This window comes from Sciurus vulgaris (genome assembly GCF_902686455.1).
Source record: "Sciurus vulgaris genome assembly, chromosome: 2".
NCBI classification, from domain to species: domain Eukaryota; kingdom Metazoa; phylum Chordata; class Mammalia; order Rodentia; family Sciuridae; genus Sciurus; species Sciurus vulgaris.
Genome location: NC_136462.1, coordinates 183,109,123 through 183,250,197, shown reverse-complemented (window position 1 = coordinate 183,250,197; position 141,075 = coordinate 183,109,123). Strand labels below are relative to the sequence as shown.

The 141,075-nt window shown below is 54.3% G+C and overlaps 2 protein-coding genes and 1 long non-coding RNA gene across 8 annotated transcripts; 1 reads left to right on the top strand and 2 right to left on the bottom strand.

The window, feature by feature from the left end:
* Nucleotides 1-21,924: 21,924 nt before the first annotated feature.
* Nucleotides 21,925-29,501, top strand: LOC306653027. The gene is made up of 4 exons (XR_013761617.1): nucleotides 21,925-22,046; nucleotides 25,587-25,655; nucleotides 26,626-26,705; nucleotides 29,331-29,501. It is a non-coding gene; the product is annotated as an uncharacterized lncRNA (long non-coding RNA).
* Nucleotides 29,502-44,896: 15,395 nt separating this feature from the next.
* On the bottom strand, nucleotides 44,897-91,623 carry SRC (SRC proto-oncogene, non-receptor tyrosine kinase). 4 transcript variants are annotated; one of them, XM_079128248.1, is made up of 15 exons: nucleotides 89,899-91,623; nucleotides 63,242-63,391; nucleotides 62,080-62,334; nucleotides 60,912-61,011; nucleotides 60,695-60,712; nucleotides 55,503-55,535; nucleotides 54,531-54,629; nucleotides 54,289-54,392; nucleotides 52,500-52,649; nucleotides 51,413-51,568; nucleotides 49,459-49,638; nucleotides 48,357-48,433; nucleotides 47,512-47,665; nucleotides 47,272-47,403; nucleotides 44,897-47,000 (listed from the first exon to the last, which is right to left on the bottom strand). In XM_079128248.1, the coding sequence occupies exons 3-15, from the start codon at nucleotides 62,324-62,326 to the stop codon at nucleotides 46,792-46,794; spliced, it is 1,659 nt and encodes a 552-aa protein (XP_078984374.1). In that variant the 5' UTR covers nucleotides 62,327-62,334; nucleotides 63,242-63,391; nucleotides 89,899-91,623; the 3' UTR covers nucleotides 44,897-46,791. The 4 variants fall into 4 exon arrangements, with proteins under 4 accessions (XP_078984374.1, XP_078984373.1, XP_078984375.1 ...); XM_079128247.1 differs by lacking the exon at nucleotides 89,899-91,623 and adding an exon at nucleotides 89,095-89,241; XM_079128249.1 differs by lacking the exons at nucleotides 55,503-55,535; nucleotides 89,899-91,623 and adding an exon at nucleotides 89,095-89,241.
* A 22,871-nt stretch (nucleotides 91,624-114,494) lies between these two features.
* MANBAL (mannosidase beta like) lies at nucleotides 114,495-140,679 on the bottom strand. Of its 3 annotated transcripts, none has more exons than XM_079128413.1 (3): nucleotides 140,603-140,679; nucleotides 129,250-129,455; nucleotides 114,495-115,297 (listed from the first exon to the last, which is right to left on the bottom strand). In XM_079128413.1, exons 2-3 carry the CDS (start codon nucleotides 129,397-129,399, stop codon nucleotides 115,190-115,192), a joined length of 258 nt encoding a protein of 85 aa, XP_078984539.1. In that variant the 5' UTR covers nucleotides 129,400-129,455; nucleotides 140,603-140,679; the 3' UTR covers nucleotides 114,495-115,189. The 3 variants fall into 3 exon arrangements, with proteins under 3 accessions (XP_078984539.1, XP_078984540.1, XP_078984541.1); XM_079128414.1 differs by lacking the exon at nucleotides 140,603-140,679 and adding an exon at nucleotides 140,396-140,535; XM_079128415.1 differs by lacking the exon at nucleotides 140,603-140,679 and adding an exon at nucleotides 129,879-129,899.
* Between the last annotated feature and the right edge of the window lie 396 nt (nucleotides 140,680-141,075).

Below are 141,075 nucleotides of genomic sequence, written 5' to 3'. Positions count from 1 at the left end.
CATTATAACATTAGAGGGACTCTTCTTGGAAATATCAGAAGTCCCACTAACTCACACATAAAAATAAAAGTGAAAAATAAAAAGAGTAAAACCTAAACCTATGAAACAGGAGGAACCCTTTAAGGCTATAAACAAAGAAGAACAGAAAAACATGATCCATAAAGGAGCAAATTAATAAATTAAATTTCACCAAAATTAAAACCTTGAACTCTTTGAAAGGTATTACTATGAGAATAATATTGAAAAAAAAAGAAAAAGCAACGATGGACTGGAAGAAAATATTTGCAAATCATGTATCTGATAAAGGGCTTATATCTGGAATATCTCAAAACTCAGTAATTTTTAAAAAGGAAACAACCCAATAATACATGAGCAAAAGCTTTGAACACACCCTTCACCAAAGACACAAGGAGGCCAACATCATTTTTTGCTAGGGAAAGGCAAATTCAAGCCACAAGGAAGCGCTACTACTTACCTGGTAGAAAATCTAAAATGGAAAATGCTGATCACATCAGATGTTGGTGAGGGTGTGGAGCAACCGGAACTCTCAGAGAGAGCGGGGACAGGGGATGCTTTGGGAAAACAGATTGACAACTTCTTCAAAAGCTCAGCTCACACCTATGGGGTGACACAACCCTTCCTCTCCTAGAAAGTTACCCAAGAGGCATGAGAGCACATGGCCATACAGAGACTGGCACCTGGGTTTTAGTTATAATAGTCAAAATCTGTAAACTAACCAAATATCCATCAGTGAGTGAATGGATAAGCAAACTGTGGTGCCCTCATTCCACGGAATGTCATCCACCCATCCTCCAAAAGGATCAGACTATTCCCACACACAGCAGCGTGGATGGGCCTCAAAAGAATTATAGTGAGTGAAAGAAACCAGAAAAGACAAAGATGTGTTCTGTATGGCTTCATTTTCATTGGATTCTAGAAGTTGCCAATGAAGACACAGTGGCAGAGAGCAGATCGGGGGTTGCCTAAGGGACGGAGGGAGAGAGGTAAGTATCAGGAAGCGTAGGAGGGAGCCCAAAAGGACACAAGAGACCTTTGGGGTAATGGGTATGTTCATTTTCTTGACTGGTGACAAGTCTCAAATTTCACCAAATTGTACACTTTAAATATATATCGTTTATCTGTATGTCAATCACACCTCGGTAAAGTTGTTACTCACACACCTACATATCGGCATGAGTGAGAATCCAGGACGTGCCCCATCTTTCATCTGTACATTGTTTCCCAGAAAATGGCATGAGCCCTGGCCCTCCCTGAGCCAATAAATTCTTTTGCCTAAAAGCGATTTCAAACTTGATTTTTGTTGCTTGCAACCAAAAATGTTCCAGCTTGCACTGAGTCGATGCCTAGAAAGCACAAGAAGTGGTGTGTCGCCTCATCCTGGGGACCCAGAAATGGCAGGGGGGGAATGTGTCAGGAGAAGATTTCTGGAGAAGGCGCTGCTTGAGTTGATTTCTCAGAAGCTGGACTGGGGTGGAGAGACTGCGAAGTCTCACAGGCAGAGGGAACAGCGTGAGCCAAGACATCGAGGGCAGGAATTGTGTGGCATGTGCCCACAGCCTGCCAGGCGTTCCTGGAGTTGGGGATGAGATGGGGCCACTGGGATGTGCCCCTGGAAAAACCAGCAGGGAGCAATCGTGCCATGTTAAGAAGCTTGTGCTTAATCATGTGGGTAATGGGGAGCCATGGAAGGCTTTAGAGCAAGCAGAGTCCAAGAACTGATTTTTTTTTTTTTTTAAAGGAGCTCTCACTGGGATTTGGAGAAGTAAGCAGACCAGCAAGGGTTCATGGCACAGCCCAGAGCTGATTTTAAGAGGCTGTCCACACCTGGGCCAGGTGACTGGTGGAAGGTCAGGTTTAGCAACTAGACTCTCAGGACCTCTCAACTGGAGACAGTGGATAGCGTACCACTCGCTGTGGCCCAGGGAGACGGAGAGGTAGCAAGAGCCCTACCAACTTCTCAGGACCCCCACCCCACCATTTGAGGGGATGGCAGAGCCGGGGACACTACAAAAGCAGCAGAAAGAAATGTCAGCATCACATGGCCACGAGAGCAGAGCAGGAGAGCAGGTTGTCATGGAAACTGAGCTAGTGAAGCATTTCCAGGAGAACAGGATCAGCGGGACCAAATGTAGCAGAAAATCCAAACCGATGAAGGCTGAAATTTTTCTTTTGATTTGGCAATTAGTAGAACATTGATGAGCTTAAAAGAGCACTTTCAGGGGACAGTGGGCCAGGGAGGGGTAGGGAGTGGGAGAGAGATTTAGGAGGTAAGAGGGATCAGAGCTGATGATGGGGTGCACCCTGGAGAAAGAGGAGGGGGTGGGATTCGGCCAAACCCCTGGGTTTCTGGCATTTAGAATGGACTGGATGGCAGGGGGGCCTGGGGCAGCAGGAGGGAGATGAAGGTTCCCTGGGACATGGCCATCTCACTACGAGCTGCCCTCTGCTCTAAGAGCTTCGCTGATATTAACTCATTGAAATTTACAGCTGCTTTGGAAGATGGGCCCTTCCTCATGGATGACCATTTACGTGTGAAGAACAAACACGGAAAGAGGTTGAGGAACTGGCCCGGCCAGGAGGTGGAGAGGACAGACTTGAAGCCAGGCGATCTGGGCACACTGGTGTGCAGTCCTGAGGTGGAGTATGTCACAGAGGCAGGTGGATCTGGGCTGGAGCTGCAAGAGTGGACCCCAAGAGGGATGGGTACACTGGAGGTCACTGGGTCCAGGAGAGAATGGACACTTCGGGATGGGTGACACTGCAGGGCAAGGTCCAGGTGGAGGCTGGGGGGACCATTGAAATGTGAGGCCAGAGGGCAGATGCAGGAAAGAGGGTCCTGGAGCCCAGGAAGGAGAGTTCCTGGATGGTCAAGTGGCCACCCATGGGCCATGTCCAGAGAGGTCAGGGAAGGTGACTTGGCCATCAGGAGGCTTTGGGGGATCTTTGCCAGAGCAGCCTCAGGAGAAATCCCCCAGAAGAGGTGGTCAGGGCTCTGGATGCGAAGGCAGGGTCAGGGGGAGTTAGGCAGGGGTGCCGAGTCCAGAAAGGCCATATTTGTAAATGGAAGCCTTAAGAATCATTTTTTAATGTTTTCTTAAACATGAAAATACACTCACATGGTTCCAAATTCAAAATGCACAGGATGCCCGTGAAAGCCCACCCCATCTGCCCGAGCCCCCAGTCTCCTTCCAGAGACCGAAGACAAAGCCCCAAGGCAGAGTTCTAGAATTTCAGATACTGACCCTCTTGGGGCAGGATGGCGTTGGATTGGCAGAGCCTGGACTGTGGGGCCGGGGAGGTGGGAGCTAAGCGTGGCGGTGGGAAATGAGTTTTGGACAAGAACATGTGTTTCATCGAATGGCACGAAATTGAATCATTTTCCTCCTGCCCAGTAACGTGAGCTCGGGGTCCTCCTGGGGCCTCTCGCCTGCCCCTGGGTCCTGGCGGCAGCTCGCATTCGAGGGGGTTTTGTGCTGCCCACCACTGGAACCACTGGCCCTGCCTTTGAATTCCCTTCAGCACCTGGCACCCCGCATGAATCCCGGGGGCCGCTGAATAAACATTTTCTGACATGAAATGAAATGTCTGAAATGCAGTTCAATCTTTTTTCCCTCTTTTTTAAATTACTGAAACCAATTGGAGTGTCAAGGGACGTAATGGGAACTGCAGAGCGGAGGGGAGGCGTGGGGGCGGGAGGCAGGGAAGAGAGGCTGCCGCTGGGGGGCAGGACACGCAGGCCCCTCTCGGGTAGCTGAGTGCCCCTCTGTCCTCAGCAGGACCCCTCTGCGGAGGAAGTTGCTGGACGGAGAGGATGCCCCAGGGGTCATGAGACGGGCCCAGGCCAGGGCAGCTCCATCCCCAGGGCCTTGGCCTGCTGGTTCTGTGACTCCAGCCAGGCAGCTGCTGAATCTGGGCCTTTCTCCGCTGCAGGAGTGGCAGGTGGGGACTCGGGGGGTGTTCAAACGGGGCACTCCTCTCCTTCAGCATTCCGAGCCCTGACCACAGTGGGTTCACAGGATCCGGGGCGACCCTGCCCCCCACTGTTGTACACACCGAAGTCATGGAATCAAAGCCGGGGACCTGTGGGGTCAGTGGGCACTCCTGAAGACAAGCTCCAAGAGGCTGGAGAGGTCCAAGGGGCCCAAGGGTCTGCTTGGGCCTTGAGCAGTGCATCTTGGGGATGTAAGCCTGGAAGGCCTCTCTGATGGCCAAGGAGAACAGGCCCGGGCTGGATCATAGAACTCTCCAGAACAAGCACATTGGGTGCAGTAAGAAAAGCCCACCAAGAAGGCTGGAGAAAGTTCAAAAGAGGGTCCAGGGAGCACAGGAGAGGACACACTGGGGAGGAGGACGTTTCCAGAGGTGGGAGTGGTCGATGTGGGCCTTCAGCGGCGAGGTGGGATGGTGGGGCCAGGGAGGAGGGCTGCTGCCCGTCTGTCCGGGCAGGCGGGGAAGCTCTGGGGCGCCTGCTGAGAGCTGCCTTTCAGGGGCAGGGCAGGCATACAGCAGGGTGGGAAATCGCTCAAAAAAGAGAAATGAAGGAAAGAGAGGGGAGGGGAGGCAGGGTCCAGGGGGAACTGGTTTTTATCAAACATGAGATGAAAGTGTGTTCAAGTTCATGAGCCAGGGACACGGAGCAATTAAGGATGTGACAGTCAGTGAGCAGATGGGACCGAGGGTATAGACACAGGGATTATCGTCAGACAATCACGTGCATTAGGTTGAGCCAGACTTAATTAAACCTTCTACCTTTCATGAGGAACCTGACCCTGGTGTCCTTCTAAGGACTTATGGTCCTCGCTCCATGGAAGACAGCGGCCCACGTAGGCACCTGCTTCAGCCTGCCTTATGGCTGGGATCATGTGTTCCTCTTCTCCTGTCACCTCTGGCCACTAACAATGGTCAGTAAAGCTGATGAGCGCCAAGCACGCAGTGTTTTATGCAAATCCGGAGGGCACACGCAGGACAGCACACAAAGCACACTTACGGCTCGGTGTCAAATGACGGAAAAACCCCTGTAAACAGCCACACAGAGGTGTCGGTGAGGACGGAGGGTTTTGTTTCTCGGGTGTAAGCGAGATTGCCATGTCAAATGGTAAAACGAACGTTTACAAAGGATTAAGTTCCGGTGCGCTCCAGCACAGTGGGTGACTACGGGTAACCGTCATTTATCATCTATTTCAGACTAGCTAGAAGAGAGGATTTTGAATGTTCCCAACATAAAGAAACGGTAAATGACTGAGATGATGGATATGCTAATTACCCTGATTTGATTATTGCACACTGAATACATATGTCAAAATATTACCCGAGGGCTGGAGGCAGCTCCGTGGTAGAGCGAGTGAGGCCCTGGGCTTCATCTTTGGCACCAAAACAGAAAAAGCAACCACAAACACACTCACTGTGCGCCCCAAATATGCACAATCACGTCAATCAAAAAATTCTGGAAATGTATAAAGAAATGTAACGGCATCTGTGAAGGTTCTCTAAAAATATAAAAAATAGATATTTTGCTTTGTAAGAAGCCGTTGTTGGAAAGGCTGTGTGGGAGAAGGAGGTGTCTGGGGTCTCTCGGACTTGCTCCGTTCCTGTCGCCGGGCTTGGGTTGTCCTCGTGTGTTTATTCTAACCTCATTCCGGGGAGTTTTCAGTGGATCCAGCCTTTGGCCTGGACTTTGTCGTGTCGACTGGGAGGGATCAGGAGGAGGGGTGGCATGGTGGCATGGCGTTTGGGGACGGCTGGAAGAGACCTTAAGCCAGAAGAGACAAGCCCGTGGATTCCTCTGGTGACAAGGCCCACCCCAGGGGGACAGCCCCAGGACGCCATGGGTGGGAGAATCTGAGCCATGAATCTTCGGCTGCTGTGTTCACAACTGACTTTGGTCAACAGGTTCCCAAAAGCAGAGCCTGGGACAAGAACTTAGGTGCAAGTGAATTATCCAAGAGGGGGTCACAGGACAAGCAGGTCAAGGAAGGGAGAAAGAGGCAGGAAGGGGCATGAGGTCTTGCCAAGTCCCTGGAGGCCAGCCTCAGCCTGACCCCAGGGGGAGCCCTGGAGAGTCAGCACCCCTCCCAGAAGCATAGAAGCCAGACGTTGGTGTTTCTGCACCGAGGAGGCCCTGGACACGGGATTGGGGGCATGGAGCCGCGAGGGAGATGTGAGTACCCGCGTTCTTCTGACTCCCAGGAAGAACTGGATGGATGACAATGAGTGACAGATCCCAGGAGATGGGCCAACCCAAGAGCTCGCACAGGAGGAAAGAGGAAGAGCTCGATTTGGGGCCTGGTAGTTTTGGGGGCGGGCATTGTGCAGTGGGCAGTTTTAATTGAGAGGCAGAGTTGGGCACAGGGAGGCCACAGGCATGGAGGGGGCCAAGCACTGTTGGGGGGCAGCAGGCCCAGGAGGAAGGAGGCAGGGCAGGAGGAGGAAGCCCACCATGAGCTCGAGGAGGCCGAGGGCGGGGCCTCACAGTGAGACCCAGGCAGGGGAAGGTTGAGCCAGAAACGACAGCTCAGGGTCAGCTGCGGTGCCGAGGTGAATTAATTAGGCCCTCGCGGGTAACTTTATCCCCGTGTCCTGGGTGAGCCTCACGGGGTCCCCAGCAGCTGTCCCACTGTGACTGACATCCAATCAAAGTCCCCAAGAGGGCGAGTGGGCAGGAGAGCCCCAGGACCAGGATGACAGCTCGGAAGACCTCCTCGGGGGCAGCGAAGACTGGGACAAGAGGGCAGGTGGACGAGGCTGTTGGAGAAACTTGCCAAGGAAGGCGGAGGCCATGGGGCAGCTGCTGAGGACGTTTATGGGTGAAGCGTCAGCAGAGTGAGAAAATCTGAGGAGAGGATGGGGGCAGGGGCCAGCGGAGACGGACACGGGACAGCTGGTCTTGGACCGAGGAAGGTGCAGACAGATGACCACAGAGGCGTGAGGAGGGGCAGCTCTGCCCCATGGAGGCCTCTGCTTTCTCCATCTTGGCAGGAGCTTGGGTCGTCTGCTGGCCGGGGACCAGGGGCAGGAGGCCTCCAGGGCTGCAGCTGCAGGGGGAGAGGGAGAACCCGGGACCAGGGGAGGGGTGGCCAGCCGCGCTGAGGCCCAGCTGAGGTGGGGAAATTAATCTGTGTTGGCGCCGATCAGCGTGGCGATGTGATTCGTGCCCGCCACCCTTGGCAGACCCCAGGTGGCGTGGAGAAAACAGTTTCAGAGCTGCGGCTCTCCCGACATCCTGCTTCATCTGCCCAGCGCTCCTGGCCACCTCTGACTCACAGATAAGGGAGCCGAGGCCCAAGAGCTGAGACCCCGCGCCTCAGCGAGGCAGTAAGGGAGGAGCGAGGCAGGACTCACCCAGCGACCAGCACGCCCTGCTGGGCAGCCCCTGCCCCTAAGGCTTTGCAAGCATGCACTGTGACGGGTATGTGGCAGCCCTGGCCCTGCCACAAGCCCAGACACATACCTGGAGCCCACTGCCTCTGTGATGGGCTCAGCCCAGCCTTGCCTGGTCACCGAATCCTGTCAGGGAGGCGCCAGGAAGAAGCTAACCTTCAGAGGTAGCATGCGACTGTTCCAGGTGAATCAGGACCAGACACCAGAGGGACTCAAATGCCAAAGGTGGTGTTTTAAAAATATGTCTACAAGCCTGGCATGGTGACACACACCTGTAATTCCAGAGACTCAGGAGGATGGCAGGATTAAGGCCAGCCTCTGAAACTTAGTGAGACCCTGTCTCAAAATTGAAAAAAATAAAAATGTCTGGGGATGTGGTAAAGTCTCCCTGGGTTATATCTATCGTACCAAAATAAAAAATAAATACTTCTACAAGATTTTTCACACTCCTCCTTTCAAGAGGCAGCACCTAAATCCCCTGCTCTGAGTGTGGACTGGATAAAGTAATGATGTAGGATTTGGGCGTCAAAAGGCACCGTAGCCTCTCTCTCACTTCCTCTCCTTCTCTCATCACTTCTGGGGAAGCCAGCTGCCAGGTCCGGTGGACCCTCAGGGAGCCCTGTAAAGAGAACCACGTGGAAAGGAACAGTTAGGTGAGGGAGACCTCTTGACCACAGGTCCGTCCAGTTCTGGTCCAGACCCGGTCAACAGCTTCACTGCAGTCACCCAAAAGACCCTGAGCCAAAACCACCCGGAGGCTGGCCCTCAGGCCTGTGGCAGGCAGCATCTACCCGTCGTTTCAAGGTGTTAGATTGAAGAGCGATTTGTTCCGCAGTAACGGATAACTAATACAGGTCTCGGCGTTTGGACGTGAAGCGCCAGCATAGTAAAAACCGAATCTCTGGGAGTGGGAGAAGCTGGACAGACTTTGACAAGAATACTAGCGAATGTCTGAAGAGCCTTCAACGGTGGAAGCATGGTGTCTGGTGAGGAGACCGGTCAGGACTTAAGAGAAAATCTCATGGAAACTGGAGGAGAAAGGATCCTTCAAACTGGCTGGCAGAAAGTTTTGTGACATCATTGATCACAGTAACGTGGAAAGTAGGAAATGTGCCTGATGAACTGGGTGATCCAGCTAAGGCAGTTTCTAAAGTGCTGAAGTTGGCATCTGGTTTATTTTTGGTGTCTGTAGTAAAATGGAAGGTGAAAGAGATAAACTAAATGAATAACTGTTAAGCACGAAGAAGCCAGGACCTGATGGCTTTGAAAACCCTTAGCCTCTGCAGATGAAAAGAATTACTAAAATAAAGAATTTTTTGGTGGGGGGATCAAAGACCAAATCCATAGTGTCTTAATCCATTTTGTGTTGCTATAAGAAAATACCTGAAGATGGGCACTTTATTTTTTTAAAGAAGTGTATGTAGCTCACAGTTCTGGGGGTCCAAGATCATGGACTGTGGCATTTTAATCTGAATAAGTTCTAGAACTCACAAAGAGGGAAATATTCTGTTCTCTTTTGGGGAGGTACCAGGAATTGCACCCAGAGTGGCTTAAACACTAAGCCACACTCCTAGCGCTTTTTGGTTTTTATTTTGAGACTGGGTCTCTCTAAGTTGCTTAGGGTCTTGCTAAGTTTCTGAGGCTGGCCTTGAACTTGCAATCCTCCCACCTCAGCCTCCAAGTTGCCAGGATTACAGGTGTGTACGGTGTGTACCATCATGCCTGGCTCATTCTGTTCTTGATTAGCCTTCACACAAGTCCTTGATCATCTAGGGCATTTAATCAGGCTTTGGTAGAAAGGTAAACTATCTTATGAATGAAGGCTACTGTGGACTTACCCTGAAACAACTTACAAATGAGCCTCAAAATGATCAAAGTAATTAGCAAGTGGCTTAACTGCATGCCAGTCTTTAACAGAAAACAACAAAAATCCAGACCGTCGACAATGTAGTGTTTACTATGTCCAGCATCCAATAAAAAATTCCTAGACAGGCCAAGAAACAGAAAAATGTGACCCATAACTCAGAGAAAAATCAGTAAATAGAAAGAAATCCAAAAATAACAGCGATGATGAAACGATTAAGCAAGAGTCTTAAAGCGCTTCTGTATTCATGTTTTTAAAAGAAAATGTCTTTTTTTGAAACAGGCAACCCCAGATCAGGGCTCAGGGCTTGGAAAACAGAACACAGGCTCCGTGGGCACAGGGTGCATCCTGGGCAACCAGGGGCGACAGCCCCGGCGTCTGTCTCCTCAAGGAACATCACAGAGGCCAGCGTGGCTGGAATGGCATGAAGGAGGGGGAGGGGCCACGGAGAGACCATGCGCGGCCTGGGGCTGAGGGAAGGGCATTAGCGGCACCCTGAGAGGTGTGCCAAGAGGACTCGTGACTCTTCCAGAGGTCAGTGCAGGATAAGAAGGGGCGCGAGGGCGTGCTGAGGACCCGGGAGGAGGCCTCTTCAGATGTCCAGACACAAGATGCCACCGTGCAGAGGCAGGGGTTGGCGTAGAGGTGTCTGGAAGTGGCCCTCTGCAGGGACACACGGCCTGTGGGTGGCAGGAGCAGGAGGAGTCAGAGATGCTACAGTTACCGGCAGATAGTGGCGCCCAGGTGACAGGAGGGGAAACACATCCAGGGTGTGACGATGACATGCATCTGAGGCACGTGCAAAGGATCCAGGGGCTTGAGACAACCCTGACAGGGCAGGGGAGGGACTCGGTCAGCCCAAGGGCAGGGTGGGTCACCAAGGAGCGTGAGGAGAAAAGCGAGAGGAAAGGAAGATAGGACAGACAGATCCTGCCCCGGAGCATGGATGGCTGCAGGGACCAGCTGACAGACGAAGAGTCCATGAGAGCGGCCGAGGGTGGGAGCTGACCCTGGCCACCCCGCAGAGGGACCGCGAGGAGCCTGCATGCACCCACACACACACCCACCCAGACGCGCAGCAGCAGGACCCACGGCAGGGCCAGCCCCACCCGCTCCCTGGAGAGCAGGAGGAAGGGCCGGAGGGACAGGCGCAGGGACGCTGCGGCAGGGGAGGGGCACGTGCAGACCCACACAAGGGGCAGCCCTGGCTCCAGCTCGTGAAAGACGCGGGGGTTTAAAGTCACTCCGCAAATGTGTGAGGAGGAACCCAGAGGTGGGACCCAGGGTGACACGGACATCATGATGCAAGGCGAGGACCAGATCCAAAGGGACCGTGGAACGGGGGGGGGGGGGGGGGGGGGGAGCGGGAAAGGAGCCCTGGGGGGCAGGCGTTCAGAAGCTGGTGTGAGCACATTCACAGACACACGGCACCCAAGACGAGAGCGGGACAGACGGACAGAGGGACAGACAGAAGCTGCCGCCACCTCGTCAAATGCTCCCTGGCAGGAGGAGGCAGCTCAGCCACGCCCACCTAATAAAAGACGATAAAAGAAGGAGATGTCTAAGGTCTGACCAGGAGGCCAGCGACACATTGCTGAAGGAAGTCCATCGCCACATCGTTCCCCAGGACAATAACGCTGATGTTTACTTTTTTATTTTGTTGTGGTTTTTGGTACCGGGGATTGGACCCAGGGCATCTAACCACTGAGCCACATCCCCAGCCCTTTTAATGTTTTTTTATTTAGAGACAGCATCTCGTTAAGTTGCTTAGGGCCTCCCTAAATTGCTGAGGCTGGCTTTGAACTCACAATCCTCCTGCCTCAGACTCCCTAGCTGCTGGGATTTCAGGCGTGTTCCACTGCACCCCGCTAACATTTATGTTTTTAAACCACAGCAACGGTGACCAAACCAGCTGGACCAGGGAGCTGTTTTCCTTCCCTCCCTCCCTCGCTCCCTCTCCATTCTTCGCTTCCTTTCTTCCTACTTCTCATCTAGCAATCATCTACCTGCCTATTTATCAGAATAACTTGCTGGTGTGATAACCGTGGATCACACGGGAAGATCAGTTACAGACGGGACTTGAGATGAGGTTTCAAAGCAGCCTTTAGTCTTCCTTATAACATTTTAATTTTTTTTTCAAGTTGAATGTGTGCACGCCATCACTTGAATAATTAAAAATCATTTTTTCAAAGGAAGCAGAAAGGGATAAGAGACAGACTTGGAGAGAGAGAAGAGGCCAGACAGACATCCTCGGTCCAGGCCCTCAACAGCGTTCCTCAGCCCCTCCTCTGCTGAGACCCAGAGGCAGCTCAGCGGCAGCCCCTGCCCTCAAGGTGCCCCGGGTCTGCTAGAAAAGAAAGATCCCCAAACACACGTCTGTGCTGACTGTCCCCCGGGTGTGCCCCTGTGGTGCCACAGGGCTCTCAGGGGACAGGCCCCAGCTTCACCAGGGGAGAATGGCCTGCGTCAAGAGCTTGGCTGTGGGCAGGCCGACCAAGGGCCAGCTTGGGCAAAGGCCAGGAGGTGGAGAGTGCCTGTGCTCCTTGCCACTGTCACCACACCAGGGACAGGGTAGAGGGAGCAGCGCCAAGCGTGCAAGAGCCCAGGCTGACCCCCAAAGCTTGAAGTGGGGCTAGTCCACCTGACCTTTCCCAGGAGCATGGCCGGCCACCAGGGCTAGGCCAGGCAGGTGAGCCGCCACCTAAGAGACGGGGACAGGCCGCGCGCGCCGGGGGTTTCGCCAAGCTCAGGTGCAGCGGGCAAGACTGCAGGCGGGAGGCCCAGGGTGACAGGGTGGTGGTCTACAGGAGGCAGAGCGGAGTCTACAGTGATGGGGGCCCTGCCAGCCTGGGTGGGACTGGGGAGACAAGGAGGTCCTCTGTCCGCTCACACCGGGGTGACCAGCTGGGCGTTTGGGGAAGTTGGAGGAGAGAAAACCAGTGTAGGGAGAGGAGGGAAGGACCCTCGGCCGTGTGCAGGGAGCCTGTAACTCCCAGTTCAGGAGACGGCTGCCCTTGGGAGCTGGCGGAGCAAGAAGAGGGGGACAAAGGCCCAAGGAGCAGCCGTGCCAAGGGGTGGATGGAGACAGAGGCTGCCGAGAGGGACATCCCGAGGGACTGGAGATAGGCCAAAGGCACCCAGTGTCCTGAGCGAGCAGTGGCCAGAAGCCTAGGTGGCACACACAGCAGGGCCTTGAGTGGTCCAGGGGAAAGAGGGGCCATGGGACTTGGCAAGCGGGAGGTCAATGGAGGCCAGCTCCAGGTGGCCACGTCAGCTGCCAAGGCCAGGGTGGCAGTGTCGGGGCAGCGACAGGAGCAATCAGGGCTGAGAGTTCCTCTTCCAGCTCTTCTGTGGACAAGAGAGAGGACTGGAGAAAGGAACGATGGATCATCGGGACGTCCCCTGCTGGAGGGAAGCAGACCCAGGAAGAAGGCAAAGGGAGGCTTGGCCAGGGGCCAGGGCAGACATGCTGGCCTTGGAACAGAGAGGGGCAGAGGGGAGGACAGACTTGGGGGAAGAGCCTGCAGAGATCTGAAGGAAGGAGGCGGCAAGGAGGGGCCTGGCTCTCTGTCCCTGGAGAGGGAGGGGCTGGGGCAGGGTGGCTGGGGGTGAGACCCCGCGTGGGGCCCGGGTGGGGCTGAGGAGGGGACAGCAGGGGCCTGAGCTGAAGGACCTGGGGCAGGTGTGAGCGTAGAAGCAAGGGGCACAAGGGGGGGTCTCTGAAGCTCTGGTGTGGGCAGCGTGCCCCAGAGACACCCAGAGGGACAGGAGTGGGGGACGAGGACAGCTCTGGGGAGCACTGAGGGGAGCGTGGAAGAGAGGAAGAGCCTGGGCAGGGCCGAGGCCGACCCCGCGCACGCAGGGCACACGTGAGGGCTCATGCTCAGGCATGCACGCGCACGGTGATGCTGTGCCTCCTCCCCACTGGCCACCCTGCCTTCTCGTGGTCATCCTCCTCCCCCTTGCTCCTCAGGTGCCGGCTGGATGGCCGAACAGATGGAGGACCGTGGTCTTCTCCCCCTGCCCGCGTGGTGCTACGGAGGGACAGGGGCCTGGGCTCTAGCAGCTGGCAGGGAGGGCACGGATGGGCCACAGGTGGCTAAACAGGAGCAACCAGAGGTGCGCGGGCTCCTGGCTGCAGTGCCACATCAAGAAGGCAGTGACAGTCTGCATTAATGAGAACAGGAAGGGGGTTGGTAGTGGGTGCCCAGTCACGAGGGGAATGCAGCACCCGGGAAAGGCCCGGCACCACCAGCTCCCACACTGTCCTGTGGGCCAGAGACAGGCAGGGCGGCTCTGGGGTGCAGGGGGAGATTGGAGGTGTCCTCAGAGAAGACAGAGGGGCCACAGCAGAGAGCGCAGTGCTCAGGAGGCGTGCCTCGGCAGGACCGGCCGCAGAGGGATGTGACGCACACACCCAAAGGGACACACAGAGAAAGAGCAAAACTCCAAAGCCGCAGAGAGAGAGAGGAGCAGCCGAAGGCGGACGTGGCAGACACAGCACACCCACCAACGCATGCAGGGCTGCAGGGCGGGAATGACGCAAAAACCCCGAGCAAAATTCAATAAGGCTCCTCTGGAGAGCAGGAGCGAGCGCGGCCAGCGGAAGGAGGGGGCACGTAGCAACAAAGTGAGGAGCAGGAGGGGGGCCCCAGGGGGCGAGGCAGGCACGAGACACGGCACACGGGCACGCACTCACACTCACACACACGCGGGGGTGCAGAGCCTGAGCACATGCACACACTCACACTCACACACACACACGGAGGGGGGGTGCAGAGCTTGAGCACGTGCACGCACTCACACACACATGCACACTCACACATACACGCACTCACACACACACAGAAGGGGTGTGCAGAGCCTGAGCACGTGCACGCACTCATACACACTCGCGCACACACACTCACACACACACGGGGGTGCAGAGCCTGAGCACATGCACACACTCACACAACACATGCACACACACACACACTCACACACACACACATGGTGGGGTGCAGAGCCTGAGCACATGCACACACACACACACATACACACACACACACACAGAAGGGGTGTGCAGAGCCTGAGCACGTGCACACACTCACACGCACACACACACACTCACACACATACAGTTCTGGTCTGAAACTGGCTCTGGGGTAGGTGTTTAAAACAGGGTGCATTGCCAGGTGTGGCAGCACACACCTGAAATCCCAGCAACTTGGGAGGCTGAGGCAGGAGGATTGCAAGTTTGAGGCCGGCCTCAGTGTCTTAGCAAGACTCTGGTTCAAAATTAATACAAAACAAAGGTGAGGTAGCTCAGTGGTAAAGCACCTGTAGATTCAAACCCCGGTACCCAAGACTAAAAGCAGGTGCACTGCATCCTGCGGCACTGGCTAACCAGCTCTGAGGGGACAGAGCTCCTGACTGTGACTCATTCCCGTATCTGTGCTGTAATGACTACTGCCATGGCCAATTCAAGCCAGCAAGGTGCTCTTGCTAAACAAAGATGGCAAGAGGTGCCCACACCAGCTCAGCACACCCAGAGCCACCTCTCTGTGTTCACACAAAGAACTCCAGGGGTATCACTGGACCAAACCCATTGGCAACACTGCACACAGTAAATAGCACTTAGATTTTAAAACAACCCCAAAGCAACTCCACGCCACCTGGAAAGGGGACAGCGTGGATGGGCTCCCACGGAGCAGGCCATCGGGCGTCCCTAGGGTGGCAGTGGCAGGCGGGGTAGGGAAGTAGAAGAAACTGCAGCCTCTCTGTAAGGAGGAGAATTCCTTCATGTTTCAGATGCAGAATCAGAACTAATTTTTTTAATCAGAAAGGGAGAACGCTGAGAGGAAGAGAGAATGAGGCTGAGGAAGAGGAGGGTGGGCTCTCCGATCCACCCGCCATCACCCACCCCTCCCAGCCTCAGACGGCCCTCCACCCCACTCCCTGCTGAGATGCAAAGAGCGATCCAGAGTCCAAGACTGGTCCTGCCCTCCAGGAACTCAGCCCGGAGGGCAGGAGAGGACGTCCACACACCCGGATGCCCAAGGCACGGGGCCACGGGGGTCCACCCAGCAGGACGAGGCCCAGGGACCGTGGCAGAGACTCCTTTGAGGAGGACGTGGGCATTCCCGGGTGAGGGACCCTGTGACCCTGCAGAAGAAGGGAAACAGCAGGGTCAGCATGAGGACGGTCAACCAGGCCCAGGAGGACAGTGTGGGTGGCAGACGGCTGGAAGGGAGGACAGGCCCTGGGAGCACAGACCCAGAGGGGCCACGAAAGCGTGGAGGTTGCCCAAGAGACGGCGTCAAGGAAACCAGAGTGGGGAGACCTCCAGCCACAGAGGTCCCCTGTGGAGGGAAAGTGACAGGATCGGGGTGCAGGTGGTCCTGCCTGGGCCCAACCTCCCTGGCGCACTGCAGTCCGGTACGGCAGGTTGGAGAGGGAGGGGTGGACTCGGCGAGAATGGAGAGTTTCCTGCCCAGCTGCTCCATGGTGGACAGGGAGAGGACCTGGACATGGTCAGGGGAAGTGACTCCTGGCGGGAGGGAAGGGAGTCCTCCCGCCCCCCGCCGGGAGGTCCTGGGGGAGGGAAGAGGACGGGTCAGCTGTTGCCAGGGCAACTGCACTGACAGGGACCCTGAGACGATCAAAGGGGAAGATGAGAGGCCCGGGAGGCAGAACCAGAGGTGGAGGCGGCCCTGAAGAAGTCATCTGGTTTCAGTCCTGAACCTGGGGAAATGGGAGAGACCGGCGCTCGCGGAGGACTTGGTGCCTCTGTGCTGCTGGTGGGGACCTTGGGGACTGTGAGGCTGGCTGGACACCAGCTGTTCAGCAGAGAGGGCTGGCGTGGACCCAGAGATGAGGGGTGTCCCCTGCTGTGAGCGCCTCACGCAGCCATGCTCTAAGTAACGTCAAAAACACAGGATGCGCTTACCGCCCGTATTCTCACCGCTTGCCCGGGGCCATCCTGATCCCCGGGCTCTGTGTCCTCATAGAACACCCAGTAGGTGTTCAGGATGCTGGAGAGATGGGTGGAGGAAGGAGGGAAGAACGGATGATGGCAGATGGGTGGGTTCCAGGGATAACCCGGAGGAAGGAAAAGAAAAGGTCAGAGATGACTTGGGGCTCCCGGGCGCTGAGCCCCAGGGGGCAGACACGCCCAGTGCTGATGGGAACAGAGACATGTCTGATGGGACAGCGGGAGGAGCTGGACGGGGCCTGAGACTTGAGGGAGAGGGCAGAGGGGTCCGGACTGCAGGAGGGACTGGGGGGGGGGCTGGTGTCCACACAGAGGACCCCGAATGGATCTGTCCAGCAACGTGTGGAGTGAGCAGAGACTCCAGTACAGGCCCTGAGGTGAGAGAAGAGAAGGAGGTGGAAAGAGGAGAGGCAGGACAGACAGCCGGGGCACTGAATCCTCAGGACAGACAGCCGGGGCACTGAATCCACAGGACGGCGTCTGGGCGTCCAGAGGAGTAGACAGATAAACAGGCAGGAGGGTGACAGAGAAGGTGGGGCAGCTTGCACCACGCCCCAGAGGAGAGAGGAGACCCACACACGTGTCCACACAGGGTGGGACAGCGACAGAGAAGACCAGGAGAGGACAGGGGTCCTGGCACCCGGAGGTGGAGGTCCGGAGGGAGGAAGAGCAGACCAGGGGTAAGAACAAAACTGGACTTAAAAAAAGACTCCTGGGTGACCACTTTGCAGGTCATCCTGGTGACAACAGATTCCTCTGGGGAGAGGGACTGGGACCTGGGATCAGAGAAATCAAAGAGAAATTCAGAGCTTTAGAGAAAAACTCCACAAGTTCCCAGAAAACGGCAATGCGGGGAAAGGCAGCCAGCGCCACACACGTGTACGCGCACAAACACACGCACACGCGCACACACACGGGCGCCAGGGTGACGCACAGCCTCAGAGCAAAATTCAATAATGCTCCTCTGGAGAAAGAAGGAGCCGAGATGAGCAAGACAAGGTCAGATACAGGAAGGGAGGGGCGGGTGACAGTGACACAGTAGTTGGAAAGAAGGGGACGCAGGGCATCAAGCAGAGACCTGGAGCAGGCTCAGGCGGGCCCCTCGCAGGTGGCCTGCCCTGCTCAGGGCACCCGGGACAGGCCCCATGCCCACTGGCTGGCTGGCGGGGGGTGTGGGTAGGAGTAGACGGAGGTAGGGAGAAACCCAGACACTGGACAAAAACCTGAGAAAGAACCCAGGCAAGAAAGTTCTAGATGCTTTCTGCGTGCTGCTCCAGTTCTGCTCTCCACCCTTCTCAAACTCTGCTCCAAGAAACTGACCACTACACTCATGACGTCAGGGACTCCCCTGCCTGCCGGCCCCGGCCTGGGCTCAGTGGGTGTGATGTCCTGGCAGGAGCCGGTGAGGCCGGAGAATGAGAGGATCCATTGCCCCTGTCTGTCAGCTGGGGGACCCTGGACGGGAGGACCCCTCCCGGTGTGGCCCGGGAAGTTTGTGGGCGGAGATAAGTGGGATGGGAGAACAGAGCCTGGGACATGTTGAGGCTGGAGGGACGCAGAGGGAGGTCTGGAGAGGTGAGTGACATAGGAGGACAGACAGACAGACACACACACACACACACACACACAAAGACTCCTGGTGAAACTAAAACATCATTTCCAAATAAAGAGGAAGAGCAGAGACCCACTGCTCCGGCCATCCGTTCTATGTCCAGCTCCCGCTCTGTGCTGAGGCCCTGAGAGAGGCCTAACAGGCCCGGGCAGCGCTGGCCTGGCTGGGAGAAAGGCTCCCACGTCTTTCATGCCCCGTGCTCCCAGGGGAGTGCTCACCGAGCATGCAGGGCCCCAGGAAGGGGCCAGAGGGAGGACACAGTCCAGGCTCCCTGTGCAGACACGGCGTGGGGCTTTGGGAGAAGTGAGAGGAGGGGAGGCCGTGGGGGTCACTCCAAAGTGAGCACCACTCACGCTGCTGCCCGTGGGCTCTGGGCTCGGCAGAGAGGCCGGAGCCAGGCCTGAGCCAAGCAGGGCCAGGTGAGCCTGGATAAGCCTCAGAAGGGGAGGAAAGTTCTGGGGAGCTGGCAGAGCGGGAAAGGCAGGAGCCAAGACAGGACCTGGAGGAAGAAGCCAGAAGCTGCCCCACCGCCCCTCTGGTGCCCAGGAGCTGAGGACGACCCAGAGCCCAGAAGCCAGCACTGGCCCCCAGCATGGCGAGTCCCATGGGAGACAGGAGTGAGGAGGCTGCGGCTTCATCAAAAGGCAGCCAGGGCAACCCCGGCGGAGCTTCCTGGGGCTCAGGGTCGGGGGGCTCAGGGGCAGGAGGGACAAGAAAGAAATGACCAGTGCCTGTCTCCCTCCCAGCTCATCTGTGGACAAAGGAAAGGGAGGACAGGACGGAGCTGAGCATGTCCACCTGCCAAGAGTACAGGGTGGCCAGAGGGGAGGGAGAAGACCAAGAGTGAGGTGGGAGAGCGACTGAGGAGGTGAGAGGCAGATGGCGCCTGGCTTGGTGATTTCGAGGGCCAAGGGCCGGAGGAAAAGCCCAGCGGAGCCAAGCCGGGCGATGGTGGAGGGATAGCTGCTGGAACTGGGAGGAGGGAGGAGGGCCTGAGGAGCGGCCAGGACAGAAGTGCCCCACGCATACACGTGCCCACGGCGCCCTGAGACACGCAACAACATGCAGTCCTAAGGCGCCCGGCGCCCGTCTCACAGCATGGCAGCAACTTCGGGCTTCCCCTGGGCTCGGAGCCCATGTCCTGGGCAGGGCCCAGAGGGTGGCCGGTGCAGGCTTGCCAGATGGGTGGAGGGTGACTCTGGACAGAGACTGGTCCGCCGTTGACCAGCTTGCAGCTGGGCTCTGGCGGGGCTGGAAGCATGGCGTGTGGAGGGCCTGCTGAGCAGCCCCTCAGAGAGACGACAGGAAGGGGGCACAGATGGGTGGTGGGCGGCAGGAGTGAGCGGAGTCAGAGATGACTCGGGCTCCCGCCTGTGGAGGCCCAGGTGGCGGTGACGCTAACGAGAACTGGGCGAGAAAAGCGATCGGGATGGGCGGGGATGTGCAGGGTGGAGGGCGGGCGCCCAGCCTGGGGAGCCAAGAGTTGGCAGCAGGGCTGGGGGGGGGTCTGTGCGGCAGGTGACACGGGAGCGTCTGTGCGGAGGAGGCATCTGCGGGCTCATCCAGGGAGAGAGCGGGAGGTAGGAGAGGGAGTCATCCAGGAGAGGCCCCGGCCCGTGCAGGCCCGTGAGGCAGGACTCAGGAGGACAGAGGAGGCCGGACACGGGAGCTGGCTCAGAGTGAGGTGCTCTAGAGGGACCACAGCCGGACGCTCGGAGCCACCGAGGGCAGAGAGGGTGGCCCAGCGGTGGCCAGAGTGTGCTCGTGTACACGTACACACAGAGTAAGGCCTGGAGAAAGCAGGAAACCTAACAGGCTTGAGAAACAGAGAAGGAGCTGAGGGGCAGCCGTGTGTGCCCAGGCGTGCACACGCGCACACCCTCGCACTCGCCCGCTCACCCAGCCGGAAGGACGCACAAACTCAGAAAGAAATCGAGTAACGCTCCTCAAGAGAGTGGGGAAGAGCAGGACTGAACAAGAGAGGTCAAGACAGAGCGGGAGGAGCACGATGCTGTGTGAATTGAAGTCAGAACGCTGAACGAGGGGGAGGAGGGTCCTTTGGGGGCCCAGCAGGCAGAGGTGGAGACACAGGCCAAGCCAAAGCCCCCATCCTGGAGTGGGTTCAGCGTCTTCCTGTGAGCAGGAGGGAGCATGGTGACAGGAGGACAGACGGACGGATGGCAAGAGCATGGGCCACCCCTGGGAGAACAAAACCTGAGACAAGCCCAGCGAGAAGCAGCCTTCCGGAAGGATCCTAATCTGGCTGTGATGTCAATTTCCTGATGGGGACCTCGTGGTGACACATAGGGAGTGGGGCACAGGTGGCACACACACGTACCACACACACACACACACGCATGCACACACATCAAGAGCTAGGGCCCAGTCCAAAGAGAACTGGGAAAGATGAGGGAGAAACAGAGAGGAAGAGGCAAGAAAGGAGAGAGACCAAGGCACAGAAGAGGGTTCTGACAAGGTGTGGGGTAGGCCTGCCAAACGGAGCCAGCAGAGGGCAGGCACGTGCTCAGCACAGCCTAGTCTGTGGTGGTAAAAAAAGCAGAAAGAGCCCAAATGTCCGTCCCAGGAGAGAGGGCTGAACCACCCCCATGTACCCTTCTCTGATCCTACGCAGCCCAGGAAATGGATTGAGTGCAACTCCTTGTTCTAGGCAGAGGGGCCCCGTGGGAACCAGGTGGGCAAAGTCCCACCAGGGGGGTCATTTATACAGCATGAGGCAATTTCTTTTAAAAAGACTCAAAAAAATCTGACAAGACTATCTAACCCTATTCTATGTTTTCTAGAGGAATATATATGCTTCTATTTCCAAATGTTCATTGGTTGTTTTCTATTAATCTTTTATCTTGTCACCTCACTAAACTCACTTACTGGTTCTAGGATCTTTTTTGTGGAATCTTTGAAAGTTTGTATGTAGACAATAATGTCACTTGCTAATAGAGTTTTATTTTTTCTTTTCCAGTCTTTTTGTTCTCTTAATTCTTTTTCTTGCCTTATTGCACTGGCTAGGACAGTCAATATGATATTGAGGAGGAATGGGAAAAGATGTCCTCACCTCATTTCCTAATCTTAGAAGGAAAGCAGTTTTTCATCACTAGGTGTGACTTTAAGCTGTTTTATAGGGATACGTGTGTGTTTGTGCGTGTTATGTATGATTTTTTTTTAATTTGGTGTACTGGGCTTCATGCATGCAGGCCACTGTGTATGGTTAACCACTTCCCCACCCCTGCCAATATAACAAATCTAGTTTTCTCTTGGGAAAGGAAGGATTGGGGACCAGGATTGGTGGAAGAGGCTTTAATCTCATGTTTACTATTTCAATTTTTTAAAGAGATGTTTGTATATCACTGGTGAGACTGAAATGTAATTAAAAAAAAAAAAAAAAGAAATCAGAAAAGGATGGCAGAAAAGAGAGAAAAGGACAGATAAAGAACAAGGAGGAAGAGGAAACTTCCAGACACACCTTCTATCTGTCTGTCTGTCCCACCCCAGTCACACACATTCCCTGGCCCCACACTGTACTGACATCCAGGGAAGACCCTGTCCTCAAGAGTTGGTAGCTTGGTGGGCAAGAAAGACACCAGAACCCAGATATGGCCATACCTGGAGGAGAGCTCCTGGGATAAGATGGGGATCTGTGGGGACAGGAGGAGCCAGCAGGGACTTTGTTGAAGAGGACACTCTCTTATTCTTGAAAGATGAGTTTGAGAGGGGGACAAAGAAGCCACCAGGGCCAGCAGTGAGCTCCTCATTGGCAGATGGATACACAATGGCAGAGAGACCACAGATCCAGCAAGCAGGGGTTGATGGAGGGCTCTGTTCGGACCGCGGAGGACGAGAGGCAGTCGGCACAGTGATGCCACAGCCCAGGCGCCTCCCCAGCTCCTCTGAGGGTGGAGGAGGGGACAGCAGGGAGATGGCCAATCTGAAGGGTTTCTGCACAGGGGAGAGAGAAGGGAGCACGTTCCCCAGCTGAGAGGAGCCAGAAGAGGAGGGGGAGCACGCCTCCGTCCAGGCAATGACAGTGGCCACGAGCACGGGAGGAGTGGCGGGAGGACTGAAGAAAGATGCTGGAGAGGGGCCAGCAAGAGGTCGAGGTTAAATGGAGGCAGAAGGCCCTGGGCTCGGAGGTGGGGGTAGGAACAGGCGAGGGGGGTGCCGAGGACCTCGATCCTGTCTTGGTGAGTCCATGATGCTGCTAGGCATCCAAGTGGGGCGGTAGAAAGTGTGGGGAGCACACGGGCTCGTCTGCCTGGAGAGAGGCCTCGGGAGCCCCAGGCATGAACAGCATGGTGTAGGAGAGGGCATGGAAGGAGGAGGCATGAAAAAGTGACCCCAGCAAATAAGACTGATGCCCCTCCCCAAACTCACACGTGTGACAGTTCATCTTGTGGTACAGTCTCAATGGGTCTATTTTCTCCTGGACTCTGAGCTCCTCAGGGACATGGCCTGGGACTTCGGAGCCTGTGTCCTCAGAAGAGACCCTGAGCAGTAGGTGCTCAGGGAAAATTGGTTGGGTAGGTGATGAATGGACAGATGGATGGATGGGTGGACAGGTGGATGCAGTGGTTCAGATTTCACTTGTCTAGGCTTGGGCAGAGTCGGGGGCCAAGAAGACGGTGGAGTCAGGGGGAGCGCCGAGCAGCTTTTGGAGGAAGATTCTACAGGAAGGAGAACAGATGGGCTGTGGGTGGCGGGAGAGTGAAGACTCAGAGATGACTCGGGGCTCCTGGCTGCGGACCCAGGCAGGCAATGACACTCAGCGCTAATGAGAACAAGGAGAGAAACACATTAGGGGTGCGGAACTGACGTGGTGAGTTTGTCATGTGCTGGGTTTGTGCTACCCAAGCCAGCTGGGGATTGGCTTTGAATCTCCAACTCGTGAGCAGAAGGCAGTCTGGGCTGCAGGGCTGTGGGCACGGAGGGCAGCGTGAACAGGTGCAGAGAAGGAGCAGAGGCCTGGGACATATAGCGGGTCCCAAGGTGTGAAGGCGGATGAAGGAAGAGGAGAAGACAAAGACAGGGTCCAGCAGACAGCACGTGCTCACCCCTGCTCACGGAAATGAGCTGGGCCAGCCCAGGTCCTGACAGGAAGCAGGTGTTCAATCAGCTTCGTGTCGATTCATCAACAAATAGATGGACAAAGTGTGAATGACGGTGACCTGGAGACTGGGAGCTGCCCCAGCCCCAGCCCCAGAGGGAAAATGTGAAAGAGTGACAGATGTACACACGTGCACACGCACACACACGACACAAGTGACTCGTGAACTCAGAGTGAAAAACAGAAAGGGGCCCCCTGAGGAAAGAAAGAAATTGTGAGATAAAAACACAGGCAGTGAGGGGAGGGAAATGGGACCCTCGGACAAACAGCAGGGACACGGACACAGAGAGATACATGGCACTCATACACTCACCTTCTCCCAGGCTGCAAAAAAAAACCAGGTGCTTGTGATGGATGGATGGACAGGTGGATGGATAGGTGAATAGACTGGAGGGCAGGTGGGTGGGTGGGTGAATGAATGGGTGGGTAGATGAATGGATGGGTGGATGGGTGGATGGATAAGTGAATAGATTGGTGGGTGGGTGGTGGATGGGTGTGTGGATGGATGGATAGATGGGTGGATGGATAGGTGAATAGATTGGTAGGTGGATGGATGGATTGGTGAGTGGCGGATGGATGGATGGATGGGTGGATTGATGGGTGGGTGGATGGATGGATGGATGGATGGATGGGTGGATGGATGGATGGATGGATGGATGGATAGTTGAATAGATTGGTGGGCGCATGGGTGGATGGGTGGGTGGATGAGTGGATGGATGGGTGGGTGGGTAGATAATGAATAGATTGGTGGGTGGATAGGTGGATGAGTGGATGGATGGGTGGGTGGGTAGATGAGTGAATAAATTGGTGGGTGCATGGGTGGATGAGTGGATAAACAAATGAATGGGTGGATGGATGGAGTAATTCAGAAGTGAGAACAAAATCTGATAAGACCTGCAAATACGAGAGATTCTGATGTAGCACATACACACATCACACCTCTACACTGTCTAGCATCTTCCCCAAGATATTTAAAGATGGAATAACTGGATAAAGTAACAAATTAACACATAAGTGAGTGAATGAGGCAAAACCTGAAGTTAGAGCAAAACCCAATGAGTGAGACAGAAACAGAAATATGACCTACAGTAAGACAGACAGACATGGACACGCATAGCCAGGCATGTGCGTGTGCTCACACAGGCATGCACAAATACAGGATGCCCCACTCAGCCTGGAGAGGGTCACACCTGTGAGGGCTCAGAGGAAGAACTCAGCTGGGAGATAATGAAGGCGCACCACAGGGCAAGGCAGGGAGGGAGGCAGAGAGAGCAAGCGAGTGCCTGGTCACCAATCAGATTCATGCATGTAATCTACAAGAAATTACTGAGCACCTACTGTGTGCCGGGCAGTGGCAAATGACCAAATGACAACCAAGAGCAGACGCAGTCAACCCTGCTCTCCTGGAACTGACCTCCCAGTGCAGAAGACAGAAAACAGGCCCCGCCAGCTAACGAGACCATTTCTGAGCTGGAGAAGACGTCAGGGATGGAGATCAGAGCCTGGAGAGGGGAAGGCCCACTTCAGAGGGGACGGCCAGCGTCTGAACGGAAGGACAGGAAGCAGGGGGAGCCCTGTGAGTCTGAGAGAAGAGTCTTCTGGTCTGAAGGAACTACAAGGGCCAAACCCCTGAGACAGGAATAAGTTTGGCAAGTCTGGGGACAGCATGCAGACCCTGGGGGCTGGACCCTGGTGAGGGGGAGGCAGAGATGGGATCGGAATAACTGGATAAAGTGACAAACTAACACAAAAGCGAGTGAATGAAGCAAAATGGAGATGGGATCGGGGTCAGATCATGCCAGATCATAGGGGATGGCACAGAATTGGGGTTTTATGATCGGGAGGTGGCACGATCTCATTTATTAGAGACTTCTGGTTCTAAATGGAGAATGGATTAGGAACAGGATTAGAAGCAGGGAGGCCAGGGAGGAGGCTGGGCTAGTCACAGAGAATTGATGGACACTCATTGAACTTCCAAAGCTCAGTGGAACATCCTAACGGGGCAGAGGCAGGGCACAGGGTGGACTCGCTCCCCAGCCCAAGGATCCTAGCCAGAGGAGCATGCGTAAGAAATGCAGGTGTGGCGGGTGCCTGAGGGACGTCCAGGTGGAAGCATTCCCTGAATCACATGGAGGCCCAGTGAGCAATGATTGACCTGTAGGCAGAGAGAGAGGGGCTGGAGGGAGACATGAGGAGGGCTGGACAGAGTCCTGGGCAGGAGGATGGGCCCTGCCTTCTGCTTGGGTGGCAGGTGTGCCAGTTACTACAGGGAGGGAAGCTGGGCCTGGGGGGGCGTGGTCAGGTTTGGAGGATGAAAGTCAAGGGCTCATCTGGAGCATGTTAAGTTTGAGTGGCCTGTTGTTACATCCTCCATACGCTCATTTATTAGAGAATGCAAGATTTTTCAGAAGTGAAATGACTGGGTTATGGAGTCTTAACCTAATGAATGAACGAATCCACTGATATGGATTAATTGGGCGGTAACTATGGGCAGGTAGGGTGTGGCTACAGGAAGGGGTCACGGGGGTCTGACTTTGGGGTTTATATTTTGTCCCTGATGAGCAGAACTCTCTTTCTGTTTCCTGATGGCCATATACTGAGCTGCTTCCCTCCACCACAGCCTTCCACCATGATGTCCTGTGCCCAGAGCTATGGAGTCAGCTATCCAGGGACTGAGACCTCTGAACCTGTGAGTCCTAAATAAAATCTTCCTCCTGTAAAACTGTTCTTGTCAGGTCTTTTGGTCACCAAGGTGAAAAGTTGACTAAAACACGCCTACACTGGTAAATGCAAAAGTCCACGGGGCAGGTGAACATAAAAGTCTGGGTTTGGGCCAAGCTGGACGCCATCAGTGCAAAACTTGCTGGGTTTCAAGTCATAGGACTGAGTCAATTGAGAGTCCCAAGAAAGGGAAGACAGAGATAACAGAAAGGATGGCCAGACTGAGCCCTGGACTCTCACATTCTAACAACACTTAGAAGAGATTCTTTAGTTTTCCTTCTCTGGTCATCATAGAAAGACCTGAGGAGAGACGAAGAGGGCTACCCCGGACACTGGGAACTCTGGAATGCTTCTGCATGTCCACATAAGATGAGGACCATGGAGTAAAGCTTCCATTAGCTGGGACGACGGCCCACGCCTCCCATTCAGGAGGTTGAGGCAGGAGGATCGCAAGTTCAAGGCCAGCCTAGGCAACTTAGTGAGACCCCCGTCTCAAAATAAAAAATAAAAGGACTGGGGATGTAGCTCAGAGGTAGAGCACCCCTGGGTTCAACCCCCAGCACTGGGGGGTAGTCCTTTAAGTGTGGTAACATGGAGGTCACCAATGGCCTTGACCAGTAGGGGGTCGTGGAGGAGGATGGAGCTGGAAGAGCAGGGGCGACTCTCTCCCAAAGCTTTTCTGCGTAGCTGGAAGAGAAACGGAGTCAGGAGGAATCTTCTTCCAAGATGGGAAAGATCTGCGTGCTCGTTGCAAAGATCTAAGACATTTTCAAAGCGTGACCATCGTTCAAAAATGTCTAAAAATGCTCACCCTGGAGCCAGGAGCGTGGTCAGGAGGGAACCAGAGAAGGGGGTGAGGAAGAGAGGCAACTCACCGGGTGGCCATTCATTCATTCAACAAGTCCTATTAACGCTTCCCCTTTAATCTCTGCTAACAGCCATGGCCCTGCCCTTGCTGCCAGAACAGCTTTTCAAGATTTGACTAATCCTTGAGACACCCCACAAGGAACATGTCAAGGTAACAGGTGTCCAGCAGACTGGAGGGGTGAGGTGGGGATGGGGCGGGGGTCCCAGCTTCAGGGGGGCCTGCCCAGCAGGAGAGTCCAGGGGAAGTGAAGACAGATGGGTGGGGAGCGGCAGGAGCCCGAGGAGATGACTCGAGGTTCTGGCTGTAGCCCCGTGGCGGTGACACCCAGAGCTAATGAGAACAGGAGAAGACCTTGTTCTGTGACCACAGGACAAGGGGCCGGGCTTGCGGCAACTAGAGAGGGGCCTGAGGTTCTCATCCTGTGGAGGAGGGGCTGGGGTGAGCACAGCACTGAGGGAGCAGCTGCCCAGGGAGGAGATGCAGAAAAGAAGTTGACTCCATGGCCCTTTACGCTGCCATAAAAAAATGCTGAACAACTTTCTGCTCTTTATCTTAAGTCCCACATTTTCTGCAGCCAGAGGGTCTGGGTTCAAATCCTATCTCCACTACTTGCTGTGTGACCTGAAACAAGTCATTTAACCTCTCTGAGCTGTGGTTTCCCTGCATGTAAGACAGAGACCATAATAGTATTTATAGTCTGGGGCTGGGGAGATAGCTCAGTTGGTAGAGTGCTTGCCTTGCGTGCACAAGGCCCTGAGTTCAATCCCCAGCACCACCAAAAAAAAAAAAATACGGTCATTGCAAACACATGTACGGCACCTAGGACGTTTCTGGCACATAGCACGCTCTGTGTAAGCATTAGTAAGCATTATTAGTAGTAGTAAGCATTATTCTCATGGCTGTGTTCTGTCTTACTCTTCCCTGAGCACACACTGCCTTTAGAGATTGGCTTTGATGGCCCTGCTTATGAAGGCCTGGAGAGGGCCACTTACTGATGGGTGATCAGGAGAGGCTGAAGCTAAGAGGGGCCATTTGAACAGGGCCTTGAAGGATGCCTAGGAGTTGTCCAGATGGAGAGGATGATTTATTTATCCTTTAAGTTGCTCTTCAGGGTCCCCGAATGCCTGCTTGTGCCCAGCCCTACTGGACAGTGAGGCCTAGTCTCCAGAAAGAACCTCACCCTGCCTATTTGGCCGGCCATGGGTTCTCCCTGGAGGCCGCATCTGGGTAAGCCAACCTCCTTCCTTCCTCCCCGCTGCACCCCAGCCCCTCTGTGCCACCCTCCTTCTCAGCTTGCTGCACACTCCTACCTGTGACAGGGTCACTCCCTGTTCCACAAACTTGGCCAGTTCCATGTCCGTGAGATCAAGTCCAGAATCCCTCCTGGCTGCTGAACCTTGCCCTAGGGAGGCGGGCACCAGCAGCTTCCCTGGCATTGGCCCAGGCTCCTCCCGAGACCAGCCTCCCCCCAGAACACAGGCACCCCCCTCTGCCCTCCCCCCCCCCCCACGTCACCTGCACGGCGCCCTGACTCTCCTTCTGTCCTGGTGCCTCTCTGAGCATCCTTCTGCCTTACCCATGTCTCTACCCCACCGCTCCTCTCTCCAGGACACCCTTACCCCTGGTTTCCTCCATCTCTTCCTCCACCTGTCTGTCTCCCTCTCTCCCTGCAGCTGGCCTGCTCCTCGGTGCAGACCCTCACAGACCCCTGTGAGCCCCGGTCTTTGTGTCGGGCCGGGTCTGCTGGCAAGGGTCTTTCCCTCCCCCGGTGAGACCTGTGGCTTCTCACTGCCAGTCTCTGGAGTTGGATTCTATTTCCCTCCACCCCTCGGTCAGTCCTGTTGCCCGTCTGGTGCGTCCACACAGCCTGCCCCGTCCATCCCTCAGCCTGCTGCCGCTGGGTCTGCTTGCAGCTGGCTTCAGGCTGCTCATTTGTGGGCCAGGGGAGGTGCAGGGCATGGTCACGGACCCTCAAGCCTCACCTGTCAGGCAAGAGTGAAAAGAGCGACCACGGGGCCAGAGCCACGTCCACATCCACAGCACACACCACGCCCAGCCCTTGTCTAAGTCCCGCGGGTCTCTTCTCCCATCTTGCCCCAGCCTGTGGAAGTGGCTCCATTCCAGACAGAAGGGAACTGGAGGCCGTGAGGCTGGGGCTCCGACCTGCTGTGCTCACGCACACCGCAAGCCCCACGGCAACACCCCACCCTGTGCCGCCACAGCCGGGCTGGTGGCCAAGAGGGGCCAGAGCCGGTTCTAGGTCAGCTTTAGGCTGAGGACGTCGGGACAACACAAGACCCTCACAGTCACCCCTTCCCTCTGCTCACTGTCCCTCCCACCACCACCCAGCACCCCGCAGCTCCCCTGAGGTCTGAAAACCTCCAAGACTATGGCAGGCTAGGGAGGGGCCCAGAGTCCAGGCCAGGACGAGGGGACAGGGAGAACCTGGACTTCAGGGAGGTGTTCTGAGGACAGAACTGGCAGGAAGCAGTACAGCTCACCCTTGGGTGGCAGAAGCCAGAGGTCAAGCAGGGGCCCCTCGGGTGCCTCGGCCCTGCAGGGGCCAAGGACAGGGGCCTGTGAGGGCGTGGACAGCCCCACAGGGGTTGGGGGGATGGACCTGGAACGAAGCCACTGAGATTCCGCCAGGGAGGAAAGAAGGCGCATGGCAGCCCGCGGCCAGCAGCATGGCCAGCCTCACGTGCCCGCGCGGGCAGGGCATTCTGCACGTGAGCCGTGGCATGTAGTCTCAAGGGCTTACTGTTCCCTTCGCAGGTGAAGACACAGGCTCCGGAGAACGTCACTTGCCTAAGAATTATAGCAAGATCCGAGCCAGGAGCTGGTCTACTGTGTCAGGATGAGAGGCAGCGGCCAGCAGGGATCAAACCCAGCTTTCCCAAGGGGCGGGCAGGGTCCAGACTGCCCCACTCCTGCACCCATGAGCCTTGAACCTGGCAAGGGTGAACCACTCCCACCCAGCAGCTCCCCAGCCCACAGGGAAGCACTGCCTCTCCCTGTCCTGCATGTCCGGGGAGGCTGTGTCCTCCACTCCAGCCCCAGCATCGTGTCCTCTTGTCTGTCCCTAAGAACTGAGAACAAAGGGCAGGCGGCGGGTGGGGGCCTTCTTCCTTCCAGCTATTTCTTTCTGCTCGGGTTCAGCCCACAAAACCTACACCCCAGAGGGGAGGGAGTGTCAGACGGACAGACCTTTCACACAAAGATCCTCAGACAGGCTGACGAGAGGCATGGCAGCTCAAGCAGGGGTCCCCAGATGCTGCCGAAGGAATGACTAAGCTAGAAGACAGCTAAAGGAACCCCCAAAGAAAGATGCCCGCGGAGAAAGAGGAGGTCAGCAGATACGAGGAGAGATGGTACCCGTCCCCAACACCCCCGTAACCAGCACCCCTTTTTCTCTGAGAACAGGGATTGCAGGGGATTTTTATTTCATATTCTTCTGCACATGCTTTTTGGCCTTTTCTGCCTGTTCTGCAGCAAACATGTATTCCATCTGAAAGCGAAGGAAAACAATAAATGTCATTTCCGAGAGAAAGAGACTGTCCAGTGGGGGAACAAAGCCCAGCGACGCTCAACACCATCACACACAGCTCCATTCTTGAGACTCACAGCATGAGTGGGGACGGGGAAATTCCAGAAATCTCCAAGGGAGAAAAAGGAGAGAGGAGAGGAGAGAGAGGGGAGAGGCGGCAGGGGAGGCTGGAGACCCACAGACAGGCTCCCGAGGCCCCCCGGGCTCAGCAAGGACGCAGCGGCGGGGGATGGAGTTTAATGGGTTTTTCTTATACAGAGGTAACAGAGCTGTCCGTGCTCACAGCCAACAGTTTAGGGGGAAATGATGCTCTGTTTTTTGAATGAGCAGAACTTATGAATGGGAGTGTCCCTTGGAGAGCAATGAGGTGACCCCAGGGAGGACAAGGGGGCAGAAAGCGTGTGGGGACAGGTGTGTGCACACAGTGAGGAAAAGGCAAGGAGACAATTCAGAAGCTGCAGGGAGGGAGGTGGAAGAGCAGGCAGACCGGCGGACAGCACGGAAAGCCAGGCACGACCGCGGCTCAGGGAGCGAGTGACCCGCGCAGGTGGGGCCGGGCCCTGGGTGAGAGCAGGCCCAAGAGCCCAGAGAGAGGGTGACAGGGGGGGGCAGGCCCACCTGCCGCCCCATAGGGGCCTCGGCCTGGGCGCCACTGAGGGTCCACCCAGCGCGCGCTCCCGGCCCCTCCTCTTGGGAAACGCGACTCTCAGGGCGCTTGTATTGCTTTCTCTGTGCTTCTCTGTATTTTCTAAGCGTTCCATCATGAAGATGGATGCGTTGCTTTTAGAATCAGGAAAACCCACGTGCCTAGAAAGGGAAAGGAAGAGAAAGAAAGAAAAAAGGTGCAGAGGGAATGGAGATGAGGCTACAGAAAACAGGCAAGGGGAGGCCATCAGACAGACAGACAGACACCACACTCAGTCGCAGGAGGCTTGCAAGGGACAGCAGCACCGAGAGTGGGAGGCGGGCTGACGGCACCAAAGCCCAGACCCCCAGATGCCCACATGCACTCAGGAGGGGTGCATTTATGGATCACCTGTTGTGTGCAGGTTTGGGGTTAGGTGAAGTCTCCAGCCTGCTCCCTTTGAGGCTTCCTCAATCTGGGGTGTCACATCAGTGCTGAACAAGAGGCCCAGGCAGGGGAGTTTCTCCCTGAGGGAAGTCCTGGAGCCCACGAGCACAAAGCCCAGTTCCAGGGGCCAGGCTGGGAGAAGGAGAGTAGAGAGGGAAGCTGGGGTGTGGGAAGGCAGAGGACGAAGCCTTGGAGGAGCAGAATGCACTTGTGAGAGGGAAGAGACAAGGAGAGAAACACAGAGATAAAAGGAGAGACCGAGAGACACGGCAGGCAGGGCTGAGCGGGAGGCCCGGTGCACCCAGGAAGGTGGCCCCTTCCTTGCACAGCAGGAAGCTGACGGATTAAGGCCTACAGATTCGGGGTGGGGTTGTTACTGAACCCCAACAGGAGCAGGGGTCGGGAGACAGGCTCCTTCCAGGGAGAGACAGGGCGACCTGTGCCAGAGGTGGCCCGGGGGAGGGACACTGTGGATGGAGAGGTGCTTACAGAGCAGTCCAAGCGCCTTCTTGAGAGGTGGGAGGAGGGAGCCGCAGGCCCTGGCACAGGTAACCAGGTGATGACAGCATCCCCAGCTCGGGAGCCTGGGAGACAGTGTCAGAAGAGGGTGAGTGCAGCTGTGCGTTGCAGGCTATGGGGCGATGTGAGGATCCCCAGCCTGGCACCCCAGAAGTGGGTGAGCCACAGCCTGGGAAGGCTACAGGCTGGAAGACGAGACCCCAGGACAGAGGCCCCCAGGGCCCCGCAGGCTAGGGGCAGTGAAATGAGGCCTCTGAGAGGCAGGACTCACCGGCACACATGGGCACGCACATGCACAAACACACGCGCGCACACGCACAGAGGCACACAGGCACACACACACACACACACACATAGGCACGCACACAGGCACATGGGAGGCCGGGAAGGGGTGAAGGCAAAGCCTGAGGTGGGGAGGGAGCAGCAAAGTATGTGGCATGAGACAGAGTCAGACATGGCACATCTGGAAAATGTGAGAAGGAAGGAGAGAGAGGCCAAGAGAAAGAAGGAAGAGTGCAGGGAGCAGAGAGAGAGAGCAAAAGGACAGAGGGAAAGCCAAAGGAAGGGAACGGAACGAAGGTCAGAGGCAGGAGAGATGCAGAGACAGCGCAGGGGTGATGGGTGGGGCTGGGAGGGGGCGTTAGGGACCCAGCGACCACGGGGAGGGGGCCAGGGAGGTGCACCCTGTGCCCCCACCTCCTCTCTCTCTGTGGATTTCCACACAGAGAGAATGGGCTAAGGGAGGGGAAGGGGTGTACAAGTGCTCACACTCACACATACACACACACACACACACACGAGACACTTGGGCAGAGGATGCTGAGGGATGAATGTCCCCCTCCCAAAATGAGCACAAAACAGAAGCCCTGCAGAGATGGGGGTGGGCAGCTCTCTCCCTCCCTCCCCCTCTGTGTGTGTGTGTCTCTCTCTCTCTCTCTCTCTCTCTCTCTCTCTCTCTCTCTCTCTCTCTCTCTCCCTCCCTCCCTCTGCCTCTTCCTCTCCCTCACCTCAAATAATGAGAATAACCCAGGGCTAGAGAAGAGAAAAGGCAAGGAGTACAACATGGCCAGCAGTCAAATGATGGACAGACAGCCCACTGGAGAGAAGGTGGTGCATGTGGCAGCTTCTCTCTCTCTCTCTCTCTCTCTCTCTCACACACACACACACACACACACACACACACACAGCAGCAGCAGCAGCAGCAGCAACACCATCTGATACTCAAAAAGAGCACAGTCACCTAACTAATGACCTTGGGAGGAAGGGGTGATGAACAGACTGACAGACAGACCCGCACCCAGGGAAGAGGAAGTGGGCAGGAGGAGGAGGAGACCAAGGGTGAGGAGGCAGCAGCCGCTGGGCCAGGCCCATGGCTCTCTCCACCCCTGCCCAGAGGGAGGCCCCCTCCAGGTGCAGGGGACCCCACATGAACAGCTCAGGCCTGGACGCACAGACACCTCTGGCTCACAGCGGGGCGGGAGCTCTTCCGGGAGCCCTTCCTTCAGGCAGCCCTGTGAGGAGGGGAAGACGCCAACTCTGCTTAGGGGTGAGCCTGTCGAGGGTGGTCAGGAACGGGCACAGCAGGCAGGAAAAGGTGCAGGTGCAAAGACCCCAAGGGGTGAGAATGGGGGTCCTGGGAAGGCAGGCCATCTGGGCACTGGTGGCTGGTATGGGGGTGACAGAGGAGGGATGGGGCTGGAGAGGCGAGGAGGGGTGCAGCATGCAAGGGGGACACTGGGACAGAGGCCAGGGCTGCACTCAGGCCTGAGGGGATGGAGGATGGAGGAGGGCCTGGAGCAGCCAAGGACAGATGGGGTCCACGTGTATCAGGGGCTGGTGTCCGGGGACAGTGGTGGGGAAGAGGGATAGGTGGACAGCCAGGGGCGACAGAAGGAGAGACTGGACAGCAGGGAACAGCAGGCTCTGCATGGCGCGGGCGTGAGGTGCAGCTTTGGGGCCAGCCCCAGAGGGCCAAGTTCACCTGGGGCCGTGTGGGCTGTGTGTGCTGTGGTATTGTTGGCTGACGTGTGTTGGCGGAGTCCTGACACACGTTCCAACATGCAGAACTTGGACAGCCCCACGCCATGCGAAGTATCCAAAACAGGTGGGTCCATGGAGACAGAACGCAGACCATAAAGTTCCAGGGACAGGAAGAGGGTTGGGGGACTGGGGAGTGACCTTTTATGGCTTAGAAGTGAGGTGTCCCCTGAAGCACATGTGTAAGATGACGCAAGGCAAGCTCAGAGGTGAACTGATTGGGTCACAAGAGCCTCAACTAATAAGCACATTAATCCACTTGAATGGATTAATTCAGTGGTGATTGCAGGCGGGTAGGGTGTGGCTGGAGGAGGTGGGTCACTGGGGGTGTGCCTTTGGGGCTCACACTTTGCCCCTGGACTGCAGTGTCTCTCCCTGCTTCCTGGTTGCCATGTCCTGAGCTGCTTTCCTCCTGCACATTGTTGCTCTATGATGTTCTGCCTCACCTCGGGCCCAGGGAAAGGGAGGCAGCCATCTATGAACTAGGACCTCTGAAACTGTGAGCACCAAACAAACTTTTCCGCCTCTGAAATTGTTCTCCTCAGGTCTTCTGGTCACAGCGTCAAAGAAGTTGACTAAAACAGACTGCTTCACGAGTATGGCATTTTCTTTTCGGGTGATGGAAATGTCTGGGAACTGGGTAGAGGCAGTGGTTGCACGGCACTGTGGACAGGCTAGATGCCACCGAGCTGGCACCTTAAGAGGCCAACTTGAGGGGCTGGAATGCAGCTCAGTGGCAGAGCACTCTCCTGGCATGTGAGGGCACCATCAGTCCCCAGCACTGCAAAGTTATATGGATTCCACTTCAATTTCAAAATTTTTTTTAATTTAAAATAAATAAAATGATAACAGAATTAAATAAACAGGCCCACAAGGAAGGGGCTTTGCAGGCCAAGGAGCAGCAGAGACCTGGGACTTGGAGGGGAGGGGATGGGGACACAGGGTTGTGCACTTCTTGGGGGTGGGAGCCCCCGGCACTGTGAGAGGGGTGGGGGTGTCACTGTATAAAGAAGGGATAGGAGCCCAGGGAGGAGCCGTCCAGGTGCAGGTGACTCAGCAAGGGTCACAGTGGGGCTGGGAGCCAGTGGGCAGGTGGTGGAGAGGGTGAAGCCCCCTGGTCCCCCTGGGAACTAGGTGAACAAAAAAGGAGGCATTTCTGCCACCTCCTGACCCTTCAGGGGGCAGAAGTGTCCCCTCAGTGAACAGACGCGACACCTTCTGTGGGCCAGGCACCATTCCAGGGACTGGAGACAGACACAGTCCTGCCCTTGTGCGCCTGACAGCACAGTGACGAAGAGACTAGAGTGACACACCAAAAATAAGCCCCAAATCAATATGTCCGTCGATGTTGGGGAGTGATAAGTGCGTGAAGACTGACAGAGTCAGGAGGCGTGGAGAGAACAACTCAGGGTGTTGTTCTAGACAAATGGCCCAGGAAAGGCCTCTCAGAAGAGGGGACGCTGGAGCAGGGGCCTAGCGGAAGTGAGCAAGCCCCTGCAGGACTCTGGGCAGAGTACAGGAACCCGCGTGTGCAAAACCCCAGGCGGGAGCCAAAGTTGCCCCGGGGGCTGGTGGCCAGCATGAGTGGCAGCAGGATGGAGTAAGATGGCCAGGGCTTGGGATTTGATTCTGTAACAGGCACCCCGTGACACCCTGGGAGAACATGGAACTTCAGGGAGGACAGCTGGTAGGGAAAAAGAGAAGAGCAGATCGGGGTCTCTGCCCAGCCCCGGCCCCTCGGGGTTTGTGGATGGACAGCTACAAGTGAACCTTGAAAGTTCCCCCAAGAAACCTGGTCAGCGGCAGAAAGTCAGCAGGAGGGGCGAAGTGAGGAGCTCCAAGATCGGAGCGCGTGCACACACACGCACGCAGGCCTGACGCAGAAAGAAAGCTGGAGAAGGGCTCAGAGCGAGGAAGGGAGGGGGCCAGGGAGAGCGGGAGCAGCGAGGCGAGACCCCCACACCACCCGGGGCTCCTGGATGACGCACACACTGCACGCCCACAGGCGCACGCACCCAGGCCGGACGCAGCCGGAGCTGGGGCCCGAGGCGTTACGCACACTGTCTGCGAAGCAGCCAGGCACAGACAGTGACGCGCAGACCCCGACAAAGCCCCCAGGAGCGGGATGCAGGGAAGGAGGGGGAGACAGATGTGAGTGGAGGCAGCAGTGACATGTAGCCCAAAAGACCAGGCTGGTGATGCTCCAGAGCCCCAGAGAGAGAACGAGTGTCGTGCAGACAGTCACCCAGACTGGCCCCTGCACTCAGGGAGACACAGCCTGAGATACGCTGCGAGACACACGCCCCAGCTCGGCACTGCCAACAGGCAGGACCCACCAGGAGACACAGAGGTGCAGAGACCCAGAAAGGTGCCAGCAGATCCCCCACCCCCCGGCAGAGACTGCCATCCAGAAACCCACGTCAGGACGCATGGACTGTCACACACACAGACTCAGAGAAACAGACACATGCAAACCAGACACTAGGATGCCTAAATGCATCCACACTCACACACACTCACACAGACAGGCACAAACCTGACAGAGAGACAGCGCTCCCTGTCCCTCACTCTGAGACAGACCAAACACCTGCTGATGTGGGAAGTCTGCAGGACCCCCCCAGGGGCGGGATAGGAGGAAACAGGTCAGTGAACATGGGACAAAGAAGACAGGGAAGAGTGTGTGAGCCGGAGCCCACAGCCTGGCATACAGGAGGTCTCCCCCAAGACCAGAGGCTAGAGCCTTGGACATGGCCCTGTGTCCCCAGGCCAGCTCAGTGGGGACGGGGAGGCAGTGAGTGATGACTGAAGGCTCAGTCTACTGGTGGAGGAGGACACTCTGTAAGCCCTGCCCGGGAGTGGAGGTGGGACCCACTTGGGGACCATGTGAACAGGACATGGGCAAGGAATGGAAGGGGATACAGGGAGCATCCTGGGGGTCTGAACGGGGAGCCAGGATGCCTAGGGGCTTTATGGAATGACAGGGCGGTAGGGGTGCAAGGGCATTCGGACCTCAGGCAGGGGCCAGTGTGTCCCTGCAGAGGGAAAGGTGAGGCCAGAGTCAGGGAGGGGGCAGGCACGGGGGTGCTAGAGCAGGAAGGAACAACAGCCTCGGGAAGTGCCAGGCAGAGAAGAGGCTGTCCAGGAGTGGGGGAGGCTTAGGGACGGTGTCCGCAGAGCTGGGCCCCCAGAAGTAGAGGACACCGAGAAGGCGGCCAGCAGGGTCTGTGCAGCCGGCAGGCAAGGTCACAAAGCACAGCAGACAGGGCGCTCAGAGGCGAGGTCAGCCTGGGAGGGAGAAGGGAGAAACAGGGTGGGGGCCTGCAGGATTTGGGGGTCCTCCTGCAGTAGGAGAGATGTATCACCTGGGGTGTATGAGTCTGCAGCTCAGCTTCAAGATCCTGGCTAGAAACCCTGCTGCGGAGCAAGGAGAATTGGCAGGAGGGGGTGGTGGGGCAGCAGGAAGAGGTGGCAGCTAGCATGGGGGCTGACCAGCCCTCACTCACCCCTCAGGGACAGCAAGGGGAGGGAGGAGAGAGAAACAGGTCCGGGTTCACCTGGAAACATCTAGATGCAACCCCCAGGAGTGGGAGAGAAAGAAAGGGAGGCAGCACAGGGAGAGGCAGAGAGCGAGCGGGAGGCGGTGGGCCAGCGGACACGCACTCTCTCCTGCAGTGACGCAGAGAAAGGAGCCAGAATTCAATAAGATTTGGAGAGGGAGCGGAGCAAGCAGGAGAGAGGGAGGAAGGGGCAGGACACACAGGGAGCTGTCCTAGGAGGTGTTCAATAATTGTTGATTGAATGAAGGAACAAAGCCGAGGACTCCCAGAAGAGAAGCAGCAGCTGAGAAAGTTCCAAGACAAATAGACAGAATGTCACACGTAGACACAAAGAGGAAAGAAAAAAAAAAAAAGGCAAGTTTGGGACTTAAAACAATGTGTGTCGACTGGAATGGAGGCGGTCACGTGAAACGCACCGAGGTTTTCACTTCAGATCCGTGCACTTTATGGCGCACACCCGAGTTTTTAAAATGAGAGAAAGGATAAAAGAGGGAAGGGATGAAGATGGAGGCAACAGAGGGAGACAGGAGCAGGCTCTCAGGTGCGGAGACGGAAGGCTGAGGAAGAGGAAGTGAAAGGGCAATGTGGTCAGAAGAGGACAGCACCCAGACCCTCGCACGGAGGGGACAGCCCAGGAGACCTGCGCTGGGTGGGGCTGGCAGGCCTGAGCAGTGTCCAGGGTGCCCTGAGGGAGGCGGGGGTGCAGAGCAGGGTGTGCAGGGCAGAAGGGACAGCGAGACAGGGGCCAGACAGGCTGTCGGGAAGAGGCAAGGCCTGGAACCTCACCACAGGTTGTGGGGAACAGAGGTGGGACAGGGGTGGGTGCAGAGGTGGCCCACAGGATCTCATGGAGTGGGAGGACAATGGGGGAGCCCCAGGAAAGGGACCCAGAAACAACTCTTGGACAGATGAGCTAATGGAGAAACAAAAGAAGAGTGGACAGATTGCTGGTGCTCATCTGCTGGACAGAGCCTCAAAGATGGGCATGGAAAGGGACCCAAGAGGCCTTGGGGACGATGGGGAGAGACAGGACACTGGTCTGGAAGCTCCAAGCTGGGGCGGGAGAGGGGAGGGCAGAGCCCAGGCACAGGGCAGCTCCTCACACACACGCACCCTCCAGGGGCTGTTCAGCATGTGTTGACCAAAAGAAAACAATAAAGGAAATTACCCCAGCACGGGACAAAGCATTAGGGAAAGTGACAGAGACGGCACGCAGTCAGATAGCTTGTCTCACACAAGCCTCTTGGTGAGTGCTGCACACAGAGAGCCAGGGCAGACTTCAGAAGCGCCTCAGAGACAAGGAGCGAACAGGCAGGAAGGAGGGGAGGCACGGCAGCCTGCACGCGCACTCACACCTGCATGCACGCACACATGTGCACTCACACACATGCGTGCATGCATGCATACGCACACATGCATCCTCACACACATGCACACGCACACGCACATACGCACACGTGCATACATGCACACACATGGCCAGCGCACGGGAGAGAAGGGTGTTGATTGAACAGCTGGGCAAGTGTGAGTGACTCAGAATGAGCACGAAAGCTGAAACCCATTGAGTGGGGCCAGGCAGGGAATGCTCTGACCCTGTCTGTGTGCCACACACATACACACACATGCACGTGCACGTGTGCTCGAGCCAGGCAGGAGCAGCTGCTGCACAATCAGTGTTTCAGGAAGAGCTGTGGGAGGGAAAGAAAACAGCCCCAGCCCATGGCAGTGACCCCAAAGCTCACAAGCGGGCGGGCAGCTGCCACACGCCTGCAGGCGGGAGGCGGGAGTGCAGGGCCGGCGGGGGCAGAGCCTGCATTAGCCACGCAGGCCGGGCAGCCTTGAGAGAACGGGACAGGGGCTGGGGGCAGGAATGCAGCAGCAGTGCCGGCCAAGCCCGCAGGAAAGCATAAGAGATGCGTGTGGGGCACACGCACATACACACGCACACACACCCCCGCGAGCACGCCAACAGCGCGGTCACGCCCTAATGGGAAAGCTAATTAATGCCAGAGCACCAAGGCTCCCAGGCTCGAGCTGAAATCCAGAGGCTGAAATGGAAAGAAACAGACAAAAAAGAGCAAAACAAAAGACAGAGAAGAGACAGAGAGACAAAGAGACGGGAAACAGGAGCAAGAAGGGGACGGCGCCCGCCACCCAGGCTGCCTCTTCAGAACGGCCAAAGGGACCCGCGACGGACGAAGGAAAGGACAGTGACTTAGCGATGTGACTTAGCGATGTGAGGCCCTGCTGGACTCAGGCCACGGCAAGGGACCCTGTGCCCTGGACACCCAGGTAGCACACCCTGTGTCCAGGCACCAGCTACACCCCCAGTGCACGGCAGCTGAGGAACACTGGATGGTGCACCACACAGGTGCCTGGGCCACAGGAGAGGTGAACAGGATCCAGACCCACGAAGTCACACACGTGCACACTCAACACGTGCCCACGCACAGAGGAAAGTGGGGCGCCCAGAGCAAAGCCAACATGAAGCCTCAGAGGGGAGAGGGCTGGCAGGAGCGGCAGGAGCTACTTCAGGGCCTCTGCTCTCCTGTGACCTGTGACCGTCTGTGTCTGGTGGTCCTTCCTCACACATCTCTGGGCCTTGCTTCCTGCTGCCTGGGGGGCTCCCCATCCTTCCCTCCTTCTGGCCTTTTGCCTCCCGAGGGGGCCTCCCTGCCCCTCTGCAGGCTTGGCTCCACGTTGCTGAGGTCTTGGGCCTTTCTGCATGTCCCTCTCACCTGTCCTCAGACCACACGTGGCTTGCGGAAGGCTGGACCTGGCTGACTTCCTCACCCCTAACCCCTAAGCCCCGCCAGGGTTGGGCCCACAGCAGGGACCCTGTGGCCAATGGCCAACGGAAGAAAGGAAGGCAACTTCAGCGAGGGAACGAGAGCAGATGAGGGCTTCTGCGCCTGCGTGCAAGGGGGCAGGAGCTTCGGGATTAATGCGAAGTGAAAAAGCAGGGGGCAGGTGAGGGAGGGGTGGGAGGAAAGGGGAAGACCAGGGCCCACAGTCTGGAAGAATCCAGATAAGGCACAAGGCGGGGAGGGCACTGGAAGTGGGGCTGGATGTGATAAAGGCTGTACACGGGTACCAGGGCATGGACGCACAGTCTACCAGGCCCGCCAAAGAGGCACCAGCAACTCTCCAGCCTGTGTGGATTTTAGGGCCCTGAAGAGTGTTTGAACTTCTCTTACAATCAGAATAAAAATGAACTTTGAGCTCAAAGGAAAAACAGATTTTATAATAGTGCTGGGGTTGAAACCCAGGGCCTTGCACAGACAGGTAAGGCAAGTGCGCTAACTACTGAGCTCCACCCCAGTCCTTGGAAAATATTTTAATACATAATAGTAATATATTCACCTTTTTATAATTGCTATCATAAAATACAACCTTGCATTTTCTTTTATGGAAGAAGGGTCCACAAAAGTCAGAACAGGGCTCTGTTTGGGTGCCCAGCCTGGGTCTGGGTAGCAGTGGGCCAAGGTTAGGACAGATGCCATCACAGGGAACACTGGAGACAAGAGAACCCAGGAAAGGGGACATCACAAGGCCTTCCCTGAGGCCTGCAGGCTGAAGAAAAAGAAAGCCATCAGGAAGAAGGAGCCACCAGGGCACAGCGGCAGGCAGGGAACAGAGACCGCTGGACAGCTGCAGAGGCCTCAAGCGCCTGCGGAGGGGAAATGAAGAACAGAAGCAAGGCAGAGGTGGGGAGAGAGTGGAAGGCCACGGCAGATCCCAGGCGAGGGACGACTGAGCCCCCAAGGCCTGTGCCCGGCACCAAAGGCGGACGTTGGGTGTCTCTGCAGAGGGAGAGCGCACAGGAGTTTGAAGGTCTGGGTGGGTGCAGACGGGATGTCTGGGGGCTGCTCCAGGGGCAGCCTTGAGGCGCAGGCTGCAGGGAGCATGGGCCCTGAGAAGTAGAACAGCCGCGGAATGGGGAAAGCAGGTGGCAAGAGATTCACGACCCCACACACGCACAAATGCAGATGGACACACACCACAGGAGAGGAAGGAAAAGGGAGACAGATCGTCCAGCTCAGGGATTCGGCCCCACCCTGGAGAAAGAAGAGGGTGTTCGAAAGACCACAGCAAGAGGAGGCAGAGGCCAACACTCACAGGGGACACTGGCCCAGGACCCATGAGACGTGCTCCTGCGGCAGCATCCCAGGTCTGGGGGTGAAAACCAGGAGAGGAGCGGGTTGGGGAACCAGGATGCACCCAGACAGACCAGTGGACAGAGCGCAGCCCAGCTCCATCCAACTCCAGGCTCAGCTGTGGCCCTGCTCGCTTTCCCTCCTGTCCTGGCTCTTCCCATCCTGTCTCTCCATTGTCAGTCTCTATCCGATGCTTTTACTCTCTACAAACCTCAGCTTTCTGGAATTCATGAGAGAAAAATAGGAAAAGAAGACAGACGAGAAAATGCAGACAGGGCTGGGTGTGTGCGTGCCCGTGTGCGTGCGTGCGTGCCTGTGTGTGCGTGTGCCTGCATGCGTGTCTGTGTGTGCGTGTGCCTGTGTGCGTGCCTGTGTGTGTGTACCTGTGTGTGTGTGTGCCTGCATGCGTGTCTGTGTGTGCGTGTGCCTGTGTGTGTGCCTGTGTGTGTGTGCCTGTGTGCATGCCTGTGTGCGTGCCTGTGTGTGTGTGTACCTGTGTGCCTGTGTGCATGCGTGTGTGCGTGCACACATTTGCACCCGGTGTGAGGCCTGGTCAAGAGAATTTCATAAGGGAGGGGCAGAGGGGGCCGAGAGAGCTGCGGGCAGCCCAGGAGCAGCGAAGGCACTGGTGCCCGTGCCACCCCACCACGCGCACATCCTGCAACTCCACCTGTGCACACAGTGAAGTACGGCAGGGGAGGACTCGGAACCCTGGAGAAGGGAGGCTGGGAGGGCGGCAAGGCGGCCACCAGGCAGGGTCCTGCGTGGGCCAAGCGTCCCTCTCATAGGTACACAGGCCGGGGCAGGACTGGGCCATGGCAGGTGGTGAACCAAGGTCCATGTTTGAATGTATGAAGGAGGGAAGAGCCAGCTGCCCTGAGAGAGCCAACAAACGGGGGTGCAGAGGACGGAGATGCAGATGGGAAGGCCAGAGAGGCTCAGGGCCCGGGCTCTGAGGAGCACGCCCACCTCCCTCCAGGCAGGAGGGACGAGTGGGTCAGCCTGGTTGGACTTTCTTCTCATTTGTGCTTTTCTGAGTCTTTCCTCCTCTGCCAAAAGGGACATACATTATTTTTGCCATAAAGGAAAATATTTTGGTCCCCCCCAAAAAAAAATGTATGCAGAATAATAGCAAAAGCTAACTGAAAGCAGAAAAGGAAGGCCGAGGGGCACAGATCCTCATCCCCCAAAGTGGCAGAAAATGGGACAGGGCTGAAGGAGGAGCTGAGGGGCCAGAAATGGTGGCCCTGGTGACCATAGCAGAGTGGACATCGCTTGCCTTCCCCTCTCTGTGCCTTGTCTCTGTCTCAAGCAAAAGCAAACAAACCCAGGCCCAGAATAAGGAAGTCAAACCCAGAGGAGCCTGAGCAAGAGGGGAGGCAGCAGCTTCCTCACCTGTCCCCAGACCAGTTACTAGGTGGGCCTGACTTGGGGTGCTCTCTCTGGCCCCTCAAGCTCTTACTGCAGTGGGCAAGCTGTGTGAACCACTGGGGTGCAGGGGACAGAGAAATCTCCGGGGCTGCTCTGGGGCCTCTGGGATGTGTTTTGAAGGATGAATAGGAGTTTGGCCAGGTTGCAGAGAGGGAAGCAAAGCCATTCCCACAGGTGGGGAGGCCTGGGGAGAGTCGCTATGGGGAGACGGACAGAAAGGAGGCTCTGAGGGACAGAAAGCGGGGGCAGAGAGGAGCCACAGGGCACAGGGAGACCGGATGGGAACAGACAAAACCAGAGGCCTGGGCTGGGGAGATAGTTCAGTTGGTAGAGTGCCTGCCTCACATGCACAAGGCCCTGGGTTCAATCCCCAGCACCACAGGAAAAAAAAAGAAAAACACCAGAGGCCTGGGGAGGGAGAAAGACCAAGAAATGAGAGGGGAGCCAGGAGCCACACCTGAATCCCAGTGCAGCAAGTTCACAGCCAGCCTCGGCAGCTTAGCGAGACCCTAAGCAACTCAGCAAGACCCTGTCTCTAATAAAACATTTTAAAAAGCAGGAGGGCTGGGTTGTGGCTCAGTGGCAGAGCGCTTGCCTAGCATGTGTGAGACTCTGGGTTTGATCTTCAGCACCACAAAAAAATAAATAAATAAAATAAACAACTATATTATATATATATATATTTTATATTATGTATATTTTATAATATTATATATATTATTATTATTATATATATATATTTTTTTTTTTTTTTTTTTTTTTAAAGCAGGCTGGGGGTGTGGCTCAGGGGTTAAGTACCTCTGGGTTCAATCCCCCATGCCAGAAAAAAAAAGAAAGAAAGGAGAGGGGGTTAGGGTGGGGACAGAAACATGAAATGATCAAGACAGAGCCCCAGACGGGTGGGAGGCACAGACAGGTAGGAGAGAGAAAGAGGGATGCCCCCACTCCACGGGCCAACGGCGACAGGCGGCAGGCCCTGCCCTGCAGCACCCCAGGCACACTTCAAGTGGCAGTGGCAGTGCAGGGCGAGTACTTTGAATCCACTGGACTAGCAGGATAAGCTCACACGGGACCCAGCTGAGTGGCCAGCTCCAGGCTTGCATACCTGAGCTCACACAGGCCTTGGGGGCACACACGTCTCGCACACATCCACGTGAACCCATGCCGCCTGAATTGTGTCTGGGCAGTACACAGAGCCAGACCTAATCCCGCTCACCCATCCCCGGTTAACGCCCAGGGCCACACTTCCAGGACACCCCTCCCATGCCCACCCACCCACACACACCTGAAGAGCACGTCTGTGAGTAAACATGCCCATGAGCACGTGGGCCGTCCCTCCCGGTCTGAGAACACATGCCACGAAGCCTTGGCCCTGCACCATGCCTGCCCCAGCACGCAGGCACGCCCATGGGGCCACCAGGGGTCCATTCTGACCCAGGCACTCCATGTTTGCTTGTGGAATTAACCCCGTCCAGTTTTGACGCTTGTTTCAGGTGACTCACTTGCACAGGCAGCATCTGATGTGAAACAAGGGTCTTCCCTCGGGTGGCGGCAGATCACCTCCCCGGGCCGATCTTTGGGGGTCTTTGAACTTCCTTCAGAGTGTTCAGGTCCTTCACAGACCCCCAACCCGGCACTCCCAGGAACACAGAACAGCACGCACAGTCCTGTCTCAGGAGTGCCCAAACACGTCAGCACCCACTCCACGCTGGCCTGGCAGCCCCACCCCGTCCCCAGCATCAGCTGCCACCACCGCCAGGGATTTGAGTCCAGAAACTCCCAAGGTCCTGGGCTTGGCCTAGTGTTTGTCCCAGTGTGATCCCCAAACGCAGGTGCAGCATGCACACACAGTCACCCTGGCCGTCCCCATCGGATCATGTCACCCCTGGCTTGTAGCCCTCCAGCCACCAGCACTGCTGGGGGGACGAAGGCCCCTCTGACTGCAGCTGCTTTTCACAACCTGCCCCCACCCCACTCTCCACACACAGTAGATGTTCGATTAACCAGCAGCCAAATTCTGAGGTCTCTTTGTGTTTAATCAGACAATATGCAAAGTATTTACAACCAATTCTAGATTCCCCCCTCCCCCCGAGCCTGGGCCATGGAATGTGGGACCCCTAGGCCCTGCCCAGAGCCAGGGGTCCCCTAGGCCTCTGCATAGTCATCTGAAATCTACAAAACACTGTTTTAAAAAAAAATAGGACAGTATTGGGACAACTTGTACAAAGGGCCTTGGGCAGTTGGAGGAGGAATTGGGAGTGTGGGGCAGGTGGGATGGACAGGAAGAGACCTGGGAAACAGACTCGTGTAGAAGGGAAAGCTGAAATTTCATAGGCAGGCACCACGGGGCCGCCTTCCCCACTGTCAGGGCCTGGCTGGCTCGAGAGCCCCTGGCAGCGGGAATGTTATTGCTATGGTGGGAACAGTGAGTGGAATGTACCACATGTCAGGGGGGGCATTTTTTACATGTTAAATATGGACACACATGGAGAGACACACACTTACACACACACATACACACAAGGGCCCTTGGCAAGATCGCACAAATCACCAGCTGCCCATTTTACATATGGGCACACCAAGGCCAACAGAGAAGCCACATACCCTAAGGCTGAACAGCAGAGCCAGGGCCACTGTCTCCTGGCAGCTCACCACAGAAGCCCTGTGACAGGGTCGGGACAGGAGCTGAGCAGCTGCAGACCATGGCCACACAAGGGGCAGGCGCTGTAGCTCAGAGAAGCAACAGGCACCCGAGGTCACGCAGCCCCTCCTGGCGCGGCAGTAGGCATCTTGCCTGCTTCAACCCCAGCCAAGGCACTCCTCTCCCTCCTCGTGAGTGAAGGGTGCCAGCTTGGAGGAAAGCAGGGGCCGGGGTTGAAATGCTCAGGACAAACTGGGGGAGGAGGCCCTGGGTTCCCTGGAGGCTGGGACCAGGGCCTCGCTGCCGTAGATCTCTGACTCCTACTCCCTGCCTCTGGAACTCGGGAGCAGGCACCCTTTCATGGCTAGTGGCTCCAAAAACCCCAAACCACCCATGTTCTGATGGGGTCTCCCCACGCCTTCACCTGTGGCGCTCCCCCCCAGCTCAGCAGCGCCTCTGCCTCTGTCCCTCCCCTTGACCCAGGCAGGGCAGCAGGACTTTGCTCTCTAACCACCCGGCCCCTTGGCCCTGGGCTGCCCATCTGTCCGTAATGCCTCTGAGGACAACTCTGGGTTCCTGAGGAAGACGGAGGGAGCACCAGGTGCCATCGCACGCCAACCGGATCAATCCCCTCTCCAGACTCAGCTTCCCCATGGGCAAAATGGGAGGAAGAAATCAAAGATCTCCAAGGGTGACTTGGGTGGACGGAGGGCAGGGCTGGGAGTCCTCCCCACCCACCATTGCCAAGTCACGCCAGGCCTGGGGCTGTGCAGCCTGGCAGCCTGGCAGCCTGGCAGAGGGGTCTGGACCCAGCAACCTCCACCCACGGGTGTTCCAGAAAGAGGTGGCGAGGGGCAGGGTGGCGAGCAGGCGAGGCTGGGCCTATCACTCCTCTTTGGAAAGGCTCTTTGGCCAGCTCTGGAGACAGACCTGGGGGCATCAGTATAGGGAGGGGACCAGGTAAGTGGAGCAGATGGAGGCTAGAAAAATGGCGCCCAGCCCCAGCCCTTCTTCCCAATTCCTCCTCCAGGGACGGGCAGAGCTCAGGAGGGAATGTAGACAGGAGGCAGGCGGCCAGGGCAGGCGCTGGGCTGTGCTGGCCTTGGACCCGTCCTCACGGGCTGCACCAGGTCCCAAAGCCCTTCCATGTCCCCAAAGACAGAGCAATTCAGCCCCGCAGACGCAGCGGCGGTGGGCAGGCAGAGGGAGGCCAGAGCCCCTGCAGGGGCCGCCTGCCCAGGATGGCAGCTGAGAAGCAGTCTGGGCCTGCCTGCTCTATAGGTTCTCCCCCGGCTGGTACTGGGGCTCGGTTGACGTGAAGTAGTCCTCCAGGAAGGCCTGCAGGTACTCGAAGGTGGGCCGCTCCTCAGGCTCCTTCCTCCAGCACTGGCACATGAGGTCATGCAGCGACTCGGGACACTCAGGCGGACAGGGCATCCGGTAACCCCGCTCGACTTGATCCAGCACCTCACGATTCACCATCCCTGTGGGCAGAGGGGGCATGAGAAGCCTGGCGCCAGGCAGGAAGTGGGCAGAAGATGACAGGGACGGGAGCTTCCTGCCCAAGACGGCAGGGACACGACACGGAGAGGCCCTGTCCCCAAGGCCAAGCCCCAACCCGGAGAGAACCTAAGGTCAGCTGCTCACTTTCTGTCACACAAATGGGGAAACAGGCCCAGGACTGAGTGGGCTTACCTAAGGCCATCAGGGCCCAGGGGTTCGGGGACCAAAGACAGTCATGCGGATGCTTCTCACCAGGATAGGGCACCCGTCCCTTTGTCGTGAGCTCCGTCAGCAAGATTCCGAAGGACCACACGTCGGACTTGATGGTGAACCGGCCATACAGGGCGGCTTCTGGAGCCGTCCACTTGATGGGGAATTTGGCACCTGTGGGCGTGGAAAGGTCAGGAGGGTACCACACGTCACCACCACCGGCACCGTCCTCCTCTCCGCCTGGCAGATGAGCAAACAGGCTCGGCAGCGTGGCCCGCTCACCTTGCCGGGCCGTGTACTCGTTGTCCTCGATGAGCCGGGCCAGCCCGAAGTCAGCCACCTTGCACACCAGGCTCTCCCCCACCAGGATGTTGGCGGCACGGAGGTCCCGGTGGACATAGTTCATCCGCTCCACATACGCCATGCCTGAGGCGATCTGCAGGCAGAGCCCCGGGAGCCTGGCTCAGCAGCCACCCAGCCTTCCAGGGTCATGGGCACATGGGGTTGTCATCCCAGGGTGGACAGCCTACTCCCTGCCCTCCCCACACCTCTTCGGCAAACGAAGTCAGACTGCAATAATGGCTGCTGCCGTGAAAGGCAGGACCAGTGCTCAGCAGGGGAAGGTCCAGGCAAAGGGGAAGAGCATGGCAAAGGCAGTCCTGAAGTCAAGCCCCAGCTGACCCGCGGACAGATGCAAGCCACCTCCTGCCTGCTTCCCAAGCTCCCTCTCTGAGCTTCAGTCTTCTTCAAATGGGAATAACAACTAATCTCTGTCTCCTGATTCTGATCAGGATCAAGTAGAAAAGGTGGCTGTTGAGCTCTGCCCACAGCAAGCAGTAATGCGTTTGCTGAGTGACTGAATGACCTTCATGGGGAAGGAAACTGAGGTCTCATAGTCAGTCAGTGATTCCTGATGTCCAGGTAAAGTCCTCTGTCCAGAACCACCACTCACTGCACCTGTGGGTGGTTCCGGCAACGTGGGGAGAGGAGAGTGTGCAGCAACCCATGCAGGCCTCCCAGAGGGGGCGCTCAAGAGGTTGGAATGGCTGAGCCAGGCAGTGTGGGAGCTGGAAGGTGCAGGGGTGTGGAAGCTCCCAGGCTGTGGGAGGCGGGAGGGGCCTGCTCACCTGAGCGGCCATGTCCACCAGCTGTGGCAGCCGCAGGTACTTCCCGGTCTCCCCCTTGAGAAAGTCCAGCAAACTCCCTGGGCAGAGAGAGACAAGCTGTAGCCCCTGACCTGCCTTCCCTGCACCAGGAACGGCAATTCCCAGGCCCTGTCCAGGGATGCTGGCCTGCGTGAACCAGCACAGCAGGTACTGCGTCGCCCTGCTTCTGGAGAAGTCTATTCCACACCTGTCACTCAGCAAGCAAGCAGGACGGGAGGATGTCCCGCCCTCTGCAGGTGGGTAGACTGGGCTTCTGCACACCAGGTCCTGCCTGGTGATCAAAAAGGAACAGGCCACCAGCATACACGATAAGGACAAACCCCAGAGGTAAAGGGGACATGAGCGAAGTTCCCGAATATACACAAGCCCACTATGACAGAAAGCAGCCGGTGGTTGCCTGGACTTAGGACTGGAGGGCATCGTCGGCCAAGGGGAACGGGAGCCCCCTGGGTGCTGGAGACACCCAGACTGTGGTAAGGGACATAGAGCGCCCCTGGGTTAAACACTGAACTGGGGGCTGGGGCGTGGCTCAGTGGGAGAGCACTTGCCTGGCACGTGTGAGGCACTGGGTTCAATTCTCAACACCACAAATAAATAAATGAATAAAATAAAGGTCCATCAACATCTAAAAACTACTTTAAAAAAAAAAAAAAACTGAACTGGCTGGGCACAGAGGTAGGGCCTGTAATCCCAGCTACTCAGGAGGCTGAGGCAGGAGGATCACAAGCTCAAGGCCAGCCTCAGCAACTTAGTGAGACCCTGTCTCAAGACAGCATTTTCAGAGAGAGGGGGTTAAGAGGTGGCTCATCAGCAGGGAGCTAGCACGTGCAAGGCCCCAGTTTCAAGGCCAGTACCAACAACAGGAAATGAGGGTCAAGCCGGGGATTTGCCCCGGGCGTGGGTCAGCTGGTAGGGCAGGCGCTCCCTTTTAGCCCAAGAACAGCCTTTGGCTTTAGAAACCAGCACTGAAACAAAGAGAGAGGGGCGCGGCTCTGTGCCACCACACTGAAGGGGCTGGCTCCAGGTGGAGGGCGGCTGCCGCCCGGCCGCCACACAGCCTCACCCTTGCTCATGTACTCGGTGACGATGTAGATGGGCTCCTCGGACACCACGGCGTAGAGCTGCACCAGCTTCTCGTGCCGCAGCTTCTTCATGACCTGGGCCTCCTGCAGGAAGGCCTCCGGAGACATGGTGCCGGGCTTCAAGGTTTTGATGGCCACCCTCGTGGTGCCGTTCCAGGTTCCTGGGGAGGCACGCAGGCTGCCTCAGCGGAGGTCCCAGTCGGGTCGCACAGGAAAGGGACCTGCCTGCTGGTGCCAGCCTCGGCTTGGCTCCCGAGTCACGTGGCAAGCCCTGCTCCTTCTGAGCCTCGGGGTTCCCGTGTGTGCAACGGGCACAAGGACAGAGAGCTCCTCCCAGGACTGTCACAGGAGGAAGCAAGCCTCACGGAAGAGCAGCTGCCGCCAGGGACCTGGCTACTCCGCACGTCCCCAAACACAACGGTGGCCTGGCCCAAGTTCCAAGTCAGCCCCTCCCACCCGAGCGATCAGCACAGCCAAGGGGCCCCGCCATCAGCCAACAGTGTTCCTGGTGGGGACCCACGAGGAGGCAGAGCTGGTGCAGGGACCTCTGAGGCCACGTGGACAAGAAAGCACCTCTGGAAAAAGAACTCCCAGAAAGCCAGGCAGGCCCACGCGGGAGAAGCTGGCCCCCACCAGGGAGGCCGAGGGTGTTAGTTCCCTTCCGTTTCCTCATCTGGAAGACGAGGGTCCCCTGGGCCGCCCTGTGGGGCTGTGGAGGATGGGGTGCCCTGGGCCCCCCAGGGCTCAGTGAACAAGAGCCCCCGACCCAGATCGTCGGGGTTCGGGCGTGGGGCCGAGGACAGCTGTGCTCCAGGACTTTAGTTGGGTTCTGGCCCCGCCAGGCTGGAGGCTACTTCGTAAGTGGCCCTGGTCCATTCCTGTCACCAGACCTGGATTCCAGAGCTGGCTGTGCCTGTGGCCCTTCTGGCACAGGCCACCTGTGATTGGCCCGCAGCACTTCATGTGTCCACCTCGAGCACCAGGGAGAGGCGGGCTCCCTACCCATGCCACCACACCCCAGGCAGGACGAGCTTCCCAGGCGCCAGGCAGCAGGCGCTGCGGGTTCATCCCAGTTTCCTTCGGCTCCGCTCTGGGGTCTGCCCTGGAAGCAGCTTCCCTTCCACCCCTGCAGCTCAGCCTGGACCTGCCTCCAGCTTCTAGCCTTCTGTCCTGGCAATGTCTCCCAGCGGGGGCCCTCTGCTGCCATCTGAAGGGAGAGGGACCAAGTGACCTGGCATCCAGGAGAGACCAACAGACGAGGGCCTGAAGCCGCAGCACAGCACTCAGCCCTGCCTCTGAGCCTCTGGGCGCAGAAGCCAGCTGGCAGGAGAGGGGCCTGGGCCCTGTCAGGGCTGCACAGAGCTTGTTTCAAGGACGAGCTTGCCTCATCTCCAGGTCAGACAGGAAATCACTAACAGGCTAAGAACACGCAAGCCCTCGGCTCCCAGCCCTCCCTCGGTGGGCGGGGCCTTCTCTTCCGTGGCTGAGAGCGAACGTGTGCACGCCCAGGGGCCAGAGTTCCCACACAGCCCCACAATGGCGCCCTCATCACCAGCCCCATTTTACAGTCAGAAAGACTGAGGCTCTTCAGTCTGAAGACCCCCTGCCCAGACATGAGGAGGTCTTCGGGAGGCCCCATGTCCAGCCCTGGCGGCTCCTGGCAGACAGGTGCCAGGTCTCTAGGGTGTCCTGGGCACAGAGAGTCTGGCCTGCCCATCTCCTGTGGGGCCCAGCACTCAGGGCTACACCCAGAGTGGTAACATCCGCCACTGGCGGAGCTCCACGTTTAAACTAGGGCCACATTGTTCAGAGGCAGCTGACGGAAGGGGACCCAGGGCACCTTGAGCTGCCGCACAGGATGGACAGAGGCCTGGTCCCCAGGTGGTACCCTCCACCCCAGGGGTCCCGCTCTCTGGAGGTACGGGCTCTCCTTACCCATCCACACTTCCCCGAAGCAGCCCTGGCCCAGCTTGACCTCCAGCCGCAGCGACTCGCGGGGGATCTCCCAGGCGTCCTTGGCCAGGCCCTGGGTCTGCGGCTTGGACGTGGGGCACACAGTGGTGAGGCGGTGGCACAGGCCATCGGCGTGTTCTGAAGACAGACAGAGCGGAGCTCAGGTGGGTTTCCCTGGGGCCTGCCCATCCCCATGTACGTGGCCTCACAACTCGTGTGCACAGAGGCGCGGGGGACACGCGGGATGCCCTGGAAGAAAGGCACCTGCACATGCCCAGCCCCAGGGCCCACGATGCTCTGCTCAGCTGTTCAGAGCCCATCCCTTCATTCACTGGACCTGAAGGGTGCCAGGGACCCGGGGGCGGCAAGTGTGGGGAACCTGCCACAGCTCGACGCCTGGAGGGCCAACACCACCAAAGGGATGGAGAAGCGCGGTGGATGTGCATGTGGGGGGCAGGAGGGCTGGCGGACAGACCCCAGGGAAAGCGGCTATGGGCCTGGACCTGCGGGGGGACCCAGGGAGGGCACTCCCCAGAGGGCAGGGCCCAGGCCCAGCCTGACGCAGCAGCTCCTGGGGTGGAGAAGCTGCACGGAGGTGGAGGCAGGGAGCCGCAGGTTGGCCGAGCCTGTGCACGCCTGTCACCACTCTAAGATCACAGGAGAGCCGGAAGGGTTCGACCTAGAGAACAGAGCTCAGCTCGTCCCCTACAGCGGTGGCAGAGGTCAGTGTGGTGGCCTGGTGGCCGACCTAGAGGAAGGTGGGAGGCCCAGGTGAGAGGAGGTGGCGTGAGGTGAGCAGTGGACCGCCCTGCATGGGCACCCGGTCTCCGGGTAGGCGGCCGCCATGGCGCCCAGCCCCCACGCCCTCTGGCTCTCTGGCTCTCTCCTCTGCAGCTCGGCTGGGCTGCAACCAGTGTGGCAGCCCCCTCCTCTCCCAGTAACCGGTTCAGACCGGTCCGGGAGTGGCGAGCCACCTACCCCAGCCGCCTCCCTCCCAGCTGCTCAGAGCAGCCCCTCCTCACCAGCCAGCTGGGGGGGGGGGTCAAGGAGGGGCGGCGGCCCGGCTCACTGGAGTAGTAGGCGACCAGCTGCTGCAAGCTGTTGAACTGGGTGCGGGAGGTGATGTAGAAGCCCCCGCTGTCCAGCTTGCGGATCTTGTAGTGCTTCACATTGAGGCCTTTGGCGTTGTCGAAGTCGGACACCGAGAGGCAGTAGGCACCTACGGCAGGGCCCGAGGGAGAGGCAGCCATGACCACCCTGCCACCAGCTCCACAACCAAGGCCCCAGCTCTGCTCTGGGCCCAGTGCCGTGCCTGCCTGACCCTGGAGAGAGAGGGGCCAGGTGGACAGCCCTGTCTCTCAGGCCTTGCTCTGGGCAGCCACAGAGGCACAGCCAAGCAAGCCAAAGAACACCTGAGCAGAAGAGGCCCACCCCAAACCCTGGTCCTGGAAGAACTCAAACCCGGGGTGTGCGCCCCAGCTGAAGCTCACCCTGTGGATCGGTTTCCTCCTCTACACCCAAGATTAACTGGGAAGGTTCAGTCAGACCACGTTCAAGGGCCTGGCACACAGTAGGCACTCAGTAGGAACCTGGTACACCCACATGGCTCTTTCCCTGCCTAGCTACTCCCTCTCTGGCTCTGCCCACATGGGCTTTGTCTGTGCCCAGCCCCATGCTGCTTCCCTAACACCAGTCTTGGCTCAGGCAGAACAGGTGGCTGGCAGAGGCAGCGGCAGCCCTGGAGGGAGACCTTGTGCTAGGCGAGGCCCACAGGATGCCAAGGGCACGCTGGGATCCTCCCTGCCCTCCGCAAGCCTAGAAAAGCTTCTGGAGGGAAGAGCTGCCTCCTGCCCCTGGGCTGACTGGGAGCCCCTTAACCAGAGCCAGTGGAATGCTGGAGGGAAGTGGCCTCACTGTATGAGGCTGAGCCCCAGAAATGGGACTCAGGAGGAAGGTCAACCCCTGGCAGCCTCAAGTGGAGACTACAATCCCACACAGAAGGGAAAATAAGGCCCAGAGAGAAAAGATGACCAGCCTCAGGACACCCAGTGACTCAGGCACAGAGCTGGGACTCCAACCATACCCGAGGGTCAGCCATGGCTCCTGCAGGTGGCCCAGGCTGCATGCACACAGAAGCCACCAGCCTGAAGCTAAAGCCCGCTCTGACTGCACGGCACATACTGGCATGCCCATGCCAAGAGGCCACATGGTCACACAGGTCCGCGCTCCCCAGGGCCCCGGGCACAGGACAAACCCATCACAATTCACTCCCACGTAGTAAAGCACGGTCCCTGCCACCCCCACAAGCCGAGAGCTACACGGGTGCCCCACAGGACCGCTCCCAAGCCCACATGCAGGACCTGATGCTCAGCTTTCCCAGCTCCCGCTGAGCCCCAGGCCCACAGGAAGCAACCCTGCTCGGTTGCCATGGTGACAGGGCTCCTGCAACCCACTTTCCGAGGGGCTGGAGAGAAGGGGGATGATCTTCACTCTCCAGTGGGGGAGGGTGGGAGAAGAGCCCAGCCAGGACTGTGGGGGAAGGGCAGTCCCAGGGGCCCTAGAGGGGAGAAGAGGGGCCTGGGAATGAGTCCTGCGTGTGACACAGACCTCCCGACAACTGCATCCATTGCTCTTTTGAGAAACTGAGGCCAGGGAGGCCAAGCCTCATCTCTGGCTGTACTTCTGGCCACCCCAACTGACTTCATGTTCCTCAAATACACGTCCCTGACGTCAATCCCACTGTTCTCTCCGTTTGGAGGGTTCTCCCCCACACCCCGCTCCGCTCCTATGCATCTGCAATGCCCAGCTCACACCACCAGGAGAAACTCATCCCCGCTGGCCAGCAGCAGAGACCGTACCTTTCGTGGTCTCACTTTCTCGCACCAGGAAGGTCCCTCTTGGGTTCTCTGTGTTGAGCAGCAGTCGCTCTGACTCCCGCCTGGTGATCTTGCCAAAATACCATCTGGGGTGGGAGGGATGAGAGCGATGCTAATGATCCAGACTCCTGCCACCCACGGGGCCGTCCCTGGGATGTGGCGGGGCCAGGGCAGCCAGACCTCTCTCCAGCCGAAGACTCGGCTGGGACAGAGGCGATACTCACTCCTCAGCCTGGATGGAGTCAGAAGGCGCCACATAGTTGCTGGGGATGTAGCCAGTCTGTCCCGTGCTGAGTGAGTGGGCCAGCCACCAGTCTCCCTCTCTGAGCAAGGGGAGGAGGAGCAAAGAAGAAAGGGCCGTCATTAGGTGAGTCCAGGTGCCTGCCACCTGCCCAGGTGCCATGCAGGGCCCCTGCAGCCCAGGAAGCACTGGGAGGCGTAGCCCAGCCCGTGTTCCCAAGCGCACCAGGTGGAGCTGGCCCAGACTTCTGCTCCCTGTCAGACGCCACTACCAAAGCTGGCTCAGGGGAGCTTTGTCCAAGCCGGGGCAGGACTGAGCTCAGTCAGCCTCAGCCACCAGGCATTGTCCTGGGACAAGAGGGGAGCAGTTTCCTTTCAGATGGACCCAGCCACCTGCAGATGCCAAGGGCTAGGAGAGGGAGGGAGGGAGTGCCCTTCTCTGGGGCAAGCGACACTGTTACAGAGAGAAGGCTCCTGCCTGAGGTGGATGTCAAATCAGACCTTCCGAAGGCGAAGTTTCCCCAGCCCAAAGACTCAGAAGCCCAATCCTGGAAGCCGGAGGCAAGGGGGGGCCCTTTGGGGGCCCAGTGACAATCTAGACCCTGGCCCTGCAAGCTAGAGCAATGCTTGCCTCTGCTGCAAATCACAGGCCACACCTAAGGGGCCTTAGCTGAAAACCACAGGCCTCCTTCTGCAGCTCACCCATACACAGGGGGAAACTGAGGCCAGAGGGGGCTGGGACTTGCCCGAAGTCACAGTCACAGAGTTGGAGGGACAGGTGGCAGAGTGCCGGTGCCAGGGCATTTTTATACTAACTGGCCCAAGAGAAGGAGGAGGAGAAGGAGGGAGAGGGAGAGGGGGAAGGAGGAGGGGAGAGGATGGGGGAGGGGTAGAGGGAGGGGATAGGCAGGAAGTGCCGGCGGGAGGGCCGGAGGGGCAGGGCAGGGTGGAAGTACCTTTGCAGCCATCTGAATGTGAACCAGGTCTGGCTGGAGCGGGGTCCAGAGACACAGAGGAGGGAGGAACAAGCGGGAGCCCAAGGGGAGAGAAGAGGCAGAGACGGGGCTGTGAGAGGCAGGGTGGCCAAGAGCCGGAGCAGGAAAGCCAGGCGGCGCTGGGCGCGGGCACAGGGGCAGCCACAGAGGCCTCGCGTCCAAAGCAACGGACAGGGGCGGGGAGCGGGTCCACCGGACTGAGGCGAGGCCAGTGGGCAGGGCAGCCCAGGAGCCAGGGCCACCCGCGGTCCTGCTGTGCAGGTGGGGAGACTGAGGCCAGAGAAGCAAGGGCCGCCCTGCGCCCAGATGAGGAGGCTCCTGGGGCCGGGTGGGGCCGGGCAGCCCTGGGGCCATGAGGCAGCGCCCCGGCCAGGCCCCGAGGACAGCCTGCCTGCCGTCAGCTGACTGGGCCAGGGGCTGGCGCCTGGCAGCATCCCCAGCCCGTTTTTAAGATGCAGGGGCGGGAGGTCCCCTCCGACCTCAGGGGCAGGCATGTGCCCCACACCCAGGACTCACTGGTTAGGCTGAGGCTGGGCGGGAGGGTGTGGGTTCCCTTCTGGATGGAGAGGCAGGGGTGGGACTGGGCGTATGGGCCCGTCTGTTGTGTGATGCTGTGCTCACCTTGCTCAAGCCCACCTCAGGGAAGAGGCCACCAGGCCCCAAATCTCCACCACCCCCTGTGTGGGCATTTGCATTTTTCTTTCCCCATTTGACCCTGGAAATCTCCATGAAGGAAGGAAGGTGAGGCTCCAGCCCCCAGCTGAGGAAACCAGGGCTCAGAGAGGGCTGCCCAAGCCAGAGCAAACCAGCACTTTCTTTGTGGAGTTGGGGAAACTGAGGCACAGAGAGAGGCAAGGACTTGTCCAAAGTTACAAAGACTCAAATCATAGGGAAGAGCTGAGTTCCTCCAGTCCAAAGCCTCCACCTCCCCAAAGGGGAAAACGAGCACAGAGAGGGCAGTGACACACCCAAAGCCACACAGCGAATCAACGGCAAGACAGGGATGAATATGAGGGCCCCTGAGTGTCCACAGCCAGACACAACATGCCCCCTCAGCCTCTCAGGGGCCTCAGAAGTCAGTGGAAGGCACAGGAGGCAGCAGCAAGAGCGGGGGCAGACTGGCCTGGCCGTACCAGACTGGGCCAACGCCCAAGGCCTAAGGTCTAGGGTCTGAGGCTACAAAATGAGGCCGGAGAGCCAAGTCCTGGGGGTCCCCAGGTGCCCAGTGCAGAGGAAGGCTGGCAACACCTGCCCTCAGCAAGCAGAGCTCCCAACTGCCCACACTGGCCCTCATGGGAATCTGGGTTCAGTTTGGGGTCTCCTCACAAGCGCAGGGCAGGGCAGTTTTAGTATGGGGTTCAAGGTCCAGGACTTCGCCGCCCAGACCCTAGTGGCGTCTGAGAACGTTAGCTCCAGAGTCAGTGGCCCTGGGCACCAGCTGCATGACCTCGGCTCCTGCACGTGGAGTCCCGGGTCTCGACTTCTGGTCTGTCGGTTGGGGACAGCCGTGCCGCCCGCTGAGAAGGCAAACCACCAACACAGGCCTCAACAGAGCGGCTGCTGACACGCATGAGCCACGTGCGGCTTGGCTAAAAGGTAAGACAGCATTGACCCCTCTCCTCGGCGCCCGCCCTGCTCCCTGAAACATTCCACACCCAAGCTGCAGCCAGGGGCGGCGGAGCACGCCTGTGATCCTGTACGCAGGAGGCAGAGCAGGACCATCACAAAATGGAGGCCGCCAGGGCGACTCTCTCCAAGTAAAAAAGGGCTGGGGACATAGCTCAGGGGTGGAACGCTACTGGGTTTGATCCCCAGTACCAAAAAAAATTAAATTTAATTTAAAAAAAAATAGTTCCAGTCTCCAACAAGGATTTGCTGTGTGACCCTGGGCAAGTAGCATACACTCTCTGGGTCTTATTTCTGACATCTGTAAAGAGGAAATAATATTTGCAGACCCTCCCTTGCATCAAGCTGGGCTCAGAGTACACTGAGATAATGATCATGATTACCAGATGGACCTCAGTTAGCCCACCTGCCAAATGGGGCCATCCATTCCTATCTTCCCATGTCAAAAGCCTGAGAGATTCAAACCTGCCTCGGGGGCCGTGAGCTAGCTCCGCCTGGATGGATCCAGCCTGGTGAAGGAAACCAAACCTGGCAGCGGAAGAAACTGCAGCACTGGTTGATCAGGCCGAGGCCTTTGCTGGCCAGCCTTCCCTGGGGCCTGGTCCTCATCAGATGGGAGGAGAAGTGTTGGACAGGAGTCCCTGCACTGCCTCCTTACACCACCACTGCTGCTCACTAGCTGTGTGACCTTAGCCAACTGATCTCACCTCTCTGAGCCTTAGGATCCTCTTTATGGGCACTAATCCTTGTGTCCAGTCAAGTTGGTAACATCCAGCACATGGAGGCTCTGGAATCTGGAACATAGGTCAGTTTGACCAGTGATACTAACTTGCTTGGGCTGTGGGACTGGTCAGACATACCGTGGGGACTGCGGACAGGCTGGGCAGCTAAGCAAGGCCCAGCCTGAGAGGGACAGGCCCAGGGCTAAACCAGCCAGAGCCCAGGTAGGGGGCAGCAGGACAGTTAAGCCTGCAAACCCTGGGACCTGGGTCCTGGTCTGTGGGGTGAGGGAAGGGGGAGGCCGGACAGGCCCCTGGAGGATGTGGAGGCAGGTCCTCTGGGGCTCTGAAGTCCTGAGCTGCCTGCCCCAGAATGCCCAGCAAGGAAGCAGAGGTCAGTTGAAGGGCGTTGCCAGGTGGCATCTGCTGAAAAGCCCCCAACAAAGCTGCTGGAATTCGGGTGTGGGGAGGCCAGCTCGACTGTCTTCCAGAATCAGACCTCAGGCCCCAGCAGGCCTCCTCAAATCCAGGGCCACACAGCACCCAGCATACTAAGGCCTGGGGCCACTTGGCACCAAGATCCGAGCCCCAGGTTGTCTGCTGCGTGAGGACCCAGACCAGCCCTCTCCCTCCCCAGACACCCAGCCCAGCCCCCAAAAAGGGCCCCTGCCGTACTCAGAAAGCCAGCCTAGGCCATAAGGGACTCTGAGCCTCAGCGGTGGAAGAACACGCAGGGGGTCCCTGGGGGAGGTTCGAGATCCCAAAACCTCACATTTGGGTGGCCCATCTTCCACCAACCCCCCCTCAGTCCCTCTATCTCTGCTCTTCCTCTAATGCCAACTGTACCGCCGCTCAACTTCCAGGCTGGGGTTGGGTGACCACTCAGAGGAGGCCCCGACCCAGCAGCCCCGCCACCCAGGGCCCTCCAGGACACCCAGGGGCTTCCCACCGAGGACACTCCGCCACTTCCAGCCCTCCAGGCAGCCCCCCACCCCATCCGAGAAAGGAGGAAGAAGGGAGGGAAGGTGCCAAAGGAAGGAGTGGGGTCGCTCTCTGACCCTGATGAAAGAGGCAGACTCAGTGTCCCAGCCTATCCGCCCGCACACCTGGGTTCCAGCTGTGACCCCGGCCGTGACCCCGGCTGTGGGCTAAGACGCCTGGCGGGGACCCCGTCCTGAGGCATCCTCCCCTGCAGGAGCCTTTTCCCTCTGGGTTCTGCTGTGCTGCACACCTGAGACCCTCCTACGAGGACCACGGGCTGGAGAGCTGGCCATTCTGCCTAGCACTGCCTCTACTAGCTGTGTGACCTTGGGCAAGTCATTTCATCTCTCAGGCCTCAGTTTCCTCATCTGTAAAATGGAGTAAATAAGAATTCCCACTTCACAAGACTGTGATGACACATAAATAAAACAACCCACTTAGGTCACTCTGTGTAGGCCCTGGCTTGCACAAAGCGCAATGTGAGCATGTAGTCCTGGGGGTGCCTCTGCTCCAACACCAGCTGGGCACTCTGAAGAGCTGAGCGGCGGGGACGGAGCGCCAGAATCGGGCAAACCAGAGCAGCCCCGAAGGAGCTCCCATTTGGGGGAAGCAGATTCAAACAGCTAGTGGCAGAGAATGAAGCCACACCCAAACTACGGGGCTGGGGCACAGCTCAGGGACTTGCGTGGCCTGTGCAGGGTCCAAGGTTCAATTCCCAGAACCGCAAAAAGCAAAACCAAAACCAAAACCAAAAGGTCTCTGACGTACTGAGGTAGGGGGTGGGAACGGGAAAACCCCCACCTGCCAGGACAGCGACTTTGAGAAGGAGGATGTCACAAGTCCCAATCCCGGCCTTGTGACTTGGAGCCATGCGACCTTAGACAAGGGCCTTCACAACTCTGAGCCTCAGTTTCCTCATCTGCAAAATGGAGATGCCCTCTCCCCATCACGACTGCCTGGCAGGGCCAGAGAAAGGAGCAGATAGGAGGGGATGTGGGTGAAGACTGGCACCTGGCGCCTGTTTCCTTTCGCCTCACAAAGAAGCCAGTCCTGCCCTTGACCCTGAGGGATAGACGGGAGCTTGCCGCGCAGAGGCGGGGGGCAGGGTGCTCCAGGCAGAGGGAACAGCATGCACAGGGAGACACACTCAGGGACGGTGGAAATGCCCCCCTCCTTCGCCAGGCCTTTGAGGACACTTGGAGATGGATCCTTCTCTACCCTCCAGAACCTCCCACCACCCACAGCCCTGCAGGCCGAGGCCCTCCAGCCCTGCACCTCCCTGAGGGGCTGACACCACCAGCTCCACCTGCACACGACTTCACTGTCCATCCCAGTCCCTGTGGGTCATCACCAGAGGCACACCACAAGGCCAGGATGTGACCCCAGCCCACCCTCTGCCTGCCCCTTAGCTGGGGCTGGGGCCACAGGCCGGCTCCCAGACGCGCTCTGGCCCCTCGCCATGCTCTGGCTCCAGGAAAGAACAGACAAGGCCTTCTCCACCCGGGCCCCCTGGGCCAGCGCTAGACCCCGCATGCAGCCTGCGCTCACTGTGGGCTGAAAGGTCAGAAGGGGGACGGGAGAATGAACAGGAAGGGAGGGGCAGAGGCGGGAGGCCAGTGCCATGGCAATGGAGCACACCCAATTTCAGTCTGTGACCTGCTCAAGCCAGGGTGGGCACAAGGAAGCTGGGAAGCTTGAGCAGTGGGGACAGCCGAGGGCCAGAGACCACAGGCAGGGAACCTGGGGGGTGGACGCACATGCAGACAGCAGCACCCCAAGCCCAAGCAAAGCGCCCACCCAGCCCGGGCCCATGAAGTGGGTACACACCTGACATCCACCTTCCTCCTAAGGGCCAGCGAGAGAGAAGCGGAGAGAAGGAGAAGCTGAGAGGGCTGGAAGGCGCAGACAGGGCCCAGGATGGCCAGGGGACCCCACTGGACTGCCCAGGGTTCCAAGGTGCTGCTCCCTGCCGGCAGCGCCCGCACACAGGCGGGAATCCCACCTCCCCGCGGGGGGCCGCAGGACACGGGGCAGGGGCACTCACGTGTTGTTGACAATCTGGAGCCGCTCCCCTTTCTTGAAGGACAGGTCCGTCTCTGTCCTTGACTCGTAGTCATAGAGGGCCACAAAGGTGGTCACTCCACCTGCGGAGAGGGGTAGAGGTGTCGGACTAGGGGGGCCTGCAGGCCGGTGGGAAATGCAACCAGAGGAGTGGGGCTCGTCCTCCCCAGTCACCAGCGCTCCACCGGTGGACGCTGGCGCGTGAGCTGCAGTCACGGCACTCGCGGAGTCTGTGCGCGCCTGTGGTGCGGGTGGGGCCCATGCATCCTCCAGTCTCAAGTATTGGGCTTCAGGTGGCGCTGGGTGCACCTTGTCTGTGTGGTGTCTCTGTTGCCCCTTACTACTAGAAGCTCCCCGGAACAGGCATCTGTTCTGTCCCCAGGCCCCAGCTCGCAGTAGGTGCTCACAAAATAACTGGCTGAAGGAGCCAGGGAATTAAGGGCCCGACACCTGGCGTGGGAGGGGCCGCTGTCCCTCTGCGGATCCGGAGGGAGCCTGGCTGCAGATTACCATCCACTCAGAGGTCCGGTGCCCCCATGTTAAATGACAATCCCTGCTCCAGGCACCCTTCAGCTCCCAGCAGTTCCCTCCTGCCCTTTGTCTCGGGGCACCAGAAGCTTCCAGGCAAGTGAATGAGTGTCTGTGGGTCCGTTTGTCTCGCGTGGGTGCGTGGGTGCCCGAGGGGTACGGGCTCTCCAGGCGTCTGCGCATGCACCTGTGCATCTGGACACCCAAGACCGCGGAGTGTCCGGTGTCTCTATGGGCACGGTGTCTGTGAGTGTCGCGGAGGTGTAGACCCCCGGCATGTGTACGTGCCCGCGGCGGGAGTCTCCAAGATGCCCGCGCTCTGCCGCGGCCCGCTGACTGCCGGACCCCGCGGCGCCAGCAGAGGGCGCAGGGGCGCACTCGGGGCCGCGGAGTCGCAGCCGCCCGGGCCTCCGCCGCCCGCCCCGCTCCCGCCGCGAGGTGGCAGCCTCGGCCCGGTTCCCGTGCAGCCCTTGCCTCTGGGCCCCGCGATAGTCTGCATGTGACTCTCCCCGACCGGGAGCGCACCATGCCTGACTGGCCCCGCAGCGGCCCACCCGGCCACGGGGACTCCCCACGGGGCCTTTCCCCTCCGGGGCGCGCGGCCAGGCAGCCGGGACACTGACCGGCCAGCGGCCCCGCCCTCTGCGGGGAGGTGACGGTGTCCGACGAGTTGAAGCCCCCGAAGAGCTTGGGCTCGGCGGCCGCGGGGGCGAAGGCGGCGCCCGGGCCGCGGTGGCCGTCGGCGGAGGCCGGCTTGCTGGGCGTCTGCGAGGCGGGGAAGGCGCCACCCGCCGCGTGGGTGCCCTCGGCCGGCTCCAGGCTGCGGCGCCGCTGGCTGGCGTCCTTCGGCTTGCTCTTGTTGCTGCCCATGGTCCTGGCTGCAGACGACAGGACCGCGGTGGAGGAGCGGCTGGGCGCAGGCAGGGCGCCGCACACGCACTCACAGATGGGGAAACTGAGGCCCGCGAAGGGGGCCAGCCTCGTGGGGTGAGATGGCCTCAGCCCCAGTCCCTTATACTGAAGATTCCCCTAAAGAGCTCCTTGGGACAGGGTCAGGCATGGAAGGAACACCCCACGATCAGAAGCCCTGACCTCCCCACCTCCCCCCGGCCACGGTTCCAGGCCCTCTGTCATGTCTGTGTCCCCAGCACCTGGCGCACAGGAGGGACTTGCTTCAGGTTTGTTGAACAATTACACGGCTGGCTGGCTGAAGTTGTCTGACACCGCGAGGCGGGGAAAGGTGCTAAAATAAAATTGCCATGGAGGCGGCAATCCAGGGGCGGTTTGGAGAAGACGCCTGGAAGCCACGCCAGCCGCGGGGCCTTTGCATGTGCTGTTCTAAGAAGGCTCTTTCCTGACCCTTCACCAAGGTAACTCCTGCCTCCTTCAGTTCTCAGTTCAATAGTCACCTCCTTAGGAAAGGGTCTCTAAATTCTTTCACCAAATTAAGCCTCCCTAATTTGTGCCCCTCCTTGATTACATGTGACCCCTTTTTAAAATTTTTCTGGGATTATGTGATTTGGGTCCTGGGTTTTTGTCTGTCTTGTTGGCTGCTGTGCTCCCAATGCCTCTCTAGCATTGGGTGTGGCCCACACGCAGGTGCTTAATAAACAGCTGAAGGAAGTAAGGCCCAGTGAGGAGTCCGGGGTGAGGACACTCCTGTGGGAGGCCCAGGAAACCCTGGAGGAGCCAAGGGGAAAACTCCCGGTGAGGGGCCCTGCCTGCCTCCTCCGCCTGTCTCCCACCCCGCCCGGCAGCCCAGCCCCACCCCAGCCGTCACCTCACCTGGTGGAAGGCAGGGCCGCCCCAGAGGATCTGGGAAGCAGCCTGGGGTCTCTGCTCAAACACCAGGTACGGAGCCCGCGGTCTGGGACTTCGGAGACCCTACTCTGCCTTTCCAGGCTGTGTCCCCTCTCTGGGCCTCGGCGTCCTCATCTGCAAGCAGAGACAGACAGACTTCTCAGGGCTGCGAGGTGAGGAGAGACGCCATGCCGGCCTCACCTTGGGTCACTGCATCAGGCCCTGCTCAGGCGGCAGCCCCACTGCAGTGTTCTTTCCCTTCCAAGCCAGCCCTGGGGAGGGCGGAGCAGGCACTGCAGGTGCCCAGGATGGGCCCTGGAACTGACCCCCAGGTCCAGGTCTCAGCTCTGCCTCTACTCAGCCACGTGACACAGGCCTAGCGCCCTGTGCCCCTTGGCCTCCGTAAACAGTGGGGTGCTGTGACCAGCCTGGCGGTGCAGCACCCTGAGCCGCCCTGCACATCAGCTGCCCTGCCGTGATGCTGGACGCACCGCCCAGGGTTCTGATGGTGCCCCAGGGTGCTGATGGCCCTGCAGTGCATCTGGAGTTTTCTCTGAGAACCCACAAATGTGGAAAAGTCCCTTGACGGTTTGGGACCTAGGGCAAGGCTGCCTGCCCACCTGCAGTGCAGGACCCAGCTATGACCCCTCCCGGCCACAGGCTGCTCAGCTGCACAATGGGGATGAGGCCTGCATACTCCTGGGGACCACCCGCTGACCATATGGAGCTGAGGAGGCCCTGGGGAGACCAACTCCAGTGCCCAAGGGGTCACCAGGCCTCCCAAGGGAGAGGCCACTGACTTGGGGACAACCCATTCCACCGAGGTCACGGTGCCCATCAGCCCTCATAAAGCTGGCGAGCCAAGGGAGCTGCTGACCAAGTCACCACAGCCCCCTGCATGGCAGGGCCCACTTGCCCACTCCCACCCTCGGGTGGCCAGGCTGTGGTGGGCTGGGCCTCCCTTGCAGAGTCCTCGATAATGGTGTCCGGGATACGTCAGAGTGGACTGTGGGAAGGGCAGGAAGACATAAAACCTCCGAGGCCCTGCACCTCGAGTACCGACAGCAGGCCACTCAGACACGACCATGACGAAAGCAGGTCCCACGAGCACTCTCCACTCGGCTCCCTGCAGCCAAGAGGGTCTGGCACCCACGAGGGGCTCTGGGAATACCGCAGGGCACAGAAGCACACTTCCGCAGCCTGCTTCCTCTGGCCAGGGCCACAGTATGGGGACAGAAGATACTCCAAGACAGCCAAACGCCCCTGAACCCACACCCTGCACGGCATGCACCTTGCTCTAAGTACTTGGCAAATACGGACTCCTTGAATCCTCACAGTCTAGGAGGTAGATGTTAATAGTGTCCTATCATACTGATGAGAAAGCTGAGGCACAGAGAGATTGACAAACTTGCCTGAGGTCACACAGCACTGTGGAGAGTAAAAAGAAGGGGAGGAAAGAGGACCATACTGGGCAAGCAGGAATAAGGGCTGTTCAGGGGGTCCTCCTGCCCTTATGGCCTCTCACGTGGAGCAGCCAGACGCCCCGGATAAAAGGGAGTGAGCACCCCAGCCCTGCTCCTAGAGACAAGGTTTGGGCCCTCAGCAAGGCAGAATGTTTGAGGAAGGACAGGCCCATCTAGGGTGGGGGCCTAGTCTCAGCACAGATGCCAGGACGCCTGACCCTCAGCGATAACACCCTACGGAAAGCCAGCACTCTGTCCGCTTCCCCAGGACACAGGTTCTGCACCCAAACGCAGAGTCACCATGAGTTGCCCAATGGAGATGGGCCACCCAACCCAGCTCGTGCACACTCTGAGGTGGAGACGGCCCCTCGGGGGCGAGGGGAAGCAGTGGGAGCCCTCCTGGGGTGCCTGCAGAGCAGCTCCTGCCCACGCTCCCAACTCTGCCCGGCGGGCTCTCCTGCAGCTTCCACTCCGCCCCAGCACTGGCGAAACCGGTCCTGAATGGACTCAGCCCCTCCCCTGAGCCTGCGTCCCACCTCCAGGCCTGTCACGGGCTCAGACCTGGCATTGCAGGGCACCCTGCCCAGCTCAGTCGTGCGTCTGATATTTGCAGGCACCTACCACGTGCCAGGTCCTAGGCTGGCTCTGCCTTCTGGAGCCCAGGGTAGCTCCTGACCCCTCCATCCCTCCGGCCAGGGCCCTGTCGTCCTCGGCCCTCAGCCTGCCCTCCTCCCTGCCACCAGCCCCATCTCTGCAAACCACACAGCTGGAGCCTCCCCTGCTCAGCTCTCTCCACGGAAACCAATAAGAAGTGTCCATCAGAGGGGACACCGGCCTGGTCAGCCAGGGGACACCTGTGCAGCCCTCAAGAGGAGCCAGAGCTCAGCATGGCTGACAAGATGCTCAGGAGGTGACGAGAGGACGGTGCCCCTGTGTCACAGGGCTCTCGGGAGGGCTGAGAGGAAGCCTACGAGGGTGTCCTGTGGCACCACCCGGCAGGTGGGAACTGCCGCTACTGCTGTCACACAACGGTGTGTGCGCGTGCGCCTGTGTGGACGCACATGTGCTCTGGAGAAAGTTCTGGAAGGATTCCAAATACTTCACGATGTTTCCTTCCAGGAGCGTAGGCTGGGGAAAGGAGAATCCTTCTCACTCTATATCCTGTGTCAAATGACATTTGCGAATTGCTTTGTCATTTTTTCTTTAACGAGACTTTAAAACACATTCGAGCATCTCCCATCTTCCTTCCCCTGTGGTGCTGCCCTCTCTGGCCTGTCCTCTCACCGCCCAGCCCGACCTGGGGACACTCGTGCACTCCCACCTCCTGGCAGACACAACTCCTCGCCCCTGCCCCAGCACCTACTGATGACCAAGGGCAAGCCGCCTTAGGTGCCTCTCAGCATCGTTCTCATCTTCAAAATGGGGACGTTACCATCCCCGCTTAATTTAGATTAAACATAAGCCCTTGGTAAACAGCACACAGCATGGCCCATGGTCATCCCTGTCACCAGAGGACAGGAGGAGCAAGGCCAGAGGAGGTGGCAGGGCCTTGAATGACAAGCGCAAAGCTCAGGACATACAAACGGCTGATTCTCAACTGTCCCGACAACATAAGGTCCCAACCATGTCAAAGGTGGGACCAAGGTTCAGAGAGGCTAGAACCCGGCCTGAAGCCACACAGCAAGGGTGTGCAGCAGAGCAGCACTGGGCGCTGGCAGTTCCAAAGAGGCATCAGGATGCACCTCTGGTGCCCTGCCCATGTGCTGGCATAAAGCCTGCTGCCCAAGGGCACACAGAGGGCAGAGTGCAGCCCTAGGCACTCCTGAGAAGCACAGGCATCCAGGAGGGGCCAAAATCCAGGCCAGCAGCCAGAATGCCAGGAGCAGGTGCCAGCTTGCCACTTCCCAGGCACACAGCCTGGTGGGGGGCTCTCCGCCAACCCCTCTAAGTGGGACTTGGAATGATCGTTCCTACATAACTGCTGTGGGAAATCACAGGATGGTATTGAAAAAGCACCCTGCGCCAGGAAGGGCTGGATAAATCCCAGCCCCGCTGTCCCGCTGAGCAAGAGCCTCCCGGCCCAGCCCCTCCCGCCACCCCACTCTGCGCCACACCAGGGCGCGGCCCTGAGGACTAGGCTGGGAGCTGATTACCAGGGAAGGCCTCAGAAGCCACTTCCCCGAGGGAGTCCAGAAAAGAAGAGCCGTGGCCCTGGGCTGAGTGTGTGCCCAGCCCTAGTCCCCAGGCGATGGCATCTGGAGGTCAGGCCTTGGGAGGTAATTAGGTCATGGGTGGGACTGGTCCTCAGGAACTGCAGGAGACCAGCGCTGGCCTGCTCTCTGCCATGCCAAGAAGACGGCCGTCTGCAAACCAGGAAGAGGGCCTTGTCAGACTGACTGCCAGCACCTTGACCTTGGACTTGCCAGCCTCCAGAACTGGCAGAGGGCATCAAGGAGGGGCCAAAATACAGAAATTAATATTCAGGGTTTTGTTGTGGATATTGTTCTGTTGTTCTTGTTATACATAAATCTTTTAATGAATTTTTTAACTGACACATAAAAATTATACACACATATGGGGCACCATGTGATGTCTCGGCACATGCACACATTATATAACGTTTAGCTTAGATTACACACATCTAGCTCCTCAAACGTTTTTCATCTCTTTATAGTGAAAACATCCAAAATCCTCTTACCTAACCTTTTAAAAATATACAGTATGTTGTCATTGTCATTATTCTCTCTAGACACTCTCCTGTGCAGAACACGAAAACTTCTCACTGATGTTTAACTATAACTTAGTATCCATGGATCCAACTAAATGTTTGTTGTTTAAGCCACACAGCTTATGGTATTTAGCTACAGCAGCAAAAGTAGACAAATGTGCATGCCAATGCAATTAAGTCAGAAAAAGAAATAGAATAAAATGGATTTAGAAAAGAGAAGATTATCATCTTCAGATGGTATGAATATAGATCTGAGAGATATGAGAGAATTACTGGAAAACCATTCAACAAAAAGCAAATCAAAATGGGCTGGGGTTGTGGCTCAGTGGCAGAGCACTTGCCTAGCATGTGTAAGGCACTGGGTTCAATTCTCAGAACCACATATAAATAAATAAAATAAAGGTACACCGACAGCTAAAAAAATATTTTTTTTAAAAAAGCAAGTTAAGCCGGTCATGGTGGCTCATACCTGTAATCCCAGGAGTCTGAGGCAAGAAGATCGGGAGTTCAAAGCCAGCCTCAGCAAAAGCAAGGCACTAAGTAACTCAGTGAGACCCTGTCTCTAAACAAAACACAAAATAGGGCTGGGGATGTGGCTTACTGATCAAGTACCCCTGAGTTCAATCCCTGGTACTTGCCCCCAAAAGAGCAAATTAAGGCAGCAGGAAATTAAATTGATATCCAAAGACCAATAACATACCAAGAGCAATCAAAACTAATGAGGCCATGCCTGTAATCCCAGTGACTTGGGAGGCTGAGATAGGAGGATCACAAATTTCAGGTCAGCCTCAGCAACCTCACAAGGCCCTAAGCAATTTAGTATAACCCTGTTTCAAAATAAAAATAAATAAATAAATAAGTAGCTGGGGATGTGGCTCAGTGGTGAAGTGCCCCTGGGTTCAATCCCCAATACCAAAAACAGAACAAGCAAAAAAAGAATCATTTGACCCAGAATATCCATAGTGCCAACTTTTAAATAGAAGTATATGGATAAGACTAGCCAGAAAATTCCTAAAAAAGAGTAATGAGAGAAAAATGACCAACGAGACTGTAAAACTTACTAAAAGTTCATAGTAATGAAACCTCTGTGATATCAGTAGATAGATCAATGGAATAAAGGGTATGAAAATTATCTTTAAACACAGGAGTTTAATCTGTAATGAGTGGCATTTCACACCAGTGAGGCAAAGGTGAGTTATTTTTAAAATGGAGTTGAGACCAACAATCTGTCATGAGAAAACAAATGAAACTGGATCTCAATTTTACTCCACATGCCAATAAATTCTAAATCAATCAGATTTAAACCACAACCAAACTGAAACCATAAAGTTCTTAAAAGGGGAGGAGAGAATAAATCTTCTAACCTCAAAATGGGGAAAGCATTCCTAAACACAATGCAAAACCAGAAATCACTTCTAAATGTATAAATCAGTCTACTTAAAAATCTAGACTGGCCAGTGGCACACGCCTGTAATCCCAGCAACTTGGGAGGCTAAGGCAGGAAAATTGAGAGTTCAAAGTCAGCCTCAGCAACTTAGTGAGCCCCTGTTTCAAGATAAAAACTACAAAGGGCTGGGGATGTGGCTCCATGGTAGAGTGCCCCTGGGTTCAATCCCAGTACCAAAAACAAAAACAAAGAAACAAACAAACTGCCTCCAGGTTTGGTAAACATAAACCAATTCAGGGGAGGGGCAGGGCCCATGGGAGAGCACTCACCTAGCATGCTCCAGGCCTGGGTTCAATCCCCAGCACTACAAAAAATTCAAAATGGGAAAATATTTGCAACTCGTGGTAGATGAGAGTTTTTTTCTTAACATATAATGATGTCCTGCAAAATAAGAAAAGTGACTGGATGGTTTTCAGAAAAAGCCAGCGTACCAAACGTCTCCTAAACATATTCAGGACGCTCAGCCTCACTCATAAATGCAGGTGAAAACCACAGCAGCCGCCAGCACCGCAGGACGGCTGGCCGCCACCACGGAACAAGCCTCCATGAACCTAACAGCAGTGAAATCACACAAAGCGTGTTTCCACCGCACAGAGAGCAAGAAACCGATGACAGAAAGAAATCTAGAAAATCACACACACTTCTCGGTGGTCAATAAGTCCAAGAAGAAATCAGAGAAAACCAGGAGATGCTTCAAGATGGAAATGAAAACACAGAATAGCAAAAGAGAATCTAAGAGAAGTGTGGGTCGTGAACACCTGTGTTCAATGAAGAAGAACCATCTCCCATCAGCAGCCTGACCTTTCACCCTAAGACACCGGCAAAGAAGAATGAAGCCAAAGCAAGTAAAAGGAAGGAAATCATAAAGATCAGAGCAGAGATTGCTGAGGTAGAAAAACAACAGAGAAAATCAACAAAACTAAAGATTGGTTCTTTGACAAGATCAACAAAATTGACAAACCTCTAGCTCATCTGAACAAGAAAAAAGGAGAAGATTCAATTTACCAAAATTAGGAATGAAAGAGAAGACAATACTCCTGGACCTCATGACCCAGGCCTGTGGTCCCAGCTGCTCAGACACTGGGGAGGAGATCACAGGTTCAAGGCCAGCCCAGGCAGCTTAGCACAGAGCAGTCTGGCCCTGTGTGGAAATCAGATACCAGGACGGGCCGCTCAGTGGCGGGATACTGGACTAGCACATAATCCAATTCTAGTACCACTCCCCACACACAAAAAGTAAAAATAGAAAAGAAAGACAGTGCTAAGGGTCTACTAGGAACAACTCCGCCAACATCAGCCAACTCAGATGAATTCCTAGAAAAACACAAACTACAGAAACCAAGAAGAAACGGAAACTCTAACCCAAAACAAGTAAAGTGTTCAAGGGGCTGGGAACTTGGCTCAGTGGTAGAGCACTTGCCCCCCATGAGGGAGGCCCTGGGTTCAATGCCCAGCACAGCAAAAAAATAAAACGAAGCCGAAGCCGGAGGCTCACAGCTGTGATCCAGCGACTTGGGAGTCTGAGGCGGGAGGACCGAGTGTTCAAAGCCAGCCTCAGCAACTTAGCGAGGCACTAAGCAACTCAGGGAGACCCTGTCTCTAGATGAAATACGAAAAAGGGCTGGATGTGGCTCAGTGGTTAAGTGCCTCTGGGTTCAGTTCCTAGTGCCAAAAAAGTAAAATAAAATAAGTAAGAAGATAGCACTTTTGAAACTTCACGCACACACAGCCCTAGCTCAGAGAACTTCCCTGTTGAATTCTTCTCTAGGGAACATCCCCAACTCATTTCATAGAGCCACTATCACCTTGATACCATGACCACACAAAGATATCATAGGAAAAGAAAATCATGGGCTCATATCTCTTATGAATATGAATGCAAAAGTCTTCAACAAAATACTGGAAAACAGGATCCAGTGCCATGTGAAAATATTACACGCTATGACCAAGCCCTCCCTCAGTCCATACAAGGTTGGTTCAACTTCTGAAAATCAGGTAATGCATCCGCCATACCAACAGAACAAAGAATAAAACCCACACGATCACCCCAAGTAGGAGCATTTGGCAAAACCCTACACCCCTCCATCATAAACCCCCCGAGAAGGGGCTTTCTCAACCTGCTAAAGGGCAGCTCCTCTCACTTGGCATGAAAGGCAGGGCTCTCCCCGCCCCCAGGAGCAAGCACAGACGTCCACTCACGTCGCTGGGGCTCCAGGTTGCACCAACGTTCTAGCCAGGGCGATTAAGGAAGATGACGAGATGCCAGGTATCCAGACAGGAGAGGAGAAATAAAATGACCTCTGCAGGCAACAGGACCCTACATGTAGGAAATCCTAAGGATTCACTTTTTAAAAAATGTCAGAACCGCAAATGAGTTCAGCAAGGGTGCAAAGTACAAGATCAACATATTAACAAAGGCCTGGAGCTGGACGCAGTGGCAAGAGGACCCCAAGTTTGAGGCCAGCGTGGGCAACTTGGCAGAACTGTCTCAAAACATAACAAAGGATCGGGATGTGGCTCAGGGGTAAAGCACCCCCAGGTCCAATGCCCAGTACCACCTAAAAAACAAAAAAGGCCTGCGATGCTCAGGCACAGGGCCCACACCTGTGCATCCAGCCACTCGGAGACAGAGGCAGGAGGGTCCCGCTTCCAGCCCTGGGCACCCTGGGGAGAACTGGTCTCAGACTAAAAAGGGCTGTGCATGTGGCTCCAGGCGGAGCACTCGCCTTGCACATGTGAGACTCGGGTTCAAACCTCAGCACCACAAAGAAAAAAGAGTCAAGACAACCCACAGAGTGAAGGAAAATCTCTGCAGATCATAAATGCAACGAGGGACTGGTACCTAAAACGTATTAAGAGTTCTTACAACTCAGTGACAAAGAAACCCCAATATAAAAATGGGGAAAAGAACTTAAGATCTACCAACGGCCAATGAGCACACGCAGACCTCAACAGCATTGTTACAAAGGAAATGCAAACAAAACCACAGCAAGGCGCCCCAACCCCCACCAGGAGGCCCTGTCAGGCGTCCCTGGACCTGGAGCCCTCCGGTACTTTCTGGTGGATGTGAAACAACGGAGCACCTTGGGAACGGGCCTGGCATTTCTCAGGCCAAACAAAGAATCACTGTGCGGTCCAGGACCTTGAACGAGGTGCAGATCGGAAGGAATGAAAAGATGTCCAGCCCGAGGCAAGAGGATCACAAGTTCAAGGCCAGCCTCAGCAACTTAGTGAGACTGCCTCAAAATTTAAAAAATCAAGTGCACTGGGTTTAAGTTCTCGGTGGGAGAGCACCTGGGTTCAATTCCCAGTTTAAAAAACAGCAACACGAGCCTGTACACACACGTTCACCGCGCACCGTTCCCAACAGTCAAGCAATGGACCTGTGTGTCCATCAACTGAGGACGGTTAAAGGAAACGTGGCAGACACACCAGGAATGCCAGTCAGCCCTTTAAAAAAGGATAAGATCTTGTCATCGGTGACAGCATGCGTGGGACTGGGGTCACTATGCTAAGTGCAGTGAGCCAGGCGTGGAGACGGAGGTCACAGAGGCTGAGGAGGTGGGCTGCGGCTGGGCGGGCAGGGCCGTGACTGGATAAAGATCGTGTACCTTACACTGTTTTTAAAAATCAGGAAGGAATTGTCTTTAATGTTTCCACCATAAAGAACGATAGACGAGGCGACAGGCATGCTCGCCATGCCTGAATACCACACAGCGCACAGGCGCGCGGTCGCAGCCCTGGGTCCTCCTGCGCACGTGCGATTTCTAGCCAATTAAAGCATCGTAGGGCTAGGGATGGCTCAGTGGCGGAGCGCTCGCCTGGCATGCATGAGGCCCTGGGTTCAAGTCCCAACACCACAAAAAGAAAGACAGACAGATATACATGGCATATCCTCAAAAAGAAATGGTATTTGGTGAGAAAAAAAAATGAAGTATCGACACGTGCCACCCATGACATGCGTGAGCCCTGGAAGTGCTACACAGCGACACGGGAGCCGGGCAGCTCAGGGGCAGAACCCCAGTCGGCACGCACAAGGCCCTGGGTCCGTCCCCAGTTCACGCTGTGGAAAAATAAAGGTCCCTTTACATGAGATGTCCAGAACAGGCCCATCTACAGAAACAGGAAGCCACCTCTGCCCCCACATGGGGGAGTGGGGTCGGGGTTCACGTAATGACTAATGTGCGCACTTTCTTTTTGGGGTGACGAAAGTGTTCTAAAATCGACTGTGGTCAAGGTTGCACAACTCTGTGAAAATACTGACCACCACGGGACTGCACTGTAAACGGATGAACTACGTGATGGTTAACTTGATCTCAATGAAACCGTAGTATGTTTTTTAGAAAATAAACCACGCTGAAGCCACTGTTCATCCTCAGTTGGCAAAATGACACCTATAAGATTTATCCCAAAATCAGGTGATTTTAACCCTAGGTGGGTAAGAGTGAGGAGACCACAGGATCTGGGTACATCAGCCCTTCTTCTCTGAAGCACAAGTTGGCACGATTTATCCAAATCACAACTGCACTGGTTGACTCTGCAGTTTGGAATCCACCCTACAAGTGTCCTTCCACACAGACACGAAGTGTGTGATAAGCAAAGGGTGGAATCCACCAAAACATCCTTAGCTAAGTAAACTAGCATGGTTCCATGCATGTTGTGGAATACTAAGCAGCCATGAAAGACAAAAGCAGCACAAAACAACTTCCAAGCTACATCATCAAGAGATATGCATCATAAGATAGGCCTGGTGGTTAACATCTATAGTCCCAGCTACTTAGCAGGCTGAAGCAGAAGGATCACTTTAAAACCCAGGAGTTTGAGGCCAGTCTGGGCAACAAAGCAAGACCACATCTCAAAAATTAAAAAAAAAATTAAAAAGTGGGGAGAGGGGCTGGGGATGTGGCTCAGTGGTAGAACCCTTGCCTAGCATGGCCAAGGTCCTGGGTTAAATCCCCGGAAAAAGTGTAAAAAGCAGAGAGATGAGTCCAGTGAAGAATAGACTGTGTACTATCTCATGTTAAACACATTTTTTTAAATGTCCATGCTCATATGTGCCTGGATCTCCCTAGAAGGATACACCCGGGCTCTGCAGCGGTTGCCTCTGGCAGGGAGACCGGTCTCCTTCCAGGCTGTCTGAACTGATTTTCCTGCCGAGTGTGCACACGTGCGCATGGAAGCTTTCTCCTTCTGAAGGGTCAGCGCGGGCTCACCTGGCTTCAGATCGGGCTCTGCCGCTCACAGCCGCGCGTGCAGGTCACTCCACCTCTACCAGCCTCTGGCTTCCGTTCTGCAAAGGGCAGGACAGTGATCACACCCCGAGCACGGCTGACACGGAGGGCCGCGTGCCCCGTGCCAGCCGGGGCTCCTTGGAAGTGCAGCACCGTGGGCTAGAGCACCGTAACTGTGGACACCAGGGACTGCTCCAGGTCCCAGGGAGCCGCAGCAAGTGCTCGCAGAACCAGCACCTCTCCAGCAGGGAGAAGCTGGGGCCCTCCTGGGCGAGGTGGCCTTGACAAGGGCCTCGAGGATGAGGATTTGCAGAGGACTGTGTCCCTGGCAGAGGGAGCGGAGCACAGGAGGAGACCGTCACTGGGCACTCGCAGGCTCCTTCAGCAAAGCTCAGCCGAGCACCTGCTCTACCCCAGCCACCCCGCGGGCAGGACCAGCCAAGGGACGAATAGCAGAAAGCACAGGGCAGGCACTGAGGGGCTGGACGGAGCTCGCCGGGTCCACACACTCAGGAAGGGAGAGGGACTGCCGAGGGCGCAGAGCTTCTGAAGAGCGCCTCCCCACTCATCTGCCAGCCTGGAGCGGAAAGGCCACCACCGGCTGCCCGACGTCCAGGCACAGGAGGGAGACGGCTGCCGTCTCGCTGGGGCTGCAGGAGGGACTGGTTCTCAGGCGGCGACAACGGCGATGCCAGGGACAGGCTCTGAGAAGTGCACTGCCGCTAGCCTGGGCCTGCCTCCCTGGCAGGTGCAGCGAGGGAACTGGCACAGAGCAGCCGAGCTGCCTGCGGGAGCCACGCTGACCCACTGGTCCACGGAAACCCTGGGCACCAGGCCAGCCGGGAACGTCCTCACCGTTGAGCTCTCCAGTCCTCGGCAGGACCGCTACACAGCAACCCAGGAGGGGCTCAGAGAAGTCAGGCGGGGCTTCTGGGCCACTGCCCAGGCAGCAGAGGACCAGATGAGGTTTCTGGCTCTGGCTCTCTGGCTCCCAGAGTCACTGGTCCCAGTTGGACTCAGAAGGAATCCTTATACTGGGGACTAAGGAAGTTCCCTTGACCAGTCCATTTTCCAAAAGGAGAAATGGAGGCCCAGACAGGGAGATGAAGTCCCAAGGCCAAGTGGAGACCACGTGGAGGCCCCAGGCCTCCACACTGCTGAAGACCCCCGCTCCCACCCCTCAGCATCTGGGCCAGGGCAAGAACCTAAGAAGAGGAATGGAGTGGGCGTGTCCCCAGCTGCCCAGCCTCCTTGTGGAGCGGCGCGCCAGCACCAGCCACCCACAGAAGCTGAGGCTGGGGGCCCTGAGGCGATGGCCCTCCCACCCTCCACACAGATGGGGCCTTGGCCCGACTCGCTGTGCTCCCGCACATCAGGTTTCCCTGCTCACCTGGTGGCTCCCTGAGGTTTTATTTGTTTTGGTGCAGGGCCACTTAACCACTGAGCCACGTCCCTAGCCCTTTTTATTTTTCGTTTGAGACAGGGTCTCGTTAAGTTGCCTACAGCCTCACCAAGTTGCTGAGGCCAGCTTTGAACTTGGATCCTCTTGCCTCAGCCCCCTGACCCCAAGGCCTGGTATAATTCTCAAGTGGCATGTCCCAAAGCCACGGCCTGGGCAGCAGGGTGTGAGCAGGAAGGTTCTTTAGCCCTTGCCTAGCACCACCAGGAGCATCCCACCACCCGCCCCACAGATGTGGAAACCCGCGCAGACAGGTGGAATAATCCTGGTTCCCGGCAGCTGGTGACAAGTCCCCCCACCGACACACCTCCCTAAAAGGGGCTCCCTGCCAAGGCCCCTGGAAAGGAGCCACAGAGGGAGTATGGGGGACCCTGGTGGCAGGGGATTTCTGAGTGGGAGGTCTGGCAGAGTGGGTCGCTGTCAGCCCTTGGACAGGCATGAAGAGGTCCAAGGAAGACCCCAAGAGGGACCTGATCACCATTCAGGTCAGGAAGGCCTAGAAACCAAGCAGGGACACCAGGGCTCTCTCAGGGTCCTGGGGTGGTGGGGGACAAAAGGACTCATCCCACAGGGGTCCTACCAGGCACAGAGATCCCTAGCTCCCGAGGGCTCTCGGGGCCAGGAGACACCCAAACACAGTGGGCTTCCTGGAGGAGGAGAGCTGGCTGATGGAGGGGCAGGAGGCGAGGCGACCCAGCAGAGGCAGCTCCAGCCATGGCCAGGAAGGGGCCGCGGGAGCCCCTGGACTGCTCTGCCTGCCACACCCACTGCCAATCTCTCCCTCCACCAAGGCCCCACGTCCAGAGCGAGGTCACCAGGAAGGAGGGTGACTGGGTCTCCTGCCATGGCAGCCCCTCGGGCTGGTGAGGGCGGCTTGGGGGAGCTTCACCCCAGGGCTCACTGTGGGTGGCAGGAGGTCACAGCCCCAATCCTGGGGACGCCTTCCACGCTCTCCTCTTTCACACAGAAGTCTGAGGCTCAGAGAGGGGGATATCCTTCCCTGGATCACACAGCAAGGCTGAGGCCTGCTCGTGAATGAAGATGTGGGCCCAAGAGCACCGAGCTGAGGAGGTGCCAGCACCAGGGGTCCATCGGCCAGCTGGGTCTCGGACACCCATCCAGGCAGCACATGATGGTCTGAAGAAGGCTGAGCACCACTGGCCTGCAGAGGGCCGGGCAGCAGCGCCACGTGGCCCTGGGCCTAAGGATCCTCAGCAGACGCCCCTCAGGATGAAGGGTGACGTGGGACACGGAGGGGACAGGTTCCCCTCCCAGCTTTCCAAGGTCACCTCTCCCAGCCCTCAGCTGCCCACCTCCACCAGCTGGGGCGGCTGGGCTGGGGGAGGCGCCAGCCGGCCCTGCCCGCGTGCCCGCTGTTCCTGCCAGCACTCGGCTGCCTCCGGCTCTGGGAACACAGTGCCCCCTCCCGCCCACACCCCACAGCAGCTCCCTCCAGGGACACCAGTGGGCAGGAGTTCCCAGTGGCCAGGCCCTGCCACATGATCAGCCTGGGCTCAGAGCCCACAGGTAAGGCCACAGGAGGGTCCAGCCCGCCCCTTACCCACCCATGAACAGGGACTCTGGCAGGTCCCTGAGGGACAGGGCACCTGAGCCCAAGGGGTCAGCAAGGTGTGCAAACCCAAATGCTCCACCCGCTCCCTGCGGCTCAGGCCTGTCCCGGGCTGCTGCCGCCCTCCTCCTCAGCCTCCCCAGCCTCCCCAGCCTCCCCAGCCTCCCCAGCCTCCCGCGCAGCTCCCTGCCCCGAGGCATCACCACTGCCTCTCCCTCCCCTGCCCGCGAACTCCAGGGCACCCTGAGGCCAAGCACAGGCAGCGCCAGACCCTACCCGCCCCTCCTCCCTGGGCTTCCGCAGCCCCACCACATGGGGACTGAGAACTGGACGCCTGGTCCAGGGCCTCCGCGGGGCTGCTCCCTCCCTAGAACTCCTCCCAGGACCCCCACAGCTCGCTCCCTCCTTCGGCAGGAACCCCTTCCCTGGCTGCGGCCTGATGGTGACCCAGGCACGCGACCTCCGACCTCCGTTCCACCTCAGACCACAGGCTTGCGTCACCTCCGCAGCCCGTCTACTGCGCCTCTGCCGGCTCCGTGGGACTGTGGGCGAGGCAGGGCCGCTCTGCAGCGTCTCCGTCTCCAGAGCCCCTGGCACGGGAGTGGAGGGGTGGATGCATGGACGGGTGGTGGGTGCATGGACCTCGCAGGGCCCCAAAGGGTAAAGAGGCAGCAGGCCGTGGCCCAAGTCTGTCCAACCCCGCTGCCCTCCGTGGCCACCGTCCGGGCGGCCCGTGACCACGCGGACACACACGGGGCAGTGTGCAAGTCTGAGAGGGCACCCGGCCCAGCCCGCCCAGACAGGCCCAGGCCCAGAACCTGGTGTGGGGAAGTGTCTGCTGAGTGAGCAAGGAGCCACCGAGGCCGTCCGAGGGCCGGGGAGGCCGGAACGTGTCTGCTCCTGCGTCCGCAGCCCCAACACGCCCGAGGCGGGCAGGCCTCACACAGCTCTGCCAGGGCAGTCGGTGGGGCTGCTGCAGGCTCGGGCTGGTCGGGCAGAGACGGAGGTGCTTCTGCAGCAGGCCGCGCCCAGGGGGCCGAGCCAGGAGGGGAGCCCTGCACCTCCTGCTCCCGCCAGCTGCTCTCCAGGCTCCTCCTGGGCAGGATGAGGGCCCCCTTCTGGACCCCAGTCCCTGAATGGCACTGTTGGGGACAGGATCCCTCCCCACTTGGGCCTGTCCCAGGCCTGGAGGCCCAGAGGGGAGGAATTAACCAGGAAGGAGGTGAGCTGAGCCCCGGGCAGGCAGCAGGGACCTGCGTAGAAGCCCCGACCAGTCCCAGGTCCCCCCAACTCCGTCCCCCACGTGGAAAGTGTGTCAGGCATGGATTTCAGGGACCTTCAATCGCAAGGTGTCGAGTTATCTGGAAGAAGCCACTCCCAGCTCCCACCCTGAAGCCCAGCTCTGGGGTGGAGGGGGTCAGAGTCCAGGCGGATACACGCCCTTACTCCCCCAGACAGCGCAAGGCCCCTGCTGACTACCAAATACACACCGTGTACATTCCTGTCCCCTCCAGTCCTCCCAACAGCACTGTGAGGTAGGGACCATAACTGTGCCCATTTCACAGTGGGGGAAGCTGAGGCCCGATTCATGTGGCAAGTTGAAGTCTAGGCCCCCTGACCACCCCAGGTCACAACGGGCAGCCTCTACCTCCTCAAGCCAGTCCAGGACAGGAGACAGGTATGAAGTTTAGCTGGAGTTTTGGGGGCCAGAATCTACTTTCCCAAGCCCCTAGGTCCCCTGGGCCCTGAAAGGCCAAGCCAGCCCTGCCCATGGGGCACCCTGGGCTATGGGTGCCACTCTCCACCTGTTTTCTCACCCTGTAAGATAGGTGAGAACATCAGCCTCACCTAAAGGACAACCCAGTGTTCAAAGCTTCAGGAGCTCAAAGTCCACCAGGGGGCCACTAGGGCCCTGCAGGGGCCTCTACCAGTCCCACGCCTTCTCTCATTCTGCTCCACCGTCAGTACCTCTTCCCTTCCCTGAGAACCCAGCACACTCCTGCCTCAGGCCCTTTGCACATACCGTTCCCTCTACCCAGAGTCTCCTCTCCTCACCCACACTCCTCACCCTCGCCTCCTCTGGCCTTGGGGACTGACGTGTCACCTGCTCTGACAGGCCACATGGTTAAGTGGCAGCACACCCAGCCAACTCTGCTCCCCTCAGTCTCAGCTCAAGCCCCTCCTGGGGAAGGTCCTTCCTGCCTGGACCTCAGCTGTGTGGTGTAGAGCTGAGGTCGTTGTGCATACATGCTCCCTGGGGACAGGGGCCACTTCTGTCCCCACAGGGGAACACTGTGGGTCTAACATTCGGACCAGCAAACAGCTGGGAGGCTTGGGCCCCTTCCTGTGAGATCAGACACTGACCAGAAAACAGAGCCTGACAGGGAGGGGACAAGTCACTGCTGAATGAGGCGGCGGATGGATGGATGGATGGGCAAGGGACCCACAGAGGGCCTGGAATCAACAGCAACACCTGGGCCCCGAGAAGGTGGCCCAGAGAAGGGACGGGTCCACCCAGCCCATCAACCGGAGCCAGCAAGGCAGCTGAGCCCCAGGCTCCCCTCCCCGTGGCACAACCTGGGGAACCGGGTGGCGAGGGCAGGAGGCCCTGCTCGCCAGGGAGGGGGCTCCCAGGCTCCGTCGTCCCATCACAAGGAGCTTTGTCCTCCACGGGCCTCAGCAGCCAGCAGCCCAGTACCCGGGGCAGCCAGGGCCCTGCTCCAGAGCCAGGCTCCGAGGCTGGCTCGGTCCCGGCCTGCAAGGTCTCCTCTTGTCCTGCAGGAGCCAGAGGGAGGCTCTTTTGAAGATGGGGAAACCAAGGACTAGAAGGAGAAGTCACCTGGCCCAAGTCTCCCGGGCAGAGAGCGCGAAGCCCGGGCTCCAGGCCAGGCCCCTCAGCACTGCAGGCACCGGGCCCACCTCAGCCCAGGCGGAGGGCAGACCTGCCTGCACCTAGGGGGGCACCTGGACCCCATGAGGCAGGGAGGCCAGCCCCACCCTGCAGGCCTTCGGAACCCACCATGGGGCTGCAACGCATGTCCCCACATCCTGCGGGCAGCACCTGGCCTGCCGGAGGACAAGGGACTCCCTGCACCTGCCACTCTCCTTCCACCCAGACCTGGCCACCCACCTTCTCTGCAGGCCTCTCTGCTCTCAGGGTAGCCACCAAGGCCACCTCCAGCAGCCACACTTCCTGAGCCAGCAGGACCACGAGCGAGCGAGCCGGGCTCTCGGGGCCTCATGCCGTCAGCACACAGCCCCGCTTCCTGGCACACCCTGCCTTCTCTCGTGGGCGCCTGCTCGCCCCCGGAAGACCCCAGCCAGGCCTCCCCTCCCCTGAGAACCCCCCCCCAGGGCAGGGTGAGGCTCGGGCCCTGCGTGGCTCCCAGAGCATCCCTGGGGTCCCCAGCACGACCACAAGGCCCAGACCACCCGCAACTCCCCGCCCAGAGAACCCAGGGGCAGAGTCCAGGAGCGACTGGCAGGGCAGGAGCCCGTGTGCCCACGAGGCCCAGGGACCTGTGGTCTGGGTGGAGCGGGAGGAGGGGGAGCTTTGTGCAACTGGCCAACTGGTAACAAAACCCACGTCGTTTCTAAAACTAGGGCACAGGAGAGAAACGGGAACAGCCGAATTGTCCCCAAATAGAACTGTGGCTCATCTGGTTCCGGGGCCTCGGGAACACCTGGCAGGGTGGGGGAGGGGAGAGCAAGAGGCAGCTCCCAGGGCACAGAGAGGCCTGGCTGGAGGGCAGGGGCCAGCACCACCGCGGCCAGCGCGCCAGCCGCCCCTCAGTTCGGGGCCAGTCTAACGGAACCACTGAGACACTGGGCTCCCTGAATGCCCCCTGCAAACCCGCGATCACATGGATCCTCTGCCCGGAGGGCTGTTCCTCCTGCCAGCCAGGATCCTGCCCATCCCTGCGACCTTGACCACTGCTGGTCAACCTCACTTCCTCAAAGCCTGGTGTGGGAGGGCCCTACGAGGAGCAGCTGCCCCATGTCACAGATGAGGACACAGGCTCCGAGAGAAGCAGCCAGAGGCCGCAGGCAGACAAGGGGCCATGGGGCCTGGCAGGGCCAGGTCGGCCTGCTAATAGGCCCAGCCCCGGAGACCTGGTCCAACGCAGGACAAAGCCCCTGACAGAACAGAAGCCCAACAGAAGACCTCTTGACCCTCACCCCTGCCTAGGGTGGCAGACTAAGCAGCCAGTTGGTGGCGCACACCTGTGATCCCAGCAGCTCGGGAGGCTGAGGTAGGAGGATCCCAAGTTCAATGCCAGCCTCAGCAACTTAGGGAGGCCCTAAGCAACTCAGCAAGACCCTGTCTCAAAATAAAAAATAAAAAGGGCTGGGGACATGGCTCAGTCCTCAGCACCCAAAAATAAATAAAAAGGGCTGAGGGGGAGGGTCAGTGGTGGAGGGCTCCAGGGTCCAGGCCCAGAAGCACACCCCAAAACAGAACCATCTCTGCACAGAATGCACAGGCCCACAGTGAGAGCACAGCCACACACTGCAAGGAGCACAGAGCCAGCTTCCGTAGCTAAGTGCGGGTGAACGTCACAGGAGGACACGTTCACTAGCCCATTTCCCAGATAAGGACACTGAGGCTCCACATGGGAAGCCCCAGAGCAGGTGGATCAGGAGGCCACCCAGTCTGGGGACAGGAACCTGGGCTCTCGGCCAGGTTCATTCCCAGGGGCTGTTTCCCCATCTAGAAAGCGGACATGCCGGGAGCCACTGTGACACGCTCCAGGCCTGGCGGAGACTGCTTCCTGACCCCTGAGCCTCGGTTTCCCATCTGGCCATGGGGCTGCCATTGCTTTCCTCTCCAGGTTGGTAGAAAGCACACCAGCTGAATCCGGGCGCACTGACCATTAGCTGGCACAGCTCAGAGTCAAGTCCAGTACCGCTCGGGAGTCTGGAAAGGCCATGAGGCCATGGAGGCGGAGGCACGAGGTGAACTGACCTCTAATGTCGCATGGTGGCTGGAGGAACCTCCACGCTGCCCAAAGCACGGCGGGAGGACTGGCCCCCATGCGGCAGTCAAGGCCAGCAGGTCACATGAGGCAGGCCAGGCCTGTGGCTCAGGAGGCTGCTGGGACAACCCGGGCAAACCCCTCTGCTCCCTGAGTTCTTTGGTGAAACGGGGCCAGAGCACAGTCAGGGGCTGCTGAGGGGAGGACACAGCCTCCAACCAGCATGGAGAACGGGCTCAACAAAATCAGAAGGCGAGAGACCACAGAGGAACCCCAGGGGTGGGCCCACTGGAGCTGGATTCCTTCGGGATCTTGGACATGTCTTACTACGTTCAGAAGGGGTGGGAACATGGACACAGGGGCACAGGCCTGTAATCCCAGTGACTCGGGAGGCTGAGGAAGGAAGAACCCAAGTTAGAGGCCAGCCTCGGAAACGCCAGCCTCGGAAACTCAATGAGGCTATGTCTCAAAATAAAAAGGACGCAAGGATGTGCTCGCTGGTGAAGTGCCCCAGGTTGTCTCCAACACCAACACGAGCAAACAAGCAGAGGGGCTGGGACCGTGGGCAGGCTGCCTCCCTGCACAGGAACCCTCCATGCTCTGTCCCTCCACTCCTCTGAGCCTCTGAATCCTTCTGACAATAAGTCGAGGCTTTCATGGAACCTGGGGAGACTGGGGACTCAGTGGAGTCGGCCACCCCAGTTGCCCAAGCGGAGGAGCTCTGCAGGAGCTCGACGGGAGGCCAGAGTTTCCTGTCTGCAGAATAAAGATCATTATGCGGTCCGTCTCCCTCCCAGCCCTGCTGGGGACGGCTCTGTGACCTATGTATGGTGCCACACCCCCAGGAGTGACAATCAGCACGTGTCCCAAAGAGGCCGAAAGAATACTGTGACTTGCCACCCATGACAGAGTGTGCTGGAGCTGGGAGGGAGGGCAGCAGGGGAGCAGAGGGCAGGCAGAGGGAGGGCCACCTCCCGGGGCCACACACCTTGGCACTGGAAGGGCAATGAGCAGCAGGGCCACTGGGCCTCGGCCCTGCGGAACCCAAGGCCTGGCAGCTGGACCACCCAGGACAGGCAGGAGGAGAGCATGGCTCAGGGGATTGCAGGGCCACTGTATGACAGGGAGACGGGGGAAGGGGGAGGTTGCCCAGACCAGCCTCAGGGAGCCCTTCCTGTGCAGCCTGGGCCCACCCCTGCCCCTCTCTGAGCCTCAGCTGCTCCCTAGGAAACAAGGGCAAGAACAGCCCTGCCTCTCAGGCCAAGCAAGTGAGGAACCCAAGTGCCAAAGGGTAGCCACCTTTGAAGAGAGGGGACCTGGAAGGCCAAGGTGGGCCACAAGGGCGCTGGACACCTTGGCCAGCATAGGTGCTGGCCCCGGAGGGCGGCTGGAGCTGGTGACTTCCATCGATCAGCCACCCAGCCTGCCTGCCTCCAGCTGAACCCCCACCCTGCTCCACAGGGAAGGCCACCCACAGACCCAGTGGCCAGTCCCAGCCCTGGAGATTCCCAGGTCAACTGGCCTGCACGGGCCCAGGACTCTGCGTCACAGGAATCACCTCCGCCATCACACAGCCCTGGCCATCGGCCACGCGCTGGGGCACACTCGGCTCACGGTACCGGCACCGGCATCCCCGCTCCCCAACTGTGACGCTGAGGTTCAGAGCAGTCGTGGCCCCTGTCACACACCACACAGGTGGCCACACCAGCGCTGGAACCCAGAGCCAAGGGCTTCCCAGGTCTTGCCACTTCCACCACGTTATGTCACGAGCACCAAGATCGGTGTCTCAGGATCTGAACGGAGGGAGACCTGTCAGCTGGAGCCACAGCCCAAGAGTCAGGTCGCCAGACCCCAGCACCACACCTAACCTCTACCTGGTAAAGATGCCAGCCAAGGGCCTGGGGTCCACAGACCACTTGCTGGGTGCCTGTGGCCCCAACACTGCGCCTCTCTGAACCTCAAGCTCTTTTGTGTGATAGGAATAAAAGTTCCACTCGCCCTCAGGAGGCAGTCTCACTGTGATCCAGCCAGGGAGGACGCCACGTGAGGGTACTGACATCAAGGAAAGCCAAGACCGTAAATTTGGACAAAGTAGACTGAGAAAAGCTAATCAGACCTTGGCAGGGAGGCCGTGCTTCCTGATGCCACTCCAAGCCAGTCCCCCTCCCCAGCATCCGGCCCCGCCTGTGCTGGTTTCCCAGCCCAGTGGGCCCATGGGTTCAGGAGGACCCATTCCCACAGTCTCCAGCAGCTCCACAGCCACGACTCCCCACCCATCCTGGACGCTCTCAGTGCCACACGGGCACCAAGAGGTCTCAGATGGGGCTGCCCCTGCAGAGTCCCCAGCCAGGTCCCCATCCAGGAGCCTCAGTGAGAGAAGAACCTGCACTATGCAGATGAGGAAATGAGGATCTGGACAGGAAGGACTGGGCCACGATGGTCCAATCCTCCTCCCTTCCAGCTTCTCCTTTTATTCTGGAACTTCTCTTGGTATCTGAGGTTGGGGGAGAACAGAAGGGATGAAGGTAGGGGGAAGTCACTTGCCCAAAGTCAAGACATCTGTATTTTTCTCCCAGCTTAGATGATCTATCCTGGGTCTTTCTGGCCTCATTTTCCTCATTGTGAAGAGAGAAGGTCTGAACGGACCAGGAATGACAAACTCAAAGCACACATACAACACCTCCGATCCTGTGCCCACGGCAGACATTACTAATCTATCACAGTTCTCCTTTGCACAAAGTCAAGAAAGGGCCTTTGGGTCTGTGGAATTTGAGTTCCAGTTCAAAGCAGGACTGGATGCTCTCTGAGCCTGCAGAGGGAAGGGAGGGGACAAGAAAGATGTACGGGTCACTGGATCTCCAGCGATCAAAGGCACAGACCACACGCGCAGACCGAATCCTCACGACGAGGTGTTCAAAGGTGGAGGTTCAAAGACGCTAAGTGACTTGACTTTGAACTTAAGCTGGGAATGAGGCCCAACACAGGGAGGCCTCTGCCCGGCCTCCTTCCTGGGGAGCGGCGATGCAGAGCCAGCCACCAGGTGCCACCCTCCCTTGGCCCTACTAGGTGCAGGTCTAGCTCCCCCTGGACAGTTCAGGAACTGGGTCAGCTCTGGTCAGGCGGATGCCAGGGTCCAGCTCTGCCCCATCCCTATCTGCTAAGCACCTGGTTGCGTGAAGGACTTGCTCTGTCCTCCTGGGACATCCTGGAACCGTGACTCCCCAGCCCACCCCCTGGGTGAGGACAAGAGGCCCCTCTGAGGAGGTGCCCTCCCAGGAGCTCCAGGGGAGGCGGGGCGGGCAGCCCCCGGAAGAGGGGCCTGTGGAGCCCCAAGGGTAGAGCAACGGGGCTGGAAGGGGGCAGCACTGGCAGAAGGCCCGCAGTGGGGGGACCCGGGGCCGCTGCGGTGGCTCTAAGGCCCTGGGTGGCACCAGGCACCGGGTTGCGGGTCCAGAGCCCCCGCCTCGGCCCGACCAACCACTGGGACACCCTAGAAGAGAGGCTTCCCTCTGCAGGTCTGGGCATTTACTTCACCTGCGGCAGGCTCGGGAAGCTCAGCAGCACTAGACTCATGGCACGGTCCCCAGTTCAGCCTTCTCACGCACAGAGAAGGCACAGAGAGGGCAGGGTATAGCTCAGGGTTACCCAGCACATTGGTGATCTTAGCTGCCAACTTCCTCTCCTACATCAGCCCTGCCCAACTGGCACCTTCAGACTCAATGAGATCATCCACTCAGGGCCTTGACCACATAGCTGGCAAGGCCACACCAGAGATGCCAACTGACCTTCCCAATGTAACAAAGCAAAACAAGTCCCATTTTCTGAATATCTACTGTGCCAGGCACTAGGTACACGGCCCTCCTTTAACCCAAATCTGAAACCCATTTTCAAGACGAATAACTAAGTCTCAGAAAGATACAATGAGCTGGGTGTGGTGGCCACGCCCATAATCCCAGCAGCTGGGGAGGCTGAGGCAGGAGGATCATGAGTTCAAAAGCCAGACTCAGCAACCTAGTGACCTAACCTCAGTTAACCTCAGCAACCTAACCTCAGTTAGACTCTGCTCTAAATAACATAAAAAGGGCTGGGGGTGTTGCTCAGGGGTTAAGGGCCTCTGGGTTCAATCCCCGGTACAAAGAAAAAGAAAAAATGAATGACTCAAAGACACACAGCAAGAACGGGCAGAACTCGAGCCCAGGCCCACCTGATTTGCAAGTCCTCACCATACCTTTGGTCTCCACCTCTCTGGTCAACCTTCCCTGTTCTCTCTTCACGCCCAGCTTCCATCCGCCCTGTATAGTCTTCATCCTTGGCCCGCCCCTTCTCAAGCCTTCCTTTAACTCCTATTCTACCTTCAAAGCCCAGCCTCACATGCCTCCTCCTCTTGAGACCTGATTAGCCCCCATAGAATACCGGAGTCCAGTTCACACATCTATTTCCATCAGGTACCTTGGTCAGTTCTGCACTCCTGGCCTCCAGTGTGAGGCTGTTCACTGTGAGAGAGACCCATCAGCACCCTATGTAAAGATAGAAGCCAAACTCCTCCAGGCCTCTAGGGACTCTTTACCTGATGCAGCCCATCTAATAACATGGCCTCACCTCACTTCTCACACACTGACCTCACTCTCTGCTCTAGCCTCCAGGCTGTCCCCTTGCTTCTTCTCCACACCACACTCCAGCACCTCAGGGCCTTTGCATATGCACCTCCCTCCCCGAGGTTCCACCTGAGGACTTCCACATGCTTCCTCCAAGACTCCTCTGTACCGCAGGCCTCCGTCTGAAACCTCTCCACTTCAGTGATTATCTACTAGTTTATCTGGCAGCCTGTCTGCTACCTGGCTTACTGTCCAGATTCTAACTTCTGGGAGACTTTTCGTAAGTGCCCAGCAAGTACCCACTGCACTAGCTGCAGCCCACAGCCCAAAGGGGCCCACAGAGTAGCTGAGCAGGAGGGAAGAAGGAGTCCCACTCGCAGTCTTTGTGGACTGAATGGCTGCTCCCCTAGCTCAGGACTACCTCCCGGACATCTCTGATCCTCTGCAGCCCCTCTGCCAACTGACCACTGCTCGGCTGAATTCAAAGCACACGGACCATAGTAGATGCTCAGTGGATACTTGTATCTAGACAGGTTTGGGGAATGGAGTCAGCTGAGGCCCAGGGGATGAGTGGGAGAGGGTCTGTCAGCAGGCCACTGAGCCACTTCCTCCCCGATGCCCGTCCTCCGCCCCCAGCCCCAGATGACATTAGGGGAAGCCAAGGCAGGAGCCCTGGGAGAGCCCGGGGGACAGAAGGCTGGGGTGGGGCTCCTGGGATAGGGGACCCCAGCTGATCCTGGAAAGCAAGAGCGGAGGCCCGCCCGGGCAGGGGAGGCTGCATCTGTCAGGGAAGCCCTCAGGCCTGGGGTGCACTGGGCCCAGGCAGGCAGTCAGCTGACACAAGTGACACACCGTAAATCACTTCCCCGGGTGGAAAGACCACATCACCGGGGCACAGGCACACCACGTCACCAGAGTGGCCTCGTGGCTGCCACCCGTCACCAGAAGCGGAGTCTCCCCCCACGCCTGTCCCATGCTGGGCGACCACTACGCCACTGGAGGGGCTCACAGGCAGCTAGCCTGGGGTCTCTGAGGTGCGGGCTCTAATTACAGCTTCAGAGTGCATGGCCTTGGTCCTCGGGTGCCTCTCGAAGCCTCAGTTTCCCCAGCAGTGAAATGAAGATAAGCAAGAGCCCTACCTCCTAGAAGGCGCTGAGGAGGTGACTTACAGCTGCTGATCCTCCATTTTCCAGCTTATGAAACTGAGGCCAGAGGGGCCAAACCTAAGGTCCACTGCTGTGGGAGGCAGGGGGCGCCAGGGCCATTTCTTCCTCAAGGGGTTCTGAGGTACCTTTAGAGGCACCAACCAGCCCCTCTGGAGGTGCGCTCCAGGCAGCCAGCAAGCTGCCCTCCTGTCCATCTCAGGCAGTCCGTCTGCTGCGGGACTCGTCTACTGAGCACCTACTGTATGCCAATTCACAGATGCAGAAGCACAGACCCTCCACCTGAGGAACCCACTTCACACGTGGGGATCAGGGGCCAGGCCCTCAGCCTCAGTCACCTAGCGACAGGAGCTTAGGTGTCTTGACTGCAGCCAGGGGCTGAGAAGAGGGTCAGCAGCAGGGCCAGGGGGGCCCACCCTCGAAACCAGCCTCATGCCAGGTGACCCACAGACCATTGCCCCAATTGGACAGCATCCGTGAGCTCATCCATGGGGCCTGTTCAGGGCTCCAAGCTCTCCGCCCACTCTCGGTGCGCCTGAAGGCAGTGGGGTGGGCCTGAACGGCACCTGCAGGTGAGCCCCTTCCCTCTGGCATCACCCTGACGTCAGCCCGGCGGCTCCCCTGAGCCTAGTACCACTGAAGGGGACCCCAGCTCAGAGAGGGCAGACAGCTGCCTGAAGACACACAGCATGGCAAGTGGAGGCCCCAAGGAGGCCTCAAACTCACCCCAGCTCCTCCCCAGGGAGACAAGTGGACCCGGCCTAGTGGCGAAACCCCCAAACTTTTGCCAACTTCTGGGCCGGCCGGTGGCTGGGCCTGCTCAGAGGCGGGCCCGGGCCATGAGGACCGGGCGAGTCAGGCTCGGTCCCTTGCAGCCGGCTGCAGCAGGCCCCACGCGAGGCCCCACGAGGGCAGGAGGTCCCGGCGGCCCGGCCGGCGCCTCGGCCCCGCGCCCCGGGGCGCCCCGCCACCCCCGCCCCCAGTTGGCCGGGCTGGGGGCGCGGGCGGGGCGCGGGCGGCGCCACAGGGCGCGGGTCCCGCTCCGGCCTAGACCCGGCCGGAGGCTCGGCCGCCCGCAGCCCGGGGCCGGGGTCCCCGCCCAGCCCCCTCCCGCCGCATCACAACAAAAGGCCGCGCCGGCGGGGCCGCGGCTCGGCGGGGGCGCGGGCCGCGGCCGGGGGCTCGGCGGGCGGCCGGGGCGCTCACCTGGGCCGCGGCGCACGGCGACAGCCTGGAGGCGCAGCCCGCGCGGCCAGCGGGTCGGCAGACGCGGCCTGGCCGCTCCGGCTCCCGGGCCGGAATGGATTCCGGGCCGGAGCGACGGAGCGAGAGAGAAAGGAGGAGGCGGCGGCCCGCGGGCGGGAGCGAGGGGCGGAGCGGCGGAGGAGGGGCGGCCGCGGCCCAGCCGCCCGCGTCCCCGCCGCTGCCCCCGCGGACCGCGCCGGCCCGGGTCCCAGGCCCCGCCCCGCCGCCCCCGGCCCAGGTGCCCCCGCGGCCGGTCCGCCCACCCGGCCAGCCTCTCCCGCCGTGGGCGCCCTCCTCCTGCCCGGCCGGCGAGCGGCTCCGCTCCATTTCAGGGTCCGACCCGCACAACACCTGGGCTGGTGGCTCGCGGTGCCCCATTTCACAGGTGAGGACGCTGAGGCACTGCCAAAAGCCCGCCTTGACTTCGGCGCCGAGCTGAGTTTCCCGAGCTGGCGACCGGGTCGCGGGGGCAGTGTGGGAAAGAGCGACGTCTCTTTCCACCCCGGGGTGCTCATTTCCCGTGCCTGGGATGTTACAGCTGCAGCCTGGAGGTCCGCGTCCGCTGTGAGCCGGTGTTGCTGCAGCAGGCAGCTTCCGAGCCAGCGAAGAGGCTCGGCACTTCTGGACCCCGTGGGGCAGGAAGAATAGCAAGAACTAGGGACCCTGAGGAGACCAGCTTTCCGCCGTGAAGACTCTCCATCATCCTGTGGCCCAGGTGCCAGGGCTACCCTATCGGGGGTGGACACCCCACCCTTGGCTCCTTACCTGCCCTCCTGGAATCATGGCACCGGGATCTGGTTTAAATGACCACCACCTGCTTCCCTTCTGTTTCACAGGTGGGAAGCTAGGCCGCCGGGCTTCCCTGGACAGAGGCCCCTGATGAGAGAATCTGGGAGGGGCATCCTCGGAAGTGAGAGGCCAAAGCCTCAGGGCGCAGTAGAGCTTCCAGGAGAGCAGGAATGAGCAGGGCCTGGAGCCTGCCCCGTCCGGGTTCACCAGCAGGCGAGTCACCGCGGCTGGGCCAGTACACGTCCACCCACTTCCCCAGCCCAGTCCCCTCTCCCATCAAACTGGAGTGAACATTGAAGGATAAGGATTTCATCTGCTTTCAAACATGGCCACAAAATAATAATAATAATAATAATAATTCCTGGGAAAGCTACACTGACAAGTGTCAATGAAGGCCACCAGGTTTGTGCCCAAAGAATGGTTCCTCATGTGGAGATCAACCAAGGCCAGAGGGGGAAGGGACTGCTCAAGATCTCTCCATGAAAATCAGCAGCACAGCCAGTGTCACAGGCCCGACCAGGCTGCTGAAATGGTGCACTTGTTTGCAAGGCTGGCTTAAAGATTAACCGCAGCTTCCCAGGGCCGGGCGGGCGGGCTGGAGGAGCAGGTTCCTCGGCCCTCCTTCACTCCTGAGACACCTCTACTGGCCTTTCTTGGCCGGCTGGGGTGAGGGCGGATATCCTTCCGGCTGACGTGCCGGAGCTGACTCTTACCAACTTGCAAGAACTGATTGTGTTCTTCCCAGTGCCATCTTCAGTGATGGCACATCATTTACACCTTGGAAATCAGCAAAGGCTACAAATCAAGCCTTCATTTTCCTTTCAGAGAACATGTTGTTAAATATTTGCCAGCATATCACTAGCTTCGCCCCCAAACATTAGACAGAAAGTTCTGGACTTTTCTAGAGTTAGGATAATAAAGAACTTAAAAACATAAGACTTTGAACCCACAGACCTGGGTTCAAGTCGATTCTACCACTCCCTGGATGTGTGACGTAGAGCATGCAGTTCTCGGAGTCTCGGTATGCTCATCTGCAAAATGGGCCAAGACAGCACGTACCTCGGAAGGCTTGCGTGAGGAGGACGTGAGTTGGGGGACATTCAGCAGCTCTCACTGTTCGTGGCCCTGCACAGTCACAGGAGAGGGCAACATGGACACGCATCTGCAGGCACAGATGCAGCCTGCCACCTGGAGCCTCTGCTGACTTGGAGGGCCCTGCACAGCGGCTGAGGTTCTCAGAAGGATGTGGCCAGCACAATGGTTTCATTATCCAGCCGTGGAAGTACTCTTTATTTTTAACCACCCCTCTGGGCCTCTGCTTAGGCTGTAACCCCCGCCAAGAATGCCCGCCCCGTGGCCAGTTTCCCACCCTCCCCATCTTTCGAGGTCCTGAGTAAATGCCACCCCTGCTAGGACATGTTTCCTGACACACCCTGATGGAGGCACATCCCAAGTCCATTCTGGGTGTGTCTGTCCCCACCCTGAGAGCAGAGACCATGGCCTGGCTCATGCCCAGCACAGAGCAGGCACTGACCAGGGAGCGAGAACTGACTTGAAATCCACAGCCAAAAGTTCAAATTCTAATTCTTCCCTTCACTGATGTGTGACCTGCCTTCTTGAGGCCTCAGTTTACTCAGCAGTAAAATGGGGGTAAAATCCCACCCACCTTCCAGGATTATGCATATGGGAGACTTGCTGGTCTAGCCTGGGGGGCAAGTGGTTCTGTGTGCATTATTTTACTTAAAACTTTAGTTTTTAGTAAAACAGCAACTCATCGCTTAATACCTGCAAATCATCCACCATTTTTAATGAAAAGGACTGGCCCTGGAACAACAATAGGAACTATCTCCCAACCCAAAGTACCAGTAGGTGGTAGATGCTATTTATGTATATGTGTATATATTCAAAATGGGGATCTTGCTGTATTGCCCAGGCCTGTCTGAACTCCTGGACTCAGGCAATCCTCCTGCCTCAGCCTCCCAAGTAGCTGGGATTAGCTGGGTGAGGTGACACAGGCCTGTAATCCCAGCAACTCGGGAGACTGAGGCAGGAGGATCACAAGTTCAAGATCAGCCTCAGCAATTTAGCAGAGCCCTAAGCAACTTAGCACGACTTTGCCTCAAAAAAAAAAAAAAAAGGCTAGGGATATGATTCGATGGTTGAGCGTGCCTGGGTTCAATCCTCAGTACCAAAAACCAACCAAACAACAACAAAAACCAAGCAGCTGGGACTACAGGCACATGCCACTGAGCCTGACCGTGGTGGATGCTATTGACGTCGACCTTGTCAAGATGGAGAGCACTGACACCCAGCCCTTCCTCTGGAACCCTCCTCCCTCTACCCGAGTCAGAGCTATAGCTGAGAGCCCGATGCGGGGAGTGGGAGAGGCCCAGCTGCTCACCACTGGCAATGACCCCATGGACCAGAGTTGTCCCATGACAGGGAACAGGAGCACTGCCCACCCTCCCCTGGGGCCCTGGTGGCCCTGGCTCAGTGGTGGCCTATCTGCCCTGCCCAGCCCCAGCTCACCCTTGGAGCAGTGACTGAGAAGCCAGACCCTTCCCGGGCACTCTGGGGCGCTCCAGCCCTGCCCTGCCTTCCCCATGTGGTTTCCTGTGGGGCATCTACTGGGAAACACCAGGCTCAGGACTGCAGGACGGGCAGGAGGGGTGGCCAGGCTCCAACCTGAGGCTCTGGAATGGGCCTGGCACCTCCTGCCCCTGCCCGTCACAGTTTATAAAGAGATGTCTGGATGGGGTCCCAGCCAAGTGTTCAGGCCCCCCCTTGCAGGAGCTCATCCTCTTCCCTGCCACCTCCTGTGGCAAGACCCTCCTGAGGCCTGGGTGCTTGCTTCTCCCTGCCTGCACTGTTCCTACCCCTAGTCCTTGGCTAAGCCCTATTCCTCCTCCCTGCCTTCAGCTGATATTTACTGAGCATCTACTAGGTGCTGGGGTCTGGGCCAGGTGCTAGCAGCAGTGAGCCAGCCACGCCTGGTCTCTGAGTTGGAGGAGCACAGAGGCCTAGAGGAGCCCCTGTTCTAGGGGAGTAGAAGCCTGCAGAGGTGGCCAACTGCACGTGGGCCAGGCAGGAGTGCAGGCAGAGGACCTGTGAGTAAGGACAGGCTGGAAACAGCCCAGAGTGGCAGGGGTGCTGGGGTGCAGAGTGAGGCAGGAGGGTGACTGGGCACGCCCCAGGGCCTTTGGGTCTCTCCCGCTGCCTGAGGGGAAGCCAATGCCAGGAAATGCAGAGTCCTCAGGCGTGGCTTCTATCCTAGGAGCAATGGGAAGCCAGGGAGGGTGGTGGGCACAATGGGGACATGTGGAGAACAGGACAGGCATGGGACAGGGAGGCCTCATGTTGATGGCAGCCCTGCCAATGGGGGGGTCTAGCCGCCCCATTGTGAGGTGGCCAGCTCACAGAGGTGGGCCTGTGTGTACAGCACGGATCGTGTTCAGGAATGTGACCAAGCCGCCGGGAGGCCTAAACTCCAAGGCACTGGAGAAGCGTCCCCAGCATCATGAGAGCTGGGCGCAGGCGAGCTCGGTCTCCCTCAGAGGCCAGCCATCCGGAGGGGCGACAACGTACCCGCAGCTCCCCCAGCATCTGCCCTCCCACCAGGAAGGGCTGGGTCGGCCACACCTGGGCAGGCGGAGCCGAGATGACACAGCTGGCATTGCCACCCGGCACCGCCCCAGTGTTCAAGCCCTCGCGGCCTCACCTGGGGCCCAGGGCCGTTCATAGGCAAGAAGCCCAAGGCCCAAACTGGCTCTGCACAGACCAGAGTCTGGAGGCAGACATGGAGGCCAAACGTGGAAAAGAATGCGTGTGGAAATGAGGGGACAAGTGTGGGCCAATCACCTCGCTCCCCACAGGTGCCCCGGAGGCCCGGATAGGGACATAAACCCTCCCAAGGCCACAGGACGTCACTGGGTCACTGGCGGACAGCACTGTGCCCTCAGCCCCGCCCAGCATCCTTCCACCATGAACGCCTGTGAGGAAGATAAAAGGAGCCAGGGCCCTTGATCTGCGAGCCCCCAGGGAGGCCAGAGGGCAGCCGGAAATCTGCAGCCAGAGCTGTGACCCCTGAGGTCAGAGGGGCTTGGAAACCCGCTGGGCAGAGGAGACCGGTCACACAAGGGGACTTGGAAGGACAAATAGAAAAAGAATAATCCTGACGGCCCACAGTCCCTGCGCGGAGGCTCCTGACCTGGTCCTGGGGCTCCGGGTGTAGCCACCAGTCTATTCTTTGCAACACGAGGAGGTAGGACAGGAGATACCTGTGTTCCCACTGTAGGGATAAGGAAACTGAGGCTCAGAGGGTGACACGACGTGGTGAGGAAGAGCAGGGTTTCAAATTCAAACCCCAGCCAAGTTCAAGCCTGCCTGGACCTGGACCTCCGCTGGGGCTCGGTCCCACCCACACTCCTGTGAAGAGACCAGACCCATGGTGGCCCCCTCTGCACCTTGGCATCTACCTCAGTTGGGTGTCTCCATCTTCCCCAGTTCCCAGGCTTTGGGAAGATGGACGGCAGCCATGTTTCGTGGGAGTACTTGGAAAAATAGAAACTACAGAAGCAAAAATGCCACAGCCCACCAGCCTCAGGAAGGGGCGCTGCCCCCTGCTTAGGTGTCCGCCACACAGGGACTTCCTTCCAGGCAGTGCCCACAGCGCAGCAAGGTGGCTGGGTGCAGGGGAGCGGGTGCCTCCCTCTATCATGGAGGGATCCAACAAACACCTCCTTGGCCAAGTGACCAAGGCCAACAGCAATCGGTCACGTTGCTAACAGGTACCTGGGACGTGATGTGAGGAGCATGGCATCTGACATCTGTGGTCTCCCTCCCAGGAGCCGAGCCCCAGCTGAATCATGAAAAGAACATGAGAAAAATTCACAAGAGGGGCATTCTTCAGAACACCTGACTCATGCCCCCGAAACTCAGAAGTCAGCCTGGCATGTAGAGGCACACACCTGTAACCAGTGACTCAGGAGGCTGGAGCAGGAGGATTGCAAGTTCAAGATCAGCCTGGGCACCTTAGCAAGATTCTGTCTCAAAATAAAATATAAAAAGAGCTGAGGGCGTGGCTCAGTGGTTGAGTGCCCCTGGGTTCAATCCCCAGTACCAAAAAATAAATAAATAACAAATTCAGAGCAAAGGATAGAATTTTAGGACAGAGAGGGAGCTAAGAGTTGTCACTAGACACTTCTTTCTAAAGCTGGGGAAACAGAGGGTGGGACAAAGAAGTGACTTGCCCAAGGTCCTACTGTAAGCTTATGATAGAGTCTAGGCTAGGATTGAGTTTTCTCAATGTCACAAGATTTATTAACTGCCTACTGTATACAAGGCACCATCCTAGGTCCTTATCGTGGTGTAGGCAGGTAGGGAGGGTCAAAGATTTTCCCCCGGGGTCAGCACCTCCTCTGGGCCACAGAGACACAGACCCTGCCCTTTGGAGGCTCCCAAACCAAAAGAGGAAATGGACCTTGAAACATTCTGAGCAAGGAGGCAAGAGAGCCAGTGTCCAGGAGACCCACCATCTGCATCCCGTGTGACCTCCAAGTGGCTTCTGAGTGCTGCAGGAACTCAGAGGGACATTTGTCCATTGACCTTGGCAGGGGATTCTCATAAGGCTTCCCAGGCAGGGGACGTTTGGACTGGGTCTTGAAGCATGGGAAGGAGTTTACCCCAGCCTCCAGAGCTCAGTCTGGTCCAGAAAGGGGGAGACACGTCAGACCACTCTCTTAGCGGATTCTCCACCACCAGACTTCCCTGTTTCCCGGCCTCCCTGGATTCGTCTCTGCCTGAGCCAAGCAGCAGGGGCTGGGCGGGGTGGGGGCAGGGCCAGGCTGAAGGAGCTCCAAGCCTGTCAGGAAGGGAGCCGGCCCTGCCTCCCACTCACCAGCTGAATGTGGCTGGTACCACTTCCCCCTCCTGCTCCCGCTCAGGAATTAGCCAGGCGGGCTGGGGGTTGGGGGCCACCCTGACACTGGGCCTTGAGACTCCTTGGGCCTCCTCTGGCCTCTCCCAGACTCAGACCCTGGGAAGTCTGACCAGATAGTCCCCATCCAGCCTCACATTTCTCCTCCTGCCTCCACACAGCTGCCCAGTCGTGGTCTGCGCCAGCTCATCTGCTGTGGTCCAGACCCCACTCACTCTCCTCCCAGACCCCTCCCTGACCACTCACATCCCTTGCATCTCAGGCCAGGTTGGGAACAAACTGGCCCAGCCCCTGCCCTTTGGAGCTTGGGTCTGTAATTCTGTGTCCTGAGCTTTGTCCACACCCTGGGTGGGGAATCTGAGTCAAGACCCTCTGCAGCCTCCCGGCCTTGGCAAGTCCCTTCTGCTCTCTGGTCAACAGTGTATCCATAGCTGCTCAGGGAAGAGGCGCCCTGTCCAGGGGGCCTTAGGGAATGGTCAGACACTTCACCCCATTCTGCCTACCCCGACATAATTCCCCCAAATCAATTAGCCTCCATGTGGAACTGGTGAAAGGCTCACACGGGACTGATTCATCCCAGCGGTTCAGGAGGCCGAGGCAGGAGGACTGTGAGTTCAAAGCCAGCCCCAGCAACTTAGCAAGGTCCTAAGCAACTCAGCAAGACCTGTCTCAAAATAAAACATAAAAAGGGCCGGGGATGTCGCCCGGTGGTTAAGCGCCCCTGGGTTCAATTCCCGGGACAAAGAAAAAGAAAAAGGAAACAAGCATGGGGGCCCAGAAGCGGGACCACCAGCAGGCTGAATGGCATCGTTTAAAGCAGCAGTGGAGGTGGGTCTGACTCTTCCTTCAGAGCTGTGTGGCCTTGGGCAAGTCACTCAACCCTCCACCGCCACTTCTCTCACTTGTTTACTGAGAACAACGGCAGGCATCTTGCATGACTGCAGAACAGTGAGCACAAGACCACAGGCTGCGAGCAGCCACCTCAGGTTCCACCAACGAAGTGAGCAGCTCCAACAGCCTTCGCAGGGACGATGTGGAACTATCATTTTGAAATTTAGAAAGTTATTAATGTTTCTAAAAAAGTGGAGATAGGAAAAATAGAAGGGAGAAACGCTACCATATTACTAGCAGTTGTCCTTGGAATTGGGGGCGGTCAGAGATAAGCTTAATATTTCTTTCCTTTGTATTTATTTCTTTTTTTTTTTTTTTTTTTTTTTTTTTTTTAGTACCAGGGGTTGAACCAAGGGGTACTTAACCCCTGAGCCACATCCCAGCCCCACCTGTTTTTTGTTTTGTTTTGTTTTGTTTTGTTTTGTTTTGTTTGAGACAGGTCTTGCTAAGTTGCTGAATGAAGCTGGCCTCAAAGTAGCAATCCTCCTGCCTCAGCCTCCCAAGTTGCTGGGATTACAGGATGCACCACAACACTTTATACTTGTCTTTATTTTTTAAATTTTCTATGTTGAGTTGATGTCACTTGGGCAACAGAAAATAATGTAAGTGATTTTAAAAGTGCCATCTAGCTCCCCCTAATCATGGTGACTCTGCTCCCCAGCAGGTCTGTATCTCAAGTACTAGGTCTGGTCACATAGCTCCACAGCCCAAGATTCCAGCTGGCCATGCACTTGGCCTTCCCCCGCCCCTGTGGGCAGTCCCTAGAGGTGAACCTACCACTCTGTTGTGGTTCCTTGCTCATTGTGGTTCCTTGCGGTTCCGGTTCCGTGGTTGCTCATTTTGCTTCTGCTCTGGCTCCACCTGATGGGGAGGGAGAAAAACCAGGGGAGGTGCCCGCTCATTCCCATGGCATGCTGGGACCAAGCTCTTTCCCTTCCCTCTTGCCTTGGCTCACCTTGCCTCTGGGGCTAGGGCATGGGGTGGGCAGGACAAAGTGATGAGGAAGGGACTCCCTCGCCTGGATTTGGGGCCTGAGGACACAGTGGGGTTAGCCCAGAAGGTTCCATGGTCTGGTGACCTCTGCTAGACTTTTTCTTAGCTTGGCGTCTCCAATGCCTCTCAGTCTTTTGGGCCTTTTGACTAAGACCAAGTGTAGTTTGGCTTCTCCAGAGGCAGAGCCCAGACTTGTACTCTTTGGGGGATCATCCCAGTAAGCCAGCATGGGGGCAGGAAGAGAGAGACAGGAAGGAAGAGGAGCTGGTGTGGGAGCATTGTGGTGTCCCCGCTGCAGGCCTAAGGAGAAGGGCCTGCCCACTGAGCACCACCCCAGCTCCCCCGCCTGCCTCCGTCCACCCAGTCACCCTCCGGGCCTTCCCCTCTCACTGGCTCTCCGCATCCCAGCTTAGGAATGGCTGCTCTGTCCTTCCAGGAACTTCGGTCAGAAAGCTGACCCCCGCCCCCCCGCCACCACACACACACACACACACACACACACACACACACACACACACACACACGGGGTGTGGTGGTGCTCACCTATAATCCCAGCGCCTCAGGAGGCTGAGGCAAGAGGATCGCAAGTTCAAAGCCAGCCCCAGCACCTTAGGGAGGCGCTAAGCACCTCGGCAAGACCCTGTCTCTAAAGAAAATAAAAAGGACTGGCAATGTTGCTCAGTGGTTAAGCACCCTGGCCCCCAAAGAAAGAAACCTGGCCCCCAACTCCCTCTGCCACCCCTTACCCAATTCTGCCTCTCTTCCAGCCCCCGTGTGTCCCCTCCCCTATGCTCAACCAGACACTGTCCCCATTCATCCTGTGACAGCCCTTGCTTTGCCCTTTCCAAAAAACAACTCTGCCCTCAGCAGCTTCTCTGCCTCGAGTTCACACGCGAGATCACGCAGGGCCCTGCAGCTTCTCACAGCTGGCCGCTCCCTGCCCATGCCACCTCTCACCTCAGCCACTGCCCATGCCCTCTCTGCTGGAAAGTCCTTGCCTCTGCTCCTCAGTTAGCTCTGGTTCAGTACTGGGACCTGCCCTTGGCCCTCCCCTGGGAGCAGAGCCCCAGGGATGGCATCGCATCCGCACGGTGAATGTGAATGTTAGCCCACCCATTGCCCCAGCAGGCCAAGAGCTGCGGAGGCGGAGGCCAGGCCTCAGGAAATCAGCCTGCGCCTCAGCATCACTCAGACCAGGCCTCACTCTGACCCTGCTTGTCGGGACTAAAATCTCAGGCCTAGACTCTCCAGGTCAGCTGGAGCGGGCCAGGCAGGCGAGCCTGTGCCTGAAGCTAGCACTCCTCTCTGGCTTCCAGGGCAGGAACTGAGCCAGCCACCTGGCCCAGGTCACACCCTGAGTCTGGCCTCACCTTCTCCCTGACCCTCTGCCAGCTCAGGGAGAGGATCCGGGGGTGGATATCCCTGGAGGAGCCTGGAAGGAACTCAGCCCCAGAGCTGGCCCAGATCTCAGTCACCGAGGGCCCCAGGAGCTGGCTGCCGCCTCTCCCAGGAATGGCTGGATCCGGGAGGCCTGGAGTTGGCAGGGAGGCTCCTCCCACACCCTGAATTTAAACCAGGCCTCCCGCCACTCGTCTACACTCAACAGCCACCACAGCTGCCTCCCAATAATTAAACATCTTTAATCATCCAATAATCAAATTAGCTCCCTGGGCCTTGAGCTGGGGCCTCCCCATTGCTGCAGTTGCTTCCAGGGCCTTGGGGCAGGGCTGTTGACTCACTTGACTCAGCAAACACTAGTGGACTCCGTCAACAAGAGGAAGCTTGCCCCACCCGCCCCCAAGGAGCACAGAGCAGGGAGGGCAGTCAGGTGGCCTCTACCTTGGACTAGGTCTAGGAGGAGTCCTTCACCAGACAGGCCCCTCTACCTGCCAAGTGCCAGAAACTCCAGGCCCAGAGAGGCTAAGGAACTTTCCTAAGGTCACAGAGCCCAGATCTGAAGATCTGGTTGAGGCTGAGGGAATGGATGGGGCATTTAATGAGTCTGGGTGGGTACTTACTGTTACTGGTTAATAAAACTAATCCAGCCTGCTTCAGAGTTCACAGGTTGGTGTGAGAGGTGGTCCCCACAGCAGAAAAGAAACCTATTGGTGCAGAAAGACAGATGTGCCCCAGGCTAGGACTAAAGAAATGAGGGACAGATGGGGAGGGGGTGAGGAGCTTGGGAGCAGGAGGACAGAGTTTCCTCAGAGGAGGGGGATTTAGGTAGAAGCTTGAAGGATATGCCCATCTGAAGATCAGGGGAAAGGTGTTGGGGCAGAGGCCTCAAGGGGGACGTGGGCTTGAACGGATCTGGTGGAGCGGGGGATGGGAGGAGGGCAGTGGGAGTGAACCTGGTGCCCTTGGCCTGGGCTGTGCAGAGGGGCCTGGGAGGTGGCAGGGGTGACAAAGTCTAGCCTGTGTTTCTGAAAGATCCTGCTGGCAGCCGGATGGAGGGATTGAGACAGGGAAGTGGAGGCAGGGAGGCCTGTAAGGAGGCTGGGAGCCTTCCAGGAGGGAGTAAAAGTGGCTCAGCCCTGGCAAGGGAGGTGGCAAGAGTGGGTGATTCTAATGCTTTGGGAGAAGCACCCCCAGTCCTTGCTGATGGCTTAGGAATGTGGGCGCTCAGAGAGGGTGGACTCCAGACTGATCCTCAGGCTTCTCCGGGGAGCTGATCACTGAAGCCTGGGTTGCAGCCCTTGAGGGGGAAAGTCAGGAGTTCAATTTTGGCCAAGTTACACGGGTCAGACCTAGTGGACATCCATGTTGATGAAATGATGAAATTAATAATTTAACCAATGCTTATTTGACACACTGCCCCAGGCGCTAAGTGCCTTTTATGTATTAGCTCATTAACCCCCTCACCACCCCCTGGGAAAATCCCCATTCCATGGATGAGGCTCACCCACGTTGCGTGTGGGATGAGAAAGCCAGGCAGAGCCCCCACAGCCCTCAGGAGGAGCCTGCAAAGGAGGTCTGGGCTCCCATGAGGGGTTCCTCCTGAGTCAGATGTTGGGGAGGTCAGGCAGGGAGACAAGCGTCCAGGAAACTGACCACAGAGCAGCTCAGGCTGCCCGCAGGAAGTGAGGCTGGGAGGTCTTGGGAGGCAGGGCAAAGAGGTGGACAGCAAGCAGGCCTGGCTGGGAAGGCAGGGGCAACAGCCTCTGCGTCAGGGACTGAAGATCCCAGGACACTGCCATGCCCATCCAGGGCCAGGGACGCCAGTGACGTGATTCCATCTGCAGCATGCATCTCAGTCCTTTGTGAGTCTGACCAGCGGTTCACCCTGTGGCAATTCTCCCGTGGAGGGAGGACAGGGCGCGGGGTCAGGGAGGGAGGGCGGGAGACTGGCTCTCAGCCCTCCGAGCTCAGAATGTTCCCACAGGAACTTGGGGCTTGGTAGAGACTGAGGGGGCTACGGGTGGTTCCCTGATGCCCTGGAGGGCTCTGGGGACAACGAAGGCCAAGGCCTCACTGCTGGAGGAGGAGAGTCTCCAGGCCACAGAACAGGAACCCTTCACCAACACGTTGGCCACTCCAGAAGTTCAGCTGTGGGGAGGACACAGTCGCCAGCTGAGCAAGGCATCCGCCCATGGGTGCTAGAGTGGGGGACTTGGGCCTTGAGCCAGGGGGCTTGCCCAAGGCAAGTTCCATCTGGTCACTTCCTTTTATCACTGCCACTACTCTAACCCTCCAGCACTGTCACCGCCCTTGGAAACCAGCTTAGGGCTATCCCCTGAATTCCTACCATAATGTCTTGCCACAGCCTATTGTAATTGTCTGTGTGTCCACCTGGCCCCACAGATTGAAGTCAGGGGCCATGACTGATCCACCTCGGTGTCCCCAGGGCCCAGAAAAGGGTCTGGACAGAGCAAGGCTTCCACACGTTGGTCCAACAGACTTCAGTGGAACCAAACCGCTGGTCCCTGTTAAGGGCCACTGGCCTGCTCCTCCTCTGACTTGGGAAGCAAAGTACCATAACTCCGGTTTGACCCTTCTTCCGAGTGACCAGATAGGCACAAAGTCTCAGGGGCCTTGAAGGACAGGAAACCAAAAAGAGACGTCAGGCTTTTGCGCCTCGTGTCCGGAGGAGGACATGGAAACCTGGAGCAGTAAAGGCTCAAAGCACAGACCACAGGCAGGGAGGCGCGACGCACTGGGACAGACGGCCTCACCCTGCTCCAGCCCCGTGCACAAGGCCACAGCCCAGCTTTCCCTGTCTGCACAACGGGGTTGGCCCTGCAGTCCTTGAAAGCTCTGCCACTGTCCAGTTCCAGGAACGCATGGGCTCCGGCCCAGCGCGGGAGGAGGGCCTTCAAAAGGCCATTGGTCATCTCATGGTACCCCGAGCTCATGGAGCAAAACATCCCCAGGCAGCAGAGTGACTCATCCACAGCACCCTTTGCCAGTTCTGGAGAAAAGGCAGACCGTGAAATCCATTCTGCAACTTTTAAAGAGGACAGAAACAAACTCCAAGATAAGTTTCTTCTTGGGGATGGAGACCGAGGAAGTAGGGACAGACATACTTTTCCTCCTTTATTTCTTCCTTTCTGTTTTCCCTTTCCTTCCTTCCTTCCTCCCATTCATCCATCCATCTTTTTGTTTTGTTTTGTCTTTATATTGGAGATTGAACCCAGGGGTGCTTTACTACTGAGCTACATCCCCAGCCTTTTTCATTTTGAGAGAAAGCCTCACTAAGTTGCTGAGGCTGGTCTCAAACTTGTGATCCTCCTGCCTCAGCCTTCAGAGTTGCTTGGATTATAGGCATGCACCAGTGCACCCAGATATTTCAGTTGTTCTTGATGCTAATCCATGTCAGAACTCCAGCTATCAAGCACAGCATGAGAAACTCGTGTGTGCTCCTCTTACATTGAGCAGAGGGAAGCTTGCTGATCTGCTGAAGTTAGATGTAATGTGACCCAAAACAATGTGGAGGGAGGTAATAGGTAAGTCTGGCAAGGGATGCTGGGTAACATGGAATAGTAGGGATGGCAAACTCCAGGATTCCCAGAAAACCAATCTAGCAGATGGAAAGTGCCGTTTCTTGTGCTGAATCACAGGATAAGCATGCCCTAAGTTTATGGATTTTATACTCAACTCTAAACTTGACACATTTTGGGCTGGGATTATAGCTCAGTGTAGAGCTTGTGCCTGGTATGTGTGAGGCCCCGGGTTCTATCCCCAGAATCACAAAAATAAATACAAAATAAAAGTGATATTTTTGGTTTCTAATTTGTAGACGGTCAGGAGTGGAAATAAACTTTGACCAACTGTGACACGAAAGCTACGGAGATTTGGGTTCTAACTCACTTATGATTCAAATGAGCTCAGCAGCATCGAACATGTCAACCCCCTACAAGATTCACTTTCTCCGTTTGTAAAATAAGGGAAGAGAACAGGTTGACCAAGGGAGAAGGGGTGATGTGTGAGGCATGGGCTTTGAAGTCACGCTGTCTGGGTTCTAATCTCATTTTTCTACGGCAAGTCATTTAATGTTTCCATTTTCTCATCTATAAAGCAGAGAAGAATATCTACCTGTGAGCCAGGGGTGGTGGTGCTTACCTATAATCCCAGGGACTTGGGAGGTTGAGGCAAGAGGATGGCAAGTTTGAGGCCAGCCTCAGCAACTCGGTGAGACCCTGACTCAAGATGAAAAACAAAAAGCACCTGGGTGTAGCTCAGTGGTAGAGTGCCCTTGGCTCAATCTTCAGTATAGCAAAAAAGAAAAAAAAAAATCTGGCTGGAGGAACCAACTGGCCCCCATGGCAGCCATATTGGATCTACTGGAGTAGATCATGTGATGTAGGAGTAGGCGGATTTATTTTGGTAGCTTTAGGATGCTGGTTTCCCTGTAGGTATGATTATGCAAACCAAAGAATCTAGGAAAGAATTACCAGAGAAGGAATTAAAAATCAGATTTTATATGAAAGCACCTACCTTGATCCTGAAAGAAAACAATTAACAGCAGCAGCAGCAATCAAACAACTTTTTTTTGGCGGGGGGATACTGGGGCTTGGACTCAAGGACACTCGACCACTGAGCCACATCCCCAGCCTTATTTTGTATTTTATTTAGAGACAGAGTCTCACTGAGTTGCTTAGCACCTCGCTATTGCTGAGGCTAGCTTTGAACTTGCAATCCTCCTGCCTCAGCCTCCTGAGCCGCTGGGATTACAGGTGTGCGCCACCTCACCCAGCAGCAATTGAGCAACTTTGAACACAGAAATCCATAACATCTCCCTCAAGTCAGTGTGAACTTTGGGACCAACCGCATAAAATATTATGTACAACAAAATAAATTTTAAAAATCTACTTATGAGATTTGCCGACAAGATAAATGACACTGTGCACAAAGAACATAATTTAGTGCCCGGTCCACAGGAAAAAGTTTATTGTCATAATTTACACATAGTGTGGCTAACAGGTACCTGTAACAGATAACCACAGTGGCAGAGGCAGGAAACAATGCAGCAGGACAGAACACTCCCTTTAGGCTTAGGGCAGTAAAGGTCCCTAGCTGTATGGTGTATGAGTCCCGAGGCTGTTGACAAATTGTGCCCACATAAGGACAGTAGAATGGACCCTCCAATAGAATTTCACCAACTCTCTTGCCTCGATGTACCCCAAATTTGCTTCCATATAAAAGTAAAAGCCCTGCTGTGTTCAGGGCCCAGACTTTGGGAATTATCCCTCCGGACCATGGTGCCACTATTAAAGTATTGCTTCCAGATCTCAATGTCCTCACCCTCATTTCCTGCTGCAAAACAGCCAGACCCTAGCATTCAGTCAATTTTGCTCGTCTTCACAGTGTACAGTACCTCATTGTTTACAGATACTATGCTTTACCCATTCTATTGTTGATGAGCATCTGGACTACTTCTCGTTTTTGACTATTATGAATAAAGCTGCTCTGAATATTCTACCTAAAAGTTAGTACAATACTCTTGTGGACAAATATTTTCAGTTCTCCTGGGTCTTGGGTATTACCTAGGAGTGGAATGCTAGAGTCAGGTAGAGGCAAGAGGGACTTTATCTTCTTTTCTTTGTTTCCCTCCTTCGGTACTGGGAATTGGACCCAGGGTGTTCTCTCCCTGAGCCACATCCCCAGCCTTGCTGAGGGCCTTGCCAAGTGGCTGAGACTGGCCTTCAACTGGCGATCCTCCTGCTTCTGCCTCCGAGTGCCAGAGATGTCGGGTGTACAGTGCACTGCACTTGCTGAGGAAGCTCCTGTTGGTTCTTCAGGGGTCAGCTGGCTGGCGCTCCCTCACTGTGCGTGGGAGTGGGTCGTCCCACGTTCTCTCCAACGCAGGGTGTGGTCAGCCTCTCTGATCCTAGGCCTTCTGGGGGTGCACGGGGGCAGGGCAGTGTGGTTTTCATTTGCATTTCCCTGATGAGCACTGGTGAGCTTCTGCCAGGAGCCCATGTAGTTTTTTTTTTTTTTTTTTGGGGGGGGGCGGGTGCTGGGGATCGAACCCAGGGCCTTGAGGTTACAAGGCAAGCACTCTACCGAGTGAGCCATCTCCCCAGCCCCTCCCCGCCCCATGTAGTTTTGTTCTAAAGGTAGTTCCTTTCCCTGCACGGCCATGCTGCTTTCAACCTCAGATTCCGATGGGTGAGTGAATGAGGAACGTCTATAATATCAAGAATAAGCATGCACTCAGCTCAGGACCCTCTGATACCTTCGGGTCACAGGTCTCGGGGCCCTGAGGACGTGCATGTCCTCCCTGGAAGCCATCACAGCCGACATCAGGTGGGGGTGTGTCCCCGAGGAATAATCAATAGCGCTGCCATTACTTATAAATTACCCACTATGCTCTTGTAGATGTAGTAGGTCCAATTTTTTACAATAGCCCTTTAAGGGTGTCCTTATGACCTTACCTGAAGGATGGAAAATCAGAGGTGCAAACCGGAACTCCCCTGGCAACACATTGACTACTCTGTCTCCAAGGAATCCAGATCCAAAGTGTGGCTGTTTGGCTCCAAACGCACCTAGCTACATTCTGGAAAATTCCATCCTATATACACATACAAAGGAATAGTACTCAGCTCAGAAAAGGAATGAAGTGGGGCTGGGGTGTAGCTCAGTGGTAGAGTGCTTGCTTGCCTAGCATGCCTGAGGTTCTGCGTTTGAGCCCCAGCACAGGGCGGGGAAAAGAAAAGGGATGAAGTCCCAATGCACATTACAGCATGGATAAACCTTGGACCCATTATGCTGAATGAAAGAAAACAGTCACAAAGGATCACATGTTCTATCCCACTGACATAAAATATGCAGAATAAGAGAACAGATGGGTGATTTCCAGGGACTAGGGTGGGGAAGGTAATCAGGAGAAATGGCTTAATGAGTTCAGGTTTCCCTTGGGGGTGACAAAATGTTTGTAAACTAGTTAACGTATAACTTTGTGACTATATTAAATGTTGCTGGTTGTACCCTTTAAATAGTTAATTTTGCAGTATTTGTGTTAGTTTTTTTGTTGCTGTGACAAAATACCTGAGAAAATCAACATAAAGGAGGAAATATTTATTTTGGACCATGGTGTCAGAGATTTTAGTCTCTGGTCACTTGGTTCTGTTGCTTCTGGGTCTGTCTTGAGGCAGGACATCATGGCAGGGAGTGCAGGATGAAGCAAAGCTGCTCACTTACTGGTGGCCAAGAAGGAGAGAGAGAGAGAGAGAGAGGGTTGGGAAGGGGCCAGGGACAAAGCACACTCTTCACTCTTCAAGAGCAGGCCCCAGTAATCCTCTTCCTCCAACTAGGCCCACCTCTCAAAGTTCCCACCACCTCCCAACGATCCATGGCGTTACAGATTGACCCACTGACAATGAACCAGTCACCCCAGAAGACCCTACCTATGAACACTGCTGCATCGGGGATCCGGCCTTCAGCACGTGAGTTTGGGGGGACATTTCTAATCCAAACCATAAAAGTATGTGAATTTCCCCTCAATAAAGTTAAGAGATAAAAACTAAACTCCACCCGAGTCCCTTCCTCATTGATGAGCATAACTTTACTATTAGTAATCGGCCCTTCAGGTAGTAAAACCTCTAGCACCTAGGCCTGATGTTTTTTCTTCACTGTACAGAATCCCCCTTGAGGATTCCAGGACAAAAGAGGAAGAAACAGAGTGGGCATTGGAGTCTGGCAGTCTAGTTCAATCCCAGGAATCTCCATGGTGATAATGTTACTAACCTCAGAGGGATGCTGTGAGGACTAAATGAAATCATGTATGTAGCTGGCACAGTGATGAACATCTGAAATCCCAGTGACTCAGGAAGCTGAGAAAGGAGGATTGCAAGTTTGAGGGCAGCCTCAGCAACTAAGTGAGCCCTGTCTCCAAATAAAAAATAAAATGGGGATGTAGCTTAGTGATACAGTACTCCTAGGTTCAATCCCTAGTACTGTCAAAACGAAAAACAAACAAATGAAAAAAACATGCATGTAAAGTGCCTGTGCACCCAGGTACTATTTAATCAGTAATCGAAACCAAGGGCACTTTACCACTGAACTACAGCCCCACAGCCCCAGTCCTTTTTTTAATTTTTTATTTTGAGACAATGTCTTGCTAAGTTGCTTAGGCTAGCTTCAAGATTACATAGGCCGGCTGGGGTGGCTCAGTGGTACAGCACTTGCCTAGCATGTGTGAGGCACTGGATTCAAGTCTCGGCACTGTATATAAATAAATGAATAAAATAAAGGTATATTAACAACTAAAAATTTTTTTTTAAAAAGGAGGACGAAGGCTACTTTCTTTTGAAAAGTGGTTTATTTAATCAACAAATGGAGGCTCTAAGTCCAATGTGGGGCGGCCCCATTGATTTGGCCTCTGGTGAGGGCTAGTGGAACCATGTGGGAGCACAGTGGGAATCCTGGGGTATAATCACATCACCAAATAGGAAACCAGAGGAGGACTCAGATTTTTATTTATTTGCAGTACTGGAGATTGAACTCAGGGGTGCTATACCACTGAGCTACATCCCCAGCCCTTTTTATTTTGAGATGGTCTCTAAAATTGCCCAGGCTGGCCTTGAATTTGCAGTTCTCCTGCCTCAGCCTCCCAGGTCACTGGCATTATCAATATGTGCCACCATGCCCAGCAGGCTCAGACTTTTTGTAACAATTCACTCTCATGAGAACTCACTGCAAGAGACTAGCATTCTCCATGGAGAGCCACGCACCAAAGGACCTCCCATTAGACCCCACTTGGATTTTTTTTTTTCTTTTTTTTTTTCAGTGCTGGGGATTGAACCCAGGGACACTCTACCATTGAACTAAATCCCCAGATGTTTTCAGTTTTTATTTTGAGACAGGGTCTTGCTGAGTTGCTGACAATTTATAAGAAAAGAAACCTAAATGGACAATGAAAACAAGAATGTTCAACTTCACTAGGAACCAAGGAAAAACATTAAAACAAGAAGATAACCAGCTGGGTATGGTGGTGCACGCCTGTGATCCCAGAGCTCGGGAGGCTGAGGCAGGAGGATTGCAAGTTCAAAGTCAGACTCTGCAACTTAGTGAGGCCCTAAGCAACTTAGTGAGACCCTGTCTCAAAATAAAACTTTAAAAAAAAAAAAAAAGGGGGGGGGGCTGGGGATGTGGCTCAGAGGTTAAGCATCCTCAGGTTCAACCCCTGATACAAAAAAAAAAAAAAGGGAAAAAGCCTCTTGACATTGGCCAACAGTTTTTTGGATGTGACAGTAAAAATACTGGCAGCAAAGACAAAAATAAAAAAGTAGAACAACATCAAACAAAAACCTTCTGAGCCAGGCATGGTGGTGCACACCTATGACCCCAGTGACTTGGTAAGCTGAGGCGGGAGGTGGAGGAAGGAGGATCACAAGTTTGAGGCCAGCCTGGGCAATTTAGCAAGAAAATAAATAAAGAAAAAGGGCCAGGGCTGTAGATCAGTGGTAGAGCACCCCCAGGTTCAATCCCCAGGACCACAATACAAAAACACTGCGCAGCAAAGGAAACAATCAACAGAGTAAAAGGCAATCTACGGAAGGGAAGAGAATGTTTGTGAATCATATATCCAATAGAGGTTAATACCTAAAATAAAGTCAGTAACAAAAAAAGCCAATTAACCTGATTTTAAAGTGCATAAAGGAACTCTGTAGATACTTTCCCAATGAAGATACACAAATGGCCGACAGGTTATATGAAAAGGCTCTCCACATTGCTAATCATCAGAGAAATGTCAATCAAAACCAGGACAGATCAGCTCACACCACTCAGAATGACTGTTACTGGGACAAAGCAGAAGGTAATTGTCGGCACGGATGTAGAGAAATCAGGACCCTGGTGTTCTGAGGGTGGGAATGTACCTTGGTACAGCCATTGTGAAAAACAGTAAAACAACTCCCCATAAAGTAAAAAATAATACTGTGTGAGCCTGCAACCCCACTTCGGGTGTTCATCCAAAGGAAAGGAAATCTGTGCCTTGTAAAGATACTGTCACACCCATGTTCACTGCGTTATTTACAACAGAGAAGAAACAGACGCAATCCAAATGTCCACACCTGAGGAATGGATAAAGAAAACAGTACACACAACAGACTGGGACTCACCTACCTTTTAAAAGAAGGAAATCGTGCCATTTGTGACAACATAAATGGATCTTGAAGACACTGCTAAGAGAAATAAGCTAGACACAGAAACATTGTATGATTTCACTTCTACGTGGAATCTAAACTCATCAAACTCATTGTTTTAGTCAGCTGTTTCGCTGTTGTGACTAAATGACCTGACCAGCACAACTGTGAAGGAGGAAAGGTTTGTTTGAGGGTTCCCAGTTTCAGAGGCCCTCATCCATAGAAGGCCGTCCCTATTCCTCAGGGCTCCAGGTGAGACTGAACATCATGGCAGGAGAGGGTGGTGGAGGGAAGCAGCTCACATCATGGTGATCAGGGAGCACAGAGGGGCTCCACTCTCCAGATGCAAAGCCACACCCCAATTCCCACCTCCTCCAGCCACACTGTACCTGCCTCCAGTTACCACTCAGTTAATTCCAGTAGGGATCAATTCACTGACTAGGTTGACTCTCAAAACCCAATCATTTCTCCTCTGAACCTTCTTGCATTCTCACAAGTGAGCTTTTGGGGGACACCTCACATCCAAACCATAAAATAATACTCATAGAATCAGAGATGGTGGTTGCCAGGGGCTGCAGGGAGGGAAGCTGTTGGTCAAAGGGTACAATGTGTCAGTTATGCAGGATGAATAATTTCCGTAGGTCTAAATATACAGCATAGTGACCTTAGCTGAGCTTCACGATGCCACCCAAAAACAAAAAGAAGATGCCAGAAAGTCAGCCAAGAAAGACAAGGACTCAGAGAATCAATTTGGAGGCAAAGACAAAAAAGAAGAAACGATCCAAAGGCAAAGTTTGGGACCAGCTCCACCATCTAGTCTTGTTTGACAAAGCTACTTATGACAAAGTCTGTAAGGACATTCCCAACTGTAAGCTTAGAACCCCAGCTGCAGTCTTTGAGAGACTGAAGGTTCAAGGTTCCCTGGCCAGGGCAACCTTCCAGAAGCTCCTCAGTAAAGGACTTCTCAAACTGGTTCCAAAGCATGGAGCTCAAGCAATTAACACCAAAAACACCAAGGGTGGAGATGCCCAGCTGCTGGTGAAGATTCAGGAAAAGGTCCAACCAATCAACTATACATTTGGGAAAAGAAAACCTTATTTTATATGTACATATATATGTATTATTATATTTTATTTTTATTATATTATTATTTTATTATTATATTATATATATATATATCATGGTGATCATAAAAATCATAGGGTAACATATTATACTGAATACTTGAAATTTTCTAAGAAGGTAGAGCCTAAGTGTCCTACATACATACACACAATGATAACTATGTGAGGTGATGCATTTTTTTTTTTTTTTCTTTTCTCTTTTTTGTTAGTACAGGGATTGAACCAAGGGCCTTGCACATACTAGGCAAGCGCTCCACCACTGAGCTACATCCCCAGCATTTTAAAATTTTTTCTCTTTAAGACAGGGTCTAAATTGCCCAAGCTGGCCTTGAACTTGTAATCCTCCTACCTCAGCCTCCTGAATAGCCAGGTTTACAGGTGTTGCATCTGGTAATGTATTTTAATTAGTTTGTGATTATTTCACAATATATACATATTTAAAATTGAGTTGCATACCTTAAAATAGATAGTTTTGGCCTGACATGGTGGCACACAACTGTAATCCTAGCTACTCAGGAGGTTGAGACAGGAGGATTGGAAATTTGAGACCAGCCTAGGTAACTTAGCAAGACCCTATGTCAAAATAAAATTTTAAAACAAGGCCTGGGAACTCCAAGGGAGAATCCCCCCTGGGTTCAATTCCCAATACCACACACAAATACATATTTTGTCATTGTTGTTATTTAAAGATGCTCTTTAAGATGGAGAGGACCAGAAGAGCAGGCTTGGGGCTATAGGAGAAGAGACAGGAAATCGCCTTGAAGGCCTCTTAGATAGTCCAATAGAGATACTGAGGAGGTCAGATGTGAGTCTGGAGTTAGGCGAGAGGTCTTTTTCAGAACCCAGGGACACCTTACCACTGAGCTATATCCTCACTTTTGAGACAGGGTCTTGCTAGGTTGCTCAGGCTGTCCTCAAGATTTCGATCCTCCTGCCTCAGCTTCCCAAGTCTCTGGGATTATAGGCATGCACCATTACACTTGGTTAGGGGAATGTCCTGAGAGATCTGGTTGAGAATGATCAGCATTAGGACAGCATAATGATTAGTTACAACTTGACTAGAAATATCATTAACATTATCTCTGGGTGTCTGCGAGGTTATGTCCAGAAGAGATTAGCATTTGAATTGCTGAACTGGGTAAAGCAGATCGTCCTCCCCAGTATGGCAGCCTCATTCAATTTCTTGGAGTCCGAATAGAACAAAAAGGCAGAGGAAGGTTGAAATCTCCCTCCCTCTGCCTGCCGTCGTGAGCTGCGACACCCATCTCCTTCTGCCCTTGGCATTCCTGGTTCTCAGGCCTTGGGACTTGGACTGAAATCTACCATGTAGGCCTCAGCCTCAGCTTTCCTGGATTTACAGCCTGGAGATAGATCATGGGATTTCTCAGTCTCCATAATTGTCTGAGCTGATCCCTTATTTTGTCGTTTTCAATAAACAACAGGAATTTATTTCTCATAGTTCTGGAGACTGGGAAGTTCAAGGTGCCAGCAGATTTGGTATCTGTAAAGGCCCATTTCTTGTGTCATAGATAGCCATCTCTTCACTTGCTGGGTCTCTTGTAAAGGCGCTAGCTAGTCCCATTTATGAAGGCTCCCCTCCCATGACCTAATCACCTACAAAAGACTCACCTCGATACAAATTTTGGAGGCTCATAAACACTCAGTCTATAGCAAGAGTCTTACCCAAGATCATGTATTAATTATCTATTGCAACATAACAAATTAATGTAGTGGCTCACAACAGTGAGCATGTGTTATGTCACCACTTCTGCTGTTTGGGAATCCTGAGCTGGTTAGGTTAGGTTGTTCTGGCGTAGGGTCTCATGAGGTTGTAGTCAAGATGTAGAGCCTATCCCCAATAATAAATCTCTCCTCTTGGTTCTGTTTCTGGAAAACTCTGATGAATTCATGTGGAATTTAAAGCCATGAGTCTGGGGCTGGGGATGTAGCTTAGAGGTAGAGCCTTTGCCGAGCACGCTCAAGGCCCTGGGTTCAATCCCTAGCACTGCAAAAATAAAAATAAAGCCAGGAGCCTGGATAGGTCTCCAAGGAGCATGTGGAGAAGTCTAGGGACTGCAGTCTCTGCATAACAAAGAGGACAGGGACTGAGGCCTGGGCCCCTCTGATGAAGAGGAACCAGGATGAAGGGGGAAACCCAGGAAAGGATGAGGTACTGGAGGCCAAGAGTCAAATGCTGCCCGTTTCCCACTGCCTACTGTGCGCATGGATGAGGGCTGGTGGAGAGAGGATGATCACTCTTGCTTTCCAAGGGCTGGCTGGCACAGCATTGAAGGAGATGGGAGGGAGCTGGGCCCTCCAAGGCAGCACTCCTCCTAGGAGCTAGAAGCTGTCTCTCCTACACAAGCTCCTGTTCCGGAGGCCTGGCCCCCAACTCTCCTGGCAAAATTTCCCTCTGGCCTCAACTCTGCCAATGGCCGGGCTGCCCCAGAGCACCTGTTGGTCCCCTTGCTGGAGAATTCTGCACACCAAGCCTGCTCACATGCCCGTCTCCCACTCGTCCAGGCGTTCTTGGGCTTCCTGGGAAGGCTCCTTGTCGGCAGCCTCACTTGGGGCCTACTGTGTCACTTGACAGCTACAGTCCAGAGGTGTGTGTGTGAAGCAGAAATACTCAGCAGAAGCCCCTTCTCATGCTAGTGTCTGGCCAAGACCAGCCCTGTGTTATGCAAAACCAGACCCTGGACTTCCTCTTCTGAACCCTAAAGTGCTAGAAGAACTTGCCAACCCCTGCACAGGACCCACTCAGCACTGGTACCTATTGACACTTGCTGAATATTAGTTAACCACCAGAAAAAGGCCTTGGACTGGGTCACAGCCCCAGGCCTGGCATTCTCAAGTACCCTAGACTTCAGGCTCCCGTCTCCACAGAGATGATAGATGCGCATCCTCTTCATTTCCCATTAGTCTTGGCAACATTTGGGAAAGCATCTGGCAGGATAAAGAGCCTGCGATTCCTTTTTTTTTTTTCCCCCCTCCCCCCCACCCCTCCCAACTCTCTTTTCCCTCTATACAGTCCCTCCTTCCTCCATTCTTGCCCCCCTCCCACCCCCCATTACGTGTCATCATCCGCTTATCAGTGAGATCATTCATCTTTCGAATTTTTTAGATTGGCTTATCTCAGCATGATATTCTCCAATTTCATCCATTTGCCTGCAAATGCCATAATTTTATTATTCTTTATGGCTGAGTAATATTCCATTGTATATATATACCACAGTTTCTTTATCCATTCATCAATTGAAGGGCATCTAGGTTGGTTCCTTAGTCTGGCTATTGTAAATTGAGCAGCTATGAACATTGATGTGGCTGTATCTCTGTAGTATGCTGATTTTAAGTCCTTTGGGTATAGGCCGAGGAGTGGGATAGCTGGGTCAAATGGTAGGTCCATTCCAAGTTTTCTAAGGAATCTCCACACTGCTTTCCAGAGTGGCTGCACTAATTTGCAGCCCCACCAGCAATGTATGAGTGTACCTTTTTCCCCACATCCTCTCCAACACCTATTGTTGCTTGTGTTCTTGATAATCGCCATTCTAATTGGGGTGAGATGGAATCTTAGTGTAGTTTTGATTTGCATTTCTCTTATTACTAAAGATGGTGAACAAGAGCCTGCGATTCTGATTTACCAGAAGTCAGGGTTTTTTCCTCAGCAGCTGATTCAGGGCAGCACATGATTAGATCCACCCGAAGCCATCAAGTATACTGCACTCGATCTTGCTCAAGCCTCTGAGGACAAGCAGTGTCTTCCTCAGGCAAAGGAACCTAGGGAGTGAGTGGAAACTCATGCCCACAGACATTCACAAGTGTTTCCAATGACTAAGGACCACACGAAGCTGTTGGCTGGACCCTTCCTGAAAACTTGTTCCAGAATGGCTTGGCCTGCACAGCCACACTGATCAAAGTTACCCACTGTTCAGTCACCCTCACCCCACACTGTTCCATTCTCTGGGGGGTCTACTCATTCCCTCACTCTGAAGGTAGGGACCCAGCTGTTCCCTTTCCCTCAGCAACAGACAATACACAGGCAGATTCAGCATGCAGGGCAGTTTATTGACCTTTACTTCCCCAAATAACATTTCCTTAATGGTCAGGGAATGAAAGACTGAGTGGAGGGGGATATGCAGGTAGAAGCAAAGGCACACCTTGAATGTGTTAGGAAGGGCTGAAAAGAGGTTGGACTGAAATTGACAAGGTGGCTATTTCAGGAGCTCAGAGTATCACACTCACTTAGCCAAGTCTGTTCCATGTGCTAGAGGAGAAGCCAGGTGTTCCTCAGGTTGGCCTTCTGTTGGCTCTTGCACCAGCCATCTTTTGGAACTGGTTGATGAGAGACTATCATTGCAAGGCCACAGTGTCCTGACCTGAGCACACAGGTGAGACCTGGCTCCACCCACACGGCAGAGACGAAGATGCTGAGTAAACAGGAGGAGATCTGCAGTTCACAAGCAGTGGGAGAGGGTGTGCGTGTCCACATTAGATAATGACTCCAAAACGCAGTGCGAAAATCCACAGCGGGGGGACTACTGCCTGGACCCAATGATGACGTAGGAAAACGTAGCTGTGAGCTGCCCCACTTCTGAGCAACCCTCCCAGTGCAGGGCTTGCTCATGGGGCCTTTCAGTACCCTGGACTTGAAACCAGGACCCTGAGCCTGGGATGGAGAAAGGAAACAGGATGTTGATGCCTGGGTGGCTGCCCCCAAGGCCTGCCTGGCTCCTCCACTTCTACCGCTTCTTCTTGGTCTCCTTCTTGGGCCTCTTGTTGGCAGAAGAAACAGCAGCCTTGGGCTTCTTTGTCACCTCTGCACCGCGGGGTTCAGAAGGTTCTGCCTCCTGTATGGTGATAAAAGAAGAGTCCTGCTTAGAGGAATCAAAAGTCTGACAAAAGGAACTTTACACACTGAAGCATGCCAGGGACACCGAGGATGAAAATCATCCTGTGGGACCCAGTGTTTAAAGTAGGTAGCATCTGGCTGCCAGTCACGTGACTTTGTGGGAAGTTCACCTCCCCTTCCTGGGTCAGGGTTTACCCTGTGACAGGTAAACAGTGATGCACACCTTGGCAGGCTGACACGAGGAGGCACACCTGCACAGAGAGCACTCAGAAAGTGGTGGCACACCCTTGGCTGGTCAGTCAACCTGCGTGAGAGGGTGGTGTGGCAGACCATGGCTAGCTCTCCTCTGGTTGCTCTTCTTTTCCTCCATGCAAACCACAGAATGTCAGGGCTGGGGGGAAGAGAGCAGCTGGCCAGTGGGCAGTCGCTCTTTTGCGGAGCCTGGCAGAGGTACCCCTGCAGGGGAGGACAGAGGCAGCCTCCCTGCAGCTGGGGCAGCTGTTTTATCTACTTCATACATTGTGATTTGTTCCTTATAAAATTTAGGTGAAACAAGCTTCTGCTATTGAAAAAAAAAAAAAAGGTTCAAATCCACAGAGGCAGTCCTGGTCTTCGCTGTGCTGATAAAGGCGGGCACCAAGAAGGGATAGTCTGCCCTAGGCCACTCAGGCTCACGTCAGAGGAAATCTGGAACAGATTCCATCTGCTTCTATCTGGTGCTGGGTGATAACACACAGCATGGTGTGGCCAGAAAGGACATTAGAAGGCCAGGCTGACTTAGGGAACGCTAACCATAGCTCAAGGCTCCATCCAGCCCACAGGCAAACTTCACTTGGCCTACAGAGTTTATTTTTAAAAATTTAAGCCAATTGGGAGACATATTAAATATGGACTCCCAGCTTCTCTCCCCCCTTTTTTTTTTTTGTTTGTTTGTTTGGTGTGGGGGTTGAACACGGCACTCTACTACTGAGCTCCCCAGCTCTTACTATTTTTTATTTTTGAGACAGGGTCTTGCTAAGCTGTCCAGGCTAGCCTTGAACTTGTCATCCTCCTGCCTCAGCCTCCTGAGTTTCTGGGATTCACAGTGCGACACTGTGCCCAGCTCCCAGATTCTCTTAAAAACATAGCTGGTAACCCTGGCCCTGCAGTCCCCTGTGGTGGCAATGGCTCATGAGAGGCTGCCCCTCAATTCAGGTGTGCACACCCCACCTCCCCTACCACCACCACCCTGCTGCTTCCAGCACATGAGAGGGGAATGTTTTAATGTTCTACAGTACTCCTGACACTTTCGCCTTTTTTTTTTTTTTTTTTTTTTTTTTAGACATGGTCTTATTAAATTGCCCAGGCTGGCCCTGAACTTGAGATTCTCCTGCCTCAGTCACTGTGATTATTGGTGCACACCACCAGATGGGTTTCCCTGATCCTTATGTAAAACAGAAAAATGAAAAGCAGACTAAGACTACTAGGAGGGAGCATACTTCTTCTCAAAGACAAAAATATCCCTCTGTGTCTCATTTGCCAACCCCCAGTGTCCAGCCTGCTTTCCTCTCTGACCTTCCCTACTCACCCAGGTCCCCTGGGACCCAGCCCTATCCAAAAGGAGGGGTCCAGCTGGGGGGTGGTCCCTGCCAAAGGTCCAGCCCAGAGGTCTGTCTACTCTCTTATCAGCCATCACCTTCTCCAGCCAGTCAGATAAGATACCAAATGCAAGAGTCCTCCAGGTCTAGGCGCCCAAGACCTGATCTTCCTGAGGTAACAGGAAGCCTGTCCCTCTCCTGGCCTGCTGGGCCTTCTCCCACCCAAATTCAAAATGATGTCCGATGTCAAAGGTCCCCCACGTTGACAGTGTTTATATAACTTGGCCAAAAAATAAAAAATATTAGCCCATTAGAAAAACCAAATCAAACCTCAGGGGAGCCAGTCTGACAACTGCTGCTCTGAGAGCCACAGCACCCGTGGGGAAGGCTGAAGTTCTAGGCAACCCAAGAGGGCACCATGCCTTTGGGGGCCCTGGGAGCTGAAACTGCCCACGGCAGTACTTCTGCAGCCAGTGGAAAGCAGTCAGTCCCTGAGTACCCTGGGCGGATGAGTGCTTTATGCCCAGGCAACTTGCTGAGGCCCAGATCTCCAGGATGGAGCCCCCAAATCTGAGCTCAAAGCTGGGTGGCTCCTCCGGTTTCATTCAATGGGGCTTCCTCATGCCACAGACCCTCTCTGTGGCACATCTTCTGGCACCTCCCAGACCTCTCCCCTGATCCAGCTGTCTGTCAGACAACGGGGACAGTCATACACCACGCTCCTCCAACTCAACTGTCCTCGCCTCAGCACAGCCTCTTCTCCAGCAGTCCAGCCCTTCTCCAGCAGGTAAGGCAACCAAAGTCCAGGGACCTCACCTTCTACCTGCTCCCCACTGTCCAGTGGGTCACCAGGCCTGTTGATTAAACCGCTCCCTCTTGACTGCCACTCTCTCTGGCATCCAAGTCCCTACCCAGTTCCGTCCACTGCTAATCAATCTGTCTGCTGTCTCTGTCCCACTCCTCGAACATGCCAAGGAAACTTTCCTAAAGCATATTTCTGACCATTGCTCCTGCTATCTTGCACACCTGAGATGGCATCTAAGGTCACCTACTGGCCTCATCTGAGCTCTTCTCCATCCCCATTCTGGTCAGGTCTCAGGGCTTTCCCCGATGACCTCTATCAAGAGAAGCACCCTTTTTTCCTTGGTCACTCAGAAAACTCCACCTATGGTTTGGTCCTGCCCAAGGAAAACCTCCCTCCTCCAGCTGGAGCATTCCCTCTACCACCTCTACCCCAGGTACCCAGGAACCATTTTTTCTTTTTTTGGTACTGGGGGTTGAGCCCAGGGGCACTCTACCACAGAGGTACACCCCAAACTTTTATACTTTATGGGACAGGGTCTAAGTTGCAGAGGCTGGTCTCAAACCTCAGCCTCCCAAGTAGCTGGGGTCACAGGCACTCAGGTACTTAGGAACCTTATAATGCCACTATTATTTTACCATAGTTACATGTTTTCAAGTCATTTTCTATTTGCCCATGAGCTCTTGGGACAGCTTCAAATGTTGCTGAATGAAATGAAAGAAGAGGCAAGGTTTCCCACAACCATGGGAACTTCACTTGCTTATCAACAAGTGAAATTACAACACTTAAGACCCGACCTCACTTTTTCTATGGGCACCAAAGACACCAAGCAGTCTTAAAATCCAATATGCACACCCTACAGCATGGCTAGGCATTGCCACCAGTGACAACAACACAACAACCACAACAGTGGCTGGTGGTTTTCATTTATATCACGCTAGGCCCTGTGTCATGTGGTCTGGACAAATTTCAGTTTAATCAAGTGCTATGCTGAATGCATTTCATAAACAAAGTAACAGACACTGAGAGGTCTCAGCAGGTGAGCAGCAGGGCCAGGATTTGAACCCAATTTCTTACTGCTCAGACAGGGATACAGCCTGGGGATCTCAGGGTTTCCTGGGGCCTCAGGGCTATGGAAACCTTGAACCTAGCTAACTATGAAATCTATTTTCTCTATTTGGCAGTCCTGGAACCACAAGGTGACTCTGGAATGACAAGAATGGCCTGGTCTAGATTCTATCTGTAGAAGGGTCACTCAGAGTCCCTTGTTTGTGACGAGAGCTCCTACAGGAGTCAGGAGAGTGGGCTGGTGCTCAGAGTCATGCTGTATTTCTCACAGCTGAAAGCAGGTCCCTGTGGGTGCATGTACACGTTACAGTCCCCGAGTCATCTGAACGCATGCTGTCTCCTCCCCCTCCAGGCCTCCCCCTCTCCTCCCAGCTCAGGTTCTGGCATCACTGCTCGTCCAGTTACCCAAGCGAGAAACCATACAGTCATCCAAGTCGCTTCTTAGATCCCACGTTCCCCTGTGCCCGACATCCACTCTGTTCCCAAGTCCTGTCCATTCTACTTTCCAAGGGGCTCTAGCATATACTGGTTCCCATAGATGGACTCCGCTGCCCCAGTTAAGACCCTGTGATCTCCTGAGTACCCCCCATTCTATTGGCCACCCCAGGTCTTCCTGCCCTTCCCTCGAATCTCTCCATTCTCATCAGCCTCCACACTGCTTTCAGAGTCTATTTTCCTAAAACAATGACAAGAATTCTGATCATGTCTGTTCTTTGCTTTTAAAAATGTTGCTCACTCCCCTTTACATGAGATAAAAACACTCAGCATGGCCTTCACGGCCATTCTGCTTCGCCTCGGCCTTGTCTCTAGGCACGCCCCCATGGGCCGCACACATTCGGTCACTCTGGTGACTGGCCAGCCAGGAGCTCCCAGACACTTCTGCGCTCATCCACTACAGAGGTGCTTAGCATTCACCCCGTCTGCTTGCATCGAGCATATGCAGGCCCTGTGGCAGGCCCCATGGGGCGGTGGCACACGCACTGGGTGGATATGCCGGCCTCACATTCGTCAGTTCACTGAGCCTCTTCATGACCAGCCACCATGAGCCACATTTACATGCAAGGAAACTGAGGCCACTGAAACTGGGTAACTGGCCAATGAGGCACAGCCACCATCCCCAGCAAGCAGTGGGGAAGTGAAGGTGGCTGTTACACGCATGATTTGGGTCCTTGGATCCTAGCCACACAGAGCCTATAGCGCCACTTTTCAGCTGGCAGGAATGACTGAATGAATGGCTGGTTTTTAATTTTTCCCAGAAAGTGCTGCTGGTACAAGCCAGGCAGACAGCAGACCGTGCACCCCACAGCCTTCATCTTTAAATCTGGGAAGCCCACAACTCCTCCAAAGCCAGACTTAAGTTTCCTCAGCAATCACACTGTGGAGGGGAAAAGAAACCCCTGCTGCCAGGTGGCTCCTGGGTCTGAGGAGGCATCTTCTGTGGACACAGGCCCCAGCAATAAATAAGTAGCACCACAGCCGCTTACCAGGCCAGAAAATTGCTGCTATTCATCAGGTTCAAATAATCGAATCTGTGCCACAATGCATCAAATCCCTTCCAGCAGGGACGGTGCACAGAATCTTATGATTTCCAATATGGATTTAGTCCTGTAAATCAGGACAGAACGTCATTCTCCGCAGACTGAAACCATTCTTTTCTTGAAAATCATCTGAGGAAAGAAAACCACCAGGCTATGCTGGGCACCCTCATGACCTTATCTCACTTCTCCTCCAAGAACTCTGGTCCTCTCTTCATGGCTCAGGATGGGAGGCTCAGCTAGAACAAGAAGGGGCCAGTACTCAGAGCAGTCTACCCACGGCTCAAGCTCCTGCTCAGCCCACTGCGCCTCTCCTGCCTGAGGTCCTGGGCGGGAGAGGGGCTGAAGGCCTTCAGAGATGCAGCTAACACTGGCCTTGGGAAGAGCACAGGCCCACTTGAAACAGAGAGTGGGGGAGGCCACCCACGTGGGCTCAACTGAACAAACGAAGACACGGAGTCCAGCATGCACTTGGCAGGCAAGAGGAACTGTGATTAGAAAGAACAGCCTTGGGAGCTCATTCCAGACACAGTTCAGCACGACTCCACGGACCCTTCCTACTAGCTGCTCTGTGGCTCCCTGTGTGTCCAGCTGCCTCTCTCACGAGTCGGTACACATCTCTAGACCCTGCCCACCACACAGCAATCCCACAGGAACAAGTCATTAAGTAAAAGCAGCCTGCTTCCCAATTCAATTCTGAGCGCCTCCCGAGCTTCAAAAGAATAAAAAATAAAAGCAGAACCCCAAAGCCAGTTCTGAAGCCTATCTCCTAGGGTGTTCAGAATGGGTACATGCTTGCCCAAGTTCATTGTGTATTTATGCACCCCTCACTGCCAACCAGGGGCCTAGTTTAAAATCGAGACCCTCATGCAAAAATTTCCAACAGGGTTGGCATTCCAGGCCACCACCCACTGTACCCAGGGAAGCTCCATACTTTCCAGAGCTCCAAATGCTGCAGGGCTTTCTGATAGTAAAGTCTCTGTGTGGACCTCATGTTAAAGTCACCACTCTCACCATCCATCTGTTCTGAGTTCTTCCCTACCAAATCATGTTGCTGGGCATCTCTTGTCTTTGTCTGTCCAGCACCCTCTTCCCACAGAGGCCCTATCCTTTCCCCATCCCATGGGGTTCTGGGGACCCTCAGTCACTGTGGACATTGGTGTGAGCAGCTAAACGTGGCTTGGTTAAAGATGGAAGCCGTCCCCTCCTATCTATGGGGCAAGGTACAAGCATGCAGCCAACCAGAGCCCATCCGTAGGATTTAGAAAGTGAGCATAAGCAGAGAAATGGCTTCTCTCACCTATAAATTCTGAGTGACAAGGATGCTGACGGGCTGCTGCAACTGTCTTTCCTAACACACTGCAAGGACCTAAGAAGGAAGACCACACTCCCAGGAAGGCCAGGAGATGGAGACAGAGCCCTGAAGACTCCTTGAGCTCCAAGTGCCTTGACATTCCCACTTCCAAGAGCCAATCTCATTTCTGTTTGGGCAAGCTGCTGGAGCTGTCTCTGAACTTCCAATGGCAAGAGTTCCATGAACACAAGAGACAAAGGCAATCAAGCAAGACAGGAGAGTACAAGCGAAGGTGCCTGCTTTCCAGGAGCTGGCAGCTAGCTGGGATGTGACATAACATATGAAGAGATGATACCAGTCAACATTTAAACTACTATGAGTTTATGATTAATTATCAGATGCATTATTACTATCTGCTTTGTGAGTTGCTGAACTAAAAGTCAACAGCTTGCTTAGGGCTGATTGGATCAACATTCAGTGTAGAAATTGATCCAAAAGAGGCTTGGGAGGTGAGCAGGCAGGATTCTGGGGAGGGAGGCAGACAGATCACCCACCTTGACTTCCTTACTACCCACTCCTCAAAGTCTAGAATTGGGTTCCACCTCCTTTAATTATTGCATTCCACTGAGGGAAAAGTTGAAAACTGTCTCCTCAGAAAACACGCCTGAGCTGTTAAACATCACCTTTTTGCCCACCATTTCAGGAAGCTCACAGACTCCTAGAGCTTATCCAGGGACCCCCTTGGGAGCCGGAACCCCCTGTTAAGAACTTTATTCTACTGAAACTCCACTCTAAGGAGAGCAGCCTGAACATGGCAGAGTTGTCAAGCTGGGCCAGCCTTCCTCCATCATCTCTGGGCTTTCTGCATGCTCTCCCTAGGTCACTCAGTGTTCTGTGGGGAGGTTACAATCTCCTGTCCCCTGCCCACTGTTCTGCCTGTTTCCTGAGCAGCAAGAGGAATGAAGACCTCAGTTTGTCTGCTTGGGTCCCAACTCCTGTGGGAATGGGCCTTTTCTACTCTCCACAGGGCCAAAGTTGTCCCAAGCTGGGTCAGCCACACAGTTTGTTCCCTGAGGATTTGGAACTGGGACAAAGCAGGAAGGCAGGCTCTCTGAGATGCTGCAGCTGAAAGATGTAAACTTTGGAAGCTGTCATGGTTGTTTCATCTCACCACAAGGACAGTGAGCAGAGGAAGCAGGCCCTCGTGAGAGAAGTGAGAGGAGAAGGGGCGGGGCATGCAGACAGTAGCGACAGAGTCACTGGTCCCCACCCCCTCCCAGGGGCCCTGCTGGAGCTATGCTCTTGGGTTGTGGGACAGCACCTTCATCTTCTTAGATTGTCTGCAGTGCATGGAAACTACTTCAAGTCGGGTGCCCCAAGTTCAGATGTTTCCTTAATCTTCTTATGGGGTTTCAGGGGAACTGGGTAGAGTGGGGGCTCTACCACTGAGCTACATCCCCAGCCCCTTTGATTTTTATATTTTGAGACAAGATCTCACTAAGTTGCCAGGCTGGCCTCAAACTTGTGATCCTCCTGCCCCAGCTTCCTGAGTCTCCAGAAGCAAGTCATTCTTAGGGTTTCAAGTAAGAATGCTATGTGAATGAAATAATTCCCAAGTCCCTACGCCCAGCTTCCAACTGGCTCTTCCTTTTCCAATGGGGGATTTCAAACTTAACAACATCTAGAACCAACCATCTTGTATCCTCAAACTGGTTTGTGCTTCAGGGAAATCATCTAAGGACTACACTAGTGGCTGCATATTAGAATCACTTAGGCACTTGAAGAAAATACTGATCTGAGATTCTGAAGAACAACTAGATCAGAATCTCTATGGGTGCAATCCAGGCCTTTGAAAACTTCCAGATGGTTCTAATGTGCAGCCAGGTGGAGAACCATGGATCATCACAGAGAAGGGCAAACATCACTTATCACTTTCTTTCTTCCACAGCCTAGAAGCAGCCTCAGAATCCTTTTCACCACAGTCACCATACGGCCAATAATTAACCAAAAAGAATAATATAAGGACGGTATATTTCAGAATCTGGCCTTCAAAAAAATGTTTGGATTAAGTGTGGCCCAGGCCTCAGTCAGGCTCAAGCAAATGTTTGTTTTCTCAGGTCTTAGTTTAATGAGGTGTCAATAAGAAAACCTAATTTGGCTTAGGCTCCTAAAGACATGGAATTGGTTCCTTTCTCTTACTATGAAAAAGAAGGGGGTGGGGTGGGAAACATTTGTATGTGTTTCTTTTTTCCTTCCCTGATTACCCCCAAAAGAGCTTTCAAATAATCTGCTAAGTACTGAAACACTGAAGTCATAAACTAGTTGCAAAAAAAAATCGGCTTACTGGAACAACAGGAAAGACATTCTTTTGCTTTTCAAAGGCTTTCCCATCATTTGGAGCCAAAAATATTATCTTCTGACCCAAAAAGCCACTAATCAACCTTGTTCCTATGGGCTGAGCAAGAGGGACAATTTCACCCTAAGCAAAAGGGAAAGGGAACAAGATGGTTCTCTGGGTTCCCCCACCCCCACTTAGATCCCCACTCCCACCCCCTGCCACCCTCCACTTCCAAGTACCTCCCTACTTCCCTGGGACTACCAGGAATCCCCCAAAGCTGCCTTCACTTCCAGGGCTCCCTCTCTCCCTAAAATCTCCCTGGCCCCAAGTGAAAGCCCTGGCTCTCCTCTGCCACATCCAAATCCCAGACAGCTGTAGACACCACCTCCAAGCAGCATGGTGCCAGCCCCTGTCCTCTCTTTCCAATCTTGTTTATGCACACAATTCTGTGTTTCCTCTTTCCATGCACTTAGGAGTTTGGGGAGTGAGAGAAGGCTTCCATATGGGACACAGGAGAAAACTGGCAGAAGAATCCCTGTGTAATCAGGGCCATTTTTGATGCCTTCGTGCAATAAAAAGTTGGATTAATGATACAGTATTTTTTTATCTTTTTGCTACTGATCCATTGAAAAGCTGTAAAAAAAGAAAAAAAAAGTTAAAACACTGAGCTTTAGTTACAAAGGCAGTTCCTTTGTGGAGCACCGCTCCCCAGAACAAGATAAACAAAAACAAGATGTGCTGTACAATATTTATAGTTTAAAAGATGAGGCTGTTGTCCCCAATTAACCTCTCAATGATGGGAGTGGGGAGACAGAGGTATATTTTTGAGTCCTATCAACTCCCTAGCTCAAAAAGTCACTGGGTCCCTAAATGCCTCAAAGAGATCAGGAAAGGGCCCCCTTTTCTGCAAGTTGGCTGGACTGACCCAGGCTCTGCCAAGCAGCTTCCTACCTCTCCAAACAGCCATACCTCTTAACTACAGCTCTGCCTACAAAACCAGAACAGTCATCACCTCCCTCCCCTGGGACTCCAGCAGGCTTCATCAGCAGCCAGTGACAATAAAAATGTTTGTTATTTATAATACCCAATAGCATGCCAAGCCTGTGAGGACAGAGCCCACGAGCACAGGGACTGTTTTTAAAGTGTGATACAGTTGAAAGTGGCAAACTCCATGGTGACCTCCTTAGAAAACCAGAGTAAAAGGTAGATGGAACCACCAGAGGCCGAGAGTCTGTCCACCTCCACCAGAGTCTTTCCCACCCTGTGGCTGCTTGACGCTGGTATGCTGAGCTCCCAGGTTCTGTCCTGGGCCCTTTTCCCCTCTCACTCCACATTCTCTCCTGTGGAGAGCTCATCATCCCTTCTCATGGCTTCCTTGACATCTCATCCACACCCCAAAGCTGGTCTACACTCAACCCAGAGCCACTGCCTCCTGCTGTAGATGTGGAAATCCTCTTGCTTAGTGGACAGAATCACCTGGACATGTTAAAGTCTGTTTAAAACACTCAGGCCAAGCATGGTGGTGCACACCTGTAGTCCAGATACTCAGGAGGCTAAGGTAGGAGGATCCCAAGTTCAAGGCTAGCCTGAGCAATGCAGGGAAACCCTGCTTCAAAATTAAAAAAAAAAAAAAAAAAAAACAGAAAAGGCGTGGATGTGCCAGGAAGTGCTTGCCTGGCAGGCTGAAACACTGGGTTCAATCCCTGTCCCATCCAATGCCTGCTTTCTCTCCAGGGCTCCCCACACACCTGTAATCCCCTTTATCCTTCTCACTGCACAAGCAGGAGCTCCAGGGTGTAGCCATCTCTAAAATAAATGGGTCTCCAGAATATATTATATAATGTTAAATAAAAAAGGAAGGAATAAAACTACATTTAAGAGTATGCTATCTTTCATAAATCAAAGAAGGGAATATGAATATATATGTATATATACAACACACACATATATATATGCATTTGTTTGTATTAAGAGAAAATCAATACATCAAAATAATAAAGATAAATCACAGTAATAAAACTGGTTTCCTACAGGGGGAGAAGGGAATAGGGTGGAAAATAATGAGATTAAAAAGAAACGTCTGCAAATATATCTTATTGTATAATTTGACTCTAGTAATGTATATAAATGTTTCATATAATTTTAAAAGAAACTAAATTAAAAAGGGGGGGGGAATCCCTGTAAATTACAAACAATGAAGCACACTCAACTTACTGTACAACATTGTGGGGAATATACCTATACAGAGAAGACTTTTTTCTTTTTTCTTTTTTTGCCATTCTAGGGAATAGAACCCAGGGTCTCACACATGATGCTAGCTAGGTAAGCACTCTACCATTGAGCTACCAGCCCAGCCTCTACTATACAAAGAAAACATTACTAAACACAATACTGTACAGCACACCCTCCCACAGGGATATATTCCAAGGCCAAAAGAACCATAAAGAAATCTTAAATTTCATTCCCAATCTTATTGTTAGTAGTGAAAAAATTATTTTAAAACTATAATCAGTATGTTGCTGCCTTTCAGTATGAGAAGCATTTTGGAATACAAAATAGTTAATATTAAAAAAGAAAGAAAGAAAGAAAGAAAGAAAGAAAGAAAGAAAGAAAGAAAGAAAGAAAGAAAGAAAGAAAGAAAGAAAGAAAGAAAGAAAGACAAAACAAAAAACCTGCTTTCCTTAGAAAGTCATCCTTACAAGGTTGGCCGTTGGCTGGCATCTGGGAACATGACTTTGGAAGGGTATCACAATTCCCAGAACTGATAAGAGTGGCTTACTATGATTAAGCCATTTGAGCAAATGATATGGTCTATGTTGAACACCTGCTTTCTCTCTGGAAGTCTGGAATTTGGATTCAGGGTAGGTAGACAAGTGTGCATGTGATCAGCCCCCAATAAAAACCTGGGCACAGTCCCTAAATGAGTTCCCTGCTGGACAACACTTCATATGATTTGTCACATCCTGTGTGACTCCAAGGGAAAACACTCTTGTGCCTATTTTCCTCTAATCTTCACTGCATGTACCTTTTCCCCTTGCTGATTCTGCTTCGTATCCTTTCACTGTAGTAAGTCATAGTTGTGAGTCCTCCTAGTGAATCACTAGGCCTGGAGTGCTCTTGGGAACGCCCGATATAGCAGAACACAGCAAGTAAGTCATTTTGTTGATGTTACTAGGAAACGAGATTCCAGTATAAGACCAAGAGATACAAGATACTAGTATAAGATCATATTTAAAAAAAAAAAAAAACACTATAATCTTAAACATGAATTGAAAACATGAATTGAAATCACAACTCTTTTTCTTTTCTAAAAAAATTATTTAAGCTGGATGCAGAGGCACATCCTCCTTATTCTCAGCAAATAAGGAGACTTGAGGTTAGGGGGCTTGCAAATTCAAGGCCAGAATCAGTGAAACCTCATCTCAAAATGAAAAATAAAAAGGCCAGGCAATTTGGTGCATGCCTGTAATCCCATCAGCTCCAGAGGCCAAGCAGGAGAATTTCAAGTTTGAGGACAGTCTTAGCAATTTAGTAACTTAGTGAGAACCTGTCTCAAAATAAAAAAAATAAAAAAGAGCTGGGGATATGATTCAGTGCCCCTGGGTTTAATTCCCAATACCAAAAAGAAAAAAGAAAAAGGTTTGAGGATGCAACTCAGTGGTTTAGCATCCCTAGGTTCAATCCCCAGCACCACAAGAAAATGAAAGAAAGTTCAAAACTATATGAAAACCAAAGCATTACTGGCCCACATTGGAAGATGCTTGAGCTCAAACTCACTATTCTAAAAATTGATAAAGGCAAAGAACCAAGCATTTATCCTGCCTTTCAGTATGAGAAGCATTTTGGAATATCCACATAGGTGATGAGAAAAAAAGGTTCTCACTGAAGAATTCCAGCTAATACATGCAGAGGGAAATAATGGACCTAAGCAATGATCATGAATGGATGCTAAAGTCACCCTGGTGAAAGAGTGATGGGAGCTTTTTTAATAGAGGAATCAGGTGACACCACCTGAACAAACTGGACTCTATAGGTAAAGAGTCTGGTGTGGCAGCCAGACGCCCTGTGCCTGGTGATGGGCAACACCAAGTACACAGCACTGGTCATAGGGTGCTCACACTAAATAACCTGCTCTGAATGGACTCGGGCCTCAAGATAGAACTTCCTGTGGTACGACATCAGAGAAAGAAACATGTTAAATGACCACACAGAGGCAACTGGCCAAATCCTGGGATGTGGAAATCACAGAAGACAAAGATTCCTTTCTCCAACAAATCCACGTCAGGAGAAAAGGTGGTGGATAACAAGAGTGGGTGGAAAGACGGTGTTACAGTTTTAAAATGAAGATATTTACAGAATAAATCAAAATGGCAAAAAAGCCAATCATTCTCATTGTGTCCTTCTCTTATTTAAAACCCCCTGGGCCCTGGCAGCACCGCTCACCATGTCGCCTGTGCTCTGACCAGTCATGTTCATTCAGTTCCTTGAACTAGCCTGTTCCTTTACTCCCCAGGTCCCTTTCACAGGCAGGTCCTCTCCTTGGAAAGCTGTCCTCACCTTTTCCCACTTCACCTGGCAGAAGGCTACTCATTCATTCCCTCTCAATTTCAATATTATCTTCTCAGCAAGAGGAAGAGCCAGCTCTTACCTCAAGGTATGTCAGCACCCCCACTCCCTGCATTACACACCTTCACTATGCCCTGGACTCCTTATGAGAGCAAAACAAAAACAAAATTTTTTTTGGTTCTGGAGATTTAGTCCAGGAGTGCTTTACCACTGAGCTGCATCCCCAGCCCTTTCTGTTTTTAATTTGAGATAGGATCACACTATGTTGCTTAGGACCTCACTAAATTGCTGAGGCTGGTTTTGTTTTATTTATTTATTTTGTGTGTGTATGGTGCTGGGAATTGAACCCACAGCCTTGTGCTTGCAAGGCAAGCACTTTACTGACTGAGCTATCTCCCCAGCTGGTTTTGAACTTGCAAACCTCTTGTCTCAGCCTCCCAAGCTGCTGAGATTATAGGCATGCACCACCACACCTGGTGCAAATTCACTGTTTTAATATCTGCCTTTCCCATAAGGAATAGAAGCTCCTTGAAGGCAGATATCATCTTTCAGCATTTTTTGACATGTAGTAGGCACTAAATAAAAATCCCCATAACAGATGCATGAACAAGTACTAGTTACGTGGTTCAGGTCAATAGGTGGGAATTCAGGGACATATCAAATCACTAAGGCCCAGGATCGCCTACTGATCTTGGTTGTGGCAACATCCATGTTAATACCCAGAACCCAGACTGGCACAAAAAAGCTAAGGCTCACAGAGAAGGACTTACCACCTCGTGGGACTTGGGAATGGGTACGATGATAGCCAGCACACAGATGAGCTGGAAGATGGCCCCCAGGAAGAGTCCATACCGTAGAAGGTTCTCCAGGAAGGTAGGCTCGGGCACCTCAGGAGGTGAGAAGTCTAGGTCGGAGGCCATGGCCCAAGGCACCTGCTGCTTGAGGTCTCTGACTCACCACTCTTTACAGCCAATTTCTAAATGCAAAGAGTAAGCATCATGTTTCTAAAACTGTTTTTCTCTCTCTCTCTCTCTCTCTTTTTTTTTTTTTTTGGGGGGGGGGTGGGCAAGGGTGCTGGGGATCAAAACCAGGGCCTTCTACACATCAGGCCAGTGCTCTACCACTGAGCCACATCCTCAGTTCCCTGTACTACTGATTTTTAAATGATCCTGCTTGCACAAACACACATACATGTAAGACTTATAAAGCAACTGTAGTGAAATGTTAACAGTTCTTGGATCTAATTAGAGAATAATTAGAATAAAGACATTTACAGAATAAGAATCAAAACAACAAAAAAGCCAATCATTCACAGTGAGCCATTCTTTCAACTTTTTCGAAGTTTTCCAAATATAAAGTTAAGGGGCTGGGGAGATAGCTCAGTCAGTAGAGTGCTTACCTTGTAAGCACAAGGCCCTGGGTTCGATCCCCAGCACCAAAAAAAAAAAAAAAAAAAAAAAAAAATATATATATATATATATATATATATATATATAAAGTTAAGAAAAATAAATAAATAAATGCAAAGGGAAATATTTCAACAAAGACTAACAATCTCAAATCACATCAGTAATCCCAGGGACTACTAGAGGGGCTGAGGCAGGAGGATCCCATGTCTGAGGCCAGCCTCAGCAACTCAGCAAGACCCTGTCTCAAAGTAAAAAATAGAAAGGGCTGGGAAGGTGGCTCTGGAGTAAACTGCTCCTGGCCAAACTCCAGTATCAAAAAAAAGACCGGCATGGTGGTGGCATAGGCCTGTAATCGCAGTAGCTCTGGAGACTGAGGCAGGAGGATCACAAGTTCAAAGTCAGCCTCAGCAACTTAGTGAGGCCTAAGGAACTCAGTGAGATCCTGTCTCAAAATTAAAAATAAAAAGGGCTAGGGATGTGGTTCTGTGGTTAAGTGTCCCTGAGTTCAATCCCTGGCCAAAAAAAAAAAAAAAAAAAAATCTCAAATCAATGCACATTTACCAAAGGTTTGCTATGTTTCAGGTTTGGTGTACTCATTTATTTACCCATCTAGTCACTTCACTCAACAGATACTTATTGACTACCAAACACTGAAGAGTGAGCAAAACAGACAAATCCCTCTTCTCTTGGGATCCCTGCTCGGGAGGGAGGCAGAAAACAAATACACTGAGATAATGATATGCCAGGAAGGTTTGGAAAACACTTAAGAAAGACATCATTTTATCTTACATGGAGTGACAGCAAAGTCCTCTCTGAAGAACAGAGATGAGAATGACGTGGCAGAGATATGAGGTGAGAGAGCACTTGCTACCTGAGGGAAGCCTGGTACTGGCAAGAAGAAAAGCAAGTGCAGAGGCCCTGGGGCAGGACCAATTGCACTAGGCAGAAGCAATCAGGAGGGAGAGCAGAAGCAGGAAAGACCAGAGGGGAGTGGGACAAGCCTTGCAGGGCCCTCACGCTTCTGATTAAACTGAGTAAAATGTAAAGCCACCAACAGATTTTGAGCAGAGAAGTGACATGATCTAAATTATTTTTTTAATGGGGGGAGGGACACCCAGGGAGGGAGCAAAGTGGACACAGAAAGACCAACAAGGAGGCCATTGCCAAAAACCCAGACAAGAAATGCTGGTGGCATGGACAAGGGGCAGCTCTGGTCAGTAATGGCAGGTCCAGCCTCAGCTCACTCCCTTTCACTGGCACCCCATTCCTAACATCTGGAAGAACTGCGCTCTTTTAAAATCCTGGGTCTCTGCCAAGAACAGCCTTCCCCACTGACTGCATCAAGAAGTCCCTGCTCTACCTACAAGGCTAAGCAGAGTGTCACCCCTCAACATGCCTTTCTTGTCACCCTCCTCCGTCCCTGTATCACTGGACTGTTTCCTCTCTACCAAGCACCGACAAATGGCTTCCTTCTACCCATCGCAACAATAAAGGGATAAATGTACATTGGCATCAGGTGCACATGAATCCACAGCCCTTGGTGTTTGCAGAGATCTGGGCCACGATGCAATCTTCTGCTAACCCTGGGCTATCCAACATGATGACCACAAGCCGCACATGGCGATCTGGACTCAGAATGCACAGCTAGTCTGAACCGGGATGACTGTTAGTTTAAACACATGCCCAATTTCAAACATTTAGTATAAAAATAAGAATGTAAAATACCCATTCGTAATTTTTATATCAATAACATGTTGAAATGATAACTGAGTTAAACAAATTATATCTCTAAAATTAATTTCACCTAATCTGAAAAAGAACAAAGTTGACAGATTTATTTTATGGTTTCAAAACTTACTACAAAGCTACGATAATCAAAAAGCATGGTAGTGACAGGAAAAGACATTTGGACCAATGGAATAAGAGTTCAGAAATAGGGCTGGGGATATAGCTCAGTTGGTAGAGCGCTTGCCTTGCAAGCACAAGGCCCTAGGTTCAATCCCCAGCACCGCAAAAAAAAAAAAAAAAGAGTTCAGAAATAAACATTCAAATGGTCAAATGACTTTCTTTTCTTCCTTCCTTCCCTTCCTTTCTCCCTTCCTCCCTCTTCCTTTCTGTTTTCCCTGCAATACTGGGAATGGAACCCAGGGACACTCTACCACTGAGCTATATTTCCTGTTTTTCATTTTTCATTTACAATTTATTAGTTCATTTTAGGTACACATAACATTAGGGATCATTTTGACATAATTATACAAGCATGGAATATAATTTGCCCTAATTCAGTTCCCAGTACTTCTCCTTTTCTTCCTTTCCTCCCTCCCCCATTTCCTTTTCTCTATTCTATTGATCTTTCTTCTATTTATTTATAGTTTGTTTGTTTGTTTGTTTGTTTGTTTGTTTGTTTGTTTTTTGCAGTGCTGGGGATATAGTTATTTTTAATTAGTTCCTGTGGATATACATAAAGGTGAGATTCACTGTGGTATATTCACATATTTTTTATTTAGAGATAGGGTCTCACCAAGTTGCTCAGCTGGCCTCAAACTTACAATCCTCCCGCCTCACTCTTGAGCAACTACAATTACAAGTTCAACTAATTTTCAAAGAAGGGAGGAAAGACCCTTTCCTTTGAGTATGGATAGGATGATCTTTTCAAAAAATGGTGCTAGGAAACTGGATACCCAAGTGCGCAAGAATAAAGTTGGACCCTTACCTTGCACCATTTAGAAAAATTAACTCTACCTGGATCAAAGAGCTAAATGTAAGAGCTAAAACTCAAACTGCTGGAAGAAAACAGGGAAATTTCTATGACACTGAATTTGGCAATGATTTCTCAGATGTGACATCAAAAGCATAACACAAGAAAAAATAAACCAGGCACAGTGAATCACACCTGCGATACCAGTAACTTGGGAGGCTGAAGCAAGTTTTGAGGACAGCCTCAGCAACTTCTTGCTTCAAAAAAAAAAAGGTTAGGATGTAGCTCAGTGGTACAGTGTTCCTGGGCTCAATCCCCAGTACTGAAGAAAAAAAAGAAAAAGGTAAAAAAATTGAACTTCACATCAAAATTGAAAATTTCAGAGCACGAGAGGCCATCATCCAAGAGAATGAAAAGACAACCTGCCAAATGGGAGAATATACCTGTAAGTCCTATATGTCAAAAGGGTCTAGTATTCAGAATACATAAACAACTTTCACAATGCAACATCACCATCAACACAACCCAATTTAAAAATGGGCCAAAGAACTTGACTAGACATTTCTCGAAAAAAAGATATACAAAGATCAATAAGCACATGCAAAGACACTCAACAGTACTGGTTGTCATGGAAATGCACATCAAAACCACAAGACACCACTGTTTACCCATTAACATGGTTATTATTAAGAAACAAGGTAGGGGGATAACAAGGTTTGGCAAGGATGTGGAGAAATTGGAATCTTTATGCAGTGCTGGTGGGAATGTAAAATGGTACAGCTGCTGTGGAAGACAGCTTGGTCAATTCTTCTAAAAGTTAAACAAAGAATTATCATACCATCCAACAATTCCACTCCTAGGTCTATACCCAAATGAACTAAAAGCAAAGACTCAGATACCAATATTCATAGCACCATTAGTCACAATAGCCAAAAAATAGAAACAACCAAGAGTTCAACCGATGAACAAATAAACAAATGTGCTATACATATGTAATGGAATATTATTCAGCCACAAAAAGGAACAAACCTTGGACATATGCTACAATATGGATAAATCTTGAAAACATTATGAAATGTGAATAAATGTATGTGAAATAAGTCAGACACAAATGGGCAATTACTGGATGATTCTATTTATATGAGGTTCCTATGATGGGCAAATTCATAGAGACAAAGTAGAATAGAGGTTACCAGGGGCTGGGTGAGGGAGGATAGGGTTTTGTTGTTTTGCAGTGTTAGGAATAAGCCTGGGGCCTTGCACATGCTAGGCACATGCTCTACATCCCCAACCCCAGCAGTTCTTCTGTAACAGGTATGGAGTTTTTGTTTGGGGGGATGAAGAACTTCTGGGACTAGATAGTGGCAATGGTTATACAACACTGCCAATACCACTGAATTTTATACTTAAAAATGGCTGAAATGACAAATTTTATGTACATTTTACCAGGGTAAAATAAAATAATTTTACCTGTTTATTTATTTTTAGTACTGGGAATTTAACCCAGGGGCACTGAACTACATCTCCAGCTCTTTTTATTTTTTATTTTGAAACAGTGTCTTTTTAAGTCACTAAGGCTGGCCGTGCCTTTACAATCCTGCTGCCTCTGCCTCCCAGTAGCTGGGATTATCGATGTGTGCCACCATACCTGGCCTTCTATTACATTCCTGTGGGACAGCTGGGGGCCCAAGAGACTGTGTGAAAGACCTTCATTCACCTTGGCTCTGCTGCTGTTCTGCTTTGCCATGTTTTCCCAGCATGAAGAATGGCTAAAGGATAATAGAGTGGCCTACTAAATAAACCGAGTGGGACTTACACAACTGTGTATTGCTTCCCTTTTAACCTGGTCACTTCAAAGGTTGTGTGTGGGCCAGCAGGGTAGCCACTTTGCACATCAGTTCTGTCTACTTTGAGAATGGCCTTCAAAGTCTGAGACTCGTTTAGGTTTTCCCCAGAATCCTCAGAGCTGGCAGACCTTCATCCTCCCAGGAAGGATCTGACTTCTGGAAAGAGGCCAAAACCATCGGGTTCCAAATGTGGTGAATCAGGTGGGGCATCATGCTCAGGAATACCATTTTTGGTCAAATACAAGGTATCACACTCAGACTCCAGGCAGATTGTTTGGAGTGGCTCATAAACTGGCCCTGAAGTGAATTCCAAAGCAGCTGCCAGAACAACTTCACTGGGAGAACAGCACAGCCCCTCTGGGGCACCAGCACATGGATCCCAGAGTTTAAGAAAGTGGTCTCATTTCTCCAGTTGCACCTCATAAAGTAAACTGTCCTTGGCCCCAAGCTTTATTTTAAGGCTGTAACAGGTCTACTGGGCTTATCGATACTCAGTTTTATTAGTGTTACTAAAAGCAACATTATTATCGATATTTGGGGTGGGTCTACAGAAAGACAGAGCAGGCATCAGGAAATTGGAGGCACAGAGTTTGACTCTATCAGCAAACAGCTACACTTTGGGTGATCTCTTGACCTCTTAGAGACTGTTCTCATGAGCCAAGAAACATTATCTATTCAAAATATAATACATTTAGGCTTTTTTTTTAATGGCAACTAGGTAATATATAACAAGAGTCATAGTGATTATATCCTTTGACTGAATAACTTACTTCCTAGAATTTATAGAAAGGAAACAATTCAAAAGAAGAAAAAGCCTTCAGGTACAAAAAAATTCATGGCAGTGCTATTCATAATACTGGAAAACAGGAAGCAACAAAGTGCCCAACAGTAAGGAAGCAGTTGACCCAATTATGGCATATCATAGTAGTCTACTCTGCTAAAGTGACAATCTACTGGGGATAAAACACTGTGTTAGCAGGTCAGTGAATCTCTGCAATATAATACTCCTTGATGAAAGCAAACAATTGTATAAATAATGTAATTGCAATCACATCTAAACTGATTTTCCTGGCTAAAGATCAAGAAACCACAGGAAAATGTAAATAGTTGTTGCTAAGGTAAAGTACTCCTGACCTTGAATTTTTTGGAATGTTACTGAAACAATGAATCAGTTTAAAAGAAACACTTTTGCCTACCTACTTCCAGGACTTTTGCTATGGTTGGTTCAATTATGTACTGCTCAATAAAACTTTCTGCAACCATGGAAAAGTTGTATATTTGTTTTCTCCAAATGGCAGCCACCAGCTACATGTGGCTACTGAGTACCTGATGTGGTTAAAAAGAGGAACAGAATTTTTAATCTGAATTTTATTTACTTTTAATGAACTTAACTACAGTCAAACGTGGCTAACAGTGCCCTACTGGGAAGCAGAGGTGTACCTGGAGAGTTCAAAGGTCCGCAAAACAAAGGGCTCCAGCCCTGCTGCATGTGCTTCAAAGCTCCCACCTGCTTCTCTCCTCGTTTTCTTGGCACCTTGTGTTTTACTTCCCAGCCTGCCCACCATACTTCTGAGTTTTCTTTTCCTGATTACAGAAATCAAATGTGTCCTACTCAATCTTCAGATCTCATCTAGGAGTCGCTTACCCACCCCTGAGACTCTACTACCTAGGACCGGCTGTGATCCCCCGGAGCCACTGCAAATCATTACCTCCACAACCACTCTGAGAGGTGGGAATTACTACTAAGGATGAGGAAACTGAGGCTTGGAGAGGTCAGGTGGCTTCCTGGGGAATCACTAAGCCATGGGGAAAAGTCAGGATTCAAATGGGCCAGCTCCTCCACAACCAGAGCTCTTACTGCAAGGTCAACAGGAGTGGCCCATCAGTGAGCCAAGGAAACCATTTGGAAGGCAACAACCAGCACTTTCTCTTTTTAACTTTATTAGCCAGCATTTGATTTGATAAAATAAATAGCAATAGGAAATATTAGAGTATCACATTGGTAAGGGCCAGCATGGATGTCTCAGATCAGAATTTAAAATGTATTTTCTGTTGTTTAAGAAATCTTGGGGAACCATTCATCATTCTAAGGAGTTGGGCTTCCTCTCTGAGTGAAAGGGGAGCCACTGGAAGGTTCACAGCAAAGAAATTAGATGATCCCTCTGGCTGCTGTGTTGAGAATAGAATAGAGGGAAAGAGTGGAAGCAGAGACCAGATGGGAGCCCATCGTAAGAGTCAGAAGACAAGGCCAGAGCAGTGGGGATGGAAATGCTTGGGTTATAGATATATTCTGAAGAGAAAACCAACAGGACTGCTCAGGTGAAATCTGAAAGAAGCTAAAACAATCCCTGATGAAGGGGAAATGATTCTGCATGGTACTGCAATGGTGACTAGCAGACATTAAGCATTTGTCAAAACCTATAAAATTGTCAGGTGCAGTGGTGCACGCCTGTAATACTTGTGACTCAGGAGGCTGAGGCAGGAGGATCATAAGTTCAAGGCCAGCCTGGGCAACTTAGTGAGACTCTGTCTCAAAACAAAAAATTAAAAAGGCTGGGGATATAGCTCAGTGGTAAAGCAACACTGGGTTCAAGCCCCAGTACTTGGTGGGTAAAAAAAGCTGTACAATTTGTAAAATTTTACAGCACAAAGAGCAAATTTTTAAAAAGGACAGGTCCAGAAATCTTAGGATGGAATGCAGATGGTACCATTCTGAATCCAAATGTATTATAAACAACTTCACTGAAAGCGTGGAGGGAATAAGATGCTGACCTACATAACTTTAGAAATTAGAGAGGTCTATAAAACTGAAGGCAAAAGAAACATACATATGAATTATACTCTAGCTGATAAAGTTGCTTCCCACAAGGATGCAGGTAAACAATTCTGAAACCACTATACATCTCTACCAGAAGAAGCAAAGGGATGGTGGCAGTCAGGTAGGTCATAGAAGGAATGGAAGGTTACAGACAAGAAAAGGAAACTAGACTAATCCATGCAGTAATAAAGAATGAGAACTGGGGAATCAATATGCATAGATATAGTTACATATAGAAATATTTATAGACATGTGTATAAACACATATGTCTCCTGCTCTGTCCATTTATAGGGCCTAGAAGCATGGTCCAATAGCGATGAGCACAATTCATGCCCACATATTAGTTTCCGGGCCATTTTCCAATAAAAGGAACCAAGACTCCTTGGGAAATGGCTAATTCCAAGACTGGGGCAGAAATATACAGGATGACCCTGAAGCACAAAGGTATGTAAGTGCTAAACAAAACTAAGCAAACAAATGAAACATTTAGGAGGTTACATCAGGAGAGCTCCCAATGGCAATACTTGAAACAATCAGAGCAACAAAAAGTAGTAATGGGTTATAACCCAAAGTACAAAATAAATACCCATGAGTCCATACTGATATGAGTAAATGTTTGAATAAGTAAATAAATGGTGGAGCATAGAAAAATCACCCATGAAAGCCAGGCACGGTGGCGCACATCTGTAATTCTAGCTACTTAGAGGCTGAGACAGGAGGATCACAAGTTTGAGATCAGTCTCAGCAACTTAGCAAGACCCTGTCTCAAAATAAAAAATAAATAGGGCTGGGGATATAACCCAGTTGTAGAGTGCCCCTGGGTTCAATCCCCGTTACCAAAATAAAATAAAATCTCCATGGAGAATTCCACATAATTTATGTAGCTACTCCACTTTTAAGTGCATAATTCCACACTTCTGAGTGTGGGCTGTAGATAATTACTTTCTTCCAAGAGCATACATACAGTATGAAGATGGGGTGAGAGGAGTAACTTTACAGTAGAAAAATAAAACCCTGACTCCCGCCTCAAGCCAAATGACTTGGATTAACTTCAGCAGTGATAACTCACACTGGTTCTCTGCACTCTTGAGCACTTGCTCTCTGTGATCTTCCTCCCTAAAATCCATAACCCAGTCTAAACAGGAGAACTGACAAATCCCAACTGGTGAGTTACTCAGCAAAGTATCTAACCAGTAAACTGCCAGGATCACTCAACTAGGGAAAATCTGAGAAACCGTTACAGCCAAAAAGAGAGAAAGGGGACAAGACTATTAAAGGTACTGTGAGAACCTAGATGGGATCCTGGTAAGAAGTAGGGCATTAGGAAAAAACTGAAAATCTGAATAAAGTAGGGAGTTTAGTTAATAATGTATCAACATTTGTTTAATAATTTGGCAAATATACCACATGAGAACTCCCTTCAGTACAGTTAGAATAATTTTGTAAATCTAAATGGCACACACATGTAATCCCTGTGACTCCAGAGGCTGAGATAGGAGAATGGCAAGTTTGAGGTCAGCCTGAGTAACTTGGCATGACCCCCTCAAAATAAAAAGTAAAAAGGACTGGGGACGTAGCTCAGTGGTAAAGCACACCTGGGTTAAATTCCCAGCACTCACAAAAAAATTGGCAAATTATACAATAATACAAGCTTTATGAATGTGGTCTTTTTCTCAAAATATCATTTTTTTCCACACTCACTCTTCTTGTGGTGAGGACACGACGCCTACATGATGAGATTAAGGGAGGTGAATGACGTAGGCACTGGGATGTAATGTTAGGCTACTATGAACTGTCATTTGCTTAAGTTGATCCTGATCCATGGGCCCATGACAATTGTGGATGGCTGGATGTTAGGAACAGGTAATGTTGATGGCTGGCTAGGGATTCTTGATAGTTTTGTTTTTTGTTTTGCAAAAATATTTCAAAGAACACTATAATCAGAAGTTATCGCTCTCTTTTTTTTAAATTAATCATTGTGTAGCCTCAGATGCTGTAATCCTTTGGTAATCATATAAGTGGTTTAATGTTGTATTCATCTAAGGACCATATTCATAATTTTGTTCTTTAGTGAAAATTCAAGACACTTTGGCAAACTTTGATAACATCCACATTGCTGGTTCTGCTTCAGTTTCTTCTTCCCCTTCCTTACTTGTCAACTTGATGGCCTTCAAAGTTCTCCCACTTCTACTGGAAAGGTGGCAGTTGCACCCTCTTCAGTAATTTTTATATTTTTCAGTTCAAATCTATCCCTGAGTCTATGTCCCTGACCTGCACTAAATGACTTCATGTTTCAGGGGCTCCCTTGCAGAAGTCTTCACACAGGCTCAATGCTTTGTGGTGCAACACACTGTCGACAATAGGGACATTTTCTCTTCACGTCTTCCACCCACAAATGCGATGCCTTTCCATCTTCACTAAGCAGTTACCACACACTGTGGCTGTAACTTTTGCAAGCTAAGGTATGACAGCATGACTTTCTTCTTTCTTCTTCACAATTTCATGGATAGGAGACTCATTCCTACTATAGATTTTGGCAACCTCAGCCTATTTTTTTTTTTCTTTTCTTATTAAATTGGCTTAAAGGAAGCACTTTTTTGGCTTGTCTTTGGCATATTCAAATTGCCAGGATCACTAATCTTGGGTTTGGAGCCTACTATTAAGTAAAATGAGAGGTGCCTGAACACAAGCACTGCAGTGCCCCATCTGATAACTGAGATGGCTGTTAAGTGACCACTGAGAAGGCAGCATGTACAGCAAGGATTCATTGTACAAAAAAGACGATTCACATTTAGGACAGGAAGGAGCGGGTGGCGCGAGATCTCATCACGCTACTCAGAACACACGATTTAAAACTTATGAATTGTTTACTTCTCAAGAGTTTTCCACTTGATATTTTCAGACCCCAGGTAAATGAAACTGCGGATAGGTGACAGAATACTGTATTCACCTCCCCCTTTCCTTAGAGAATTAATGCATCCTCAGACACCAGGCACGACATTCACTGTCTCCTGTAATCCTAGAACAGGCCTATGTGCCCATTTACAGAGGAGCAAACAGAGAACCAGAGCGGAAACACGACTTGCCCACTGTTGCACAGCGAAGCAAGGCACACTCGGGATCCGAACACCGAACAGACTTACTCCAGAGCTGAGGCTCCACCTGTTGGGGGAACGGCTGGACTTGAGGAGCCCGGCGTCCAGGCCCAGGCTCTGAACTTAAACCCTCCTAGAACTCCGATTCCCCACTGCCAGTCACTGGCCACCGCCCGCCCTGGGAGTTGTCGCGCCAGCACCCGCCCCCTCCGCCCGGTCCGGAGCCACGGCCCGCCGCCGCTCCTCCGCACTCACCTCCCGCGCCGCCGCGCCGCCGCGCCGCCGCCCCGGAAGTAGCTCCCCGTGACCCCGGGTCCCGGAAGTGACGCGACCGGAGCAACCCGCGGGCTCAGCTCCGCCGGCGTCCCCAGCGTGGTGGGGAGCACGGCCGCCGGGCTTCCTAGGGCTCTTCTCCTTTGCTCCGTGAGCCTCGCTGAGGGGCTTGGGGAAGGAAGACCCAGACCCTCCCGATTCTCCGAGCCCTTTATTCCCTGGCACGTTTCAGGAAACGCTTACAGAAGCCTTCATTCCGTGCCAGGCCCTGAGCTCGGAGCCCGCAGCGCCGACGGAGACGAACAAACACATAATTGACAGAAGCAAATCATAATTCATTGGAAAAACGTGCACCGGGCGTCTCTGCCCTCGGGGATCTCACAGTGTGTCGAGGGAGATGGAGTGAAGTAATTAAATGAACGTGGGATCATAATACGCGTTTGGAAGGCAAAGGA

Bases quoted from the DNA above. Each gene is read 5' to 3' on its own strand.
- SRC (XM_079128248.1), bottom strand. From the start codon at position 62,326: ATGGGCAGCAACAAGAGCAAGCCGAAGGACGCCAGCCAGCGGCGCCGC. The intron at 49,639-51,412 runs GTAAGGAGAGCC...GTGCCTCCCCAG, and splicing joins CTTCGGGGAAGTGTGGATGG to GAACCTGGAACGGCACCACG. The intron at 47,404-47,511 runs GTGAGCGGGCCA...CCACGCCCACAG, and splicing joins CGAGTACACGGCCCGGCAAG to GTGCCAAATTCCCCATCAAG.
- MANBAL (XM_079128413.1), bottom strand. From the start codon at position 129,399: ATGGCCTCCGACCTAGACTTCTCACCTCCTGAGGTGCCCGAGCCTACC. The intron at 115,298-129,249 runs GTAAGTCCTTCT...ATCACCATACAG, and splicing joins TTCCCAAGTCCCACGAGGTG to GAGGCAGAACCTTCTGAACC.